Here is a 139,085-nt window from a genome sequence, read left to right on the forward strand (position 1 = left end):
TTAAGAAAACATACATTTAATACTATTATAACAGCATATTAGTGTAGTCACAAAATTGTTGTTACATATTTTCAAAAAAGAGATTTCTTACATCTTTTTTTTAAGTGATTATTTATACTCTTTCGAGTCGAGCTTGATGATCTAAATTTTGCAATGAAAAGGAAAGCCAGGAGAAGAACCTACGTACCCACCATTATGCGACGCGTTTCGCCGTTGGTTAAGCGGCTCATCAGGCATATTGGGCTATGTGGCTTTACAAAGGTCGTACGTTGATAACTTGTATTTATTTATAATGGTGGGTACGTAGGTTCTTCTCCTGGCTTTCCTTTTCATTGCAAAATTTAGATCATCAAGCTCGACTCGAAAGAGTATAAATAATCACTTAAAAAAAAGATGTAAGAAATCTCTTTTTTGAAAATATGTAACAACAATTTTGTGACTACACTAATATGCTGTGATAAGATGCGTTAGTTCAGAAGATAGCAATGTAAATCTAGAATAACATGTTAAAGTTTGGAACCAATTGGATTAATAGTTTTGGAGTAATCCGGCCCATCGATCGGGGGGGTCTCCTTAAAATTATTGCACTGTCTACTAATGTGTTTCGGCAATCTAACCTACTCACATACATAACGATTATTGTATGTTATTGTGACAAACGTTTTCGATACCAATGTCACATTGTTTTATTTTTCTACACAGACAATGCTCCATATTACGTTCACTGTACCTCGTTCTTTCTCATTCGGATTCCATAGATTCATTAGTTTTCCTAATGTAAAATCATTTATTAAAATATTTTCCCCATAAAACTCTTACACTTGGTAACCAATGACGAATGAAATGCACAAAAAAACTTATAAGAAAAAAATCGAAACTACTTAAAGGCAGCACCGGATACTTTACCTCCTTTGCCATAGTTATGTTACGTACCAATGCCTGTCCCGATCCAATGGAATGATGCAGAAAAAGGGAAACGGAAATTTGCCACCGGAAGTTCAAAAGCAAACTTAAAAAATGACTGGGTACTTTTCGATTCGGTGGTAGTACAAAACTCATTTACATGAATCTCCCCCTACAAGAACAAAAACAACCAACGACGGAAAACTCCTTGGATTTGCTTTTTAAAATAAATGAATGAATTACCAAACCGAACACTGAACACCGAACACCATCCATATTGATAAATGAGTGAATTGACAAAAAGGACAAAGGAGTAGTAATGAATCACAGAGTGATGGTGAATGGAAACAGTGCTTCCTCAATGTCCCTTCGATTTGTTTGATTTATGTTTGTGGAATAAGCAAATCAATTCAACATTTCCAAGTTCGACACTGTGGAATTTCGACACAGACGAATTTTATTGGCTATTTGTTGAACAATGAACACAAAATTCAAATGGATTGTCATGTCAATAGTTTGTCAATATTTCAGTGATTTTCTTCTCTATCATCTTTATTTGGTCTATGCCTGTGGAAGCTTATAAACTAGATCATTATTTATGTTTCAAAGAGGACCGAAAGATGGAGTTCCGTTGATGAAGAAATTAAATACACATTTATTAATTCCAATATAAACAGCATACAGCATTGCAAGTAGAATACAAATGTTGTTAAGATGCGTTAGTCAAAGAATGTCAACAAGAGCGAATCAAATATAGTTGGAGAATATGTTCATATGTGAGCGAGAACAGTAGACTACCTAGAATAGTTATTTTAAAGATAAGTTTGGGAACATTTACATAAATTTCCAGAACAAATATTTCTCCTGTTCTAATAAGTCCATGACATTCATTCTATAAGCAGAGACACCTATCAATTATGGCGTTTTAAATATCTTCCTAGACCTGATCTCGTCATATTTGAATTAATCAAAACATATGCCTGATATTTGGACGTACCCTAAGAACGTGACAGTCAAACTTTTCCTTTTTTGTTAGGCTAATTAATTAGAAAAATAAACGTGTGCCAGCACCAGGACGAATAATAAGTCCTTGTTATGATTTTATTAAAAGTTGTCGCCAACACAAATTATTTGTGAATATTTGAATTTAAATTAATTCATTATGACAACTGTCGGTGGGTATTTGTATATTGTTGTGGCTTCTGTTCTTTCTCACAAAACAAACAGAAACGCGCAACGACAACAGATATCGAATTTAATTGCATTACAAAAAGTTGTTCTCTTCATTTGAATAGTGGAATATTTTAAAGCGAAAGCTATTCTGTAATTAGGTCTGAATCTAAATCCGATTAAGATGGGCTAAATATTTTGCCACAGATTGCCAGATCAGTAAGGAAAGAAGAAAAATAGGACGGACCGACTATGTGGTACTTTTACCACTTTGGGTATGTATACAAAAGATTTCATGCTGACATGAAATCGGACAAAATTTTTTATATATTACCTGTATCTATAAGATAAACAACAAATGAAATTCTGCAAACTATGCCAAATGTCATTTCAACCTAGAATCGTTGGTTTATGTATCATTTATATGAATCGAACAAAATTATGTAAATCTGGACTGCGGTACGGCATATTGTGCAAAATTTCATCTCAATCGGTCTCTCTTTGATTATATGGTGAACAATTTGCATGAAATCAAATTGTGCAATATTTCGTTGCAATCGGACAAACATTTGGCCCTTTGCATTAATCCATTCAATTACAAATTTCAACATATTATTCTAGTTTTGGTTTTTTCGAAAAAAGGCGATTATCACCCAAAATAGTTTTCCTAGGTCCGCCATATTGCTAATTTTCGAGAGAAGTCAATAATCCTAGTTCATACTAGAGCCAGATTTTTAGCCTTTCTTAATGCATCAGAATTTAAAGATTCGGATGCTCCAGTGTTCGGCAATCATGCCCACCGTCAACACATTGTCAATTTATTTGCTTCTTCTTTAAGTCTTCAAATATATGTACATATGCCTAACATAATGTGCATATGCCTATTTGCAAGCCGGCTGAAAATCTTCGAAATATGAAATGGAAAAAAAGTTCATTTACCTTTGGACTAAGCCTGCTTCTGCACTTTTATTTTATAATTCTGGGAAACTTTTCGCCAATTAAAGTAATCAAAAAACTCAAATGATATGTTCACCTGCCGCATGTTAAACACTCCGATAGTGGCCGTGACGAAACAACTGCCAAAAACCATATCATTTAAATTTCCATCGAATTCCCTTTAGCTGCAATACTTAGGCGGATAACAAAGTTCAATAACCGGGGCTTCCGAAAATTAATCGCATTAACACAAATATGTATATGGTTATAATTTACCTCGAAGTGTATGTATCGTGTCATCGAGATTCAATTGTGTCCAAAAGGGAATGATGATTCATTCCCGTGTTAGAATATTGCATCATAATATTTAAATTAGAAACAATGCATCTTTTTAAGGATTGCAACTCACAAGCAAACATATGTAATATTCTACTTACCGTAACACCACGTGTGGCTAGGTATAGGAGCCATTTACTTGCAATGGACAGGCATATCTTTCTTGACTCCTGGCTCCGCTTACTATTCACACTTTAGTTAAACACTTCAAACAACCAATTTGTAATTATCACACACACACGCGCCTCCTCGAGACATTTCATAAATATTATCGATTGTCGCGAAGCACGAATATCTTTCAATCTTTTTTCGATCGACAGTTTCTGAAAATATTATTGATCGGTTTGTAACTACAATTATGAAACAAATTCGCGGGACATTGGCGTCAATCAAACATATCTAAAATACCTCGAATTAAAATTTTGGTACGAAAACGCCGAAAACACATTTTTCACTTTTTCATCAATTGCCGCCTCTCAATGCTAACTAAGATTTCTCTTTTGTTTACATATTTGTAAACAAACATCAAAATGACGTAGCCGCTGCCCTGAACTGTCATTGAAGTTGTTGTAATATAAACGAACAACATAGGTGCGTTCCTTTACTTTTACAGTTAAAATTACTCAAGAGTTTGCTCTTTTTTGCCTTATTATCTCCTCTCCTTCCTAGCTAACGTCCTACTTGTAGTTAGAATGGAGTTTGCTCTTTTAATGGGAAATTATTACTAAAAGTACGATTTCCATAAAATGCAGTTAGGAAATCCGATGCTCCCACGAAATTTGTTTGCACCGTATTACTGGACTTTGCAATAAACAGGCAATATCCAGGAGCATTTTGTAACCAAATGTCGAGTTCATTATTAGAAATAATGAATAAAAACGCTTCAAACCAGCGGATTTCTAGAGAGAATAATTATGCTTAAAGTATTTGTTTTTAATATTTGCCAAAGAAGCAACAATCGCTCAGAAAACATACAAACAAAAACCACCTAGATACGTATGTTGCTCTGTGAATAATTTGTCTAATATAATTTCGCAGAAAACTGCATCATACACACTCTTAATGCCTTTGCTATTTCCTGATATATTCTTTCCCACTACACTCTGCGAATTCTAAATTGAAATGAGTGTCAATGACTTAATAGCATAAAATCCGATAGACAGTCATACAGATGATCTGGTGTTAATGTTGATCGAGTGAATCACGCAATTCTACAATTATATAGACCGTAGTGAACTCCTCTGGGTGATTGTAAGACATATGTATGTACAAATTTTCGTATAGACACACAAACAAATCGATGCAAAAATCGCATAATAAATGAAACGCAACGATGGTAATTAATTCTCAGTCAAGTGGATGATAAAGACATTAATGGCAAAACCAACAGCAAAGAGGGGCGCGAGGCGAGACAAGACCATGTATTCCATCAACAAACAAACTGCAGCATCATTGGCATTCAAATGAGAATTCCGCCACCATTTATACATGGTCCGTACAGACACTTTGGCGACATTCAACGGAGACCAAAAATGTCGAGCATTGTATTGTTTGCTGTATTGTTGCTGTCATCAAGAATGATAAAAAATACAAAAAAATAAACAGAAATAAAACGATGAAATTGGTAGACAGTCACAGAATGCAGATGTAAGGAAAGATTCAACCATTTGCACGGACCTGTACTGCACCGAATCGGATTACGCCATTAGTACAGTGAACGACAATATGCCCTTGCATTTATTGTTGGTGCCAGCTTCATGCTAATTGAAATTGGAATTTGGCGATGAACATTGCAGATTAGATGAAATAACAAGGAAAGCGAAGAATACATTGACGTCACGTTACCGTTGGTGTTAATGGCCTGCTGGTTGAGAGTCAAAATCAGGCAGTCATGAGAACAACAAAAAACATAGATACATTTACACTTAGAAATTTACAATTAATTGTTGTATTCAGTCATGTAGGAGTATTAGCAAAATAATAAATGTATGTTTAACTTCATATTTCGGTTTTCATTTAGGACAAACCTTGTTTATTTGCTAATCTAATTTAGTAACTAAATCAATAAAATATGATTTGGTTCCATTAACAACCACCCAGAGAAGTTTAATCGAATATTTTTTTTTTCATATTGCCCAGTCTTTCGACCTTAAGGCTGTAAGCTACATTTCACAATTAAATATAAATTTTATCGTATTAAGCGGCTTAAATGTAAAAGGGAGGGATATTGAACTACTAAAGAATATTATACCGATTAAATTACAAAAAAAGTTTTTGATTATTATAGGATATGATTAAAAAAATTTGATTAATTGGTTTATGACTACTCCAGTAGGAATGGAATGGAAAATTATTATATATAAAAATGAGTTGTGTTTTTATCAAAATAATTTGTATCACAAATATAAAAAAAGTTAAACATACATACGTACATTAAAAAATTTAATTGAATTTGAACTACTCCAAAAATTTTGATAGACAACATTATTACCAACTATTTTTTTAGGAAAATGCAATTAAATCTTAAAACTTCCTACAGCTACATATTTATTTTGTAATAAATTGTCCCATAATTATAATTACATTAACATGCATTTGTTGGAAAATTAAAAACAAATAAATTTTATTTTAATTGCATAAAGTTTTGCCTCATTAAGAATTCCTATTCGAAATAAAACCCTTTCGGCGTTCTATTTTCAACTTTCCCTTTCTTGGCCTGACCACAAATTGCTCAATAGAAAGAAACAACAGCTGAAGATAGCGAAGGAAAACTTAAACCACAAACGAACAGTTAAAGATAATCACTTCAAATGAATGGGAAAAACCACAATCTTACAAACCGGCTCAATCTCCGACAGTCTGTCAGTCATTTACTCACTTCTACACAATTATTATGTGCTGTATTTTTGTTTTGTTTTCCAGTTATTCTCTATTCAATTCCGTTGTATCATAACTTGGGGAGAACTTAGTCAGACTATCATTACAGCACATCGTTAAAAAGTCCTTTTCTCATCACTACTATTTCGGTAGACACGAAACAATGAAAAATAATCTTTGGATTTTAGATACAACACAAACTACAAAATTATTGCTGATGGTCAGGGCTGTGTTCGTAGTAGAAACATTTTGAATGTATAACGAAACGGTGTAGGAAACCACAACATAATAAACATAAAGGTACTGAACATATATATATATATATATCCAATTATTCCTACAGATCTTTGTATATATATATATATATATATATATGATCTTTAGATCACACATATGTGATAATATTTTCCCAGTTATTTTACAATTTTCATTCTGCTATTACTATCATCAAGCTTATTCTTAAATAGCCCGCTATTATGTTAATCGTGGCAAATCCTTTTTCATACATTTTCATTATATGTATTCTCTTTTTCGAATAGCCATTAAACGAATCTCCTCGTTAAAAAAAAAACACCTACGAGCAACTCCCCTAAAGCAGAACAATAACACAACAACTAAAGCCAACGAAAAAATAAAAGAATTAATAATAAACACACACATTTCATTTATAATCCAAGCCTTTTTAAAAAAAAAACATTCACCTTTATGTATGTATGAAAGTATGTTTGCAAAACATTCTGTGATATACTTCGCGCTGTACGAGGATTGTAGTTTCTCGGATACTCCTACAGGTGGGGAGAGTCTGGAAGTGTAAGCGCATCGAGTGGCTAACGGAAAACGGCAAAGCAATTTAAAATACATAACATAAATCTTTAACGTTCTCGTACCAGTACAAATGTGCTAAAATTGCAAAAATACTAGAAAAATATGGTTTGGGGAAATGGGAGCAATATGTAAAATTTGAGTTAACAATTTTATACCAAGTTAAGTAAATATTTGTTTTTTTTTTTTTCTTAAATATATATACGCTACCCTAATTTAGTCATATATATATATGAGACATGGTACTCGAATATATATATATATATGAGACATGGTACTCAAAATAATTTTACTGCATTATTCATACCAACCCACAACCACATCAGCATTCGTAGCATCTGCCAGTAGGTGAACGAATATTCCTTTTTGTAAACGTTAAATCCACTTTCGCGGTTAGCATTTTTTCGTTTACGCCTTTTCAAATATAAATGCAAATTTTTCCTCAATTCCTTTTGTTTCCTTCGGCCATTAAACGCCATTTCTCTGGCAACAATTATTATTTCAACTACAAGACCTTTTGTTTTATTTCACCTTGTGGTTCATTCGTTTAGGGCCTCTTAAATCACCTGGGATTACCTCAAGTAGCATGGTATTTATTTTTTGTTCGGTATTTCATTTGCAACTCTAAATCAATTGTGGGTGGGCGAACATTTGGATGTGATGACTGCCGTTTACCCAGCTAGTTGTAACCACTTCAAAAGGGCGGAATCTATGGTACACAGTCAAGTAGCGCGAAGAGTTTCCGCTAATTTCAAATGCCTGAATGTCAGAATTTAGATTTTGGTAACAAAGTGGGAACAAAATTTAAATATTTTTAATATTTTTGCACATAAACCGACATTTGATAAATTGGATTTGGCGCCTTTTCTCATCACTACAAAACAACAACAAATGATATAATTATAGATTTTTTAATAAATCGACGTATTTTTTACTTATCCAGCGATATGTTCCACTGGTATAAGAAATTGGGAACTATTCACTATAAAATGAAATACAAAATCAGGAACAGTTTTAATATTATATGAATGTATCATTGACACGAAACTATTTTCAATCGATCATTTAATTTCCTTTAATATTTTTATTATGCCAGCAGTCAATTTGACTTTTTATGGATTTTTTTATTATTCTTAACCAACGTTTCACGTTAGAATGCTACATATCTTGCCTATATCATGTGAAAGATAGCATTCGCATATTGTTTCAACAGATTCTGAGAAATACTCGGAGAAACTTTATTTACAACAATTCGGCATAGAAGAAAGGAAGCGAGTGGTATCAAAAGTAGCCTCCCACTCACACTTAGAAAAATTTATCTATGTAGGTATTTGTATCCTTTCCTCATATTTTCGGTCATGGTATGCACACACATTCAAACGTAGGAAAAAAACACTCTCAAGTATTTCCAAAACCAAATACGATTGTAAGTAAGTTGCAAGTTTGTGGCGCGATGGCATCGTCCCCTACCCATTACAAGTTAAAATTTATGAGATTTCTCTCTTGATGCCACTTGATATTGTTTGAAAGTTAATTTATGTGTAATTCTATGCTACATTTTTCTGTGCACCGACAGAGCAAGGCAACTCGCAAAGGACTGAAAAGAAGAATAAATACGCCAAAAACTTAGCTAAATCGATTAAACAGTACTCTGGGGACATGACGGACATTTGTAAAGAGCTTTAAAGAACTTACCGACAGATGTTGGTAGGTTTGTCGAATCATAGTAATTTCCATAACAGAACCAACGTTGAACCAAAATTGGTATGGTGACATTAAAAACACGAGAAAATATTCAAAACAAAAACGAAATTATATTAGTCGATTTGGGCATGCAATTACTTTGTCGACTTCACTTTTTTACAAAATACACATTTATATTCTTATTTACAATAAACAGTTTATTATTACTGAAATATTAATTTCTTGTACATTTTATACCAATGAATTAAATATTATTTTTGGAAAGTGTTCAATTGATATGATCACGGTATTCATATTCATACATTTCTTATAAACTTCTTTACTTTTTTTCCACATTTCCAATAAACAAGACAACTTAATTTGTAGGGCTGGTAATTGATTCTAAAGCATTCACAGTTGAAACAAATTGGTCTGCGGCAGATCGGAATTGTTATTATTATTTAACTGAGTTCAAATCCAACGCCAGATTGTATGGCATACAACAATTTCTCGCGCATTTGTTCGACAGTTTTAAAGGGAGGTAATTTCAAAAGATTAGTACAGGTGCTTGCCGTCGGTAGACGCTCCATGTCACCGGCATTTTGTATAAAGAAAGGTGGATCCAAATCCTGAAATACAAGACATTTGTTTATATGCCATAGCAAGTGTTTCCTGTTTAAGTACCTTAAATCCGAGTAACGGCGGTCGTGAGCAGCTTGTTACAAATTTCAACAGCTGTCTCCTCTGCAAATCATCGAAACTTTCCAAAGCCGCCCAAAACGCAATTATTGATGGATGCTCGGGACTATATTCGCCACCGTATTTACAATGTCTCTTGAGATCTTCCAGGTCGATGGGTATCTCGGCGCCTGATATTAATATCTGCAGTTCCTTGTTACTGAACATATACAGCCATTCGACGCACACAACGTTTGATAGGCCTTTACGGAATGCAATGCAGTGTTGGCGTATTTGTTTATTCAGCTTGTAGTCCGCCATGAGATGCAGATATTCCAAACGATTTGAGTTAGTTACAGGTATACTTTGGCCCTGAGGTTTCAGCTCTATAACTTGGGTCTGGCCGAACGAACTACTTGCTACAGTAAAGTCTAGATTTAATTCGCTAACATCACCTTCGTAATCTTTTAAATATAACAGATTCTTATAGAGTTCCGGATCCAAGGAAGCCAACTGGTGTATGTCGACGTCAGCATATTTGCCAGCCAGTTTGGTAAGGAAAAACTCCGCCAGGGGAAGTTCGACAAGAAGATTTTCGTATATTGCTTTACCTAATATACGTCCGATGAAGTAATAATGTTTCTCAAAATCTGGCACTAAGTCGCTCACTGTGGGATTTGGATAAAGTTTATTGTCCGTTGTTACCCTAAAGGCAATTGTCGAAGTTGAAATTAGCCAATACTCACACCACATCAAAAAAAACTTACATGAAAAAGCCTCTATTGGGATCGAAGGCAGTTTTAATTAGTTCCGAGAGAAATTCTCGGAAAACACCACCGCCATCTATACCAGCCTCATCTAAGCCCAATGACGAAACAAACTGCACTCTGAACTTTAACCGCAGATCGGGTTCTATATTAAAAAAGAATACGTTCAAGTTATGTCATTTAGGAATTGTCCTCTTCATACAAACCATTTTCTGGTCGCAGCTTGTCATAGGCGTCTTCATATAAATGGCTTCTCCTTACTGTCAGCATTATCGACGGTCCCTGCAAAAAGGCCTGTAGGTTTCCCTGCACTCTCATTTTATCGGCTGCTACCAACCCCTGTAGAATGCCCACCCGTTTGCTGAACGCCACTACAAAAGGTATTTCTCTCAAAATGGTTATTGACCGGATTTGCTTTGTTGACATAGGTGGACCGTTTTCGAAATCCTCTCTGGTAAAATCTCGAATCGGCTGAAAAGGACGTATGCCCCGCGTCCGACTGCCTCTCGTTAATGGCAAATCGGTGGGTCTATCTAGGGGCAAGTCCAAGCGCGTCACCGTCCAATGCGATTCGGGACAGAAGCCCAACCGAAGATCTCTAGTGTGAATTTGGTTCAAAACAAACACAACTACTTTCAACAGATTTGCCCAGATTTGCTTTTGCCTCATTTTAGTGTCGTCCGAATCCGAACGACCCAAGACAAAACGATAGTGCTGATTTAAATTGGACCGAGTTTCGGGAAATGCCAATTCCACTAAGCCCAAAGAAATTTCTTTTAGTGTCTTTGAAAGTTGTACAATCTCGGACAGTGAAAAAGGCATGAGGCGAACGTGAGACGTTGCCTGTGGGCTTTTCTCTATCAGTAGCTTTTCATCACAGAATTCATTATCATGTAACGTGGGCAGCAATCGTCCAAACAATGTACAGAATGTGGCCAGTAGAGGGACAAATGTTTCACTGCCCGAATGTTTTGCTAGAAAGTATCAGCCGTTTTTACAATAATTCTGAGTGCCAATAAAATCAATGGTACTTACGCACAACTCCCTTGGATATCAGGGTTAAGGGAGCATTAAATCCCTGTTGTTTGGATTGCGACACCAATGTAAACCAGACTGCTCTTATGAAATTCGGCGTAAACGATAAAGTGTATAATAATCTAGGGGGACAATTATTATATATATGAACGAGCCATCTATACGGGACAACATGTATCGCTTACTTGTAATCGAACATAGCCATTTTATTGTAGATCATCAAGTTGTGACAAATTTCACACAGTCCATACAGTACATCGTTGTCGTTCAAGTACTCCTCTATGTTTTCAACAATAACCTGAACACGCCGTCCCTCATTTAGCATGACAATGCATTCCATGAGGCTTTCTTTTTCCTGTTCCGTTATAGCAACTACTTGCGGTGCAGATTCTCCATCGGTTGATCCTTTGCTTTGATAATTATCCTCAGCATCGCTTTCGTCATCGGACGAGCTGTCTTCACTCTCGTTGCCGTGATGACTATGATGATGGACCGAATGTTTCAACGAGGACTTGGGCAAATGCAGTATTTTCGAAGACACTTCGGATATAATTTTTATGTAACTGCTTAGCAATTTTTTGGAGTGCAGGGAATCTGAAAAAGTGGTGCGTCTATTATGTGTAGGAAAAAAAAGAGTTATTCGTGTGAGTTAGTGCATACCTAATTGCTTGCGGTCTAGCATAAGTAGAGAGTGCAGCAAAAATGTGCTGAAAATGGTTTTCGGGTCCATCTCCTCTACGGCACTTTTAGACTTGACGCTGGTGGTGTTTGTCGCTGCACTTGAGGCTCCGGTGAATATTGGCACGCTTTTTTCATCAACCTCCATTTTCTCAGGCATTTCCGATTTGGTATACCTCTGCAATGTTCTCACAACAAACTCAAATGGAAATTCCGCACAGTCAGCGAAGCATGGTATGAGGAAATTTCGTATACAATCCGTAAATGGCAGTGACAGTATGTGTCTGCTAAATGACAAGCACACATTGTAGGAAAATCGCAATTCCGAATTCTTGGCCAAAAGCAAAGGCCGTAGCATTAGTTGAAATATCGCTTCCGAAAACTGATTGGGCGGTTGAAGAACCTCTCCATCCAGTGGCGGGCATTTTAGTTCCAAAATCGAACGTAGCCGTTTGTAATAATCCCTTCCAATCAGATAATTGAAAATAAATTGCAAATAGTGTCTAATTAACTCTTCATTCTCGACGTAGCGTTCTATTGACGCTTCGGAGGTGAATGTTTCTAACATCCGTAAAGGTATGGCCTGGGAAGACTGTGAATCGGTCGTCAGCTGCACAATGCACAAATCTAATAGCTTTTTGAGGCGATGTAGCCACATTTTGTCTGTTGTTGAGTTTTGCAGTATTCGGGCGGGACTTTTCAGTATATGTTGACATACATCTATCTGAAATTAAGGGCGATTAGTCCGTCGTTTTTGTGCACCTACATACACACATGGTGCTACTACTATTCCAACTTACCAATCGTTCACAGTCTTTGGCTTCCTTGGTATTGTAAAAAAATATCAAGCGTCGCAATAAGAACTCAAGCTTCTCATCCTGTTGAAGTTGGGTACGATGGGCCTTAAGAAATCCATCGAACTCCTCGCGTTCGTATCGTTTTCGTCTTTGGCGATGAATAAAAGAACGTGTATACGACTGCAGTACAATAGCACCATTTGTCTCACGTCGCAATTGATTACGCTTCAGCCGCTCCTCGGCTGCTTTGCGAATAATGGTTTCCCGATCAGAGCTGGTGGACACACCACCAAGGCTCTGTTGGGGTTTACGACGGTATTCACCGTCAAAGCCAAACATATTTACTTTTGCACACACTCTTGCTTCCGGAGAATTAGATCTTGTCCTTATCTGCGTCAAGGTCCTTCCTGGTTTGCCAACTAATCGTTTGTACGTCGTCTTTGTGTCGCACGATGAATTACTATATCTAAGTCGACCAACGATTATCGAAGTTCAGTACATTTTATTACAAAACAACTAAAACTATCCAACAATTGCGATAATTGTATTTTTCATGAAAAAAAAACGAAACTTTTTCCCTTTTTGTCAGTTCTGTCAGCATGACAAGTATTTTTCAAGACCACAAAGCCTGTTAGGGATCAAACGCCGTAAGTATACGAAACAACGAAAAAGCCTAATCAATGAACGATAAATAACAAGAGCAAAACAAAAGGGAGACACAAAGGCATAAATATATAAACCCAGCATTTTTTTCCAAATTCGGACCGAATCTCTGTATTGGGTCCGATTTCGGTACAAAAGTGTCACCGAAATCGGAAAGTTTTTCGTATGTCATGATTTAGATTAGGCGAGTTTACTTGCGGCAAGTCTTTGTTTGTAGGAGAGAGGGGCAAGGGGGATAGAAATGAAAAAAATTGCTTGTACCGACAATTTTCTGGCAATTCGTTTTGTGTATTTCGTATTTGTTGACATTTTATACATATTTAAATGTGAAAAAACAACAAATAGAAAAATATTTTGTATAGACGCATGAAGCAAGTTCAAAATAGAACGACAAGAATTGCCGCAAGTAAACTCGCCTAATCTAAATCAAGACTATGTAATTCGGATAAATATTAGAGTTTCCAACCGAATTCTGTCCTATTTCGGATAAAAATTATTGGGAAATTCGGAGAGAAATTTAGATGTTTTGACAGAAATCGGTCGGAATTCGAATGAAATTTCTTGTAAAAATCGGAAAACAATTTAGATTTTCTGGCAGAAATCGGACCGAATTCTGATTAAAAAATTAAGATTTTCTGAAAAAAGTTCAAGGGAAAAAATGTTTTTTATTTCTTTAAAATTTATTTTTTTTATTTTTCATTGTAATATTTTGCAAAAAAAAACTATTTTTTAGTTTTTTCTTCTAGTTTTAAGGGCCCCATACACTATAAATCATACCGTCATGCCGATGAACCCCTTTTTGTATATGTGAGACTGACTAGTGTATGGCAACCTCTTCAATCACTATTCCAAAAAATCGATTTTTGTCCCAAAAATTGCATTTTGAGTCGTAAATTCAGTTGTTTTTTATTCCGTCACAATTTTATTATTTTTGTAGACAAAATTATTTACTGACAACTTTCAAAATGAATATTATTCACCAGATTGATAGGGTTTCATTTTCAAAATCAAAACTATTTTGATTTTCTTCATGCATTGTGTGTGTCACACATACATAAATAAACTTTCAAAAAATAACACATACTATGATAAATGCTGTACGGCATGATGTATAGTGTATGGACCCTTTTACACTGTTTGGCAGAATTTAAGGAATGATGTATATTAAATAGAAAATAATAAAAAAAAGATCTTGGCATTTTTATGAATCTTAATTTGTCTTAACCTATAATATATAATTTTTATTGTCCCTTTTTAACACTTGAATCCAACTCATGCACGCTTTTACTTCCACTTCTGAACAACAACTAAATATATAAAAGAATGCATCGCCTTTGTCTCGACTATCTGTCAACTTTTAATATTTCACATGGTTGGCAACGTTGCACATCGAATTCAAGTAGAAATTACCCACTTTCATATGTCGAACAATTCCAATAGATGATTTCCCCCTAAATATTTTTCATAAACTATTTTGACAAAATGCATTTTGTCGAGTCTTTACGGTTTCTATGTCTTTGTTTCCGGTGAATGTCCTCTTATATTCTCTTATTATGCACATTTGTAGTACTTATTCCCCAGTTTCGTCAATTGTTTCCCATATATTTTCAAAAAAATATAAATTATTGATAATAAAAATTTTACTTTTTGAAAATTCATGTTTAATTGTCCTCTCCTGTCGCTTGTAGGATTATTATGTTGACAGTTTCTGAAAAACGAACTATGGATCCCTACCGTCCATTTACAGTGAATGCCCTCTTTAATTCTCTCATTGTCCATGACATTTGCAGTACCCATCCCCCAGTATCACAAACAAAAAGAAGAAGAATGAATACCTCGGATTCCTCGATTTTTTCTCATATCTTTAAAAAAAAATAAAAATTATTGATAATAAAAATTTCACGACTCTAATTGCAATCATTCCATTTGAAAAACAAGTCTCATCTGTCCGGGCCAAAAATGAAATAATTGTGATGTGACCAATGGAAAATGAATGAAGAATATTGTAAAATATCAGCGACGTCAACAACAACAAACATTGTATTGTCAAGAAGAAAAAGAAATTACAGCAAAAAATGCAAATTGTTTTGAGAGAGTTGTAAAGGCAGGAAGTAGTGTGATGCTATAGAGATAAATACGACAAACAACAAACATTGGTGATTTCGATTTCAGTGAAAATATACAACAGCATTATATTTAATAAAACTGAATTGAAGAAGGGGCGTTTCGAAACCCCAATTGAAAAAAAAATCACGTCATTTCTGTAAGGAGAAAGAAAAAAAGGAGAGTGACTGTAATCGCTTTTTGTGAGTTTGAGTGTGTGTGGTCGTGTGATAACTCCATGAAAAAAATGTTTGCAAAATATTGGAGGAAGCCAAGAAAAATGTGAGAGTTCACAATATCCCAGCACACACGAAAGTTCAATTCATGAAAACATAAAAGAAACGTTGCCTCTGCACGTGTACAAATTTATTTGATTTCAATCATTGGTTTTGATTCCAATACGAAAGTGATTGAAACATACATTGCCAATTAAAATCGGGAACTCAATTGTGGTATCCACGTATCGCACCAGTGGCAGTGAACCATCATGATGACCATCGACGAGGAGCAGCAGGCATTATTGAAACGTGCTGCGGAAGAGCGGGAGCTGATATTTAATCGATACAGTTTGGGTTTGGATCCCAGTAATCAGGTGGATCCATGGGAAAATCCCACTTATGAGATATACCACATAACTGATAAGTAAGTACACAATAGTAAATCGACTACCCAAGTTTGCATAATTGCTCATTGTGCATGAAGTCGCCACTATTTGTTGACGTAGGTTCATTTTATGATAGAGCAGTTTAGTTTATGACGACAAAGATAAAACATAATACTAATGTTGCAAACATTTGCTGGTTGAGCATACCTTTGAGGCGATTCCTGCCAACAATTTACAGATGATTCGCATTATTTGTGTAAATAAGGCTACCAATTCTATTTATAAAGTCATCTGGCTTTCTGGCCGTAATATGCCTGGCTGCCTGTTAAATTATGGGGACATATAAAAATAATATACCTCAATTTATGTAACATGTCGATATTAGGGCATACGGATGCAATTGTAAACATTCCAGTGGCCAGGAATAAAATCAATAACAATTAGGCGTTTTACCCATAAGGAAGTTACAAATTTCACATTCAAATATTCTCAAATAAAATTGTTTCTATTCATTTATCAAAAATAGGTATGGCTTTATGCATGATTCCCGCCTGCCAGATACGCGCGATGCGCACGAAGTGCAAAAAACCAAAATCGAATTGGAGCGTGACAAGAAATGGGTGAAAATGTTGGACAAATGGAATCCACATCACGAAAAATTGCGTAAGCGAGTTTTCAAAGGCATACCAGATCGCATGCGCTGGCCAGCGTGGAAGAAATTGTTGAATGTTGAAGAGACAATGGCGGCAAATTCTGGCGTTTATGCCAGGATGTTGGAATTGTCCCGCAAATACTCCACCGAAGTCAGACAAATCGATTCGGACGTTAATCGACAGTTTCGTGATAACTTAGCCTTTCGCGAACGTTACAGTGTCAAACAAGTGTCACTGTTTAATGTTCTAAATGCATATAGCATCTATAATCCCGAACTGGGCTACTGCCAAGGTATGGCATGTGTTGCCGGCGTGCTGTTGTTATATATGCAGGAAGAAGAAGCATTTTGGGCCCTTAACGCCCTGATTGTAAACGAAAAATATGCCATGCACGGACTCTTCATAGAAGGGTTTCCCAAGCTGACGCGCTTTTTGGAACACCACGACCGCATAATGTTGAAAATAATGCCGAAATTGCACAAACACTTCATGAAACACAACGTCGATGCAATACTCTATTCAATCAAATGGTTCTTTGTCGTATTCGTGGAACGGGTAATTTAAACATTGCACCGCCCTTCCCCCTCCAAGTGTGTATGCTAAGTCATGTCTATCATATTTCAGATACCATTTAGTTTAAGCCTTCGTGTCTGGGACATTTTTCTTTTGGAGGGCGATCGTGTTATAACAGCAATGGCTATTACAATACTATACCTGCACAAAAATGAACTGTTGCGTCTAAAAGATATGGACTCAATATTGGAATATTTACAAGTCAAACTACACAAGAATTTCGGATACAACGACGACTTCGCCATAGAGGCCTTAGAACGAGTGATGAAGAAATTGAAAGAGCATAAACTAGATGTTCCTCCGCCAGCCAAAGTAACAGAATTTCCTACGAAACCTCTGGGACAGTTTGTCGAGGCTGATATTGAAAAGAAAATAGGACGTCGCCGATCAGAATATACGGATACAGAGAAACAAGTGATTAATGATGTAATTTTGAGGTAATTGTAAAAACTTATAACCGCTTGAACAATCGTCCCATGTAATGTACATTCTTTATTCGATAGGCAAGAGCAAAACGCCATAGAAGTACAATCGACAGTATCATATGAAACATCGGAATGTGCCACAGGTAAGTTATTTTTGCCACAATCAGAACGAGAGGTTTACCGACAATGTAGTCAGGTTGGCAAACATAACAGAACTATCTTCTAATCTAAATACACACCACATATATTATATAAACTTATACGCACTTAATTGTTAGCTAATCCAGTACTGTATGTATAAAGTAGATGTTAAATCAAATCACCGAGTAATGTAGAAACATGGCATCATTTAACATTATTTTCATTGCATTATTAATTACATATGTACATTTTTCTTTCCACATATTCTAATAAGTCGTATATAACACACAATTATTACACGAAATAGTAAGCATGACATGAAATGTATTGGTGTCGGTTTTTATTTTATCAAATAGAAGGTATCCAAGTGTTTTTTCTTCTTCTTATTGTTAGCATCAGATCTTAAGGTAGAGCTAAAGATAATAAAAGTGATAAACAATCACCGCCATTGAAATGAATACAGTTGTGGATTTAAAACATTAGGACGGAACGAAAGTATAATGTTTTATTGCTTTAGTTCAATGTAGACTGTCTATGATATTAATCAAGAGAGTCGTTTGTATCGAAGTCGTCTATATTTACGCAGAAATGCGGAAATTGCCGTATAAACTAAAAATAATGGTGACGGTAACCTATGTATTATATAATATATTAAGATATGTGGAAAACTTCTAAATATATTCCAACAACACTGCACCTATACTATGTACATAAGTTCAGTTAAGGCAGACGCCACAACTCAATTCACATACGTTGCTGTAGATAAAATAACTCCATCATCATTGTATTGCCTTACCACATCCTTCTGCCAGGTTTTAAGTTAGGAAATAGTAACATTTGATTTGTTTATCTTTTTTTTTTCTAAAAATCTATTGTTGTTCTTTTTTTATCTTTTTCTGACATACTCCTTTAAAATGCTCTTGGTGTCTGTCCACAAACAATGTATGATCTTTTATAGGTGATGCATATTCCATGAAAACGTATCAAAGTATCACTAGTTTAGCCACCTCACCAGCTATTAGCAGTAATTCATTATATAGTAATGGATTTTTTGTTACAACAACACCACCTCCACCATCTAAGACAACGACGACGACAACACAAATCAGCAATTACAATATAAACCCATCATCGACTACAACTGGAACAACAAACAATTCGGATACGACCACAACAATAATAAAAATGGGAAATGCTAAGAGCGCAATAACGACTGCTCAAAACAGTTACCAAATGCCGAATGGTGACCATCATTCGATTGTGTTCAACAATAGAAATGAGAACGACAACAACGAACTAACCGATCACAATGATATTAATATTCTTATTACCAATTACGATCAAAAAGGGTTGAAAGTGGACGTTAACGACACGGATGATGATGACGACGACGAACTGAGCGTAGAAAATACTCGTCTATAAAAATAAAAATATTAAATATTATAATTAATATAGTTATTCTTCGTTTATATACATATATACATAGATTGCAACAAAACAATGAAATGAAAAGAAACCCACAACATATTTTGTAGCCAATATTGTTAGTAGAAATTAAATTGTATAATCTTAATCTAGTTTCTTCGGCGAAATTGTCAATTTTGAGAAAAAAACACGTTTTTGTTACTTGCATTCCTTCTTAGCTGCAATGTTAAGAATCTTTTCTTATTATAGCCACATATATAAAATAATTTATCTGTATTTCATCGACATTTACCAAAAGTAAATAATCTCTTTGTTGATTAATACTACAATACTATTTTCCAAATACACTACTTTTGCATGCAAAATTGTTTTTTTTTCTTTCACTATATCTGTACGTAATTGAAACGATGTTATTTTTAATAAGTATTTGAAGACTGCCAAGTTGAATTGCGTTGAAGTAGTGTATTTTGACTTGATTATCGGAAACATGTTGTTTATTAACCTACATTCCTACATTCATATTTATATATTTTGTAACCTCTACTCTGCCTTTGATTACTGTAATAACTTCGCATAAGGTTATCTCTATTCGTATGCTTACTTTTTATCTCCACTTTTTGTGTATAGTTATGAAATAAAAGTTATTATTTTTCTTATTTATTTAATAAATTTTTTACCAATACCTGAATCCTGTGTTTGAGGTTTTATTCTTAGAAATTGATCATAGTTGTGGTAGGAAAAAAATAACATTGCTATATTTTTTTCTTGAATAGCCGTGTACCTTGTCGATACTGCGCATTAGTTTGACGAATTAATTTTTAGGATCTGAAACAAATGTTGCATGTATTTCTTTCTTGTTTTATTTTTATTCTTTTTATACCAAATATTCCAAAAACAAAAAATCAAAGACACAAAAAGCGTTTGACCACCTTTACGATACTGCTAGTAGCAGGCTAACACTTACTCACACAGACTCTCGTTCGATGCGTCACTTGTGATGAACACTAACACCCACAACAAAGCAAATGTAATATTAATTGCCATGACATAATTGGAATTGACCTTTTTGAATAATATTGGCTATTCTTTTTTTATGCTAAAACAAATAAAAACACAAATTCGAACCAAATTGGATGATCTCGGCTATATCGAAATACTACTACCTAACAACCCACGAAAACAAACAAAAAAACAAAATATAAATACATATTTAGTAACATTAACTGTGCCCGAGGATAATCATTCAATAAGAAGTTCGCTTGCAGGTACCTCAATGGCCTCTCATGGTTCATCGGAAACCTTTTCGCTGGAGGATAACAAGTAAGTTTACTGGCATATCTTATACACAAACACAAAATGCAACTCTCCGTGTTTTAGCATTCATCTAAAGACGGCCAATGCTCTACAAAATACACCGCAACGTGAAATGCTTATGGGTACCTGACGACTACCCCCCACGCCGCCTACACACAACCCAGTGAAACAGTGTTTTTCATCACCTCCTCCGGTGGAAAATACAAATCTAGTGGATCTTAGATTAGCAGCCACAGCAGCAGAAACGTCTTCGGTAAATTCGTTGCACAACTCACAAACTACACCCAAACACGACGTGGATTTGATGATCGAGGCTGCCACACCCACAACACCAACATCTGTAACATTAGTAGCGACATCGCCATCTATAAAATCATCACCGGTGCAAACTCCAACCCCCACATCCCAACTGTCCACCTATGCAATTGGTTAGAGAGAAATATTGTTAAGTAATGTTATGGTGCCACCGCCGCCCCCTCCCCCTCTTGTTCCGATCACAATAATAAAACGAAATAAAGACATCCCCTAATACTTCCTCCTCATACCTCCATGAGCAATGTCACCCCGCCTTAGTGGTTTTATATCCTCATCAAATTTTCTATCATGATAAATTAAAACGAAATTTTTAAATTGGCCCACACAGCGCATATACCTTCATTGTCAATGCATCAACAGCACTTCCGACAAATCCTTATGTAAGATTCATTCAGAGCATCATTTAAAAGAAATCCGAGCATCATGTATATATATGTATATATGAGCATTTAAAAATGTACGTACGTAGTAGGTATATGTAGATTAAGGTTGCCTTTAAAATTTAAATCATTTGTACCATTTCTTTTGAAAAATTATTGTTAAATTATTTCTATTCTACGTTTGTTTATTTCCTAATCTTAAATAGTATTTTTAACAAAACACCCAAAACTCTCCGCTGAGTAACACCTAAATTTCCACAAAGTTAATTTGAGTTATTTATTTGAATTCATTTTTTGACGATGCATTTATGTTCTGTATCTGTAAGATAAGTATTACTAAAATCACTTGAATATATTTTAATTTACGTGATGGCATTTCCACTTATTTAGAACGCTAGAGAGCGAACGTATTACGGCAATCGAACATCAATAAGTTGGCGCCTCAGACTAAAAAATATGTGTATGTATTTATGTATTTACAATGTAAAAAACCATTATTTATTCTAAACTGAACCCAGAACTTCCCCACCACCTCTACCAACGAGAATCTGTTAATTTTGTGGATAATGGGAGGTACAAAAAAACAGCAAATTATTATAACACATTTATCCTGTTGCGTCCAATGAATTTACGTATATATCATAAAAATGTATAACTTCGAAGAAAAAGGGAATATATATGTATTTAAAGGAGAAAACGATAATAAAAACAAATATTTAATTTAAAACAATTCATTTGTTTTCACTTTTCTTGCTTTTGGCACTATTTTCAATTAGTGTTCCTAAGTCCTTTAACGAGACCTCCCCAGACCCACGTGGCAGGGGCGTGGGTTGGTTTGGTCCCGGTTTCCAGCCAACAAAATATATTATTTGAAATGTGGCCGGCACACCCTTATCGTTACCATACATTTCTTTATAGATGGCGCTGGCTGCCAGCATTGTATCTCTATTGAGGTGCACAGGCCTGTTGAAAGCCGCATTATTTTCAGCCATTCCTTTGAGATCGTGCATCAGCTCAAACATTGTTGGATAACCAATGACGATTTCATCTGTGTCGATCGTAAGCATTGTAAATCCTGCACGATTCAGAAGCGATCCGATGTCTCGAATCTAAGTGAATGTGGCTTGTGGGTTAGGTCAAAGGTTAAGTAGCCGCATGAACACATTACCTGAGTGAATGGAGAGATATGTGGCGCTATGCCTCCCTTCCTTTCCAGCTCTGCAAGTTGCAAGGATGACCTCAACTCGTACAATGTATCTCCACCGAACATCGAAGCAATAAAGACTCCATCCTCTTTTAAACTCCTGATAACTTTGCTGAAACAACCCGGCAAATCATTAACCCAGTGCAGACTCAGCGAAGAAATTACCAGATCTAAGGAATTTTCTGTAAACTGGAAAACATATTGTCCACATTATTTCCATACGTATAGCTGTAACCTTAACCTTACATCCCATTGTTCTTCGTCGATTTCTTTTTTGGAGATTTGAAGGCCAGGTGTACCCTTCGCCTGTGAAAGCATGGTCGGACTGATGTCACAAAGAGTTAAGTGTTTCACGCTCTCCGCCAGAATATGCCGGGACAAAAAGCCTCGATTACAACCCAAGTCCGCTGCAGCTTGGAATTCTCGTTTGATATCAAAAACTCTGTCAGCCAAGCGATAACCAATCTCTTCCTTCAGGTAATCATATAGCTCAACATCAGGACTGAAAAAATATTGTTATCCATACAACTCTTTTTTATTTACATGCTCCATGTATCACTTTTACCTTAGTGCTGCCCGTTCCTTCTGTAATCTTTTTGCATTTCTGTCAAATATCTTCTGATATGAGGGTTGGCCTGAAAACTCATGTCTTTGTACCGTCCATGTGGGACCAATTCTTGCGACACTTTCCAACAGTTTCAAAGACGGTAAGCTTATTTTATAGGCTTTTTGAGAAATTCCCAACATCATGCCGAACCTCCTCAACGTTATCTATTGCAAAACAAAAAGAAAAAAAATCATATGGTTTACAGCTGATACCATAGATGTGGTAAACATGAGGGACGGGAAAGGGGTGTGTCATCTGTCAAAATACATTTGTTTATACGAACGAATGTTTTTCTTGTCCATCGAATGACTGGCTCCATATCAAATGCACGGTACTTTTTTATTTCTCTAAATGAAGGGTATATGTTTGCATTCCAAACATGTCCAAAAACCACTATTATTTCAATTATTGGTCTGTTCCCGTACTGCTATACTTGTTTTTTATAAGTTTGTAGTAGATTCGCAGTACAGCATTCAGGTAGTAAATGAAAAATAACTCAATTGAATTTTAAATCACATTAGGAATATCTTTATTCTTACTACACAAATCTCTTATTCTAAACAATGGACAAAGCAACGTTTCTACTTCTTGACCATTTTTAATTTTTCCGAACCCATCAAAATAGTTTTGTCTACCTCGGAAATTTTGCGTTTTGAAGCAAACGGGTTTACGGAATTTAATGGAGTGCGACTAATGGATTTGCCGTCATCAGATGAAACTTTGGACACCTGTGATTCAGTCTCATTTCCGTTGAAATTCTCCTGGGATGCTTCGGATGACGGCGTGGCTAGTAGTGAATCATTTGTACCATTTGTTGACTTTTTAAAAAGTGACGACGTTGGTGAGTTTGAAAACGCGAAACGTTTGAGGGTGGACTTTTTAGCCGATCCCAAGTCCATTGATTTTGGGGCTAGTTTGTTTGATGACGAAGCAGAACCATTTTGATAGGCTTTGAGCAGGATCAGTGGGGACGCCGGCAAAGATTGCTCCACCAATTGTTCTTCCTGTTCGCGAGATTGTTGTTCTTCCTCTATTTGCGGTAACAGTTCCGATAGGCGATCTGATAAATGTATTCTTCCTAGCTTGGTGGCATATTTTACGGCAAGCATTAGCAAGTCAGTACATGCTATAGTTTCAATAAGTTCTTTCGCACGCATCTCCATTTCACTGCGACATGCTAAAGCAAACAGCTTTATTGCCGTCTCCTTGATGGTTTTTTCTGAGCTATCCACAGACATCACGGACGCCCTAAGCATCGAATCTTCCAAAATAGATTTCTCATTTTCTAAATCGCACAATGGCAATTGTAGCGACAATTCTTGCACCATTGGCCGTGGGTTTGTCATTGGGTATGAAGTTCCGCGGCATAGCACAGCTTGCAAAATCTGTGACCTTTCCGAGAGGGAAATTACAAAGTAGTTATTTGAAACGCTAGATGATTGTTTCATAGTATCACACACGGGATACCAACAGTTCGATTTCACATTAAATAGCTGGACCAGCCCCATCGAGTCGCTAAACACTGGAGAACCACAGTCGGAGAAACCAAGCCATGCCAATTGTCTTTCCGGAGTAAGTGGCATTGTGATATTTTGGCACTTGAGGCGCAAACCACACGTTTGAAATAGCATAGCTTGAAGGTGTTGCTGTTTGGCGCCAGGAGCAGCACTATGGTAACACACCAAGATACGATCTTCATAACCGGCCATGCAGATAACCGGTCCAGGTATTGAAACGACCTCTCTCTGGGTGCCCATAACGGTAAAGATTCTTAGGAATTGTGAGCTCGTTGCCACTGCCAACATACGAGATGATGCACACAGTGCTTCCACACTTTCGCAGTCTGGCAATTGTACCGACCACTCCTTATTTCCGGAAGCTGCTAGGGCAATGCAAACAATTTTCGAGGAACTATCAGAGGCCATCGCAAGCACAGTCGAACTTAAACTGGCCATGTTATGATTGTTGTAATTTGGTATGTGCAGCGAATGGTGTACGCTGGCATCGTGGAATTCGACATCGATAGCTCCACCGTCGGCACCATCGGTGTGAAGCGTGACGATACCCACAGTATTCCATGCCAAATATCGGTGTTCCAAATGTGATGGGGTCGATCCTGGTTGAAATGGTTCCTGTTGTTTGAACATTTTCGGCATTACATAGCCTGATACAGATGGTGTTGCTGATCGCACATCTCCAATAGAATCTTTAGTTTCTTCATCATCGTGAGCGCTTCCACCACTGGCATAGGACATTACCTTATTCTTCAGCTTTTCAATTGACACCACATTTTCATCGTCCTCGTCATCGTCACCATTAAAAGCATCTCCATCCACTTTGGCTTCTTCATCGGCAAATTCCATATCACCAAATTCATTTTCAAGTGCCTCGGCAGTTTTAACTATATCCGTGTCTTCCGCCATCGTTCCGACACTAGAGAAAAGTGTACCCAATTGGCCGGTGGCATCACAGTACGCCAACTCATCGTTACCTTTGGTGCTCCATGCTAAACATGTTATGGCTTGACACTCGCTTGATGGCGCTTCGCACTTTTTGCTCTGTCGGTTGGAGAAATCGAATAATGAAATCTCACCCATATCCGTGGCAGCCGCTACAAATAAACCATCTGTGGAAAACTGACAACAAGTGTAACTACCTTTGATTTTTTCATCTGTCATGGTATACTGCGTTTCCCAGCTACTGGTTTTCAACACAATTATTTCTTTTCCATTTGCGTATATCAGCGAATAGCCGTTGCAAGGCTCAAAGCAAGGCGTTCCAAAGAATTTTGCATTTTCAAAACTATTAGCTTTGGGCAAGCCAGCTATGGTCTTAATTTCCTTCCCTCCGCTTAATAAATCCCATATCTTTAGAACCCCCTCACCTCCGACTGAAGCCAAATGGCTACCATTAGGATGAATATCCAGCGCCAGCACTGGCCCACTATGGCCTTCTACATCTATTGGCTGACTTTCGCCATCTCTTAAAACTTTGATTTTAGTATCTTCGGACCCCGCCGCCAAATACACGCCTCTTACTTTCATACATATTACGGGAGCCGTGAATCTCAACAATGTTCCATCATTGTCCATATCAGGGAACGTATATGCTTGCACCGTATTTCTGTCAGTTGACGCCAACAATTTATCGTTCTTCTGTGCTAGACAGACAACAAACTCGCCCAAGCAATTCGATGATGGGTCATCATCATCAATTCCTCGCCATTTTCGTATGTCTCCATCAGAGCCACAGGTCAATATAAATTCGCCATCGTCTGTGTAAATTAAACTAGTATAGCCCGTAGTGTGGGCATACCTTAAGCTACTCCGCTCGTACATGTTCCCAGTCATATAAGTGATGAACCACAACGAAGCGAACCTTTTCTTATTTTCTTCTTTCCCAATATGCGAATTAATTAATTTCCAATCGAGTTCCAATGGAGTAGTCGTTCGTCGTCGTCGTGGGCAGCGTCGTTGTTTGGACACAAATGCCGTTTGCGCCTTTTTTGAACTGTCAGTTCAAAAATAGTTCACGCAGCGGATCGATCTATATCGTTCCTTTTTTAAAACGGCACTAGTTCCTTAGCTCCATATAGTTCCGACTCCTAGATAGTTCCTTTGAATCTCTCTCTTTCATCGTCCTTTTTGTGTTTTTTTTTTCGGAACAGAATTATTTTAGAAATAAATAAATATATTTTAAAAAAAGTAAATAAAATAATTTTACTTTTTACACGACAATCATTGATGATCGTAGTCCATAGTAATTATGACAGCATTAAAAAAACGAATGAAGGATATGGGAATAAAGAAAAATATCAGAAGTATTTATATCAATTAAATAGCTGGAACTAGTTCCGATCGTTCCTTTTTCGGAGTAGTTCTAATGAACTAGTTCCTTCCGGAACAACCCTCATTGGAGAATTTCTACAAAAAAACAAGGTATATTTATTTAGGTAGCCGCATCGGCCCAGCTGTTGGTGCAAATAAATGTCAAAAATGTTGTTGTAATGTTGAACCAAAAAATTATAAATGAAAATCTCCGAATTTCGAAGAGCTTTTTTGGCAATACTTTTATTAAAATTTTCTACAAGAATTTGTGTAAAAAAATCTTGTCAATCTGTTTGTTTTGGCAAAATATTTTTGACATATCAAAATACAACAACCGATGTTTGTTGTAGAAATTCGCCGATGCGGCTACCTTGTATATCTGCCTTGCAAAAAACAACTCTTGTCGTACATTGTTATGTCAAAAATATTTTGTAAAAACCAAACAATTAAGATTTTTTTCACAAATTTATTTAGAAAATGTTAATAAAATATTGCAAAATAATTTACTCAAAATTCAGAGATTTTCATCTATAATTATATTTTTAATTGTTTTGATTTTGAATTAAAACAACATTTTTGACATTTATTTGCACCAACAGTCGAGCAGATGCGGCTACTTTATTAAATCTGCCTTGAAATGTGCTATCAATGCGGGTACTCAGTGTTACCGCTGGGAATTTAAAAAAAAAAAGATACACAAAAAGTCGTTCTCTTAAAAAAAAGAAGTCGCCTAAAGATAGTAAATTTGTCAATAAAACTGTTCCGAGAACATGTCAGTTACCCTTGGAACCGACGTAGATGAATACAAATAAGCTTGAATTTACACATGAAAAGAAACATATACATAGTCACGCAACGGCAACCCTGCGGGTGCTGCGTATTGAAGTACTCGGTACATCAAAATACAAACCGAACACCCCATTTCAATTGATTTAGGGTGGTGACAGAACGCAGCAGATAGATTTAATTTAATAAAGTTAATGTTTTGAGGAATTTAAAATTGTGATAAAAATTGCCTGGATTACGTGAAATGAGGCTGTGATACTACAAGGTTAAATATATCCGAATTTCTATATTGATCGGAGAAGCTCAGATTTATTACTCATGACCCATCTGTTATCGGTGCATCTGTCCGTCCTATAGCATTTAGTCATAATCATTATCATTTATCCACCATATCTACATATGCTCATGTCAATCGCAATTACCTCTTAATATTTTCAGTCAATAAAGGTGGTATAAATTTCTGTTTTAATCGAAGGCAGCACAGTCGATTATTTGTGCGCTCAGTTCAACTAACGCCGAGGGTGACACATTGAACACATTGAAGTGAAGGTATTGCGAAGAATTTAAAACCGACAGTCAGGCTGCATTTCTGAAAATGGTAGCCACTCCTTATTTATTTAACGAAATAGAGCGGATATTCCGAAATGTAAGTATTGGAACTCAATGGTGATGTGGAAAAAAAATTATTTTTTCTTTCATTTCTGCAGACGCCTCTATATGCTATAGTTTTGGAAGCATTCCTTCTACTTTCTGTGATATGGCTATTGCTTTACAAACGCAATGGTCGACAACGTTTTACCAAGGAGCAAGAGGATGAAATAATCGATAAATACGAACCTGAGCCTTTGGTTGCAGACACGGTCCCTAACCATCCGTTGTTACGCACACGCTTGGTTCAGTCTAAAGTTGGTAAACGTATTGTTGTGGATGGCCATGATTGCCTTAACTTAGCATCTCACAACTATTTGGGATTGCTTGAGGATAGCCAAATATTGGAGGATGCATGCAAAAGTTTGCGGAAATATGGTGTTGGTTCATGCGGACCGCGTGGTTTCTATGGTACCATGGACGTTCATTTAGATCTGGAAGAACGTTTGGCAAAATTCATGCAAATGGAGGAGGCATTAGTGTACTCTTATGGATTTTCTACGATAGCAAGTGCCATACCTGCTTATTCAAAGAGGGGAGACGTCATCTTTGTGTAAGTGTGCTTACTTTCCGTACCGGAGTACCCGGAGCAACAGCAACTCACCTAATATTTATTTATAGTGACGAAGCTGTTAATTTTGCAATTCAAAAGGGATTAGACGCGTCTCGAAGTACGATTTATTTTTTCAAACATAACGACATGAATGACCTGGAAAGGCTTTTAAAGGAACAGGCTGCACGTGATGAGAAGGCAAGAATAATAATTATTTTTTACTTGAGACCGAAATAATGATCTCTTTTTAATAGAACCCCAAAAAGGCTGCCAAGACAAGACGCTTTTTGGTAGCTGAAGGTATTTATATGAATACGGGCGAGATGTGTCCACTGCCTGAGTTGGTTTCATTGAGAGCAAAATATAAGCTACGATTCTTTCTCGATGAGAGTTTAACATTTGGTGTTTTGGGAAAGAATGGACGTGGACTAACTGAACACTTGAATGTAGATGTAAGTTGCACACATTAATTAAAACCGTAATACATAGATAGAAGACTTATGGCGTTTTACATTTAAAGCGCAACGAAGTTGATCTTATATCTGCCGGTATGGAGTGGGCTGTAGCATCTATTGGAGGCTTTTGTGTTGGTTCTAATTTCATAGTGGAGCATCAACGTTTATCTGGCTTGGGCTACTGTTTCTCGGCATCTTTGCCGCCATTATTGGCTCAAGCAGCTATATCTGCTCTCAATCGCTTTGAAGCTGAACCGCAAATATTTGAGGAACTGCAAGAGAAGACTACGATGTTGCATAAGAGATTCACGCAGTTTTCGAAGTTGAAATTGAGAGGAGACGAACTTTCTCCCGTAAAACATCTGTATCTATCAAAAACACTAGAAAACGAAGAAGAGGAACGGAAACTACTAACGAAAATCGCTGATACCGTGAGTTACTATTATCTGTCATCTAATATCATCTATGTTAAACGTATTTCTATTCATTCTAGTGCATCTCTCGCGGCGTGGCCGTAATAGAGGCTTGCTATTTGTACAATTTGGAGAAACATTCAATACGTCCAAGCATTCGTATCGCTTCTAATCGTTTATTAAGCCTAGATGAAATTGAATTTGCATTTGGTATTATCGAATCTGTTTCGAGCAGTTTAATTCTATAACTCGAGCAGTTTAAAGCTGTCATGAAATGCATTTTATGTTCGCCTTATAGAGAAATCCAATTTTGTAGTTATGTATTTTTCTGTTTTTATTTCACTTTTAGTTATTCTATATGCATTCTGTCATATAGGATATACACATCTTGAACTAAGATGTTTCCTGCAAAAAGTATTTTCTAATATGCATACCTAATGAACAAAGTAATAAACTAGTTATTGCTAATAATAATAATAATAATATTAAAGTAGTATCTTATTTAAAAACCCTCAATTGTGGGCAATTGAAAATATTTACAATTTCTTAATTTTCTTCGAAATATGCGTATAATTTTAAAGTAGTATGTACCACAAATATGTATGTACTAGAGTTATTTGCCATGCTGGCTTTTTTATATTACATTGTATGAAATAAATGAAATGAAATATGATAATTTTTGCATTATTTGTTTAAAATCATAATAAATTCAAACTAAAATAACTGAATTTTTGTTTTATTACCGCAAAGCCGGAGCTGCTTTCAAAGAGTACGTCATAGTTTTTGGACTACTGTAATTTCGATGTAAAATAGTAAACAAGTTTAAAAAAGCAAGTTCTGATGACATTAAGAATAGTGTTGTATGAACTTGTTAATTCATGTAGGTAAATCGGAGAGGGAACAACGTTGTTCGAATGCTCGCCAGAACATGGTATTAAGAATATACGAAATTTGAGGAAAAGTAAAATTGTTTTGCTATTCATGTCATTTTCAAAATACTTTCTTGACAAACTGTAAATAGCTGCAATTTAATCGATGTTTTCGCTATCGGTAGTATTGACGTAATCGATTCTGATAGTATTGAAGTAATCGAAAGTACAATCGATTGTATGTCAGCACTATTAAAATTTCCATATGTACGATTTGGGTAAGTTTTATTTATTTTATTTATTATTAAAAAATTACTACAGTCTTGATAACCATTATTAGATACAAAAAGAGAATCCATATTTTTAAGTTGGCTTTAGAATTGTATGCTGGTTAATATACTTCAGATTGTCAGCGACTCAACCACGAAAAAGTGCTGTATAAAAGTTCCTTCAGTGAAAAAATAGTTTCTTATTCTGTCCTTGTGACTGCATTGAACAACTTCTAGAGAACAGCTTAGTGTGGTGGTGGACTAATAAAACGACCAGCCAATTAGGTAAGTTCACTGGATATAATCTGTATGACATGGTTGGTGTATATATGTTATATAATTTATTAAAAAATATAACTCAGTGTCATCATTTTTACGCACGCATACGTCACTCCTCGACTTTTAGCAATGCCTTCAATGATGTATTCGAGTGGTCAAGAAAAACACTTAGTGGTGTCTTAATATATGCTATGCCACATTTGTACTTTTGCCACGACAGTTAAATTTTCGTCGGATGCCATTTAATTTCCTCCTTAAAACATTTCTGTTACTGGAGTTATCTTCCACAGGGAATGATAATGTTTTGTGTATTTATTTCACCACTTTGATTATATTTGCTAAATAGATTCAAAATGAGGGGAGTCATTCATTCGAGTGACAATAAAATAGGCCTTTAAGACTTTGGATTACTATTGATGTGAACTATATGTCCATTCCAAATGAAGAAATCCATCTAAAATCAATATTTCCACTAAATTTTATTACTCAAAATAACCGTTAAATTAAAGCTGCAATACTGCTGTTTATTGACGTGTGTTTTGAATTTCTCTTAAAAATAATTTAATACGTGTCAGGGTCTACTGAATTTAGAGATTTAAAGCTGTTAAAGAACTGTTTTCAATATTTGCTCAATGCCAATTCAAAAAAAAAAAAAAAAACTATATCACATAACAATATTGTTCCAATACAATTGAAGTAAAAAACGAAGATATATAATGTATGCCACGCAATAACTACATTTAAAATTGATCGGTAATGCTGCAGATATACTGATACATAACTATTTTTTAAACTTAAGACTATTTGTGAATTTACAGTTGTAGCCACACTAATATTGCAGGATTTAATCAAGCGAGCGTCTGCGTTGTTTGTTATATCCACCGCTTTGATTGAGAACCTCGTTCGACAGACGTGACAACAATGGGAGCTCTTTCATAGAAACGTTTGCCATTGGCAACGGCTCAAGTTTGTGAAGTTTTTTCAAAGGCTTGATCATATGCTCTGGTGTGGTAGGTAAACTGCTAGTGCTCACTTCTGAGATTTGGATCAGAGGTTTTGGTGACATGATAGCCTCTGCACCTAGGGAGTCTGGGCGAACTGAATCATTTGGAGTTTTTTGATTGTTGTGCTTCTGTAGTTCCGCTTGATTTTTAGCACATTCCTTCAAAAGCAGCAGGTGGTCCAACTTGTCCACAGTTGCATTTAGCTCGTTTTCCCATACATCATTCTGTTCCTGCTGGCCATCTCCGCCTTCGATGGGCCGAACAGCTAAAAATTTAACCTTTTGTCTTAATATTTCCAGGTCTTTCTCGTCGACATCCAGCGTGGAACATTCTTGTTTTATCTCTTGATCGCACATTTCGTGTGATTTTATGACATCTTCGTCTTCTTCATATTCCTCTAAATCGGAATCCTCCATTGAAGCCAATGTGGCTAGAGATAAACGAGTAGCTGGACCTGCACTATGATATGGCTTCTTACTGGAACAAGGAACATTTTCGGATTTCTGTGACTGAGCTCCTAATGAGGACTGGCTGTCGCCCAGAGAAGGATAGTCACAGTTTTCGAGTTCCCTATGGAAATCGGGCAACGGAGGCATTTGCGTGGTTGTTGGCGAGTTCAGTTCTGCCCCTACGCCTGGTTCTCTGGGACCTGGCGGGGGTGTATTCAGTAGTTGTGGATAATCTCCACGTTGGCGATGAATGTCATCGCTTATACGCTCTAAGTTACGTAGAGCTGTCGCATACGTATTCTTCGCTGCTTGCACTTGTGCTTGTAGTTCTTCAATGCGATTCTTTTGAGTTTGTAATTGATCCTGGCATATTTGCTTCTCCTCAAAATAGGGTCGTGACTTTGTGATACTCCGACGAAAGCGTTCTTCAAGCTGCTGAACTTTTTGCTCGGCCAAATGAAATATTTTTGTACGCGTTTGATGTTCTGCATGACATTCAGCTTTTTGCTTCTCCGCATCCATCACCTTCTGAGTGGCATGATTTAGCATTTCCTGCCATGCATTATCGAATTGCCATTCGTGCGAGTTCGACATGAAGCGTTGCTCAGCCAGAGCAACGGTTTCCTTGGCGGCAGCGTGAATCTCTGAAGCAAATGACAAAAGGACATTTTTTACACAAGTCTTCTAAATTACTGGAAGGATACCACTCACCATTAGCTCGTTGAAATTTGACAGCGGCTTTTTGACATTCAATTTGTGCAGCTTTAGCCTTATCCAATGCTTCATAATAGGGTCTAGCTTTATCAATGCAGCTTCCCAATTTTTTAGAGGACAACTTCAGGCGACGTGTCGATTCATTCAACAATATCCGAAAAGTGGAATTGGCCTCCTGCCAAAAAAATTACTCATTATTGTATTTGTAAAACAAATGTATGATGATTACTCTTTACCTCTAGTTCAATCTCCAATTTGTTGATTTCATCAGTAGCCGTATTAAGATTTTCCAATTCAATCTAAAACCAAATACACATGTGTTAATAAATAATATATTTGTCCTGTTTCAGATTGCAGTTTTCAGGAGGCTAAGATTTATGAAATAGGCAATTATTTAAGCAGCAAATATGGTATCATCAAGTCGTACAAAAGAACCAGCAAAGTTTGACTTAAAAAAGGTCCCGGTAGGTATAAGAGATGTGTATACAATCGTTTGAAAATCTATTTATACCCCCTTCTTTTTAAATAGGCCAGAGTGGATCGTGTAAATGTCAGTGGTTTGTTACGAACCCACAATGACTATGTCATGAAAGCAGCAGAAAATCTCTTCAAGGCCAACAATTTCCAAGATGTGATGCTGGAGAGCATGCAGTAAATTAATTTTCGTCCCCATAACATATTTCGTCGTTTAGGAACCATTCTACCATTTTTCATTTCAGAGCCAAAGCATACTTGCACGAATTGGGCATTTTTAAAGATGTTAGTATACACATAGATGTGAGTCGTGGAGAAAATGCCAGTCCGGATGGTTACGAGGTTACGTTCAAGGGTCACGAATTATCACGCATTGTAGGTTCAGTTGGAACAGAGGTCGGACAAAATGAGGGTTCCCTTCGCACCGAGTTGACAATTCCGAATTTGTTTGGGAGAGGCGAGAGTATTTCTCTACAAGGATCATATAGCAGCAAACGTGCTAATGATATTCAATTAAAGTTTTGGAAATCGTATTTCCATACACGATTTGTGGAAAACAGACCTGAGTAATTACTGATGGTATTAGTGAATACGAAACAATTGGTAATTAAGTTTTCTTGTAGAATATCATTTTCCATATTCCGACACTTGGATCGTTTTAATGTAAGCAAATTTCAAAACACAAACTATGGATGCATGGCTGAATTTGCAGTCAACACTCTGACACCAATAGAGGTACGTCGCTTGCTTAGATTTCATGTATATTATTAACCATAGACAAACTTTTATTCGTAGCTGACTCACTCATTTCAATACGAAGCCTCCATACGAGAACTGTCTTTATTGCAAAAAACGGTGCCCATGGCTATAAGGGAACATTGTGGCCCCAAATTGGCATCCCTTCTCCGTTACTCAGTTATTTTCGATCAAAGAGACAACCCAGTATTTCCCACGCAAGGCTTAATGGTTAAGTCTATAAACGAATATTGTGGCTTGGGTGGCAATGTGGCCTACGCTAGCAACAACACACATGCAGAAATTAGTTTTCCTCTGTTCGGTGGCATCGTGGCGCAGGTGTGCGGCCGTGTGGGTGTCATTAAGGAAACGAAGAAAACCACAGTACTGCCCCTAAGCAATTTATTCTATTGTGGGGGACCGTTGACGCTCCGTGGCTTCGAATTCGGTGGTGCTGGTCCAGTAGTCGATGGAACGCCAATAGGAGCACAGGTTAATAAATGATAAACTTTAATTATGCACTTACTGATAATCGCTTCTTTATTTATATAGACATATTGGTCCGCTGGTCTGCACTTATGGGCCCCACTACCATTTAATAAAGTTTTCAAAGGTTTGGCGAATAACTTCCGTACACATTTGTTTTATAATGTGGGAAATTTCAACACATTCTCCACAGGTAATGCTTACTACTTGATCGATAAATGGTACGTTCAATTTAATGTTGGTTGTTTGTTTCAGAAAACATGCGGACTGCTGCTGGTATTGGTTTGGCATTTAAGTTGGCTGAACGCGCACGAATCGAACTGAACTACTGTATTCCAATGCGAAAGTGTATGGGCGATAAGGTTACCAACGGTTTCCAATTTGGCATTGGTTACGAATTTGTTTGAACACCAACAAGATAAAAAACAAACAAAAAAATTATTTCTTTTTTCGATAAAACTTAACCAAAAGAATGCAATCAATAAATTTTGACTTTCAAAACTTACTCCGATTGCACTACATCAAAATTTGATGTGCAACAGTTTTACTGCCCTTGGGTGCTATTCTTATCCTTGGTGAATTATATTTAATAAGACAATTAAATATATTTATAAAAGGATATGTTGTTTGTATACATAATGGAAATAAATAGGATATAATAATTTTGTTGGAATATTTATTGTTTAAGAGTTGGGACCAGAGGTGACAATAATTGAAATTCACGCATGTGAAAGGAATGGCCAGACCAACACTGTAATTGCTTTTATACAACAACGACAATTTTCTAAATATTAAAATTAAATCGCTGTTTGTTAAAATGCCAACAGGGTATATGATTGAAATCAAATATTAAGAAAAAAACTTTTTCGTGTTTTTCCTTTATGTATAGATAATTATTTTTTTTTCAAAATATGGTAAATGAAGTTAAATTTCAAGTTTGGATTGTTAAGGATTGGCGTGATACACCACTCCGCATTTCCCTATGCCAACCATTAGCAGGCTGGTCCATGTAAACAATCTGCTTACTTCATTACAATTGTTTGAACACTGTTGTGCTTGCAAAGTACACTAGAAGACGACGACCTAATAATAGCTAGGTTTGCATTGCTTCCGAAGTGATATTTTGTTAGTCCGTTTTGTTTCCATTAGGAAATGGAGTAATGTCATGTTTTCTATATGCCTTTAAAGGTGTAGTGGTGGTTTTGATAAATAGCATTACTCTTACCTTTATTCGCGGGTCCAGCTCGCTGTCTTCGGCCATTGTTGACATTGTAAAATTTTTTTCTATCTTCTTACTGCCTCACACAAACACTTTTCACAGACACAATTTCAGAGACTTAAAATAGAATTTGAACACTTTTATTTCATCAGTTTCTGAAAAGTTTGCAGCCAATTCTTCTTTTCTATTACATAATAAAAACAATTTGACATCGATGAACAACAAATTTTAATTTATCAGAGATTAAATTAATAAATTAATATTGGAAATTATTTGCGTGACTTATTTCTTAAACGCCGTCTGCTTCGCAACTCTCGGCTCTGTTTTCTGATCTGACGTTAAAAACGTTCCAACTGCTGCAAAGAGGGGAGGTAGAGAAAATGTCCGATAAAGAATGAGCTGAAAATGGATAGGCAAATACGCTACGAATGAAGAAGCGTATTGCCCTACCTACATGTGTACGTTTACCGCTGATGTTTTTCAACGCTTTACTATAGCTCCATTCCAGTAAAAATAATGTGCCGAGAAAAAATGGAAACCAGGAGTGTCAACTTTGTTGTTGTTTTGATTTTCAATTTGTCGTTGATTGCGTTGATATGTGTGGATATTTTTCATTTGCTGTTTGTGGCATGGCACAATAAATAGGTAGACCATTTAGTTTCTACTTGAATTCGATGTGCAATGATGCCAACCATGTGAAATATTAATAGAAAAAATTTGACAGATGGTCGGGACAAAAACAAATGTTTTTGTTTCGATACATCACCTTATTATTGCATCATGGTTTGTGGAGTGCGGATCAGCATAGAGATAGGTAGTTGAGCGCAAATATCGACTTTTGGATTTATGCCACTGACCAAAAAGTCGATTTCTAGACTTTTCGATGTTTTCCTTTTGGAAATTTGGAATTTGTGATAATAAACCAAGTATTCATAAAGAAAATTGAAAGTCGAAAGACACACAACCTGTTGTTGGAAAAAAAAATGTTTCTCCCGCAATAAAATAAAATTAATAAATTTAAATTAAATGACGTTTGTGGCCTAGCAGCTTCGCACCAATCGAACGCACATGTTTGACACGGAAAGCGGCCCGCGCTTTACGGACAATCCCTTTGGGTCCTATTCTCTTAAATTTAATTTAAAGTTTTGCTGTTTTGGCAATAAAGTACAATATAGATTTGAAATTTGAAGTTATATATACTTGAAATTTTAAGTTTTATAGATTTGAAATTTGAAGTTTTATAGATTTAAATCATTTTACGTAAATCTCCCTTTAGGTATTTTTATAATTGCAACTTTCTTATTTTCAAATGCATATATACAATTTCGCGAGTTATTATGTTTTAAATTGGATTCCATAGTCTAGCTGCCGTTAAACTATTGTGAGATGGATATTTCGAATTTTGTTTCTGCCATTAAAATGGTTAGGTTCAATTTTATTTTATTTTTTTTTTTATATATAACTTCGGCATATTCAAACTTACATACATATTTACATAGCATTGTATTCAATCAAATATATTTTGAATATGCTGGTTTCGAAGAAAAATTAGCAATGACCGTGAACAGGGAATAAGCTTTGCTAAAGCTTTTGGGAGAAAACTAAAAGAGGGTAGGTCGTAGCGTTACAGAAATGAGCTCCAAATTGATTTCATTCTTTGCGAGCAAAGAACTTTCAATTTTATAACTTTGATTCGTTTGTTGGCCAAACTAGCAAAACCCAGAGACACTCAATCATATTGGCAAATCAAAATAAAAAGGTGGCGAAAAATTGAGCAACGTTTAGTTGTCGTATGTCTGTTAAAGCGAATTGTATTCCATACCGAGCAAAATCAAATAAGTGAATGTAAAAAAGAACGAATCTAACATTTGCAACACGACAAACTTTATTTACATTATATATATGGTGTTTATATTTAAATAAATACAAAAACTAGAGCCCACATCAAAATCTATAGAAATCGTTTTGCAAACGAAAATAATGAAACAAGTGAATGAAGTTGAACAGCGAAAAAGTACATTTGCCATGGAAGCTACGAACAACGGACACGAAACTATGATTTCTGACCAGGAACAGCTGATGACGCACAACACTGTCGCAAACGGAAATAGACTCCCGTCCAAGACCAGTGGTCTCCATCTTAGCTTCGTTGGGAATGCAAATGAGAGTGTTGGAAGTGCATTCTGTAAACAATGTCAAATTGGTGAGAATTAATTTTTAGAATTAATAAATGTAATATTTTTTGTACGGGTTAAAAAATAATGGAGAAAGTGAGTATACGCCGAAAAAAAAAAACAATTTTTAAGAAATAAATATAATGTTCAACATTTGTGGATGTATATAGGTACCTGTTTTAAATTTACCGAACTTGGAAATTCTAAGTGGTGTTCAAAGTAGTAGATCATAGTTGTTTCTCAATATTCACTTCTTGACGTGGACTTATTTTTGAGTATTTATTTCTGAAGATAAAAAACGTATTTTAACCCTGGGTTTAGCATAAAATTGACTTATGGTATCTATTTCTTATCAAGTATTACTATTTGTATATATTCTTATAGATTTACACATCTCCTAAATGTATACAATTTAATAATACCATAGCATGAAATTATTTTCAATTTCATTTCCAATATTTTAACATTCGTGAAAAAAACATTCGGAATTTAGGAAGATATAGTATTTGAAATGCAATATGTGCCGTTTCTTAATTTCTTCAAATTGTTTGTACAATTATTATTGTGCATGGGTGAAGTAATATTGATACAAATGCTACGCTTAAATAGCAAATATAATTCATTTCAGCTGAAAGTAAAAATCTTACCAATTTTATTTCAAGGTAATCATTTGTAGCGCACAGTTATCTGGTAGTCCACAACGTGGATGTATGTACGTGTATAAGCCGTTCAACGACAGGTTTTCTTTAATAATATTCGTATGAACATATAACCACACACATGCACGTCGATAAAACATTGCTTATAATAGAATTAATAATTGATCTATTAAAAAATAGAGCGAGCGATAAAATGACGGAAGGGTCAACGTTTCAAATATTTAGAAATGCTCCATGATCTTGACCGTGGAACCTAACCTAACTTGTGCATAGCGTACATCGGATATGCTTTGTGATCTTGAACATAGTAAGGACACATAACCACAAAGAACTTCTATTTTATCTAGATCACATTACAATAACAGATAACAGACGATTTATGATGCAATATCATTCAATGCAACATCATTCTATCGCAAATGCAGTGGAATATAAGCCAAGCATAAAGCCACAGCGGAGTATAGTTTCGTTAGTAATGCGACTACAAATTCTTCGAATAATACCCATATCATCCATAACGATTGTGTTCCGATCTTCACGTGAATACGTCAATAAATTAGTTGAAATTTACAGCCTTCCACGAAGTGAAAGTTCTTATTGCATTAAACGATACTTGACGATATTCCTCACCTGCGTTTGTACAATTACAACACTTGTCGATATGGGAAATGAATATGAATTCAAACAGCCCAATGCACAATTTCTGACATATTTCCGGATTTGTTTATTATATTATTGGTGATTGATTTATTTATTTAAAGGCTCGTTATGATCAGAGCAATTGTTCGAGATCGAGAAAATTAGTCATCGCTTTTGACATTGGAGTCTTTGAAAAAGATAGGAAAACAAAAACAAAACCCAATCTGGTTCGTGTGCCTTTTATTCTCCTCCGCGATAATTGCAAGCCAATCCAAGCCATTGAATGTCTGGTAAAACTTTTATTGTTTGGTAATTAACTTGTCAATTAAATCTCCACGTTTGAATGTAGTACACAAAAAAACATACCTTAAATTCCGTCGCAAAATTAAAAAAAAATCAATATGGAATTGAAGGCAACTTTTAGCCGGACACATATTTCCGAAGGTCATTGTTTACAATCAAAACAAAACGGTTATTTTAAAATTAAGTCATTTTGTAATGTTTCGTGTTCGATTCTGCAAAGCGATATAAACATTATTTGTTTCCCTGAGTAATGTGGGTATATACGTGTGTGTTCGTTTGGTCTAGTTACAAGGTCTAAGTCTATCGTTAACATTGTACACAATCTAGTTTTACATTGAGGAAGGAAATGATTTGTCTAATAGCGATTCCTTGTCATCATTGAGAAATGTTTTTATATTCCAACATTCTCTTTGAAACATTAATATACATATGTATATTGGAACTAAGGATTGATATATTCCAATACAAAAATTTGCGGAGATGCCTTCGTCTTGGGGAAAACTAAAACAACGCAATTTTGTTGTTGATGAACTTTACGTTTTAGCAATTGTTTTAACGCCAAGTTTCCGACAAATTTCGTAATAAACAACTAAAAAATTGCAATTGCCCCCAACTTGTTGAATTTCAGAATATTCTGCTCGTCTCCGTTAACGGTTCTATTTTATTAATAAACATCGTGTTAATTTATAAAAAAAACGTACATCTTTCTGTGTTTCAGAGTTAGTGTGACATGCCTCAATATTATTCAAATACAATTCTGAAATAATTAGATACAATAAAACAAGTTTTGTTTTACAAAGAATGTTGTTTCAGTTTTATCTGTCCATTGGAATAATTATATACGAAGCCATTGATATGGATTGCAAGACTATGGAAGTGACCCGTAAGATGGTTGGCTGGCACAGTAGATAATTTATTTCGTGATTTGTATCTGAATGCTTCAAAGTGAAGCAATAAGGGCAACTTATAGGAAATTCCATTTAAATAGTTATGCTATTATTGTAGAGAAAATGCTTTTAGCAACAATACCACCCTAACTACAAACATAAATAAATAAAAAAAAAACACGTGCGCCAGTGTCGGGCTTTCTTTCCTGACAAAGGTTCGGTCTCGCTTACACACAATCTGCTGATAAAAAGTGACATGTAAAGATTACAGGTTTCAGTATCATCGCTGTTAGCTGTTCGACTTAATGCAAACAAATTGTTAATGTATGTACATATTTATTCATCCTGACATTGTTGCAGGGGTGTTCCGAAGGGGAGCACATATTGCTATTAAATGACATTAAAATGTTTTGAAACCATAAAAGTGGAAGCAACCAAACTTTAACGCTAATATATGTATTCCTTAATTGATTTCCATTGTATTTATTGTTACCCGGACTATGGGTTCTATTATTTGTATGGGCGCAATTCTCATCATGTCAAATAAAAATAAATGTTTTATGTTTTAAAAAAATTAAATGGAAAGAAAATGTTATGAAATTACTGGCGCCACTGCGACCTTTTCAAAAAAAAAAGCAAACAATTGGGTGATTTTGTTTGTATACATACCTACATGGATTATTCTATGAAAACGTAAGGCCTAAATTATGCAAATATTAAATAATGATTTACTAATTACTGAATTACTACTAATGTATACCCACCATATTAACAAAAAAATATTTTTTCTGGAAAGGGCTACCCCTCAAACAAGAACAAAGTCCGCCTAAAACGGATACCAAGATAAAAGTATGATGACTCACGCAGAGTGTGTGGTAGAAAATTCTAATATCGTCATATTTTAAAATCCTTGTTTTAAATTATTTATTACAGGATATCCTGAGAAGTAACAAATAGGTAGGGAAACAAGCTAAAACGAAAAGTGTTTGAAAACTAGATAGGTGCACAAACATTCAAATACGCCAATAATAGCTGGCGATTTGTTAAAAGGTTGATTGCATATCTTGCACTTGTCGACAATATTAAATTTCACAACAAAACTGAAAATGCAACTTTAACCTTGTGGCCAGGCTAAAAAGAGTAAAACCGCTTCGATTGAATACCTTCACGGGCAAATGGCAGAAAAATGCAGAGCGTTCATTGTCGGAATAAACATACCATAAATGAGTGTGCACTCCGCGCGCATTAGAAACAATAAATGCGACCTAGCCAAAATAGTTGCCAGAGAGCCGTAGCATTTCCAGTTGCAGGTGAGCACGTGAGCTGCAAAATGTGCATCAGGTATCATTAAGTATATTTATTTATTTTTTCATAAGAATCGCAATTGAGTAAATACTTCGACCAGTCATAGTAAATCTAATAATTGCTATCGTGCTTTTGGCACACAGAGCATGGACGCTCTATGCGAGTCAAGTGTATGTCATCTCACTCTCCAAACTCTTTGCAGAATCAAGTTGTTGAATGGGCATCAACACCAAAAACAACAGATACAAGAGAATGGGAAATAACGGTCACAAATGTCGCGAGAGCGCCGGTTCTCAAAGTGAAGCTTAAAGCTCATAACAACAGCACAAACCAACAACGTAACGCTGTAACACTCGAAAAGTTCTAAAACCAAATTGAAAATTGTGTACACCACCAGCACCTGCAGCTAGTCGGCTTTTAACGTCAGTTAGTGAATACCCATCGATGTGAAAACACGAAGTGTCGGCAGCAAAACGCGAACCCGTCTTTAAAAGTCAAAGTGCTTAGTCGTTTGCCGAAACCGAGAAAACCTACTAAAAATCACAACAAATCCGACTGATAAACATCAAAAATATTCTTTAGCTGTTCCACTTGTTAGAATTGCCGCCGCTCGCACACTTTGTGTGTGTGACTTGTTGCTATTGGCTATTGAGTGTTTAAGACTAAAGACAAATAAATAAATTCAATACAAACACAACATCGCTTTAAAGTCCAAGTGATTATACTTAGAGATTTTATTTTGTTTGCGAATCATTAGTTGGAATTCGGTATTCCTTTTGACGTTCTCGACAAAAGTAAAACCCAAATACGCACAGACGCCAGGCTCTACATACACACATTGAAACTTGAATTATGAGTTTTACACGGCAATTATCAGAGATGTCGGCAAGTGAGTTAAACGAAGCAATTGATGACTCCAATTTCCCCCAGGCACATATCCTGTCACGTGGACGCAACAATAGCATTTGTTCGACAGGTTCCGCTTCGGGCAATTCGTCTCTATTGGATCGCAATTTATCACAAACGGAGGAAGCAGCAGCCGTAAGTGTTGTTGGCAATGTTGCAACTGAGCCGAACAACGATGGAGGTGCCATAAGCAAGACAATAGGCAACCGTCCAAAACTCATAATAAAAGCAAATGGCACAATACCAGAAAACGATTCCATACGAACACCAATGACCCCAAGGACATCAACCACTCCAGGTACTTGTCGTATTCTGCTTCTGCATAATTTCATAATAGCTCTTCTTATCCACTTCTAAGTGTAGTGCTTAAGTATGGCCACTAGAACCGAGTATTTCCCATTTCCGAAAGATGCTCAGGGGGGTCGATTTATAAAACCACAGTTCAGACCAGAAATATTTGTTTTGGTCTTATAAATCATAGAACACAATTATTGTCTCATAAATTTGAAGACTAACATTATCGCAAAAGAAACCGACAAATCACCCTGGTCAGATTTAAATTGAAATAAGTATTATCATTGATGGTGCTTGTATGGACAGAAGTGGACGTTATTTATTGACTACAATATTTTACAAAATTTGCAATATTGTATAAAAGCAAAATGCTCATGCTGAAGTAAATAATACTTTTGGATATATCCTATAACATATTTAATCCCGTTTGGTCCTTTTTTTAACGACTACACTGGTATTTGTTATAGATATTTTAATTCATTTCATGTTTTTTTTTATTTGATTAATTTCAGGCCACGAAAATTGCACCTTTCATCACGATTTGGAACTGGATCATAAGCCACCAACTAGGGAGGCGCTTTTACCCGATATGGCTAGATCATATCGTCTACTATTGGGAGGCTTGGGTGAAAATCCAGATCGCCAGGGTCTAATAAAAACACCGGAAAGGGCCGCAAAAGCTATGTTATTCTTCACCAAAGGCTACGACCAAAGCTTGGAAGGTAAGAAGTTCAGTTCAGTTAATAAGTCTGTCGAATTGAATCATAAACCAAACCACAAATTGATTCCTTGGTGAAGCGTTTACTTTCTCTTTCCTTGCAAATTAATTTAAATGCGAAGCTGGAAAATAATCTATCTCGAGCTTCTGGTGTACGCGTGTGTGTGTGTGTGTGCACATCATATCAACAGGTTGCTCACACTTACTTGGTGTGATTGTTCAATCTTAGGGTTTTGTGAACGTCATCGTAATTAACAAACTTGATTTTCACGAAGCTGAACAAAAGTTCCCCTCGTTAAACCGTCGATTCAACTGAATCACTTTTTGCACATGCGTTAAGAATTGTATTAACTGGATTTTCCAGACACTAAAATCCCCTCTGAAATTAATTTGTTGACAAAAGTTAATAACCGACTGAATCAATTTTCAAGGGGTGGAATTGGCTGGCAATTATTTTATTATTTTTTTATTTTGTTTTTGTAGACCATAAATGTCTTATGTCAGTGAGTTGTGGGCTTCCGTGGATAGTTCTTAGCTTACCTATGAATTTTAAATTATGTTGTTTTTATGTATTTAGAACTGGAATTTTATCAAATTGAATTTTTTACAAAAATGTGAAGATATTAAGATGATTAAGCTAATTTTGTATTTAAGTGTGTTAAGCTTACCAGTGTGATTGTGTAGCCAATCAGTAGTCTTTTGTAGAAACTTTTATGCAAAGTTTTTAAATTACAAAATTTCAAACGGGTTACTTTGAATCGCAAATAATATATATATATATATATAGCTGTAGAACTTCATTTTTGTTACAAACTCTGAAAGGTTTAGTGTAGTCTACTAAATTCCAATCGTCGTCATTACACAGATATTAATTTTATGTGCGCAGTATGTGTGTTTGTAACAACACTCAAGAAATGTTTGGCATTGCTCGCTAATGTTCCTTGCTTCTACACTGGCAACAAGTGGAAGTAGCAAGAAAAATGTTAATGTCGACTACCCACCCACAAGACATTTTCAACTCTGCACTTTACTTTTTTACTTATAGCTATGAATTTTGATAGCTAACATTTGCCTTTTCGTGTCATAAATCTCTGCACATAATCAAGGATGTTAAGCGATGCTTAAAAGGAATAACAATAGACCAAGCGTTCTATTCAAACTCTCTTACATACATACAAATGCTTGTGAATGGGGTGGATGGGTAGCTTAAGAAGGGGGGAGAATTTCTTTGCTTTGGACATGAATGAATATACACCCATATGCATTGACTTTTGGGCAATTGTAGTGTATATACACACATTTTTAGCCTAGTAAATATGTTTCAATAATCATTCTGGAGCGTAACAAATACATACATTTTATTTACCGAGGACATTTGACACCAATTGCGAAAGAGCATATAATTGGTTTGATTAGATACTTATTTATATATTCTTCTGAAAGATGGGATGTTGTCGTAAAATTGAAGCAATAAGACGTGCTACTTTAACTATACACTTCTTCATTTTTGTATGTAGCAGGGTACTAAGAACATTAAATATTTAATTTGTGGTTACCGCTTTTTCCAAGTGCACATTACGTAATTTTGAAATTGTGAATGAAATCATCATAGCAAACATCTATCAGAAAGAAGATTGTATTTTATATAAATACAATACATTTTTATTATTATTGTAATTTGATAAAATTGTTCTGTTAGATCCATACAATCTAATTATCGTAAAATATCTTATTGGCTATATACATATATATTTTCAGATGTATTAAACGGAGCTGTTTTTGATGAAGATCACGATGAAATGGTGGTTGTAAAAGACATTGAAATGTTCTCCATGTGCGAACACCATTTGGTGCCCTTTTATGGAAAAGTGTCGATTGGGTATTTGCCTTGTAACAAAATCTTGGGTTTAAGCAAATTGGCAAGGTATTATCAATAATCAAATCAAGCATTTAATTAATAATATATGAATTAAATATTATTCTTTTCAGAATTGTGGAAATATTCTCTCGTCGATTGCAGGTTCAGGAAAGACTTACAAAACAAATTGCTGTGGCTGTTACACAAGCTGTACAGCCAGCGGGTGTTGCCGTGGTCGTTGAAGGAGTGTAAGTTTATTTTTTGGCTATCATCAAGTGATTTGCAAAAATACATTTAAATAAATATTTCAATATTAATTTGATTTTCTTTTTCGTAGGCATATGTGTATGGTGATGCGAGGTGTGCAGAAAATCAATAGCAAAACGGTTACTTCTACAATGTTGGGCGTGTTCCGAGACGATCCAAAAACACGAGAAGAGTTCTTAAATTTAGTCAATAGTAAATAAATATAAAATAATATGCACGCACACATTGTCCATAGAAAAACTATCTGCTGCTTCGCCCTCAGTCGATGGAAGTACTTAAAAACAAATGTAATATTCGCGTGAGGGAGGGGAAAATACTACTGTTACCATTTTAAATACAATACAACTAACATAATACATCAAATATAAGTTTTATGCTATGCATTGATGCGTACTTCCATTCCACCTCTGTTGATACGGTACCGCTAAACTATTCTATTTTATTTTCATCAAGATGTAGATGAAGCAATCAAAATTAAGGAAATATATTAAAAAATATATTAATTATTTGATTGTTAACGACAAATCTTTACAAAAACCAATTTACTGTTAAGAGAGAATCTAAATATTTTTGGAAGAACATACATACAATATCACAACCGTAATGTAAGGCGGTGGAATTTCTAATTAGGTTATTCATATTTATTGGGTCCAATAGATAATTGTAAGTCAAAGAAGTAGTTGTTAGTCTTTATCAGGACACTTGATCGAATTTATTTTTTACCTTTTGTATTTGGTGCCTGGGTAGCTTAAAATATTAATTGTTTTATATACGTCACATATGTATTTCTGTTATTTTTATATACATTCTAATGTAAAAACAAAAACAAGTGTGAATTTCTTTTTTTATTAAGTATGCATATACGTATGTCTTTAGAGAAGATGGGACTTAAAGTTTCTGCATCTAATCAAGTGTCAAACTATGAAAACGTTTTAGGGAATTTACAAAAAATTAATATAAAAATAATCAAAGTGTTTACAATTTTATAAGAAAACGATATATGTATATATATATATATACAACAAATTGTATCTTGAGCTCATTTAATTAATCAAATATATTATAACAATTGGCTTTTATGTATGTTATTATTGAAATATGTATGTGTATTACAATAAATTACAATAAATATGTTGATAAAAACGTTATGTTTTATTTCAAATATTTATGAATATGGGGATATTTGGTTTCCTGTTACTGGATGCTGTGTGTTTACTCCAAAGTCCAGTAACAGAGAGTGAAATGAGAGATCTAGTTTGACTGATCTATGCTGAGAACTTATTGTATGTTACTGGTTAGCTTTCTTCTAGTAAATATACATATATCCAGCACAGTTCGATGTATTTCAAACTGCCGTTTTTAAATTTTGACCAAATTAAAGGCAAATTTATTTTTACTTATTTAACACTAGATTGCCGAAGGCGGTCATTTTGACCGTTTTTCATTTCCAAGTACAAAAACAATTGTGTATATAATGACACAGCTTTTTAAAATTTGGTGACTTTTTGTACCACATAGAACTACATTTATTAATCATAGTAGCTTATTTCTTTCATTCCCCGTATTCACATGTGCTATACCTTTATTGCCTAAAATCTGTCATTTTGACCAATTGTGAAATATTTAATAATCAAACTACTTTTATTATTGTATAAAGTAAATGTCTTATATGACCAGATCAGTACAACAACATCGAAAACCGTTTGCTACTCTAGAAACACAAACGAACATACAAATCGGGAAAATAAATTTTATATTTCCCGTCGATTTTACTCTTACAGTAAACATTTACTCTTTTTCGAACATTTTGTCCGCGATATTATTTTTCAAAAAGGGAAGCTCGAGAGCCCTCCCACCGACAACGAATAATAACAACGTTTTGTATGATTGTAAATAGTTTAAAAAAAATTTCTTTACACAATAAAAATTCTTTCAGAATGAGGTCATTTTGACCGATTTTAGGCAATATAGGTATATAAAAAAATCCAGTCTTTCTAGTGTTAAAAAAGTAAACTTCAAAAAAAAAATAAGTGAAAATACGGAATTATTTGCCAAATCTTCCTGTTTACTTTTCTCAGTATTATAGCAAAAAAGGAAAAAACGCCGTACTCTCTGAAATAAAACTAATTTAGTAAATGTTACTGGAAAAGTAACCATTCAAAACTAATAATACGGCTGATTTAAATCAAGGTTTACCAAACTTTCCATGGCATAATTTTGAACTCATCTATCAATTTCAAATAATTTTTTTTGTTTTTTTCACATTTAAATCATGGTATAATAATAAAAGGTAACAGCAAGTGTTGTTGTACAAAAAACGATACAACAACCACATGGAAATTTGTTGTTGTAAGTTCTACTAGTGTCAACTCATTTGACAGAAAAATGTAAACAAACAAACAAATTATCATCAAATTATTTTTATTTTGAAAATGGAATATTTTCGAATCCTCAAAATAAAAATTGAAAAACATGAATGAAAATCTATCAAATTTATATTTCTATCGCTTCCACATCTATCCTTTAATTGAGCCATTGCCATATATATGCTGGGAATAGCGAGTAATTCCTTCAAGAAAGATTTGCTTCCTCAAACTTTCCCAGCAGGCAGATTGAGTAAATTGAATACGGGAGCACATTAAAAAAGAACAATTTCAAATTGTATGCGTTCCCAATTTTCCTGTTGGGTGATTTTTAAAAACATAATTTGTCAAATGCATATTGACACTAGTATTACGTTGGAATCAAATCAGCAGCGATTTGCTGTTACCTTTTATAATTGTACCATGCATTTAAATATATATAAAATGTCAACAAATACGAAATACACAAAACGAATTGCCAGAAAATTGTCGGTACGAGCATTTTTTTTTCATTTCTATTCCCCTTGCCCTCTCTCCTACAAACAAAGACTTTCCGCAAATAAACTCGTCTAATCTAAATTGGGACATACTTTCTAAATCTTTTAAGTATTTTAAGATGAACAATTCTTTTCATAACCGTATATAAATATACATGCTATGTACAGATATACTTATTTTTAATCAGGACATGTGGTCAATATATTCAATGTGATATATTTTCAATTTTTTATCCACATTGATGGATGGAAGTCTAGTTTAGAGCACCCTCGTGAATCGTTTTGAAATTCTTTACCACAAGTAGTCCTTGGACCCTGATTTTATTATTTTTCTTAGGAAATCGGTATTTCCGGAGATATGGGCCTCCAAATTTCCGTTGGACCCTTGTATTATAAATTTTTAAAATCCACTAAGGCAATATGGGTATCATTTTAAAGCATTTGAAGCCCTGATTACAAAAATATAAAATTCATATCAAATAAGTCGATACTTTCTGTGATATGGATAGGTAAGTCCACTTCGTACTACTACTACTGCTAAATATATTTATTTATTTTATTTAAACTCTTTCATGTACACAAAGCCTTATTTGGCCAATTATTATGAATACATTATGCGAAATCGTTGATATATGACACTACTCTATCATTAATAAATTTTTAATTCGAGCGAAGTTGGTGGATTTTTGTACTGTATTTGTGTAGTCGGTTTTTTACTTCTCATTGATATTCGTGTTCAATATGATTCTATTTCTATTGTAGACGAACAATTAGTTTTTTGTTACGGAAATCCAATTCGATTCGAATTAGAGTGATAATGTACTACTATTTGGCATAGGATTCAAAACATACCCAATTTTTTTTTTTGGTAAGCTATATTTGTAAATGTCAAAATACACGATTTTCTCCATGTATAAGACGTCACTATATACGGTATTTTTTCTAATTTTCAACTAATATAACATTTACATTGCACCAGATTTTGTTAACCCAGTGGGTTTTTGTCAATTCCAGTACATATATGCCAAATGAATCATAAGTGTGGTTTTATATTTGTCGGGATCGGGATCGGTGTTGAGAGTTTCTCTCTCTCTCAGTGGTAAATTGTGAATTGTGTTGGAAAACATTACCACAGGTAGGAACAAAAAAGTGCGAAAAGGTACCTAAAATTCTACTTCAAATGATAAAAAATCATAATTATCGAGAAATATTGGCCAATATTTATACCAATTATTTGCATAAATAATATATGTTATAATTTAAGCGTAAATGTATTCACGAATAATAAAAAATCTAATTTTTGTTTTGGTACGTTTATGTCAATTCGTACTTTTTGTGAACAAAAAGTACGCTTGTTACAAAATTAAAAATAGCGCAACTCTAATTACTCTCTCAAGAGAGAGAAACTCTCAACAACGATCCCGATCCCGACAAATATAAAACCACACTAAGAAGTTCTAATGTCAAGCCCATGGTATAATAATAAAAGGTAACAGCAAGTGTTGTTGTACAAAAAACGATACAACAACCACATGGAAATTTGTTGTTATAAGTTCTACTAGTGTCAACTCATTTGACAGAAAAATGTAAACAAAGAAACAAATTATCATAAAATTATTTTTATTTTGAAAATGGAATATTTTCGAATCCTCAAAAAAAAAAAAAAATGAAAAACATGAATGAAAATCTATCAAATTTATATTTCTATCGCTTCCACATCTTTCCTTTAATTGAGCCATTGCCATATATATGTGTAACACATATGACAATGCTGGGAATAGCGAGTAATTCCTTCAAGAAAGATTTGCTTCCTCAAACTTTCCCAGCAGGCAGATTGAGTAAATGGAATACGGTAGCACATTAATAAAGAACAATTTCAAATAGTATGCGTTTCCAATTTTCCTGTTGGGTGATTTTTAAAAACATAATTTGTCAAATTTATATTGACACTAGTATTACGTTGGAATCAAATCAGCTGGGATTTGCTGTTACCTTTTATAATTGTACCATGTGTCATGCCGTGTAATTGAAACATTATTAAGTGCTACAGCTACTTGCTTATAGCACAGTTAGTAAGCGTGGTTTTACATTTATCGGGATCGGGATCGGTGTTGAGAGTTTCTCTCTCAGTTGTAAATTGTGAATTGTGTTGGAAACATTACCACGAAAAGGTACCTAAAATTCTACTTCAAATGATAATAAATCATAATTATCGAGAAATGTTGGCCAATATTTATACCACTTATTTGCATAAATAATATATGTTATAATTTAAGCGTAAATGTATTCACGAATAATAAAAAAATCTAATTTTTGTTTTGGTATGTTTATGTCAATTCGTACCTTTTGTGAACAAAAAGTACGCTTGTTAAATAAATTAAAAATAGCGCAACTCTAATTACTCTCTCAAGAGAGAGAAACTCTCAACATCGATCCCGATAAATGTAAAACCACGTTAAGAAGCGCACGATTGACTACTACTAAAATATATCATATACTTGTGTTACAAAAATTTGTGTAAAAAAATCTTGCCAATCTGTTTGTTTTGGCAAAATATTTTTGGCAGTTAGAAATTCGCCGATGCGGCTACCTTGTATATCTACCTTGTTTTCAGCAATTCGCTTCTTAAGCGGTGTCCATCATACCTCATTCGTAATATTTGTATGTTCACTTTGAGTTCCTTCTTTATTGGGCATCTTCTCTCTTCGCTCTATCCGCTATTATTTGTACGAATTCGAGCGAAGTTGGTGGCAGTTCTTGCTACATAGCTGTAGACGCGCTTGGCGAGTTTCATTTTCATTGAGTTGTTAAAGTTGGCGAAGAAAAAGCAAATTGATTGTCTGTGCAAATAAATAGTGCAAATCTGTGCTGCAATACAAGCGTACACCGTACAATTTGGCGCGTTTTATTGATACGTTTTTTGTTTGGTTTTCTGTTGTAATAAGTAAATTAACTTTCCCCAAAGTTCCCTTCTGCCGAACGATAAGCTAATCTATACACACACAAGGACTTTGGAAATTAATGCATATCCATCATGGATCTAGCCAACTTGGACAAAATGAAGGTGGTCGATTTGCGAAATGAGTTGCAATCGCGTGGCCTCGATTCCAAAGGAGTTAAGGCGGTGCTAGTGGAGCGATTACGGGCCCACTTGGAAGGTGGTAAGTGAGCAAGACAGTATAAAGTGCGGAAAACATGAAACATACAATGGAAAACAAATCGGCGCTTGCACAGATGGAACATGTGTATCCAATGACATGGTCTTTCTAGTGAATGTGGTTGCCACATGGTTGGGCGCGTTTTATGTTGCAATTGCAAGCTAAAAACGGGCAGAGTTGCCATGATTTCCGAATTTTTTTAAGTGTATATGTAGACTATCTTAATCTACTGGTTTCGAAATTTTCCTTCTGCTACTACTCTCTTGTATTTATTTCAGATGTTCCTCCTTCTCCTGGCACACCCGGAAGACGTAGTCGACGTACAAGATCAATGACCAGGTCTCCATCTCCTTCACCAGTTAAGAAGAATGCAGAAGTACTTGAGACTTTAGAGGAAGAGGTTACAGCCGCTGAAGAAGCGGCAGAAGCCGCCAAAACGCCCGAAAAAGAAATAAATCAACAGGAAGAAACTACTCCGGAAAATAAAAATATAGAGACCCATGAATCAGATGAATCAGAGATATTACGTGAAGAACCAGCAAACGAACCGGAAGATAAACAAACAAATGGCGCTGAAACCAATAGGCCTATAGATGAAATAGCATCTGAGGAGAAAGAAAGTGAAAAAGCTGACGTCGAACACGAGGAGCTGAAAGACGAAAATGAAGCCGCCTCTTCTAAAGATAACGATGAAAAGGTGGAAAAAGAAGAACATGCACATGCAATACCGAAAGATGATGAAAAGCATACGAGAGAACGTTCTCGTTCAAGAGACAGGAACTCCCGATATTCCCGTTCTCGTTCACGATCCAAGAATCGTTCAGCTACACGATCTCGCTCGCCAAAGGCTCGCAGTGCTGGTGGACCCAATAGCCCAAAAGCTGCGGAGGACACTTCAACCCCAGAAGATGAGCCGACAATTGAAGACAAGCAATTCGGTTTAAGCTGGTGTAAGTGATATATCCCCTGTAATGAGTATGTCTGTGTGCCAAACAAAATCCACAAAAAATTACAAATCACCGGTTAACAATAACAACAACAGCACAACTTGTACATTTACTAATCCTATTTTACAAAAATAACTGACCTACTAAGGATAATTTGCAAAGTAGTCAGGCTGAATCCCAGTTGTTTTTATAAAGGCAGGCGAGGGGTAAAGCAGGGAAGACTATAGTGTCGGATCTCGGACTATAGTGTCGGATCTCGGTCCCTACTAATAAATATTTTTTTATAGAAACAACGTACTTGGATTCAGCCTGACTATTTTGCAAAAACAAAATACACACAAAATTTGAACTAATTAACTAACGTTTTCAACAAACTTGAAAATGCTAATGGGTTTTGTGGTCTTTACTTTTTAGTTTTAGGAAATAAAATCCCTTTACCGTAAACCTTTTATTTTATTTTCAGATGATTCGGATTTACATCTTCGTATTGATCCTGTTACCTTTACATCGGCTAAACCCATAAATCATGATATATACGCACTAGTATGGTCGGGTGCACGAACCAATTATGGCGTACGTGAAGGTAAAGTCTGCTTTGAAGTTCGCTTGTCAGAAGAATCGAACATTGGGCGAGATCACACATTCCGGGATGAACCACACATCAAAGGTTTCCGTGTTGGTTTCTCAATGCCGTCATCAAGTCTGCTTTTGGGCGAATCTGAAAACTCATTTGCTTATTGTGAATCAGGTCGCAAGGCGACAAACGGAGAGTTTGTGGATTTCGCCAAACCATACCAACTAGATGATGTTATTGGGTGCTATTTGGATTTAGAAAGTACACCATGCACCATAAAATATACATTGAACGGCGAAGATTTAGGGGTTGCTTTTGAATTCGATAAGAATATTCTGGGGGATAACAATGCATTGTTTCCACACATTTTAACCAAGGGTTATGAGTACCAAGTTAATTTTGCTGATAACGACAATCTTTTGGTGAATGTAGAACGCAAAGTTCGGAAAAGACTTAAACCAAAGAAAATCGAGGAAAAGATAGTCGAAAGCAAGTCCGATAGTCCAAGTAAAGACAAAAAACCTGAAAATGCCGATGAAGAGGATTGGGATAATGAAAAGGCTAATGTAAGTGAAGAAGAAAAACCAGATTGTCAAAGTGAAGATGCTAAAGTGGGAACAGAAATTAGCGGAGATACTAAAGATGAGTCTGAAGAAACCCCAGATGTGGAAAATAAGGGTACAGATAAAACTGGCGATGAGGAAAACAAACCACAGGAAGATAAATCGGCGGAGAATAAAGAAGTAGTTGAAGAGAATGTAGAGATGCAAACAATCTCCAAATCTGAAAGCAACGAAGAAAAGAAAGAGAAGAGTAAGTAAATTATAAGCCCCTACAATCTTGTATAGCACTGACAAAATAACAATTTTAGGCGAAACTGAAGAAGAAGAGCCCAATAAGGAAAGTACTGAAGAAGGAAAAGTCGATGACAGTAACAAAGAAGATGATAGCGGACCATCGCCTTCTAAACGCAAGAAGTTGGATGCAACCGAAGAAGATGATGAATATGAAGATATTCACCCCATACCTCGTGAAACCATGGCGCTCATCGATGGTTATGAGTTGATTGCTCTAATTCCAGAAGAGAAATATATAGCCGGACCTCAGAGGCCGGAAAGCCGCAAGGAATGCGAAGTCATTCTAATGGTTGGCTTGCCTGGCTCCGGTAAAACTACTTGGGTGTTGAAGCACATTGAGGAAAATCCAGAGAAACGTTATTACGTTATTGGGGCTGATGCCCTAATTTCCAAAATGACAGTACGTTAAAAATATTCTTCGGCAATCGTTTAGTATATTATAATTAACAATATGCTGATTATCTTTCAAGGTGGATGGAGCGCCCCGTAAGTCTGTTCACAAAGGACGTTTCGACCGCATATACGAATTATGCTTCAACGTATTGACGTCACTGGAGGATATTGCCGTCAAACGCCGTCGCAACTTCATCCTTGATCAGGTAAAAATCTATTCAAAACAAAAATGTGCACGGGCTTAAACATATTTTGAGATATAAAAATACAATTATAAAGTTATGGTCTATTAAGAAAGCCGCTAGCTATCCCAACAGTCACGTACAATTGGCTGCAACGCTCTGCAGGTAGGTCTTAGTATATAAGTGGACCCCCTATATCTGTGTAAGTATACGTAAATACATACGCTACAATGGACTCCAAGTTTGTACTGATAATGGTTTATCGTCATGAATGATGTGGATCGAGCGGCAAATTAGCCAATTTGTAAGTAAATCATTGAACTGTAATGTGCCCTTTGGAAGAATGCAAATAATTTGCAATGAAATTATTGAGTGATGTTACTCTACGGAATAGGTATGTGTAGATTAAGTTATAGAACTAAGAGAGGAGATATAGAGGAAACAATGTTGTTGGAAATTTGAAAATATACCCGGAGAACTATATCAAAAGATATGCAATATGAACAGAATAGAACACAACTACCTTATACTTAATTATTTGAAACAAAACAAAAATGTATGCCCTGCACATAACTTATTACGCAACGTAATCCATAACGTTGCCTTTACTACTTTTTTATTTAAAATAAAACTGAAACAACCCCAACAAAACATCTACTAAAACTCGTACAAATGATCAATATTTACAACCCTCTCCGGAAATGAAATAAAAAGGGAAATGCATATGCCTCTGTTCAGCGACGTAAAATGAAAGGCTTTGGAGATTTTAAACGTAAAGCTGTTGTTTGCATACCCAGCGAAGATGAGTTGAAACGTCGTCAGGAGGAAAAGAAGGAAAAAGGACATACGTACACATTGAGAGAATCAACTTTACATAGTTTCCAAGGTAAATATATTGATGTTGACATTTCAACGACCATAACTACACCTATTACTATTCCAAGAAATTACATTTGAACAGCTAATAGTTAACATGTCTAGAGACGATCGATCGCAGAAAATTCCCAATTCAATATATAGCAGAAACCTTCACATGATGAACGGCGAAATTTTCAGTAGCCAGAAAATGTTAAGATCAACTAAAACTTTTATTATTTTCCCTCAATGTTCAAAATTTGTTTACCGAATTCGTTGTTATCTTCAATGTCTGCTTCTGCATAGTTCGCCCAATTTATTTGAAATACGTCATACCTTTCAAACTAAAACACAATTTAATCCATGCAAATGTAATTTAAAAGTTAACTGTAAAACGTGATAATATGGTTTAAAAATATTATCGTTACATTTGGTGCATAGTTGATTGGCATTTTAGAATCTCTTCATTGATTCTAAATAAGAAGCTTTACTATAAAGACGACGTATGTCGTTAACATCGACCACTTTTAAATGTGGACATTATCATTTCGAAACAATGCTGCATACCATTACAGGCTGGTGGTAATGGTGTGTGTGTATGCCCGACATCTGCTTTAAAGTGTATCGTTACAAGTTCTATCGTAGATTACAAGAATCTAATCAGAACTTGTATTTAAGAATAAACGGCCCATGTTTTAATAATTTTCCAGATAAAAACAACAAACAATGATGCTTAAATGGCAGGATTCATTTTTGACTGTTTTACATTTCAGCTAATTTTACATTGCCCTCTTTGGAGTTTGGTTGGTTTGATGACATTATATTCACCGATTTGAGCGGTGACGAGGCTAAGGAGGAAGTGAAGAAGTACAACGAAAAGGGCAAGAAAGCTTCCAACAGAGACAAACGCCAACGTCGCGACAATTATGGAAACGACAATCGGCGCCGCTACGATGACCGAAGGCGTTATGATAATCGAAATGACAATCGATGGAATGACCGACGTACTGTTGGCGGAGGTGGAAGCGGCGGTTATGGTAATAGAGGATACAACGGTGGTAACAGGGGATTTGGAGGTGGCGGCAGCGGCGGTGGCTACCGAGACGATCGTGGTTATGGCGGCGGTGGAGGAAATCGCGGTTATGACCAACGTCGCTACAGTAGTGGCCCTCAAAACTGGGTGCAAAACAACCGAAATCGCTACGATGACCGCAATACCAATCGATACAGCACCGGTGGCAACCGTTATGATTCGTATGGTGGAGGTGCAGGATCTCGTGATTATCGGAGTAGTGGCGACAATAGGGACTACCGGGATAGGAACAGAGGTGCTGGTGGTGGTAATGGTGGCCGTCGTGATAGTCATCGCTCTGGAGGTAGTAGTACTAATCAGCGGGATTTTCGGCATGGCCACCGCGGCGAAGATAGTCGCGGTGGCCCAGGCTCAGGCAAAGCCGCACCAACTTCATCTAATTACAAGCCCAGTGCGGCTGGTGGAGGCAATTCCTCGAGTTATGAAATGTACAATAAAAAGAACGTATGTGATGATATGAATACATAAAATAGTCGTATATTTATATTTTTTGAATCATAGACACAGGCTTCAGCAAAATACAACCAACAACAGCACCAACCCCAGGTCCAGAACTGGCAACAGTATAATCAACAGCAACAACAACAAACCAGTGCGGTAGGACAACAACAATATTGGAATTACGATATGCAAGGTAAAAACATTTGGATGTTTGATTGGTGGTTTATCTTATCTAAATTAAAATTCTTGTTACAACAGGTTACGCAAATAATCAGCAGTGGCAATCCATGGATCCTCAGCAACAACAGCAGTGGATGTCCTGGTGGCAGGTAAATGATTTTTGTGCTCAGCATATATGTTAATTTATTCTAACATTTGACATTTCTGTTTTGTAGCAACAAGGTGGTTCGGGGAACAACGCAGCCCCCGATCCTAACCAGTACTGGTCTCAATATTGTTACACAACACCGGAAGCTGCAGCAAATCCAACAAACAAATAAAATGGCGCAAATAGCAGACTTCTTTGTTAGTTATAACAACACAAGTACAATATTTCTATCAAAATAAAATTTCCAAACCCTCAAGCACCAGATTAAATTATTGTTAGTCGTATAAAAATGATTCCCACATCTTTTTAGTTTAAGTTATATTTTTCTGCTCTTGTTAACAGAAATGTTTCCTTTAAAGAATATTTTCATCCTTTTTAATTCTTTGTGTTTTGTACAACGTGAATGTTGTTAATTTCGAGCAACTTAAATAAAATATATTTTAATAATTTGTAATTTAGATCTTTTTAGAATAGAATTGATGCAAAACATTTTGCGGAGGAAAAACAAACGGCTGATACAGCATTTTTTATAATATAGAATATAAAAAAATAACGTATTTTCAAAATCAGATTTATAGGAAATCCCATGGTACATACATCAATACAATATATATATATATATATATATAGGTTAACTAGCAAAGTCTTGGTCCATTTGACTCACAAACAAATTGGCTTCTAGAGTCTAGAAAACAGCCAACGTTTTGTTCATCCCATACCCTACATAAATAACAGCAGTTCTTTTCTGATTTTTATCACGCAAATTACTCTCAAGCAGACCATGTGTGCGTTGATTTGCCCGATGCTGTCATATGGACAAGCAAACAGTTAACACGGCGTGCCAGGGTAGGGTTACCGTTGTACGACTAAAGTTGCAATTTGCCACCTTTTTGATGACCTGTGACTCTATGCCACTTATGTGCAAAATAGTACGATGGCGATGATGGTTAAACACATTCTCATTTCCTTAGTCATTCTTGGTGACGATCTCTCAGTTATGCTCTCACACAATCCCAGTTCTTGAAGTCTCAACAACGACTAAACCCGAGAAAAAAAAACGACTAAACCCACCTCATTCGTAACTTTCGGTCCTCCACTTTGACTTCTTCTTTATCGGTCATTTTGTCTTCTCCCACATTCGTTAGCTGGTGGAACGTTTTTCAATTTTTGTGTTGTGTTGAACTAAAAACAAAGGAAGTTAACATTAATTTTTCCCTTACATTTCGTTCATTTTTATAAAAGTAATCAAAATATTTATAAGATTTACTCCCACTATAAATTAAAAAACCAACATTTTTTGAAAATTCTGCTTTGGTGTTCCTGTGAATGAATAATGGCTGATAAGTACATGCAACCCGTCAACAACCACTTTGCATTTGAAGACGTAGATGATAATGTATTTTTGGCCAGACGACCAAACAACAATGGAAACACTGGTAAGTGTCTTCAATCGAATCACCTTCTCGGTATTATTTCCATGCTTTTTGAAAATAAAAAAATCTAGATATTACTGGAAGTAGCTCTGTCGAGAGCAGTATTGATCGAAGTCCGAGCTTTGAAGACCATCGCCTGCAATCCTACCAGCAGAAACGTCGGGAAATCGAGGAAAGAAGTTTGCAATCGACCCAACGATCGTTAAATATGCTTTACGACACCGAGCAGGTTAGTATTGCTGTTGCTTTTTGCCTTGAATAGAACAGTCTGGTCACCGCCCATACCACAAAATTACGTATTGTCTGCATGTGAAAATAATACGCCATTACATTTTAAGGTGGGGAATGCCACTGCGGTTGAACTGGCGAAACAACGGGACCAACTGGAGAGGACAAACAAAAACTTGGACGATATTAATGCCTCGTTGAGATACAGCCAACGCCATTTGAATAGCATAAAAAGCGTTTTCGGCAGCATAAAAAATCATCTTTTCGGAACAAGGGAAAATACAGTGCCGAACAATCCGAATACTGAAAGGAAATTGTCTGCCGATGCTAGTGCTACTCCAAAAGCACGAACGGAAGGTGTTAAAACAACAATACCTTCGCCTTCTGATAAGTATGACCAGCATCCAATATCGCGAATACGCGAGGATAGCTCACACCGACAACAGCTGATGCAAAGTCAGCAGGGAAGGCAAAACAATCCATTTGAACAGCAATTGGAGGCAAACCTAAATGAGATGAGCGACAACCTATCACGTCTGAAAGGTCTAGCTACAGAATTAGGGTCAGAGATTGAATACCAGAATGATTTATTGGATAATATGACATACAAAGTTGAAGACGTCGATCTAAAGTTATCGCGACAGAATAAAGACATCTCAAAACTCTTGGGTAAGAAATAGTTTTTAGTGCGCATTTCAGTGATAAGAAGCTTTCATTTAAATTAAGGAACCACCGCTGTAATAATGTTTGTTATAATAATCTCCATTAAAACCACCATATGTATTCCAAACGCATTCGCATTTTGTTTTTCTGGGTCGTCGTATAAGACCAATAAATGGTAGGTAGACATACTCATTAAAATCGTTCTGTACTAATGGTCGCGACTAAGCCTGTATGCTGCAACCCAATTTCTATTCACTGATTCAATGCTAGTGCTGTGTATATCTTCGCCGAGTAACCGATGCAAATATGGCAGTCTGGTAACCCTTGTTGTTTGTATATTACGTGTGTATGTGTGGGGTAGGAACTTTGGACTTTCACTTAATACGAGGTTTCTCTGTTATTGGTGTAATTGGTTTTGATTTGTTTGTTTGTTGCGCCAACGTTCAGAGGTCGTCATAAAGAAAATATGATTAATACGGGTAAATTGGCTGGAAGGACTCTGTTTATAACTGGAGCATCGAGAGGAATTGGCAAAGCTATTGCATTAAAGGCGGCGCGTGATGGTGCAAATATTATTGTAGCTGCGAAAACCGCAGCGCCACATCCCAAATTACCAGGAACGATTTACAGTGCAGCTGAAGAAATTGAGAAAGCCGGTGGAAAAGCCCATCCATGCATCGTTGATGTCAGGGATGAACACCAAATTCGTCACGCCGTAGAAAACGTAACAAATTGCCTGATTTAGTCTACAAAAAATCGGCTAAAATGTGTTTTTTTTTTAATTTTAGGCGGTGGCCAAGTTTGGCGGCATAGATATTTTGGTAAATAATGCGAGTGCCATTTCCTTAACACCCACACTGAATACGGATATGAAGAGATATGATTTAATGCACCAAATAAATACACGAGGCACCTTCTTGACATCGAAGGAATGCCTTCCATATTTGTTGAAATCTAACCATGCACATATTCTTAATATTTCGCCGCCGCTAAATTTAAATCCTAAATGGTTTGCTCCCCACGTTGCCTACACTATGGCCAAGTATGGAATGTCAATGTGTGTATTGGGAATGGCTGAAGAGTTTCGGGATAAAGGCGTATCGGTGAATGCATTATGGCCCCGTACAGCTATACACACGGCCGCAATTGAAATGTTAACAGGGCCTGACAGCGCACAATTGTCTCGCAAACCTGAAATCATGTCAGATGCGGCTTATGCCATTTTAATCAAAGAACCGCGAAATAATGAAACTGGCCGCTTTTATATTGACGACGAAGTCCTCCAAGCCAACGGCATTACAGACTTAAAACAATACGCCTGTAATCCGGAAAATGCCGACAAGCTAATGCCTGATTTCTTTTTGGATGCTGCCGAAGATGTTAAGAATAATGCAATGGAAAATACAGAAACCACCAAAGATGCCGGAGCCGACGCTATTCCTAATCTTTTTAATAAAATTCAAACTCTTTTATCTCCCGAAATAGTTGGAAAAGTACAGGCCGTATACGAGTTTAATATAACTGGCGATGAGAAGGGCACTTGGTTCCTAGATCTGAAAAACGGATCGGGTTCATGTGGCCGTGGCTCTGCCCCCGTCCAACCAGACGCAGTCTTGACAATGAAATCGAAGAATTTCACCGATATGTTTGAGGGAAGACTTAAAGCAGCTCCAGCCTTTATGAGTGGCAAGTTAAAGATAAGCGGAGACCTACAAAAGGCAATGAAGTTGGAAAAACTAATGAAATCCTTAAAATCTAGGTTATAAAATGAGATTGTTTCTAATTATTTGTTAAATGCGTCAAATGCATATTGCCTTATATATTTATAAAGCTATTTTCTATGTTTATTCATTTCATTTTGGTTTTTTTTTTAATTTACTAGAATGTAAAAATGCATTTTATTTTGTAAAACGAATCTTGTTACGCCTGCCAATAAATTTACAATACAAAAAATACTTGTTTGAAAAATAATAAATAATGATTCACAAATTGGACTTTTGAACCAAAATGGTGTAGATAACTGGTTCAAAAGATCGTCATTTGAATGGTGGCTTATCAGGAAAGCACATTTCAAGTTATCGCAATAAGGACTTTGAAGTGCTTTTATTTAAAGTTCATTTGGACGGTTGAGTCTGGGAAAACATTTTTTTTTTTTTTTGATTAACAATTATGCGTTCTTCAAGGATGTACAGTCGAATTCGGATAAGCGAACGCCGGTTTTTAGAAAAAAAATCGGTTAATTGAAACTAAAAATGTTAAAGAATTTTCAAACACTATACTTCGCTTAAAAGAAAGCCGGGATTATTTTTGTTAACGCGACGAAATTAATTAAATTCTGCATAAGAGAAACAAATTTACTGAAATTACGCGTTTTCGCTTAATGAATACAACTGTACTTTACTTTTTAATATTGTAAATCTTGGTAAAAATAGAAGGTAACAGCAAGTGTTGTACAACAAACGATACAACAACCACATGGAAATTTGTTGTTGTAAGTTATACTAGTGTCAACGGCATTTGACAGAAAAATGTAAACAAACGAACAATTTATATTTATTTTGAAAATGTAATATTTTCGAATCCTCAAAATAAAATTGAAAAACAAGAATGAAAATCTATCAAATTTATATTTTTATCGCTCCCACATTCCCCTATAATTGATGCTGGGAATTCCGAGTTATTCCATGACAAAAGATTTGTTTCCTCAAACTTTCCCAGCAAGCAGATTGAGTGAAATGAATACGGGAGGCAATTTAATAAAGAACAATTTCGAATTGTATGCGTTCCGAATTTTCCTGTTGGGCGATTTTTAGAAACATAATTTGTCAAATTCATATTGACACTAGTATAAGGTTGGAATCAAATATTATATTGAAAATATTATCGTACTGACCTACTGTTGCAGCACATAATCTACAGACACCTATTTAATCTACGAGTGATTTATAGACCCCTAATTCTTATTAGTATTGTTTTGGTCAGACGCGGTGGTTTCAGCTTGATTGAGGATTCTGGTTAACATTTGGGTTTCGCTTGAAGATTCAGAAGATTCATTAGAAATGGAGGATGCTGGAGTTTGCAATTTCCTAAAGGACCCATTATCGATCAAGTAAGTCAGAAATATATTTTTAAAACAAAACCATTTTGGCATTTTTTCAAATGCAGGAGTCTAGCGTCGTTTTGTTGGCGGGACTTTTTTGAGATATTGCTTTTGTGAAATGTATGCGGCATAAGTAGGGCTACATGTGGTATATTTAGACGCTTTGAACCTAATCGCCATTCTTTCTCCATTGGATTTGATAAGTTACGAAAAAAACACAACAAAGGTTGAAAGCATTGGTATCGTTTTGGGAATAGAACACATAGTTTGGTACAAGAGCCACTGTATATGTATTGATGCGTAGAGGCTGAACGCATTGCATTTTATAAGTTGCCATAAAAATATCACAACACCACAGGTTGAATTCATTGGTGCAGTTTTGGGAAGGAGACACGCACAGTTTTATTATTCGTGTTCCAGAACGTTCAATGCTACAAAACGTTCCCTTACGATGGAAACTAGCAATGCCAACTTCCAATTTTGTTTTGTGCTCAATTTTTATATTTAGGAGTACCAGTAGTCGGCTCTTTGGAACGTTCATATTTTCATTTTTCTTTCTAAGTACATTTTCTGTACATTTCTAAATACATTTCTGCTATTATAAGTACATTGTAACTTCTTAATTGTATTATGATTCATCTTCTTCAATGCAATAAACATAGATCTACTGGGTTTACCAAATCCAGCACAGTGTGAATTTACAATTACACATAGTTTCAAGGTTATATTGTAAACCCCACTCAAAAACATTTTTGTAATTAAATAGTAATTTGAATTATACACCTGTCGGCTACAGGAAAAACCTGACCAATTTCCTCCTCCTCGATAGGATAAAACAAGCTATCTTTTTCGATTATATTTGCTGTTCCAGAACCTGCAAGAATCCTCTATTAATGGAAACTGTATTCCATATATACTTTATAAAGTTTTACCAATTGCTTGAGTAGGTAACCGACAAATTGTATAGAACCATTTAAAAACATTTCCTTTTTTTGTATAAATGGATCGGTCTTTAGAGTTATTTTGAAAAATATATCCCCTATATAGTGAACACCTTGATATAGTGAACTCCTCGAAATAGTAATTAGGATTTTCAATACGCAGTCCTCTAAACGATAAACCCCGTAAATCTGCTTCTAAAGTCAATCAATAAATTTCGGAGCGTAAGAAGCAAACATTTTGTAGCGAAATCTTCCAATCAACTTAATAACAAGCTGGATACTGTGAAAAAAAACGTTCACTATGTCAAGACGTGTCGTTACAAATCGTTTGAAACAAAATGCTCACCAATTTGTTTCCTAAGTAATATTATGGTAATGATGGCGTCTACTGGCACATGCCGACATTAGGAGCCCTTACCGTGTATGATGTGAGTGAAATGCATTTCTTAATGAAGTTGTTAAGTTTATTGAGACTTATAAAAAAACATACAACGCATTAACAATAAAATTTCTATACATATATCGGCCACTTAAAACTATAATGTATTGTTTTAATTTTAATGTTTGGAGGATCAAGTACCAATGGTCAAACCATTTTAAATTGTATCTTTCCTTTTATGGACATTATCACTCTGATTTGTAAGGTGCAGTTGGCCACATATTCATAACAGTCTATTGTCGTTTCTAGCGATTTAATTACCAGCGGCACAAATTTTGAGATAAACACAAATTTCGACGAAGGCTTCACCAACGATATCTATGACGAACTAAATTTAGGATCCGACGATGAGCAAGAAGACGATTCTAAAAGTGGCATTGATCAGTCGTTGTTGGTTTCACCATGGACAAAACCATTTGAGGAGTTGAAGAAGCACATGCTACAATTAAATGAGAACATTTGGAAAAAAATTACCAAGGCTGGAGATAAAAATGAGGGCGTTGTGCCCCCCATCAATGCTAGAGCGTGTATTCGTTATAACGCCTACTGGGAAGGTGAAGGTACGCCATTTGACTCGACGTTTTTAAGAGGCTCCTCCTACAGCTTTTACACGGGACGCAACGAAGTCCTTCAAGGTTTAGAAGATGCAGTCTGTACTATGCACAAGGGAGAAAGCGCACAGTTTCTTATTTCATACCATTTGTTATTTCGCGAAATGGGATGTCCACCACGGGTAAAGCCAAAGGCCGACGGCTTGTTTATTATTGAACTGGTTGGCTACAATTTGATTGGAGACATTGACGCCGAACAGCAAATACCCGAAGAAGATCGCGACAAATATTCAGTGGTAATCGATAAAGTCAAGGAAATCCATTTAAAAGGATTGGACTTTTTCTCCCAAGGAATGTATCGCAATGCATGTCGGGCATTCGAAAAGGCACTCGACCTTCTAAAATTCAGTCGCTTATCCAACGAAGACGAGGAAAAAGAGCAATCTGCATTTCTTCTCAAGCTCTATACTAATTTGGCTGTATGCTACATAAAAGTAAATGCTCCTTCAAAAACCTGCATAATGTGTAAAGAAATCAGGCACTTGACAAACAATAAGCCTTCGTGTAAAGCTCTTTTCCAAGAAGGCAGAGCCCTCCATATGTTGGGTGAATATGAAAAGGCTCGAAGTCTACTGATTAAAGCTCAACATATGGAGCCACATAATTTAGATATTAGCGCAGAGTTAAAACTACTAGAGGAACGGTACAAATCCTACAAGGAGAGCGAGAAAAAATTGTGGACAAAGGCTATGGGTCTGATCAAAGACGCAGAGGGCGACGCAGCAAAAAATAACACCAGTGACATCGATGAACTCGAAAAAGAAATGTTAAATCTCATGACAAACTTTAAAGACGACAAGAATCAAAAAAATTTGAAATTGCCATCGGGACTAACAACCAAGGAAATCGAAACACTCGATAATTTAGCCAAGCGTTTGGATCTGAAGCTTACGCTAAATACACTGGATACTACCCAATACATAATCATAAAGAAGACGTGAATGTAACACATACATGTGTTTGTATGTATTCTCTTATATCTAAGAAATATACATGTCTGGAGTAGTGGTAACGAATCTCCCTTGCGCTGTTATATGAGGAAATTTAATTAAATGAATAGGAATTTCGTTAACTTGTCATATTAAATGAATTATTTTTATTAATGTATATAAATAATAAAAAATGAAAAAAGCAATTCTGCATTTGCTATTTGGAAGTATGTACATACACAATTATGTATTTACTGTAGGAGGATCCATGTCCGACATAATATAGTTATTCTGTATATCTGCAAAAACCAAAAGAAGAAGATGACTCTGGACTTGGCAAATTAAATGAATTATTTTTAATGTATATAAATAATCAAAAAAGTAATTCTGCGTTTGCTATTTGGAAGTACATATATATAATTATGCATTTACTGTAGGAGGATCCATGTCCGACATAATATAGTTATTCTGTATACCTGCAAAAACCAAAAGATGACTCTGGACTCCACACGTGTTTACGCCAAATAAATCATTATTTTTACATGGACGTGATGGTATGGTATGGACATCACTTATATCGACGCGAAATGTGTAGAACGAAATACCATTGTTTTCATGACTCAGACCATGACTCCATTTCAGAAGCAATCAAAATCTGATTTCGCGTTTTTCTTGAAAGTGAAAAAATGAAACACATTTAAACCTTAGTTATGTTAAATAATCATAATTATTCTATTATTTTTAAAGTTCCATTCTGATAATTTCTTGTTATATTAGTGCCTTAAACCCAGTGTCATAAAATATCTGTCGATTTAATTAATACAATGGTCATCATTTAAAAGATATATAATTATTTTACATGTTGTAATGAATCAACCACCCGCAGGGTAGCGTTAAAAGAAGCAGATAAAACATATTTTACAAGGCACATTTAATTTTGTTTTATTTGTTGTTTCAGAAGCCTACATAGAAAATCCAATAAATAAGTACGATATTAGACGAGAACCTAAGCCTAAAAAATATTCATGTTTGGTGAAAACATAGTCTAGAGTATTAAAAGCCTATGATTTACATACATAGGTTATTAAATATAACATTATTTACACTTAAATTAGTACTAGGTATTGAAACTAAAAATCGGGATCGTAATCTCGTGGGTAACGCGACCTGCCATTTTGATTGTTGTACGTATACATCTGATGGGCATCGGCAAACGCATCAGGATACTGGAACTGATGGCCATACATTTGCTGTTGATGTTGTAAACTAGCAGAATATTGGGAATGAGGCTGGTGCTTCAGAGACCGCTGCAGTGAATCTCCTTTGTGCGAGTAATTATTCTGGGAGTCGTAATAATAGTCACCATGGCGTGTTGAACGCCAACTGTCATAAATATTAGAGCCACTACTGTCGTGCAGGGAATTTGTGAAACGCTATTTTGGGGAATACCAACCAGATTATTGTTATTTGTCGCTGAGATGTAACATTATGAACATACCTTGGGTTTTATTGGCTGCTTTGTGTCATTCCAGGCATCATCTATATTATAGAAGTCGTCGACGCCATAATTGTCCACTCCTCCCATATGATTGATCTTTAAGTCGTTGATCATGTCATTAGTTAAGGGAATTGGTGCCTTCTTGGCTCTCTTCTGACGATTGAGGAGCTATATGGTAAGGAAATGTATTGATTGTGTATTTAAGGGTCCCAGTGGTATATACGAGTTAGTGTAAAACTTACCACAGTCACGCCAAATATAACAACGAATGCCAGAGAGCCAACTCCAATAACGATTACGACAATGGCCCATTGTGGTATCAATAAATCTTCTTCAGCGAATTCCACATTAGATGTTTGGGATTTAGGTATAACTATAAGTAAAGATGAAGGTAATCCATTATATATCGATTATATATATATATATATATATATATGTATTCCATACCTGAAAAATCGGTGGCAACAGGATCTATGACATATTTTCCCATCACAAACGATTGTTTGACTAGTTTCTCTCCTTTAGATTCGGAGTCCTCATTTCCATCGTTGTCTGTTTCATTTTCGGTTTCTGGTGGCACAATTGCCTGCGGCATTAAAGCGTCATGGAAAAGTTGCTTGATTTCCAGAGTATTTACGTCTTCTGTTATATTTGCCAGTTCCACATAATAGTCTACCAAAACGCTTCCTTTGCTAAAGCTGTCAATGCGAACCTTTTTGTACCACTTACTTAGCTGGGGAGCCGTGGAGTACACCTCATTTAACTGTTGGAATAATAAATTGAGATTTATCGAATGTACTGAATTCCCTGTTTATTCCCATACTTACTTGTGCTTCCACATCTCGGGCAAGTGTTTTCCATTCGACGGTATTATGATCCAATAATTCAGGTTTCCAGGAAACTCCATTAATAATTTTTATGGTAGCCGCTAAATCACAGTCCGTTGTACAAAAACCGGGTTTAGTTGGTTTTGGTGTGGTGGTCGTCGTCGTGGTTGTAGTTGTTGTCGTAGTCGTAGTTGTTGTTGATGACAGGATATCACTTAGGTCGACCGTTGCAGTTCTAGCCTGTTCCAAAAGTTTTTCTATCGAAATTGGTGTGGTTGAAGGAGTTGGCCATCCTGTAAACTCGGTTGTAGCCCGAGTTGGTGGACCTTTCTTAATAACGATAGCTGGTGAATTGGATCCGTCACTGGTGTCGGTAGACTTCGGTGTAGTTAATCTATGAGCGCCTAAACGTTTATGGAATCCTTTGGGAAAAACGACTTTAAGACCACCTCCTGAGGCACTTTCTGTCGAAGTAGTGGCCTTTTCGGTTGTAGTCGTTGTACTGGTACCACTTGCAGTGGATTGTGATGTTTCGCTGCTAGTATTATTAATTTTAAAGTCGGGAGGTAGCAAAGAGGCAACCTCTTTAAATTCAATCTTTTTCAATATATCACCAGTTGCTCCATTTGTTGTTTCCGTTGGCTTAAAATCTTTTGGTAACAACATGGATATGTCAATGGGCTCAGGGTCAGTTTTTACATTAGGTTTCTTTGTTGTTCTAAGCTTATAACCCGGAGGCAAGAATTTAGAAATGTCCTCCTCTCCGACATCTTTATAATTTTGGTTCAGTTTATTTCCTTTCGTAGTGGGGGTTTCTGGTATTGCTGATACTGTTGTAGATTCTGCCAAGTTGTAACCTGGAGGTAAAAATTTAGATATATCATCTACCAATGCTATGTCTGGCTTTGGAGTCGATGAAGTCGGTTTATAATCCTTTGGAAGCAGCTTTTCCAGATTATCCTCGAATGTAATTTTACTGAGAATGTCGTCCAAACTATTAGTCGTCTTTTCCGTTGTCGTTGATAATTTATATCCCTTTGGCAGTAAGCCTGCTAGTGAAATATCTTGCACTGCAACTCCCGTATTCTTAAATGATCTACTTATAGTGGAGTTGCGCGCCGGCTTTTTGGTCTCTTCTAGTTCTTTGACATTTATTTCTGTTGTCGTAGTAATTTTGCGATCCTTGTATGGTATTTTTGCTTTATTATAACCCGGTGGAATCAAACTAGATAGTTCGTCCATTTCGGTCTCATCGAAATGATGAACCTTGACCTTCGGTGCAGATGTTGTTTTCGGTTGGAATTTGCGAATGTTGGGTGCAAATTTCGAGACCGCTGTCGATGTTGTCGCTTGGGTTGAAACGTCCATTTGGCTAATAATGGGGTACTTTCCAGCCAAGAGACCACTTGATAGCTCCGACTGGACGCGATCTAATTTGTCAATGATGCTTTCCGTGGAAGATGACAATTGCGTTGACGATGAGTTTTCTGATGACTGCTCAATACGAACGGTGGTAGCTGGTTCGGATTCCTCACTGCCATTGGGTTGTTCAGAAAAGCTGTCCTGATCTTTTTTGTTGGCTTTTGCTTTGGCATTTCGCTCTAACTCGGATAGTGATTTCTTAGACTCCTCCTGCTGAATAGCCGGGAAGGGCAAGAATCGGGCACCGTTGATGCTGCGGCTTGTCTGAATGGAAGCAACGACGACGTAACCTTCGGTGGCGTTGTTCTCTGAATTTTCCTTTTGGGTTGGAGGCGTAGGTGTTGTTGTAGCTTCATTATCGCCAGCGCTTATTTCTTCAGAAGCGGGTGAAGACTTGTTGTCCGTAAATATAGCATCCTCCTCCATTGCGATTGTAGTAGTCCTTGGTGTAACAGGTGGTATTATGAGAGTTGTTCCGTTAACAATTGTTTTACTTGTAACCACTGTAATTATTTCCCTAATCTCGATATCGGGTTCTTCTGTGCTTGCTGGTGTTGTTGTACTTGTTGTCATTTGAGCTTCTCCGCTATTCAAGTTCTGCGGCTCGTTGTATCCTTCGGCGCTTTCTTCTACGGTTTCGTCATATTCCTCTTGATCGTATTCAGCACTAGTTTCATTCAATTGACCTTCGCCTATAGATTCGGTTGTTATCGCTAACTCTTCCGTGGTGGGTGCGACCTTTTCTTCGTCTGGCATAGGCGTACTTTCTGTAGTTGTAGTTGTTGTAACAGACATATCAACAGTAAGAGGAGATGTTGTTGTAGTAAGTGGAATCACAGTGGCCTGAATTTCGTCCTCATCAAGCTCGTGGTATTCTTCTTCAGACTCGGATGACTTTACTGTTGTATTCTCAACCAGCTCTGTCGAATCAATGAGAGTAGTATTCTCTTCATTGCTATCATCGCCATCTTCTTGGCTTTGTCCGTATTCTTCGGAATAATTTTTGTCATAATCTTCATCGGACTCTGCTGGGCCTTCATGTCCTGATGTATTTTCAGTGGCATTTGTATTAGAAAAATCTCTCACCGCGTCGGTTTTTGAAGTATCTGCACTGGAAGACTTAATGTTCGGATTTGCTTCAGCTTCATGCAACTGCAATTTCTCAAAAACGGGTTCCTTGACCTCGTCAGTTGTCGATTTATTATTTTCAGACACATCTTCTTCGTCCTCGTAGCTCGCACTTTCATTTTCTTTACGGGTGAACTGTGTTTGCGGCAATGCCGGCCTAAAAGGCGTCGAAGATGGAGAGATCTGCTGTTTTAGGATTTGGCTTTTCAGCGGTATTTTAACCCGTCCAGGCTTAGGCGGCGCATAAGGTTTCTGTATTTTGGAACTTTGTATTGGTTCATTTACTTCGCGACTAATAAAGGCTGGCCTTCGACTAGTGAACTTGTTTTGCGAAACCCTACTAAGTTCAGGGTTGTTAGAGCGCAAACTACTCGGCGACGGTGACGCTTTAAAAGCATTTCTGTTAGAGCCGAATCTGTTGTATCGTTTTGTGGTAGTGCCCTCAGTCGATGTAGTCGGCGTACTCGGAGTATTGGACTGAAAACGTGTCCTTGTATTGCGGAATGGCGATTTTTGTGGTAATGCCGGGCCAACTGGACTGTCTGAACTATGCGGTTGTGCGACAGCAGGACGATTGCGATTCACGCTAGGTTGAAACCCTCCACCGCCGAATGGACGAGCTGCTGAACTGCCGAAACCTGTCGACGGCAAACGATTAGAAGCTTGCTTATCACCCTGAAATTTAAAATTTGTCATATTAACGAACAGATTTGTTTTGTGGAAGTATTAAAATACAAACGAAAATAGATTGGATTGGTATTGATCTTGATACTTTTGACAAAGGTTTAATTACAGGAAATGCTGATGTTGATTTAAAATGTTCACTTGTTTGTTCGCTTCTTGATTGTCTTTTTACGTTTGTTCCTATTGTTAGGAAAAAACTTAAGTACTTTGGAGAACCTTGGATGGATTCTAGTGAGGGATTTAGCTTTTTTTGGCGTTCAAACTGACCAATCTCAAATAAGCTGACAAATCTATTGCAAATACAGAAATAAGGCTAAATAAATTATACGCAAAAGGAGGAGACTCCATTTCGCTGGGGTTTTTGGAATATGGACACAACTATGGACCCAAAAGTTCTTGATGTTTGGGGAATGACAGTGATAATACCAATATTGATGTTAATGATATTAACGATTACTTTGCGAATACTTGTAATACTAATACTGACGTGTTTTTGAATGTTGATGAATTCCATTATTTGGATTCGTCATTTTCGTTGTGTTGTGTAGATGAAGGAGAGGTAATGGAGACAATGGATAAAGTGAAGTCTAACTCTGTTGGAATCGATGGCATACCTATATATTTTATCTAACTTATATTTCCTTACATCTCTGATATAATTTTAAACCTTTTCAACTCTATTTTAACATCTTCTGTTTTCCCATCTGCTTGGAAGGCTGTTCGTGTGGTGCCCTTTCCCAAATCAATTTGATCGACTTTATAAAAAATAATGGAAAATGCTTACGGCATGTGTAAACCAGGTAAATGAATGCCAATATGTCTAATGCTTTCAATTCTATCGATCACATACACCTTGTAAGTAAGTTAAGAGATGAATTTATGATCTGGTTGCAAATTAACTAATGGTCAACTCATCTAAGACTAAGGCTATATCATTTTGTTATAATAATCTTGTTTAGCCTTCTTTTAAAAATTTCTTGAACCAGATTAGAATAGATTTTTTACATCAGCATTATAGTCTCGGTAATTATTGACTTTAGAAGTCACATTGACGCTTTCTTCGTGTGGAGCATGTTACGCAGGATCTATGGGTAAGAATGTATACCTTCCTCACCGAATAAAATTAATGCCAGCTAATTCTCTTTTACTATCTTAGGGTTTGTACGGACTTGAGGCCTATTCGGGTACATTCAGTATAAATATTGATAAATTAAAACGTATTGTGAATACTATTATACGTTTTGTATACAATTTTTGACGCGATAGTCATACCTCTGCCTATGTTATTGGTTTCCTTTGATGTTCTTTGGAAATGTATTTGATTTTTTATAATCTTATTAAGAATTGTATACCTTGCGTCTTTAAACGTTTATTTCAGTTTTCACATTCAATCAGGAATCCTCAGATTTATATTTCTAGGATTTGGAAAAATATATATTCTCGGTCAGTCTTGGTAAGAGTTTGTCGTTTTTGGATTTTTTGATATTAGAATTGCTCGTTTTTTCTCATAGCAATAATGTTTTCGTCTGAAAATGATAGAGTATTTTCAGGAATTACTCGAATAGCAAGTTGTATATAACTTTATTACGTTATTACTTAACCAGTCGGATTGTGCTACCACTCATTGGACTGTTCTTCTTATCATTCCAATTTTTTTTCTTTTTTATTGGCTGGAAGCCATTATATTTGAACTACTGTTAATAATTTTATTTTAAAATTATAAGAAAACTAAAATTTATTGTTCATAAGGGTATGTTTGCTAATAAATCCACAAAGGAAGCGTGGTCAATTTTAAATAAAAATGGTTTGTGTACTGATGACTAAGTCGGGAATGTTGATGTTGAGGTTCTGAATTCAGCTTTTGTTTTTGTATCCGTAGATGTTTTTGATGTTTCTTGTATTCCTGTTGATGCTTTTGATGGTTTTTCCTTCCGTGCAATTGATTATGCTGAGGTTGTTGAAGCTTTCAATAAAATCAAGTCCACGGCAGTTGGATATGATGGATTTCAGCTAAAGTTTCTAAAGCTTGTGTTTCCCCTTGTTGGTCATTTTTTGTTACACGTTGTCAATTCTATGTTAACAATGTCTGTGTTTCCAGAGATGTGGAAAATTGCAAAGATAGTGCCTATTCAAAAAAAGAATGGTGATTCTAGTGAATATAGGCGTATGTCATGAAAGATCAAATGTTAGTTTATATTGGCGAAAATTCTCTTTTACATGAGAGCCAGTATGGATTTAGGAGTAATCGCGGCACAGCATCTCTTCTTGTTGGATTGACTGACAATATAAGGAAGACTGTTGGTGCGGGAGGTTGTTGTGTGTTGTTGTCAGTAGACTTAGAGAAAGCCTTTGACAAAATTAATCATGCTAATTTAATCAGAAAATTGCATCGTTTGTTCAATTTTTCGTCCTCAGCTTGTAAACTTATCTCGTCGTATTTGTTCGGAAGGAAGCAGTATGTTTGTTGTAAGAATGTTGTTTCTGCAATGATCCCTGTGAGTAGTGGTGTACCTCAGGGGTCTGTGCTTGGGCCTCTATTGTTTGTTATGTATGTTAATAATTTGCTAAGTTGTATTAGTAGTAGAAGCTGCATGTCTTTTGCATTTGCTGATGACTTGCAGATTTTGTTTAAAGGAGAACATGTGTTTTTAGTTGTTTTGCAGTCCTCTATACATTTAATGTGGACGTTACTTACAATATTAATGTGTAAGTAACGTGGTTATCTACAAACGGACTCTCAATTAATACACGAAAGAGTAAAGCTATGTTTTTTTGGAACTTGCAAGAGAATTCAGTAAATGTTTCCATTTATAATAATTCTATAAATGTTGTAAGCTCTATGAAATGTCTTAGTTTGTTTCTTGATAGTGGTTTGGTGTTTGACGTGCATGTTAATTCATTGGTGTCCAAGGAAAACTTTATTTTAAGAAAGTTGTACTCTTTGGATATGGCTCCACCTAAGAGCATTAGAATTCAATTGGCCCATGCATTGATTATGCCAAATTTTTTGTATTGTATTGAGATTTTTTTGGGGTTGTTGTGGATATGTTTTACGTAAAATTAAACTCTTGTTCCATAGGGTTATGCGATATGTATATTGTCTTAAACGTCGTGATCACATTTCTCCTTACGTTAAAATGTTCCTCGGTTGTACCTTTGAAAGTTTTGTGAGTTTGAGGTCAATGTTGTTATTCTACAAGGTATTTAAGTTGCAGACTCCTTCCTCTGTAGTTGATTTGTTTATGTTTTCTAGATCTGTTAGAAACATACAAATACTTGTTCCTCGTTTGTGTCCTTTATTGGAAAAAGCCTTTTTTGTGTGAATTTCTAGAATTTTCAACACCTTACCGCCCTTCTTAAAACATTTAGCTCTTCCTTAAAATGTTATCGAACACATTTATAAGATTACTTTAACCTCAATTCCTCTTAAAATTCATGGGTTTTGTTTAATTTTTTGTGTTTTTATTGCATAACTGATTTCAACATTTAAATAATTATAGCTATAAAAAATTATATTTCTTTTATATTGATGATTGTTATATAATAAGATATTTAAACCTGTAAATTGTAATTAGTGATTGAGAGTAGATATAATATTGTAGTCCATGGCCCTATGTGCTAGGTCGCTACATCAAATAATCTAATTATAATAATAAAAATGTTTTTGAAGTACAATGGTTCTGAACCCCTACAACTAAATATACGTTAATATATTATTAAGATAATACGTTGTTAGTTTTAAGCTTTTGGATTAGTCTATATTTTGTTGTCTTTTTGAATCGCTCTAGGCCCTTTGTGCTAGATTCTCGTTTATGAAATAAATTGAATTGAATTGAAAATTAATATAGTTACATAGTTTTTTACACTAATTTGGCCACGAAACACAGAAAAAAAATTGTAACCATTTGATAAAAATATTCAAAAATCCAATTAAAATTTGATTGATTTTTCGCCGATAAAAATAATGTTCATATTTACAATCGCCGATAAAAAAATTGTAATCCCATTCGAAAATATTTTGATAAAGCAATTCTCATATATACTAAAAATTTTGTTGAATTTTATTTTGTTAAATAAAATACCTTGTTTATCAAATTATTATTATTAAAATTTTCAGTATTTTAACGGCTTTAAACTAAATGTGTAGCTAAATGTGTCTATACCGAATAAAAACTTATATTTGTTATCCATCTTTTACAATCTATTCAACAAAGTACTTTGTAATAACGTAATAAAAAATAATATGGCATATTACAAAAAAATTATTAAAAATTGTCCAACAAATTTAATAATTTTTTTGGTCAAACTCGTTTGTTGATGGTTTTTTTGTGAATTGTTGGTTTTTGATAAACATTTCCGACTACGTTTGAAATATGTTATCGACATCTTTTTGTCGAACGCTGATGAAGCTTTTAATCAAAAATTTCGGGGTGGCTTTTTTTTCTGTGAAGGCTTTGTATTATATATGAATCTTTAATAAATAAATAAACGTAGCTACATGATGTGGCAACCTTCTGTTCTACCCTCATCTATGTAATAATCTTGACTATAAATTAGTATTCGGCAAATAAATATACAATTTGGAAATACACATTTAATACAATGCCATTCCGGGGCATGTGGTTTTGGACCCCAAGTAAGACGGAGTTGACTAGAGGTTTCAACGAAATATCAAAAAACAAATTATTTCGCCATTCTTGAGAAAAATGCTCTGGTTTCATGCGAAATATGCATGTTATTTCAATATTATTTGCGAAAACGAATGGCAGTCAACAATAGTTCCAATGTTGAAATTATTGTTTTTTCCTCTTCGTTTTCATTCGAACAAAAACGAAAATATTCCCACGTCCCACGTTGTTGAGTACATGGTATTAATGCTGCTGTGTGTGTTGGCATTTGTGTATCTTTGCCACTACTCCACATTTGTTTCGCACTATTTTTTTTCTCTTACTTTGGTGGCGGAGGAGGCGGGGTCATTGCTGACGGCAGTGTGGAACTTTGAATCTTTTAATTCAATTGGTGGTTTCAATACAGAAACCAAAAATCAGTTCATTGTAATTCCAACAAATTTCATGGAGTTAATACAGGGCAAACAAATACACGCTTGATGATGAAATCAATGATGGGAGTGACATTGCATATATGCAAAAGATAGAAAAAAAAAAATCACAACACGACAGGTTGAGGCAGGCGAAGGGTCAAATTGATTTGGGTGCATTTTTATGAAATATTGGCAAACAAGCAGAATTTGGAGCTTGCTCTTATATTGTTCCAAATTATGGACAAGGTTACGACGTTGCGAAGTAATTGTAATAATATTATATAGCTGCGAAGAATTATAAAAGTGAATAAAATACTTACCACGGGCTCATTGTATTGCTGAGCAAATTGTGCTTGCTGATGGGGGATATTAGCTCTTTGGGGTACAAAACTGCTACTGGGTTTGAATGACTTCGTACGCACTGACGATGTACTGCCCGTTGCAGGTGCTCCAAACGGCCTAGGCGAAATGTCGTAGTAATCATTGTTGCGATTATTCTAAAATAAATGTAAAACCTCGTTATTCGACAAGCATCTACAATTAGCATAAACGATTCCAAAACAAGTTATAATGTGTGTGTGATGGTTAAAGATACGTTATTACTAATTTGTAGCACATTTGTGCCAATTTTGGACTAGGACATATTTAACACTTAATTATATCAAGGCCACTACTTTGAAATCATAGAAAGGTCAGTTCACTTAATAGTTCTGTTATCGTAATAAAAATCTGATTTCATGGTCAATAGATAAAGGATTTTTTTAAATACAGAAATAAATCTATTATTAAATCTATATGGTGTGAATAATAACAGTTATATACGATGCCTGGGTGCTTGGAGAAATTAACTTCTGATTAAAGTCATTTTAATATTAACATTTAAGTTAAGTCGATAAATTAGCTGGTGTGTGAAGTATGTTTTATATGGCTACATAACAACTAATCTTATCAACATATCATGGTACAATTATAAGAAGGTAGGTAACTGCAAGAAAATATCTTTCTTCATTGAATAACTCGCAATTCCCTGCATTTTCATATGTGTTACACATATAAGTGGCAATGGCTCAATTATAGGAAAGATGTGGAAGCGATAGAAATATAAATTTAATAGATTTTCATTCATATATTTTTTTCAAATTTTATTTTGAGGATTCGAAAATATTTCCTTTTTAAAATAAATATAATTTGTTTATAATTTGTTTGTTTGTTTAAATTTTTCTGTCAAATAAAGAATCTACTAATTTTACAAGTTTTGCAACTTTTTTACTCAAAACCGTTCTTTATTAAAAAAGTACTGGAACAGTCCATATGTTTTGTTTACATTTTTTGACACTTCGCCGATCTTATATAGGCCTTTCCGTATACCATGCCATTATAAAATATATTTTTAACACTTACCGAATATTGAGGGTTATTAAATGACGAGAAAGCTGGAGATGTTAGTGGCTGACTCTGTGGCTTAGCTTCATTGCCAATGAATAAAATTTGTTCCTGATATGAACCCGGTTGACCTGGGCCACTTCTATATTGTCTCCCGTTTTGATAGTGAGAAGATGGTACAAATCGGTTTTGAGTATTTGAGCTGGCCAAATAGTATTCTGAAATTAAAAAAGAAAATGTTTTTATTCGTAAATAATGAAATACTACAGACATTTTATTATTAAATGTTCTATCAATAAGAAAAAACACGGCTCTTTTGTTTCCTCTTAATAATCGGAAAAGCAGTCTATAAATTAGAGGTATTTTGCTGATGTTCGTTTTTTACTACATCTACATCTTTCTTATATGTTCCCAATAGTGTAAACGTGCAACTTGCTTGTTTGTACATATACATTAAGAATATCACTGCAGCAATGAAATATTTTCCATGTAGCCAATGTGCATTCACGGCTTTGCATTTTTTTATATTTTAGTTAATGTAATATTGCCAATCGTGTTAAATGATGGTGTACTGAAAAAATAGGAACAATTAGAGCGTCTTAGCAAATGCTTAACTGGTGGTATACACGCAAGTAGATGTTGCTTATTATCAGCAAACATTCGATATGCAAAAGCTACACCCTATACAAATACATTTTTGTGAACGGATCCATTTTTGTTGTTGAAAAGTCTTAAGAATATCAAAACATTTTATTGTTGCTGAATGTGGTTGTTATTTCTTGGCCGATTGAAATAAATTCCTTTCATGCTGTAACAGCATTTAGTGCAATCGTCTACCTACATCAACTGAAAATAACACAGCCGACTTTTACAAATCTGTCACAACTTGTTTGCTGCAGACGAAAAAATAAAACAGCAAAAGCTGTTATTTCCGAATTGCCTTTTTCCTTATTTAGACAAATCCAGAAGTACAACATTACATCGACACACACACATTAACTGTTTAATGGTCTGCAAGGAACATAAAGTTGTAAGGTTATGCGGCACCCGTTAAGCGTATTTAAAGCTTTTTTTGCCTTATGTTGTAAGGAACTGGTTATCAACTCAAGGACAACTAGTGAAGCGGCAATTGCCCTGTTTTCATCATTATACATGAGTTTGTAATGTCCACCGCCTTGAGATTATATTTTATGCAGTTGGAGTGTTTTCGAGATGCGTAATTTAATTCATAAAATCTGGAAAAGAGTAACTGACCACTGACTGAAAACTTTTGTAAATATTTAGTTTTGTTCTATATTATTTTTATAGCGGAAATATGTTCGTAGGTTAAGGATTTTTTAGTTGTTAAGCCACAATTTATTTATTGTGTTCTCAGTTTTCTTTGTTTAAGAGGGCAGATGACTAATTGCTCAATAATGTGTTTCCCAAAGAGAGCGTTTTTTATATATTGCCAAAGGTAATGTTCATATCTCAAAAAAGCTATATTTTGTAACTTTTTTAGGGACTTATTTAATTTTTAATTTGGGGAGTTGTTTCATTATGGAAAAACTCGCTAAATTCAAATTCCCCACCTATTTTCACATTAAAATTTTGCACATGAATAAATATAGCCCATAAGAACGTATATTCAGTAGATTAGAATGATTATATTTAGTTGACCTTGGCTGTGCTCCGACGAGGTACGATTTGTACGTGCGTCAACGAAAATAAAAAATGTTTTTTTTTTCATATGTGATTAACATTATATAGAAATGTGTGATTTGTTTGTTCGAGGGCACGTTGCATGGGCTTTACTTTCACACTTCCATAAAATTATAGCAGTCTGCATTGCAAGCTTCCGCTTTTGCATTAGGCATATTGGGCTATTTGGCTTTGGGAATGTCGTATGTTGATAACTTGTAGTTATACTCAGTTAATGCGAAGTTGCATCTGCAAATTAAATGAAATTTTATCAATTCTATTTTATCAGAGGACATTTCTCTTCTCTCTAGAAACAGTAATTTTCAAAGCAGATTTTTATTACTTAAAAATAATAATATCCCTTACAGGCAAAACTCAAATAAATATTATATTTTGATTATTTAAAATCTGTTTTCAAATTACGCTTTGAAACTATTTTTGTTAGTTGATAGAAATTAAAAATCTTATTTGTCATAGATGTCATATGTGTTTATGTCTCAAATTGAAAGAAAAATTATGTAACTCCTAGTTAATAAATTCTCTGATTGATAATAGGAGTGTTTCTGTTCCATGACTGGATTGCCCACATTCCAGCACTACTGCTGCTGCCAGCAGCAGCTATCAACAGAATCGCATTCGTCGCCCATACATACATACAGACATAGTTTATACTATAGACTGATCTCTTTGTTACCCATTCAGCAGCTTGTTGTTTTTTTTATTTTGTTGTCTCCAAACTGGTTTGAAATGAATGCATAAATCTCTCGTTTGGCGGATGAAATTTCAATGAAGTGATCGCTTACTTAAGTTTATATTTTTAATGCTTGAATTTGTCTTTTTTCCAGAGACACCAATGTTTCATGTTAGCTTTGGTTTTGTTTTTTTTCTCTCCAGCGTCAATTTCTGCCTGGCGTGATGTAATTTTCGTTCGTATTATGTAGTCAGCGTGGATTTTGAAATGGCCTTTAATTTCTTTGAACTTCCTCTGGGATTTCATTATAATTAATAACATAAATAACAATAATGATGAGCATGCCATCATTAGAGCCAATGTTGATGGTCGTTATTGAAATATTTGTTAAAGCTAATGACATAATAGGCGGAAAGATCCTATGTTCAGGTGGATGAATGCATGTTTTGGAATTTTCATACTTTTTCCAATCAATAAAATACTTAAAATACATGCTCTATCCCAGAACATGGAGCAATTTTCAATTATTCGATTTACTGAGTACGTGAACGAGCCAATGACGTATGATTGAATGCCGCGTAAAGACAATTAACCATTAAATGTCACCATTCTACTGCAACGGCTCTCTGCAGTTGACAAAGCAAAACAATAAATGTAAAGGGGGCTTACGTACAAATATGTGTATAGATGACATTTGCTGTTGTCGCACAAAAACAAAACGCAACAAGTGTTTCATTCGATGTTATGATGTTCATGGCAAATAAATTGTCAATTTGCTAATTGTGGTGTTAAGTGGATGGAAGCGCTTTTTTAGTTTTGCTTTCGTCATGTTAACAGGCGAAGGCGATAATGATAATGCTACGACGACCGGGTATAAAAACCTGAAGCGGTTACATTTTCATTTTCAACCTTTGTTCATTTTACCATAACGAACAGTTATCGTTGTTACCGTTAAGCTATGCCATTAGATTAGAATCGTTAGTTAATTGAGGAGAACTTGAAAAATGGCTTGGATGTTTGCCTCTTTTTTTGTTTGTTTGGAATCAACCAGCTGTTGTTGTGTCTGTTGCATTTGTTGTACAAAACAAACATTGCTCCAAATATCCAATGATCTGACCAGAAAGGGAAAAGTAAAATAAGGATTTTAGAAAAAATAAAACTGAACTAACTTAGCTGATTTGTTCCTTCTAATTGTTGTGGTGTTATCGGAGCATTGGTCGCTCATTCACTTATCACTAATAAGATAGCAAACATTAGTTTGTTTATGTCCCTCAATTCAATTAATAATCTTATTATTGCCATTAAATTACATAATTAAAAATTTTCTTTTTTGTCACCGATTTCATAGAAGGGCCGCCGACCGAGCAGTCTTGTATTCGACAATAACTTTCATTTAATTGGTTTCACTTGACATTGCTTTTGCGCTTAACTTTCAGTTTTCTCTGTTGTAATTGGCGTTGGGTGTTTTATTTTCACAACGGACAATGTCACATGATACAACAACAAGCTAGGCAAGACCACGGCTGTAATTACATTGTTTTAGTTATACGCATTATGACATATTTCCTAACCACTGAAAGAAAGTGAATAGTTAATGTAAAATTACAGGCAACATAAAATACAATATAGTTTATTAAAAAATATATCAATGGTTTTCTATAGTCCTCATATCATATAAATTAAATAATATATTTTTTTATGAAAACAAAGTTATAAAATTTGTTTTTCTTTTTCTTATTATTTATTTAAATCTTTATTATTGGAAAATATAAGCATTAAAACAGAATTAAATTTTTTTAAATTAAAAAAAGTTGGAAATGCGAACAAAACTTAAGCACTCCCTAATTTAAAGTACAGAAACTATTAAAATGAAGAAGAACTTCTATCGAATTGTTGAAGAAACCACTCCTTAACCATTGTTAGCGTAAGTTTTGGATCGTTATCTCCCTTGGAATGTCAATCTAAGAGGCATCTCTTCCTCAGGATAAGAAAGAATCACGTTTGTTAACTCACTGTTCTTTAAAAGAACGCAAAAAAATGAGAATACCACTGCAAATGAATTTCTCCAAATTATCATTTTATTATTGTATCTTGTTCTATACTCTAGCTTTAAGCTAATAACCAATTTAATTGAAAAATAGTCATTTATTAATAAAATATTTAAGTTTTAAAATCCATTTTTTCTACGAATACCCTTATATCATCTAAATCCTTTAAATTGGGCTTAGATTCGTCATTGTACATACATTGTACATGTACCAGTTAAGATAGACGTTGACGAATTCAAGTCTTTTTTTTAAGAAATATAAGTTTTCCTGGTCGTTTACTGTATAACCCACCCTTTAAAACTTTTCTGTGTATCTTTATTTGACTAATTTTGAAATGTAGACGGCTCCAAATTTGACTAGAGGATGCAGTGGAATCATTTGAGATTATCCTTTTAATTCCAATAGCTATTCAGATCGCCATATTTTGCGTGGCTTCCCCCAATACGAGTAGAAGAATTGCGAATAGTTTTCAAAAACATGTTAATTAGCCGAGAAATTATTGATCTGTTATTGGATGAATATATCGCATTTCCGATTTAAATTTTTCAGCATTTTAAAAAAATCGTTTTAATGCTGAATTCTTTATGTTTGTATTTTTCAATAATTAAGATATAAATAATAAGACATATAAAAACAATTTGTATAACTTTGTTTCCATAAAAAATATGATTTATAGATTCTAACGATTCTAACTTTAATAGATCAATATGAAATACCCTTAGTTTCTTTCTTTAATACACTTATACATGGTACCATGTCCAATAAGTTTTAAAATTACGATGGGCTTTAATTACATTGGGACTTGACTGGCAAGAGAGGGTCAATTAAATTTATACTAAAACATATTTAGAAATCAAAACAAAACCAAAAACATTTCGCTTTCAACATGTTTTTCATTTTCAACTCAAATGGCTAACAACAGGTGTCTAAATTTATGTAAGCTCCTACTATTGGCGCGCAATAATGCTAAATACTAGCACAAAGCACCTAGCAAACGGCTTGGTTATTTTTGTTTTTGTATTATTTCTTAACAACCCCCACTGGCTTATTTCTTTCTGAGTTCCAGAAGCCAACTTGCTCGAATTGCAAATGCTATGTCCAAATCGAGTTAGTCTAACAGCAGCAAGTCGGTGCTGTTGAAAACAAGAAAAACTCGTTGGAAAATTTGTTTATTTACAATTTTATTGCAAACGCCATTCCAACAGCTCCGTTTATAGTCCAATACATTACGCTGGCTGTGCTTGTTGTTGGTTGGACTAAAACGACATTATAGACGTACACCAACACATGCCGACACAGATACATCCAGTCTCGCATCTCAAGAGATACGTACTGCACCCGAAGCTGTGGTGGTGGCGGTCTAGTGTTATGCTCTAGAAAAAGCATGTCTGTTTTCAGATATTCGCAACAAAAAACAAACGCAAACTCACATTATTACTAAAAGATTTTTTTTTTTGCTTGAATAAGAGGTTGTTTTTGTCGTTTTCCCTGAACAACACTGGTCTATTAAATATTATTCTTTTTTTTTTTCTTTGGTGATTAGATGGAAAAGAAACTACTTTCGGTTAGATTGTACGTACATTGTTAGTGCAGGAATAAGTAACGACAACTTGAATCTAATGCAAAAGACTCGACCACTGACAGCATTTTTTTGCAGTGAGGAAATGTAAATTAAAACGACATTAAGTTAGGGTGGGGGCAATGTATACCCATTAAATCCTTTATACAATCACATATAGGGCGTCATTTTTTAATCCAATTGATTTGTATATCTTCCACCATACTGTGGTACAGGGTATTATGACTTTGTGCATATATTTGTAATAATATTATTTTCAATAATGGTTATTTTTAATTTTTTGACTATCGAAAATCGTAACAAAACAACAACTTCCTAGCAGTAACAGAAAATTCCCAAGGATTGTTTTCATTAAAAATGCAAAACAAACCATAAAGAAATTTTTAAAAGAAATAATTTAATTAAATGAGGAGAAGGATTTATACAGCACATTGAATTATATTTAAATTTTGTGTCCATTCCTAAAAAAAGTTTCAAATAACTCATATTGTATTTTATTTCAAAGCTGTGAACGGGAACACGTGTTCTACGCGAGCATCGTTGTTGGTACACAAATCATATTTGATACTAGTCCTATCATTTCTTCAAATAGTTTTGACTCAAGAGCACCCTGAGATAAATTAAAGTTGCTCCAAAAATTATTCGATTTTATTCTCTCCATTTCACACATTTATTATTTTTTTTCATTCCTTCTAAAACTTAAATTCGCTTGCTCAAATGATTTGCAATAATAATATTATCTCCTGCTCAAAATCATATACCAAGTTCATTAATTATATCGAATACATAATCCCCTGATCCCCAAACCAAAAAAAATCGATCCCCATTTGCACACAAAAATCCCCAAATTGGGGGAAAATCCCCTAAACTGGCAACACTGCAAACATAAACTGAAAACCATATTACAGCATTCAGAGACAAATTTTTAAGGATCTTGGAAAGAAATATTATTATAATCATTTTTCCGATATTTAACTTATTAAAAAAAAACTTGTAAAAATACATCAAATAGACAAAACAACCTGTTAGATATGTTTATATGTAAATATGACATTACACAAGACTACAGTTTTTTTAATTTGTCAAGTAATTTACAAGCTGTAGGTAAAATCCATGGTACATATACACGGTAACTGTTAAACTACACCGAATCCAACTTAACAACAAGCACCAAGGTGTATGCATCAGATACAACAACAAATATTTTACAAAAACAACATTGTTGTTATAGAAATTAAATTGTCATGCTGACAATAAGTTTTTGACAAAAATAAACAAAAACAATTATTAATTTATTTTTGTCAAGAACTATTCTTTTAGGAATAATTAATGAATTTGTGTATTCTTGGGTTATTGGCGGTTTTTAGGTGAATGAAAAAGAAAGTTTAAGACCTCGTCGCGATTAATTTTAAGTTTCCCACATGCAGCCCATGGCTCCTTGTGATGTTGTTTATTGTATGTCCTTTAATTTCAATCCCCGCCCAAAGACTAAATCATGGAAATTGTGTTAACCGTATAAAATCATTCTATTGGCGAATTTAACCTCCGCCGAGGATTGTGACAAGCACCAAGGGGCCGATTCCAATATAGGCTAACATAATCTCCACGATTTCATGAGTAGATTTCCGCACATAACATAAAATATGTGGACCAATCGGCGAACGGGAATATAACTCATTTAAGCATAGGTTTCCTTTCCGTCCGCCTTTATGAATGTATTTTCTTTAATTTTTATTATTAAAAAAATACTACATTTAAAGACCATTGTTGAAATCGAAATGTAATATTGAAAATGTTTTTGAAAATTTACTTTACAAACAACAAGGAAAAAAGTTTGAAACCATATGATTATCACTTACACCTTATTAAATTCGCCTTGACAAGCACATAGAAACATGTTATTGTTTTTTTGACATGTTGAAAAATGAAATTTCAATAAATATATTTATTTTCAAAATGTAATATTTTAATTTTTATTTCACTGTTAAAATATATCCTATCACCTGAGCTTTACAGTTTTCTTGTATAATTCTACCGCGATAAAAGGTTCGTTAAAATATATTATTTACATTAGGCAATTTTACTTGCGGTGAAATTTTAATTTAAAAAAAAAAACTTTTCAACTGAGGAACTCGATTTAAGAACTCATAGTAATTGTTTCATGAAATCATAGACGAGAGGTTTCTCGACTATTTGAAATTACAGATTCAAATGTCATATTTCCCACAAAATAGTGCTTAATTTTTTTCTTTTGTGTTAAGCGACAAACGATGGCCAAAATAATCAAAAGTCTTGGCCGACAACTTGCTTATTTGTTAGCCAGCAGCTAAAACAAATAAATTTGAAGAAACCATTTGGCTTTTCTGCAATAAGTATCGTTGGAAACCTGCAGTTGACCTCATCTAGCCTGGAGAAGAATTGATGCTATTGAAGCATACTCCATAATTATTACACTTTACAGTTTTAATCATAGCCAACAAGTAATGATTTGCAGCGTCTGCTACTTCTCCTGGATGATGTTCGTTTGCCCAAAAGTCCAGTAAGGGAGAGCGAGTTGTGTTATAGATATATATAGTGTCTGTATATATATAGTGTCTTCGGATATTGGTGTTATATATATATATATATAGTGTATTCGGATATTGGTGTTAAAAAAAATTAAATACATATACCCTTTTAAAACGTTCCAAAATTATATTAGAGAAACCCTTAAATATCTCTAATTATCTAAAATATAAAAATCTTCACTTTCTTCTGCATTTCTCAGATTGTTTGTGAAAGATTCACTGCGTGTGCAATTTTACATTTCGATATTAAACATTCATTATAACCAAATGTGAAACCTTAGTTTATCTCCCTATACCTCATCCAACCTTGAACTACAACTGAAGAAATGTGTTTAAGCTTGGTGCCAACTAAATTCTCGATTTTAATTTAGCCACTTCATAGTTACGGAATTTCAAAATACCCGGATTTATAAGCAATCAACACGTTGTCGTTGTATTGTTAGTGTGATTATGTTCTTGCTGTATTTCCGAATAAACTGAACAAAATTTAATACAAACATGTGTGACTAAACTGGAGGTTCTTCTGAAAAAGAATCAGACAAGATTCCATATAAAAATGAAATACAAAAATACACTTATCAAGATTGTTGTTGTAATTAAACAAGTGTAAAAGCCACTCACCTTGTGCGTTTACGCCAATACCCATCATTGTGGTCGTCAACATCATCAGCATGAACCCCAGCGACGGCAGCGTTATAGCCGCTACACATATATTCACATAACGAAAAAGCCACCGCCAACAACAAACGGAGCTGCGTTGTTGGATCGGTGGCTTTTTTGTAGCCGGCAAAGTCATTATTAATATTTAACAACGAAGATTTCAACTCTTTAAAACAACGAAATAGAAAAAGAAGAAAACAAGAAGAAGAGAAGGGTAAAAATAAATAAGACAAGTTTTAGTCAACACTTTTTTTGTTTTTATTCACTCGGAATGCATTGTTTGGTGGTGTGCTGCGGCTGCAGTTTCATGTGGGGTTATGACAAATGCCAAAAATTTGCTAACAGTCGGCAGAATCAGCAATTTCGGCAGCAGCAACCACAACAGCACTAACAAATTTGAATGAGTGAAAACTTTTAACTGGTAACGACGCTATGGATATAAATTTTTTTTTTCTTTATAGCTCGATAAGTTTTTGACGAATGTGTCCGATGATTCACGGCGACAAAGATGTGTTTTTGTTATTGTTTAAATTTTTGGGATACAATTGACACCGTTACTTTTTATTGGACATTTATTGTTCATTGAATAAAACCTGTTTGTTTGTATTATTTGCGGGCTATTCTTTATTCGCGTATGGGCGTTTTGCCATTTTGTTTTCTTTGCGTTTGTTTCGTGAAACACACACATTTTTTAATCATATTCCAGTTCATTTTGTAATTCACCTTGAGCGGGACAAAGCCGTTGTTGGTATACACACATACGTGTCTGTGTGTTTAGTTTATTTGGTATGTTTAGCATGTATTGGTATCAGACATTTATTATTTCATCCACTTGAAGTTGCTCTTTAAGTCTGGTTTCTCTTTTTTCACAGTTGTTGCCGATGTTGTGATTTTGTTATTAGACGGTCATGCACAGCCAGCGATAGATATCAATAAAAGATATACACATCCACTGTTTTGCTGAACTTCTCAAATAATATCCGAATGCTAACAAATCGAACTAACGACCGATCGACCGACCGACCGAAACGCAGACATGCTACAATCCATATTTTTGTGATCTTAAAATAATTTGCGCTGTTTCTTTTTCAATTTAATTCTTTATTTCGTTATTTATTTCACCGTCTCCACTTGTTGCTGTTGTTGTGTAGTGGTTTTCTTTGAGATCAAATACCAGTTGTCTGGCTCTGCGCGTTAAAGGTCACGCGTTGGCTTTTGCTATTTTATTCGTTATTAACGACTTGTTGATGTTGTTGTTATAAAATATAAGCAAACAGACATAACTACAGACATTACAGTTGGCTGTATGTACATATATACCCAATTAAATGTTAATTGTAAATGTAGTTATTAAGAATGAAAGAAATAAAAAAAACATCGATATTTGTCATTTAAGTTGAGACACCGACCCTACCTAGCAATATCTTGAGTCAGCCCGACTTGCTGGTTTGAACAAATCTGGTTTTGATTTCAAGACGGAAGACGGAATATGTAGAATGAGAAGGGTGACTAAGAACAGACATTTGCATTGCTCATTTGTGCTGTGCGGTGTGGTTGAGATACGATTTGCCTTGAATCAACTTGAAAGTTTTTTTGCCTTGAATCCATTTTATAAGTTAGATATGTTTTGAAATGAAAAGCCTTTATTTTTCATTGGATCCTATACCGTGTCAATGTTCATAACAGTACAATGAAATTGGAGATATACCCAGAACACCTAGTTGTATACCAGTACCTGTATAAACATCCAATACCATGTACACAAATATATATATATATATATATATATTTAATAAATATATTTGAAATATGCCTACAATTCTACAAACTGATAGATTCTTAAATAAAATGTAAGGCAATGGCTAGATCATAAGGATAGAAAACAGCCGTTATTGTCGATAATAAGAATGTGGAGATTCAAGGGAAAATAGTGTTGTGATTTATTTATTTACTTGTTATTGTTGTTGTCCAAATAGAAAGACTTAAGACACAAACACGATCATACATAGATTCCTACATACATTTGACATTGTCCGTCTCCGTCTCTTTCGCATAACATATCTATTGTAGTTTTGTGCACATTTATGTATTTACTGTAAAATTATATCAAATGTATATATCAGTCAGCAATTTATTATGTTGAAAGTGTGTGTGTGTATCTATGTACATCTGCATATGGCTTGCACATAAACGCAAATTCAAATATGCATTGCTATGTAAATTTTACTATTTCTTGTGGGGAGGTACTTCTCACCAAACACATAGATGCAACTTCACTTTGTCAGGCGACGGTCATTACGTTTTCGAATTTCTTGGATTTGATTTCTTTGTTGGTTTATTTATTTATTTTTAGTCGCTTTTGATATGCCTTTTTTATTCCGACATACATACGTATGCATGTAATATATGTATAGGTTCCTTTTTTTTGGTTTGGTATAGAAAATGAATGGTAACACACTTTGCATATCAATCAGTAATAGCTTCAACATCGGACCGAATTTTATGCGATTAACAACAACTGAAAAAATTATTTTCCAACCGTATTTGTGTCGCACGAATACATTTTTATACGAACTCATACATACGATTCGATTGTATTTGAAAGAAACTCGATGGTTACACTCTCACGTATACGCTCGGTGCTGAAGGTGTATGTGTCATATGCACAAGCATGCATTTGTATATGTTATACCTCTTTGTGTGTGTATGAGTGCGCATGCGTGTAGTTATTTATTTTGTAATTTTTTCAACCGACAACTGAAACGTGAATGCTAACTTTGCCGTTAAAGTTTTGCTCGAACCACCTCTCTGAAACGCGTATCACGACAGACTAAACTCAAGGTGGTTTACCAACTTTCAGTAAAAGACCAAATGTCTTAGAGACGTCAACACCAGCAATGAACGGTAACAACCACAATCGCACAACCGCAACGACCGTAGTTGTGGATTTGCCACAGTGAAGTCGGAGTAAAGCGAAAAGAGAGCGAGAGAATACATTTAAAGAAGTGCCACAAGAGATTCTCTATGGCTGACTGTAAGCTATGTATATGCATGGGTGTAATAAGAATGAATGTCACCGTAATATGGATAATATGGATACATATATTGCACCCACAGATGACTTATGGGTTTACCCGAACCTATGGATCGATCATCCATACCAAATGTATGGTTTTCTCATACAAAAAACCACCATATTTGTCCAAAAAGAGCTGCATTTCCAAACAATTTTAATAATGAGATCTTTTTGGTTTATCAATTTATTGTTTTTCCATGGTACAATGGCACATAGTGTCAAATGTTATTCTGGGGGACATCTTAAACCCTCGATTAGATAATCGTATTTTGGCGCGAGGATCGCAGAGCTCTATTTCAATGTTGAGCAGAACTAAATCGTGAGTAGATGTGTGAGAGCGTAACTGAGAGATCATCATTAAAAATTTCAGGCGAAAAGTGAAATTAATGGTCTATTTTGATGGAATTTACTATACAAAATCAAGATATCCCCCCACATTACTGTGATATTTTGCCAAACTGTTTATTAAGGATTTTCTTGGGCGCTCTTTACGCATAACATCCAAATAATAAATAAATATGGTATCACAATTGTGAGTTTAGATCCATTTTGTGTATATATTTCAAGATTTAAAATCATTTACAAACTGTTGTTGTTGTTCTTTGTGATTAAAGAAAACCCCTTACAGGAACATCGGAATCCGAAAATACTTAGATCACTGTGCGCTTCTTATCGAAACGACATCTGATCGATCAGATATGACGTACATCCATTGCATGAGACAATTTTTTCGGTTCCAAGGTGTTTTTGTATATGAGATGTAAGTGACAATCAGTCTGTGTTTTTTTTACTTTTTTGTAAAATAAATTGTCAGAATATATTAGGGTCTTAACTTAAAATAATATCTTCAATGAACATATTCTAAATTGGTTCCAAAACGTACCAGAAAAAATGACAGATGAATTTTAAATGGTATGTTTAATTAGAGGATTTGCCTAAGGTGTTTATATATTTTCCGAACACATTCGATGACCAACCCTAATATTCAATTTCAGGCATTGACAATTTATTTTCTATAACAATGATGTTGCTTTTATAATACAATTAGTATTGCATACACCGTATTAAATTCACCTTGATTGGTTCCCAATCGAATTAGTTTAGGGAAAATCTTTAAAACTGCCTAGTATAATAATAGGATTCGGGAATTTTGATTGTTTGTCTCAAGATCAAATCGATTATATGAAGAAATTCTCAACATTGGGAAGGATAATAGCGTGTTCCTGTACACAAATCTTGTAATGTTTACACAATCTTTGTTCTTGAACGAATCCAATAAATATAGACATTATTCACAAGTCTTTTTTATTATTTGAGCTGAAAGTATCTGAATATCGTAACATGGCGATATTTGTCATTTACATCAAATATATATTTTGAATACATTCGGAAAATTTAAAATTTCATAATAAAAATCCAAATATGAACCACGCGGTGAAAAACAAAAACAAAGCCGGACGTGAAGAATATCTTATTCAAGATTTTTTACATAACAAAGATGTAGCTCCATGGTTTCGAGGTACTTCCATTTTTCATTTGAGAGGTGCAAATCAGCTCTTTAATGCTATACGTGATGATGCCGAGCAGAGGACATCTCATCGTGTGAAAACATGTTTGAATTTGATTGGTTTGGAGCCCATACCATCTTCCAGGGATCTGAAATTTATCATGCACTTGAGTCGTGGTAATGATTTGGCATTCCTTTGGTTTCTTATGGAAATGCAGTACAAAGGCTCCGATCGCCCCACCAACGCGTATAGTCTTAACGAACAATTGATATGTTCTGCTATATGCCATTTAGATATGGCTACAACGCTTCGAGAACTGGATAAAATTCTACCTAAAGGTAGAACATGCACCTCCAAAGAGAATACGAAGTCCAAACACCAAGGAAGGAAAGAAAATTGCCGGTTCGAATGCAAATCAAACCATAAATATTTTTCAAAACCACAAAAATGCTGTAAACATCTGGGCATGGAAGAAGAAAATCACCAGAGGGAAGCTAAATCCGCCAATAAGTATATTCTACCTTATTTTGAGAAACTATCTAGACCGCAACATTATGGCAATCCTCTAAACATGTACATGCCCAATTTCAAAGTTCAATTCAGAACATACGCATCTTATGCGGATCCCAACCAGACGGTTTACAACGAGAGTAATCGGTGGTTTGCCGATTATGACATTAATCCCGGACGGAGAGTGGCCTATCAGGCAATTAAAAATGCAATTGCTCAACTGTTTGAAGATTTCAAAAAGGCCAACCCTAATGAAGGGAACGCAGATGTTCTGTGCGCCTATCACAAAACAATCAAAGAAATCGAACAACTGCACAAACATGAGTACATGGTGAAACTCAGGGACAAATGTCTTAAGAATTATTTCGGGAATAAACTGGATTTGACACAGGTATGTCCTGATTTTGTGTCCACCAAGTAAATTTTGAACTAATTTCCGTTTTTATTCAGAAGCGAAGTAATCTTATGAAATTGTCGCTATACAGAGCCATTGAGGCGGAAATGTCAATGATACAAAAGCAAACAACGTCCGGTAGAAACCCGGATTTCCTAAAAACAATTACCAGCGAGGGTAAAATGCTGGACGTAGATGTAGGAGGGGAATACGGAACATGTTGTACAGAATCAATTGTTGCGACTACACAATTGGAAAATGAAATTTCTACATCGCCAGACTCTACATTAACTGCCAAATTTGTGCAAAATTACGATTTCGGGAATGTTGGTGATACTCCCGAGACCTCACAGACATATTTCCATGGTCCCACAAAACACGCACCAATAATTTTTGAATATAAGAAAATATTCCAAAACGTAACAAAGATTCCAGAAGGAGATTGGGTAAAGCTGGGTTTTTTAGATGCATTAGACCAAGACATATCTAGGATTAACGATGTGCGCGAAGCCGCCCAGCAATGTGCATCTGATATCTGGCAAAGAGAACTGCAAAAGTTCACTAGTGAACATAATGATTCAAAAATGTTGTCATCCAGTCCACTGCCGCAATATCCACCTAATGGAAAATATGATGCCGGCGATAGAATACTCATGGATAAAATGCTTGCAGATGCATTCGAATATATGCGAAAAAATCCCAAGTTTGTTTTGGTTCAACTTCACGAAGCGCATAAACTTCCAATGTTAAGGGAATGGATAGCTCGACGTTATGGAAAGGTGTATACGCCTAAAGATCGCTACGAATCGTTTCGTTATTCACTGAACGTTTTCCATGCCTTAGATCGAATGTCTTTTGATTTCCCGACGCCCACTTCCACACAAATAGGTAGACACCACTTTGTCGCTTACAATTGCAAAAAGTATTTGGGAATGAAGGTACGTACCAATGTTTGAGACAAACTCGCTAAAAGTTATGTCGAATTACCTACAGTCCTATGTTCTAGGTTGATGAAATTAAAAGACAATTTTTTCGGCGTTTGGACAACGCCATTATGAAGCAAAGTCGGACTTATTGGTTTGCAATGCGTGGGTATTTGTGTTCTGGCCCTGGTCCACCAAGACAGACTTTTTTCGCCTATATGCCATCACGCCTTAGAGACATACAACGGTTTCGTCTGTGGAAAATTTCGGAACATCGATCAGACAAAGCGGCGTGGGATAAACGTAGGAAATCCAATAGAATATTAAAATCAGTCCTTTAAATCCCCATTCTTTTCTTTCTTTGGAACAATTTGAAAAAAAAAAATATTTGCTGAGGGAGCCGAAATTGATGAATCGGAATAGTCCGCAATTTGGTATTTATGACGTTGGTTTCTGTATAACTTTCGGTGCTTGGATTGAGAGATTTTTATGTGCATTTAATCAGTCCATGTTAAAAATAACAATCAAAATTACGAATAATATTTCTAGTTCGTGTCTATGTAATGCATGTAGAACTGAGAAATAGGCCACAATAATAACATTGTAATTTTTAAATGATGTGGGAGTACAATAAGGCCAAATATATGTATATAAATATATGCAGAATATCAACAAGATCAGTTCTCGTTTCCTAATTTAGATGTATCAAAATGTCCACCTCTGCTTTAAATTACGACCTAACATATTTCTTTTCATTTGTAATATCTGTTGATTGCTCATTATTCGTCCAATATCAACAATAAGGTCTTCTTTTAAGGGGACCCCCCCATTCTCGGAGTCAATTTTTTGTTGTTTTTATTTATTTAGTTTTTTTTTACTTAATTCGAATCTACACAAAATTTCAAGTAAAAATCTCAAGAACTCTTAAGAATATAGCCGATTTATTGTGTCATCATCAAGTGGCGGCTAAAGGGCTTCTCAAACTTTAAACGCGTTTTTCTCTTTTGCGAATGGCAGGCACGATAACTCAAAAACTAATAACCCAATCAATTCCAAATTTGTACATGTTTTTTTTTCTTCTCTTTTAAATCTTCAAATATATATATATATATATATATGTGCAAAGTTATGAACCTTAACAAGCATTGGTATTGATTTACCAGCCCATTGAAAATCTTGAAAAATTAAAATCGAGAATGGGTGGGAACCCCAAAAAACAAAAAGAAAACATTGATGGAAAGAAACAATGTACCACACAATAAAATAATGTATGCACTCACAATTTTATTACGGGACCTGATAGATAACCACTGAAGAGATTACCGCAGGTACGGCTATGAGCGAACGATTCTATCTACCTTCTTTGATTGAGTTTCATCTGCATGGGACGAGGAAACTCTGCCAAACGAAGAAGGAAAACCCCGCCCCTTGTGACGAACTACTAACAACGAAATGGAAAACAACGTCGCATTTACCATGCTGGGAATTGAACCTGCGACACTGAGAATGCCGTAACAAGCATTAAATCGTTCGCATGTTAAACGTCAAGCCCACGACGTAGCCTACCCTATAGCCAAACAATGGAAACATATTTTCAAATTTCAACACTTGAACACTTTCTAAAAATAGAAACCTACCACACGAGGTGGAATTCACATTCTGGCAGAGATGGAAATGTGAAAACTACAGCGATTATGCGTTGCCATATGTTTTTATTAAGTATGATTACTATCTCGGGGTTTACACGTGCAACTTTTGAAAACTGTCGATTTTTTTTTTGTGGTAGAGAGATAAGAAAAGTGACAAGGGGAAAGAAATTCAAAAGAGTATCGTAAAGAGCAGGAGCAGAGTTAACTAAACAAATTGAAGGGCTAAGCAGAATGCTCGCGTTGAGCCATCCGTCGCGTTATATGTTATCGAAAATACAACAACCACAAGGAAACGATAACACAAACGCATATCGTTTCCTTGTGGTTGTTGTATTTTCGATGACAAATAACGCGACGGACGGCTCAACGCGAGCATTCTGCTTAGCCCTTGACTGTGTAAACCACTAGGATGTAAACTTCCAAGGTATAAGGTAAGTGTTGTTGTACAACAGACGATACAACAACCACAATGAAATTTGTTTTTATAAGTCCCAATTTAGATTAGGCCAGTTTACTTGCTACAAGTCCTTGTATGCCGTAGAGAGTGGCAAAGGAATAGAAATTTTCTGGCAATTCGTTTTGTGTATTTTGTTTGTAGTGTCAGTAATTCGAAATACCAATCCAGAACATTTTCGAACATAAACATTCACAAAATGTAAAAAAATAGTTGTGAAACCGAATCGCCTTGTATAGAAGCATGATGCAAGTTCAAAAGAGAACGATAAAAATGTCCGCAAGTAAAATCGCCTAATCTAAATCAGGACTAATACTAGTGTCCACGTCATTTAAGTAAAAATGCAACCAAAGCATACAAATCAAATGTAATATTTTCGAATTCTCAAAATAAAATTGAAAAACATGAATGAGAATTTATCAATTTTATATTTCTATTGCATTTACATACTTCCTCTAATTGATCCACTGCCAGATATGTGCAACACATTTGCAAATTGTAAACAATTCTATGAAGAAAGATTTACCGCTTCAAATGTTCCCAGTAAGCAAGAAATAAATAAAAAAGTAAATTAAAAACGGGGAAAACATTTAATAAAGAAACATTTCGAATTTCATGCGTAACAAATTTTGTATTAAGTTGAAATCAACTGGGTTTTATAGTTACCTTGTATAATTGTACCATGATAAGCATCAAATGGCCCCCACATACTATACTGCCATAGTTTTTCTAATGCAATATAAAAGGGGTTCTTAAAGTACAATTTTTTCTTCGGGTTTGTAACAGAGCAAAAGAAAAATCTATTACAAAATTTGTCGTTGTCGTAAATTTTACATAATACCGACCAAGAGCTGCCGTACAACGACTACGCCTACCGTAAAAAGGGTGAATGCGTCTGGCAGAATACAAAAACGAAAATCGTTAGTTCGAGTCTTGTCGTCGACAAAACATTAAATATGAGATAAAAATTCCGATAATTTAAGTAATAATAAAGTATCTAATTTCCCTTAATATTTTTTCTATCAAATATTGTACGCCCTCAAAAAGTGTATCGAGATTGAACATTGAAATTCCATTGTATTTTTGTTTATTAAACAAATCATATATTTCTATAGAGTTTGGATGATATATCTTATAAATAGTGTTTCCTTTCGATAAATAACAAAAACTTCGAGAAGGAAAATTTGCAAAACTTAGGAATAGTGATATTTGAAGGTTAAATAAAGAGAAATGCCATGAAATTGAATATTGAATATCAACGTAACAAATTTCACTCGATGCATAACACTGACGTGTATGTGTAGATAGTTGAATGTAGTTAAATTTTACAAGCTACACAGTACATCCGCTAGTAAAAAAAAATTAAATTGTCCATTGCAAAACGAAGAGACTGGATACGGGTGTCCTACGATATTTACTTTCCAGTTGTGAATTTTGAAACATTTTCCAACAGACCAATATATAAGGAGTGTTCATAGGCTGTGGCAAGATCCGACATTTTCTCTACAAATTCATTGCTGACACCTTTCTCTTCCAACAAATTCATAAGCAAATCGTAAAGGTACTGGAAGAAAAAAAATATAAAGCGGTCAGGTCAGTTTAACACATATGATGTGTGAATCTCTTACGCCATCCAAAACATCTCCAGCAACAGCGTAAACCTTTTCATTCCATTCTCCTTGGTAGATAGTCATCTCGTCGATGCCGAATATGTCATTGTACTCTCCTTCTTCTGGGGTGCCTTCCAAAAAGGAGCATGTGAACGACAAGGTTGAATTGCCTCTCACAATATCCACTTCAAATTGTGGTTTGCTACGCATTTCTCCCAAGTCTGGCTTATCAGCAGAGGGATTAATTTCTGGCTCCTCTTCAGTATCGACTGTGTGATTAACGTTAAAGTTAATAACAATCCTGCAATGTGAACAAGTAGTACATATGTGAGAATCCCATCACGGTCCACTATAGTATTTACTTACTTCTCCTTGTCTCCCTGTTTGGTAAGTTCAACTTCAGCACCATCTAATTTAACGGCGAAACCTTCCAGGGTTGTAGGAACTGTTTTGATTTTTTGAGCTTTGCGTTCAGCCAAAATCTCTTCAGTCAGAAATTCAACCAATTCCCGCTCTCCTGTAATCGAAACAGAAAAACATCATTACCGGCAACATTTCATCATTTCGATTTCGTTGAGGTTATGTAATGTTGTATTCTCGAAAGATCCTTCATTATTATTTGGAACATACCTTTGGTGTGCATGTGCTTGGATCCACCACAACCGCAACTGCAGCTAACACTGGGTTTGGCCTTTAATATTCCACCAGAAACATGGCTGCCTGTATCTACATTCTTTGACATGTGCCAAAGAGTTCGTGTGAAGTCGCGCTTGCCACCGAAAGCATTCCTCAACGATGTTGTGCTAACAAGACGCACTGCAGCTTTAGTCAAATTGTTCATGTTTTTATTGAAGTTCTCTTTATTCTATTGCAAATGCGAAGAGCTCAGATTAGTGTGCCGGAGTTATGTCAGTTAATGAAATAAAAGCCGTAACCTCAAAATTGGAATGTTTTGACAATTGAAAATGATAATCGATTGTTTGTTGCACAGTAAGATGATAACACATTCAGCATGCGAATACAGTATGCCACAGATACATGTGTTTGACAATTGTTTAATTCCTTTCATTCTGGGTAAATTTTTTGAATCACATTCTAAAAAAATTGATAGTTTTATTTGTTTAGTGGGTACAGAAATCGCATTCGAGTAAAAAATTGCAGAATTTGTAAAACTATCGAATTTTTCCGGTTCTGAAACAGAACTTATGTTGTTGCTTTAATTAGGTATTCACTGTAATTCAACAGTCGATACCCGAATTATCGATAATTTCTCTATAGTTGAATTTTCAGTTGTTCCTTGGTGTTGATTTTGTGAAAAATACACAAAAAATTGTTTTAACTCAATTGAATTGTGACTTGATTGAAGAACATCAAAAATGAATAGTCTTGGTGAGGATTGTAATGAACTCAAGCGCAAGTATGACGCCTGTTTTAATTTATGGTTCTCTGAGCGATTCCTTAAAGGCGACAATGACGACAGCATGTGTGCTCCTATATTCAAGGTTTATCAGGAGTGTGTTAAGGTAGTATATCCACATGTTGAAAGGCTTATCTCCAATTAGCTGAGTTATCTTGATTACCATTTCCAGAAAGCAATGGAGGAGCAGAATATTGAGTTACGCGAAATTGAGGCGGATTACAGCACGGGCGACTACAACGAGAAACCAGAACATAGTAAAAGTTGACCTTTGCTTGATAGCGATTTTTCGGAAGAACCCCTATCCCACAGGGGTAGGAGTTCTAAAGCATCTTTGTCTCATAAGAGGGGCTATTCAGCATAATTTTAAGTGGAGTGCTTAAATGTTTGTTTTAAGTCTTGTTATTTACTCTGATACGTACAAACACTTGTTTTAAATCATTGTTTTTCCTATTTTATGTTAAAAAGTGTTAGTACATTGATAGAGCAATAATAAAATAATCTACTACTAATAGAAGGAACACTTTTGTTGCTGAAAGCAACTCATTGAATTGATCAACAAGGGATGTGGAGGAAAACGGAGACAACTGCGTACAAATAAAAACCAACCGATTTTAGTTTTTGAAATACTTGCAAAAAAATATGTTTTTAAAAATTACCTAACAGGAAAATTGGGAACGCATACATTTTGAAATTTTTCTTTATTAAATATGCTCCCGTATTCAATTTACTCAATCTGCCTGCTGGGAAAATTTGAGGAAGCAAATCCTTTTTTTATAGAATAACTCGCAATTCCCAGCATTTTCATATGTGTTACACATATAAAGGGCAATAGCTCAATTATAGGAAAGATATGGAAGCGATAGAAATATAAATTTGATAGATTTTCATTCATGTCTTTCAAATTTTATTTTGAGGATTCGAAAATATTTCATTTTCAAAAAAAATATGGGGTCTGTTCCCGTACTGCAAGAATCTACTCGATTTTACTATTTTCAGCGATATCATAAAGGAATATTCGTTATCGTAGTAAAAAAAAGTTTGTTTACATTTTTTACAAAAACAAATTTCCATGTGGTTATTGCACGGTTTGTTGTACAAGAACACTTGCTGTTACCTTCTATTATTATACCATGAATACATTTATGTTTGTCAATTGTCTAGTGGCTGTCCTGAATATTTTATAGAGAGTAAACCAGGATAATTTATGACATTTAAAAGGAAAATAAGAAACCAATATTTCAAAATATAAAAACGTGGGCCGAAATGGATTGAACATTAAGAAATTGGAACATTGTATAATTCAATTGTAATATAATTATTTGTTTCATTAATAATTTCAAAATTATTTTTTAAATTATCTGGACGCCTACCTCACAAATACAATTAATGCATGAACTCAATCGTCTTCGACTGTCCTGCCACTGGCAGACGAATGGTAAGGGGGCAAAATGGCGTGGGGGTAATTTCAGTACAGGGCTAATGTAGTGTACGCAACATAAAATTATATACAATTTTTACAGTACGCTGCTCTACTTGGTTCACACTTGGTCTACCGCTTTTCACACTTGTTCTTTTTTAGCTACCTCTCATTACAAGGTTTTTTTTTTGTTATAGAATGAGAGTAGCGAAGGCCATAATTTCAAGCCCCTTCTTCGAAAATTCTTCAAATTTGTTGTCATATGCCTCTTAAAAATATAGTACAACCACTTTTGTAAAATACGACTTTATTGCAAAATTAAAAACAGTTAAAACCAATATTATTTAAACATTAGATTTGACAAGAAATTGTTATAGATAAAAAATCTCAAATTTTACAAAATCCAAAATTTCCCTTCGTCATTTTAGGAAGACCGAATTGTACGGAAATTTTGGATTTACACATTGCGCCGAATTTGAAAACAAAAATATATTTATGTGTATAATTTTTCCATTCCAAATACAAACTATCACAACGAGTTTTTTTTTATAAAGAAGGTAATAAGATCAACTTAAATTTGTAAGCTGTTTGCTTAGCTGAAATTGTGTTTACAAATTGTAGATTTTATCTTAGCCTATATTCATATATGTTAATATTTTTTTTTATTTTTATATTCGATTTATACATTTGTTCCATTTGTAAAAAAGTAAAAAATATATTTATGTATCGGTTGGTAGTTTTCTTAATGTAATGAATTAATGTTATTATTTTAATCATTTAAATATAAGTGGGACGGACATGCACTTTGTTCTTAATATTTTTTACAATATATATATATATATATGATTACAAAAAATTCGGTATAAAAATTTAATTGACATGTGATAAGGCATTTTCTTCTGCATTCCAGATATAAAATCGCAATTGATGATTCTCAACCAGTATTGCTTCAGTGGGGTTTGCTTCTTTGAAATGACTGCAGTCTTTTTAATTATAATTTATAAAACCGTATTTGTTTTTATTTTTTATTTTAAAGGCCGCATAATAATTTAAAGATCTTTTCTTATTGATAGGCTGATTTACAATATGAAATTTCATTGAGCATGTTTGTGGTAGAGTGTACATCAATATTTAAGTGTCCAAAAATAAGGCTGAGTACATGCTGTTGCTAATAAGCACATGTTCTTTTCTCTTTACAAATCGTAATTTTTTTCTATATATTTATTTTTTTAAGTCTAGTAATCGTTATTAAAAGAATTGTTGTGTTACAGATTATTCACCGGCTTCAAACGGTCATCAGGATCACCTGCATGCATGCAATATTATTTTTTTTTTTTCGAACACATACTAATACTAATTCCAAATATACATCGTATCGTATGTATGCTTAAGTGTTGCGCTTCAAGAAAAGCATATCAAAATAGTGATCAGTCTAATTAGGTTTTATGTATAAATACTTGTATTTGTATGGGGTTACGATCGGTAATGGATAATATACAAATGTTCGGGCGATAACTAGACAACGCCTTGACGTCAAACAATGATATGTACGAAAGAAAGAATGATGCGAAATAAACATTTGAACTTATCGAGGGGTTAGGTCTCTAATCGCATAGGTTGATACATATTGAATTTGTACTGAATTTTAGTCGTCGATTATAACATGTGTTTTGTTTCACTATGTATGCATATGATACGATAGTTAGACTCCCTTGGGTATTAAAATTACAAGCTATGAATTATGTAAACTAAAGATTAAAGATTCGGGGGATAAACGTTTCAAACGTCTCGTGAAAATTATAAAAGCATATACCTAAAATTTAAGACTAAAACGAATTGCGCTCTTAATACGCGTCCACATATATACATAACGTAGGGGAAAGAAAATAACAATAATTTTCAATAATTATTGGAAGATATTAATTCAAGTAATGTTTTTGTAGCTTCTTTGGGGAAACCTAAGTAGATTTTCTGTCAACGTTCTCTGTCAGATTCGTCAGCACAAAACATTAGTCGAATAAATATCAATTGCGTGATAATATGAGCGTCGTTCGTGCAAAAATATAAAATTAAAACTAATTTTAAACTAAACAAAACAAAAACGTTTTATAAAAAATTTTACTAAAGAACTGGATGTATTTAACACTACCTATGACCCAGAGTCGATGCCAGCATGCAATAAGTCTGTACGATCATATGTATGTGCGTTTGACTTTAGTCAATGTTGACGTTTTGCAGGGCAATTCTTTTTCGAGATTCTCCGTAGAATTCTTGCATTCGTGACTGCGATCCTTCTCCAGGTCCAAGCTGGGTTTGCCAGGGTGGCAGTAGTGATTCGTATTCATCAGTAGATTTATATCTTTCCCGTGCTTTAGGCCGAATGTTCTACAATAACGAACGTATACAGTTAATACAGTCCATGTCCATAACGGAATTCTGTGATTACTTACGGATTTGCATTGAATTGATTGCGATGACTGCTATGTATAGAAGGAGGCTTGCAATTACGCTTCGAAACATGAAGTCCTACGACCATTCCAATGATGAAAACTAAAGCTAAGGCCAACACTCCAAATCCCCAATAAAAGCTCTTCCCGGCCAACTGAAGTCGCTGTTCCTCGCCAATTGCAGTGGACTGAAGAGGATCTGTAAGGAAACACATTTTATGAAATGTGGTTGATTTAAAATTGCACCTTGAGATTCCTACCATTAACTGAGTTCATCAAGTCGTGCGGATCTACGGACTGAAGGGTGATTTTGTTCTCATCGTTGAAAACATTGAGGAAATCACCACCGATAGCTGTTGGTATTTCTATTCCGGGAGAATTAATATCATTGCCGATTGTTGGAATGCCATTGACAGAAGCCACATTTGTATACACATGCTTCCTAGCCAGTTCTTCTTCTGTGTGATGTTGAGTATTAATTTGCGGATCGACATTGTTGTCTGTTACTGCACCAAAGTTGAGGACAGGGCCATCCGCGATAACTGTGCCCCGATTCGCTGATTTCGGGCACAACGATTTAGCTGCCTTCTTGGTGCTATTCAATGACTGCAGAAAAGATTTAGTGCCAAATTTATGGTTTGAAAATGACAGACTTTTGCACTCGTGTGTCTGCTGGTCCCATGCACAGTTGGGATCCTGTAAACTCAGACAACTAGCACAGTCTACAATATGGGCACAGTGGTGAAGAGGCACCGTCACAATAGACCCGTCGCTTACCACCAATAGCGTGTTACCCTTGGATGAGACAACCATCTCACGAACGGGTGTACCCAATGGCAGAACTTGCAATTCCGAAATAAAGACTGTCTTGATATTGCTGTCATCTTCGTAGTTTGCTCCACTGGAGGCCGTTGGTATGTTTATGAACTTTGTTATTTTACCGTCGTCCGTACCAGCGTATATAACATCGTGAAAATCACCATTTAAGGCCTGCACTTGAGGATCGACGGCTATTGAAGTCAATCTGTGGAGTAGGTGAACTTTCGTTAGCAAAGGACGGCCGAAAATTGAGGGTACCGACGACTCCATTAATGGATGATTTTTCACAAAGTTGACAGCAACACTGGACAAGGTTCGGGAGTCAGGAACACATTGCCCTGGGCGGGGTTCGGGGACTTCAGTATCTTGCACCGGAAGCCATTGAGATTGACTGTCTTTCTGAGATCTAAATCGACCCTCAAATGCCTCCATTATATCGTCAATGCTGAATGCGCATACCGCAGAACCTGGTATAGCATTTACGGATGTGGTAAATATCGCGTAGACCAGGGCATTGGGTCCACTCTCAATGACTGGACTTATAGCTTCTGCAAATAGAATATTTGTTAGAGTGGTTCTGCTAGGCGTAATCTACAACACAAACACTTACGTATTTCATCAAAGTAAAATGGATAATCACCAGGAACTGAACAATTAAGTCGGGCCTTCAAAAACGATGTCCACGTTTTGCTTAGGGTATTCCGACCGCCACGGTCGTTCTTACATACTCGGCCAACTCGGGAATAAATTGTTTTACCAAAGTTCATGAACTCCATTGCAATTTCCCGGAAGAAAAACATAACGTAGCCGTTGCGCTCGATGGCACCCACAAAGTCGGGTTGGTTAAGTTGCTTTAAGTCGTATTGTTCAGTTCGAAGATTTTCTCGGTCGCGATAAATCAGGGGATCACCACCCGAAAAATCGGCAACTGTGGCACTATACAGACTGCCATCCGCATAGGCGTATGTGCTGTTGTGTACTGGACTGTAGGGACATTTTCCTTGGGCTTCCACATCTTCCACAACGCTGTAGGCTATTGGAGCATTTGGATGGACATCATCCGAAATCGGTTCGTAATTGCGACATCGAGGTTTGTACGAGTTAGTACCACAGACCATGATCATATCATTTGGCAAGCGGGCAAAAACTCTTATGTAATTGTGACAATCCGATTCTCTTTTGCCCTTAAGGGCACATAATTCCCGATCGGCGGCAGATGACGACCACTCAATGCGGTTGTTTTCACGTAATCCATTTATGCTTATATTATATATGACATCCCTGTGTAGCAGACAGTTAAGATAAACAAAGATAAAAACAATCAGTTAAAATACGCTTCCGGGAATGTTGTTTAAATATTTACATACCGAGCACCGACCAAAATAGATTTCTCGTCATGATCCAAAATTTTAAAGTAGTCCGTTGTATTTCCTACTAGCTTGGCTAGTATCTTATCTTGCTCTATAAGAAAAACCCGAGAATAAATTAATATAGAGATCAGCATTGCGTCAAGTTGGATATTCCGGACGCACCCTCACTCGGCACTCCGAGCAATCAAATCTACTTACTTGTTTGCAGATCAGGTCTGACATCAGGCATCCAAGCGGACGAGAAATTAATTAAATCTGCTACACAAATTAGCAACAGCAATGATATACATCCCTGCCTTGTCGTTCTTGGTGGGTTTTGTGCGTCTGACATATTTTTATTCAATCTATTGCTACTTAAGCTAAATAGATGCTGCAGTTTAAACATTGCCTTTGGTGTGCGACTCACAATTATACCAAGTAACAAGTAAATTAAAACCAGTAATAGAGCTCAAGTACATTGGTGGTCGTTATTCCGCAGTGGTTGGGGTAATGCAACCGGCTTTGTGTTTCTCCTCCTAAATGGATTTTGCTCGTTTAAACCGATGGGGTGTTGTTTTTGTGGGTGGTTTAGAACAATTAAAGGGGTGTTTTAGTTAATAAAATCCATTATTTTCTGCGTAATCCAAGCATATCGCGGCCGTCCAAATACAATGTTTAAACCTTGCTGACACTGTTCTTTAAATTACGCAGAGCCGTGGGATATTGGTCGATTAATCTGCAATGGAAGAAAATCGAATATGGTTTTATTACATGTCAACTGGAATACACGTGATGTTCACTTTGATTTTATTTCACACATCAGTTTTGTTTTACTATTCATGTCTTCTTCTCCTTCATCTTACATGGTATTCTTCTTCTTTAAAGGGGCATTAATAAAAACACTAACATATATTGTTGTGAGAGCATGTTCCATTGAATGCCTAGTGAGATTATAGTTCTCGTTGATTCGTTTATGTGTTCTTGTTACTTTTCTCTACTCTAGCTCTATACACACTTGACTTCCTTATAGTTCCAGGGTATCTAAACAACTGCTTTAAGGCTGTTTACATTCTGTCAACCCATCATAATTTCCAACGTAAACTTTTATGACTGTTTAGCCAGCCAACTAGAAGAACGAGGGCTGCTGTGGTGTTCTTCTACTGCTATTGCTGACGCTGTTATTTACCGTGGTGGTAGAAAAAAGTTAATAGTAAAAAGAACTATAAACTGGTGTGTAGTTAAACACATCGAACGACCAACTGTCTGTCAAACGCCTTAAGCCAGGTAGGTACAGACAAGCAATGGAGATTGTGGTGAGCCAGCCATTGGCTTTAGATAGGTTGTGTCTAGATGATAACTACAACAACAATGGTGTTCAATGGCAACAACAACTGCTATTAGCATAAAAGGTACCGTCATAATTTAAATGAGCGTGTAAGCAACCAAATGCAAAGAGAGAGAATACCGCATACGAAATGAGTCAGCCAGAGAGCTGTGGGATGGAGAGCGACAATTCGTTGGTGTGCGTCAGTGGTCGATGTAACAAGAATACAATAAAAAGAATACACCCAACGAATGAATGACATGTCTGTCCAATGCAATATTAAGGTAAAGGTGAACGAAGTTAAAACTGACAACATTTATCACAGGATTTTCCCCATTTTATTTGTATAATACCTTGGGAAATTTGATCGGAAATCACGTGCGGGATAACGTTCTAATATATCACAGGATTGGACGCAGTCCGTTTCAAGTACGTGACAAAGACACGGTTTTATTCGATATTGTGGATATGTTCACATTGTTCCCAAACACGTAAATTGATCATACGGATGCATGACATAGGCATGTAAGACACTAACAGGTTGAATATTTCGGTAATAATCACATTTATTTAATTCCTTGGAAATTTGTGTAGCAATGTCATTGTCCTAGTTAAAGGTGGTTTACTTTTATTTTAATACGCAAATTAAATGCAATTTTTTAATATAATAGAACAAAATAAGAATATATTCTACATGGACATAGTGAACCTACTTAAAACGTAAAACTTTACACTCGGCACACACATATTCAAACATGTTGCCAGTGTAAAATATTATTATTATTCATAAAACGATCACAGCAATTTAAGTTGCTTTATATGACTTCAAACTTTTACCACACACACACAAATAATTTTTATTATTGAAATGGCAGACAAGCTGTCAACTTATTTATTATTTTTGCGTCTTTAACATATTCAATTCGATTATGGTCATTCCAATTCCCGTATACCGCTCATAACAATTTCCATTAACGGCTTAGCCTGTCAGAAAAATGCTAGAAGTATTATTAAACTAGAGAATAGGTATATACACATTCGTTGGATCATAACGACTTTTCTAATTTTTAATTACAAATAATATAAAAATCGACTGAATGGTGCAATAAAGCCCTGTACTCGACAGTACACGAAGTACAGTATTTGAACAAATCTGGTAACTAAGAATGTGTGTTTGGGAATTTGAGATAGCATGGAAATCAAAATAGATTTGATTTAAATAATAAAGTTAAGTTATATTAAGTTCCCTTTTTTAGGTTAACATTAAAAACATATTTTTTATATATTGTTTGATTTGTAAAATTGCACTTGCACAAGATTTCATGAAAAGTTGCGGCAGTGTGGCAATAATTAAAAAAAAAAACAAAAAAACAAATTTATTCCTGTTTGTATAATACCCTGTTATTCACTTTATTCATATTTGGTATTTTTGAAATAACTGCGTCATGCATTTGTTAAATATAAAAATGCTGCATGATAGGTACAGTAAGTTTCATCTAAAAGTAAAAAAAGTCGCATGCGGGGTGATATACGCACCATAATAAATTTAATTAAATTATGTAGCGTCAATTTAATTGACTATTTTTTGGAATGAATAAATAAATAAAGATAGAATTCTAGGTAAAACGGCGTTGAAATTCAAAGGTGTCAAAGAATATGATGCCGTTTAGTGCTATATATTATTGTTTTTAGTTCGTGGAAAATATATTTATCCATTCTTATCAATATTAACTACATATTTCGAGAGAGAAAAATATATTTGTTACCTTTATATGTACATTTCGACACTAATAGGGTTATTTTATAGTTACCGGTAGCAGATTAGTTCGCAAGAACACAATTTAGACCTTTCAGAATTTAATGATTGTAATTAAGTAGTATATCTGCCACGTAAATTTTCAGTTTTAGAAAGTGTTACATGTTTTCACTTTCAATCCTTCCAGATATGGTTATTGTACTTATGTTTACTAATCATTCGAATAGTAAAGGTCATACCGAGGTTTCAGTAAGTTGATTGGGTTCGGAAATATGCAGGTACTTGAAGTATTTTGACGTTTCGAACTGAATATAGAAATCTGCAGTCAGAAACCCTGCCCAAAAGATTTAAAGGAGAAAAAAATCAACTAATCTCATCAGGTGGGAAATAAACAGTCCTCCTTGTAATAAGGTTAAATCAGTGTTTGTTTTTGAATATATTTTTTTATATAAATTTAAGCACCCCATTTCACACAATCGTGAATGTAGCGTATAAGGTTTCGGATTCCCCCATCCGTTGCCCACAATAAACAAATATCATAAATGTAAATAAATTGTTGTGTGCGTGTTTGTGTTGTGAAAGATGTATGCTTTGTGTTTGCGATAAGCTTTATACAACGACTCTAATTGGGTTACAAGCAAATGCACACACCCGCCATCGTCTCGAACGCCGATACAACGAGAAGAAAGAATGGATGAGAGAGAAGTGGTTGAGAAATCTTCACGGTGGTGTTATGCTGCTGCAGTGTATAAAAATACAAGAAACAGCTTAATGATGTCTGTCCGGGATAAAAAAATACACTTAACGCGTCATGGCGGGGTGGAGGGGGGTTTGGTAAAGTATGAAGACTATCAAAATAGAATGAGGAGAAAACATGATCAACGGAAGTTGTGCGTATAACGATTGCGACTTATGAACGTGTACTGTCCTCAAATACATTACGGATGGCAGATTCCCAAGTATAATACCAGCCATATGTAATTTGTAGTTCGTAAAGTTTTATTTCGGGTGTTATTACAATTGTATGATAAACTTCACGACGCGGATTTCCTTATTTTGAAAACAAATGCGCTGTGAATCATGCAATTTGTGTATTTCAAAGGAATTTTATGTTTGCTATTTCCGAAAAATGATAAGGGCTGGTAAATGACAAATGAAGTTCGATTTATTTATTTATTTATGTCGAAAAGTGTTTTATTTTTAATTTAAAAATATCAAAAAGGGTATGCCGACTAACAATCCAAACCTGACAGGAAAACATTCCCCATTTCACGTGGATTAGGAACTTCAGGGTTAAAAACTAAATTTTAATCAGGACCTTGAATTCGTCTAATGATATACAGTTGCGGTCAAAATAATAGCAGCGCAGCCTGTAATCAATAGTTGCAAAATAGTTTTATATGGTTATATAAAAATTCCCGGTCAAAGAATGTTGAGCACTTTTGAAGCTTTGAGCGTTTTTCTCGTACTGAGAATTTGGACCAAGATATTGGAATCAAAATGCAGATTATGCCGCTCAGTGCTGCAACATTTTATGGTTCTATATATCTAGAATATGAAATACATATAAAATGGAAATTACAACAGGACAATGATTTTTTCAAAGTTTCTTTATTTTCATATACGTTATAATGAGTATAAAATTTACATACTTTGAAATCTTATGACTAATAAAGAATTTTCAGCTTGGTTTAATTAAAACCGTCTGCTGGTTTATTGAGATTATATTATTGGTGTTACATTTTTTTTTAATAATTGTACTCATCTATTAATTACTATGATCCAAAACACAAACCAGTCGATTAGCAAAATATTTGTCCAGGACAACAGTGCAGGGCCTATGCAGCCAACGGATCTAAGGACCTTACATGAATTTATGTTATGTTTTCATTGCAGCTGCTATTTTTGACCAACCTCATTTTAAGAATAAACCTCTTTTAACACAAAATTTTCAAAATATACCTATTACAAAAATTATTATTACAATAATGTTGACTATAATTTGGCCAGAGAACATTACGCAATTTCAAAAAAAGAAGATGATTTTCTTCAGTAAGAATATTTCAATACATTATGCTGCTATTATTTTGACCGCAACGGCAACCAACTCAATTGTCAAGTGTTATGACTAGTAGTTGTACTAAAAGTTCAATTGTTGTTATACAATGGGCTGAGGGTGACAGTATAACTCGGGATCGTAGTTGTTCCCTTTGATTAATTCAGTGTAGAAGTCTTGAACAATATCTCTCCAGTAAATGTAAAAAATGTACTTACTTAAAGAAATTGGATTTGTTTGGTTTATATCTATCTAATTCAATGGCTATTGATGGCACTTTAGGTCCAAAAGCGAATTTGAATTTTATGTTTGCGTTTGCTTTGTTTCTGTTAAGCCAATTGAAAGTTAAGTACGTATTTATTTTCAACACACACACGCACACATCCACATATACACATCCAATTGCTATTGTTTATATTATTGATTGCATACATTTCTTCAAGAGATTTTGAAACACTATATTACACACAGTCGTACCGACCGTAATTATAAAAGAACACTTGAAACAAGCAAGAACCCAGCCAAAACATATAGAAATCCATTTGTTTATAGTGCATAGAAGAATTTACGACACTTGTATTTAGGTACACACACGCTCGTTGCTGATATTACTCCACTTATTTGGTGTTCACACAAGATCGAGGGGGGTAATAAGTATTTCAGTGTAGCACTCTTTGGCTTGTTTGTATCATTGGTATATACCTGTGGTCGAAAACTTCTTGTACTTCGTATTTTTGTCACCGAACAATTTTTGATTTCTCTTTTCACACATTTCTATGCATTCGAACTGGCATCATAACACTCTTCTTCTAATGCACCTGTAGCATTAATTCTGCTGGTGGCCAGTTGTACTCATTATTCGAGTAAATGGACCTGTTTCTCTCCCTCTACACATCGTTTTATTCGATAACTAACACTCAGGCTTCAGATGTTTGGAGTTTGTTTCAGCGATCTTGCCTTTTACGTTGAATGGTATGGTTGTATATATTTATAATTATATTGACGTCGACTTTCAAGTTTTACTGCTTTGTTTCGTTTCGTTTGGCTTTTTTTGTTTTGCATAAATTAACAAGAGACCAACACAACAAGTACGACACAATCGTTCAATATACACACACCGCCAACACTATTACGATATAAAGTAACATGAAACTGAATCTAGCTTTTATCGATGATCTTTGCTTCGTTTTGTTTTAGCTCTTTTAAGCTTGAACCACGAGAGAGCGGATTATAAAATGCTATATCTTACTTGTTTTCTCAAGCTACTCCCAAAACCAGTTCCCTGTATTCGACAATAGTCCAACATCGTAGAAATGCATCTACACATCAACAAGGTTTCCGTACCATTTACACACACACATGCACAAAACATACTACTTCGTATGTAGTTTTCTTAATATACTTTTATCTTATATGTTCACAATTTATTAACTCGTTTTATTTATAGGCATTTGTTTATTAACAAATTCTTCATTTTATAACAGAATTTGCTGACGCGTCTATGTTTTTACCTTTTTCGACAGAATTTCGCTTAAATTATTGAGTATAAAAATAAATATTTCACAGAAATACAGAACTCATAGAAACTCAAAACACAATTAATGTATAGATACCTAAACGCCAGGCACACGGTTGCATTTGACAATAATATAAGAGTTGCCAGATTGTTGAAATATGTTCAGTTCCGGATTACAATGCAATCCCTTTATTCGATTGCATTGTAATCCGGAACTGCTAAGCAGAATGATCGCGTTGAGCCATCCGTTGCGTTATGTGTTATCGAAAATATAACAACCACAAGCAAACGATAACACAAGCGCTCGAAGTTGATGTGCGCTATGCTTTGGAGTTAAATATATTTTAACTTTTTGCGTGCGTCAACGCGAGCATTCTGCTTAGCCCTTTAAACGGCATATATTATTTGACATATATGCAAAGGAATTGACACTTGAAACCCATTGGGTTAACGCAATCGGGTTAAATGTAAACGTAGTATTACGTACATGAATTATCCCGTTCATAAAACTCTATTCTTAATTCATATCATCAGAGTTTAATTTTAAAAAACTTTTTGGTTCTTGTTTTACAAACATATTTGCTCGAATAAAATATGGGTCTAAATAGAGAAAAATAATTCTCTTTACGAGTTCAAGTAGAAATTAAGAAATTTGACTATATTCAGCTGCGCTAAATATAGTACCAAGGCCTATAAATAAGGCTATCCAGGGAGACCAGCTGGAGTTGCTACTCAAGTTTGCTGTCAAAATTCATTGTTGTGAATTGACATTTTTGACATTAGACTTCAGAAAAACATCTGTTTTCAGAATTCTATTGCTACCTGGGTAACCTTGTTAATAGATCTTGTCAAGGTCTATAGATAAGGTTACACAGGGAGACCAGCTGGATATCAGTAACCACTCAAGTTTGTCGTCAAAGTTCATTATTGTGGATTGACTTTATGAAAACGTCAACAAAGTTAAATTTTTTGACATTAAACTTTAGAAAAAAACAGCTGATTTCCGATTTCGATTGCTACCTGGGTGACCTTATTAATAGATCATGAGATCTTGTATAGCGTGGATTTACACTATTGGTGATTGGGATTGGTGTTGAGAGTTTTTTCTCTCTCTCATTGGTAGAGTTGGAACACATTGCCACAGGTGGGAACAAAAAAGTACGAAAAGGTACCTAAAATTTTACTTCAAATGATAATAAATCATAATTATCGAGAAATATTGGCCAATATTTATACCAGTTATTAGTATTACTCAAGAGAGAGAAACTCTCAACAGCAATCCCAATCACCAATAGTGTAAAACCACGCACAGTACATATTTATCGAGTGCCATGCTATTGATATTTGGTTGCTGTTATCGATTGCTGATGATATATTGTCAAAAAAAACTTTTTCACTCAAATTTATGCTTACTAATATTAATAAGTTTATTTCCAAACAATATGAATTCGTTTATTTATAATCCAGTCATTATTTTTAGTGTTAAATTACAATAACATTTTTGACATTTATTTGCACAGCTGTGATGCTATCACATGCCATTCGTAAATGTATCTCCGACTTAAAGGGCTAAGCAGAATGCTCGCGTTGAGCCATCCGTCGCGTTATATGTTATCGAAAATAAAACAACCACAAGGAAACGATAACACAAACGCTCGAAGTTGATGTGCGCTACGCTTCGGAGTTAAATATATTTTAACTTTTTGCGTGCGTTAACGCGATAACAAATAACGCTCAACGCGAATATTCTGTTTAGCCCTTAAGGGCTAAGCAGAATGCTCGCGTTGAGCCATCCGTTGCGTTATGTGTTATCGAAAATACAACAACCACAAGGAAACGATAACACAAACGCATATCGTTTTCTTGTGGTTGTTGTAGTTTCGATAACAAATAACGCGACGGATGGCTCAACGCGAGCATTCTGCTTAGCCCTTAAGTTCCTCTTCTTTCTCTTGCTAAGCAGGTGATACGTTTTTTATTGCAGTCGGTGAATAACTAAAGGGCTAAACAGAATGTTCGCGTTGGGCGTTTTTTGTTATCGCGTTAACACACGCAAAAAGTTAAAATATATTTAAATCCGAAGCGCAGCGCACATCAACTTCGAGCGTTTGTGTTATCGTTTCCTTGTGGTTGTTGTATTTTCGATAACACATAACGCAACGGATGGCTCAACATGAGCATTCTGCTTAGCCCTTAATACACAGTCCATAAAAAGCATTCACACGGACAGTGTCCGTGTGTCGACTGTTAACTTTTCAATACAAAAGGTCGATTAGTCGGAAGTCAATTTACTTATCCCTATACACAATACATAAAAAATTCCATCGAATCCAGGTTCTGTTGATAAATAAAAGTATAATTAAGTTAATAGTTTTGGAATATAAACGTTATAAACCTCGGTGGCATTGTTTGTGAGCAGGTCATATATTCAATTTCATCAGCATGGCGAAGTAAGAATAATAATTGTTGTATCAAGTCCTGTTTTGTTGCCACTCCCCTGTATGCACCTTAAAAGCTTCTGTTATTTTTGTTTAATGCATTATCATTTATTTGCAGATAATTTAATTTGCACAATGTCTTTCTTTGATTCTATTTATCAAGAATTTATAAATTTAATGGGCAGCTTTTTGCTGGCGGACGATGAGAAGAGGTTATTTTTTCATTTTTTTTTTCACATTTGTTGATGTTATGCAGCGAAACCTCCCAACGGAAAAAGTAGAAACCGGATGTTTTCTCACTGTAAGGATGTATTATTGGTAGTTAAAGTGAAATAATTTTAATTGATTTATTAATTCGTTCTATGTTATATTACATGCTCATACAACACTCTATTCTTATGGGTTTGTCAATAATTTTCGTTTGAAAGGCGGCATCGCGAATAAAGGAAGTTTCACTGCATTGCAATGTATTTTTTTTTTCTTTAAATTGCATATGGGTATTTTGGCATGAGTTTTTAATAGTAGGTGCATAAATAAATAATACAATAGCAATAATTAAAAATCTTCAGACTATTTAAATCACTTTGTTAAGCATAACTTTTGTATTTATTTATTTATACAGAAATATATAAATTAGGTTGTGTTCGTTAGGGCAATTTAAACATTTTCACTAAACAAAAAGTTAAATATCATTTTTATTCTATTAATTTGTTTTAAATACAGTATACAGTCCTACACATAAATTATATTATTGTTGTAAAAATGAATTTGCTTGTGCCTTATTAGTCTATAATTGGAATAAAATCATAAGGTTGAATATTACGGGAGTTGCTTAATTATAGCATATGCCATAGTACAGTACTTTAGCGAGCTAAATAATTATTTGGGGACAATATTTAGTTTTATAAAGTGGCAAGGCAGAGACGTTACTATCTTTGAAATAATAACAATCGCAAAATTAGAAAGATAAGAAATGCACAGAAAAAGAAATCATCGAACTAGACTCTTTCACCAAGAAAATATGTTGAGTTGGAAAAGAAAAACGTCTAAAAGATGGCTTGAAACAGGAAATACCTTGGCTTCGAAAAAAATCCAGGACAATCAGAGGTTTTTAGGCAAATTCAGAAATGAATGGCTTCCACAATACATACCCAAATAATGATTTCAATGTATTTATTACATCGCGTATAGGGAGACAATGATCGTGTTCGTCTATGACACCGAATGTTTGAAAGAAGAAGCAGATGATCCTGTAAAAGCAGTATTGTACTTTCATCCCAGTTGGGTTTCCGACACCCAAAAGGTAGCTTTATGTGGGCAGTTAATGGGCTCATCGTATTTTCTAAAAGACTGCTTATTCAAGCCGCGAATAATCGCCTTACAGAATGGCAAGTTTGTTTTTAAGGAATTTGGCCGCTTTATCTTGGTAAGCAACGTTGCTCTAGTTTTGGTTTTCTAGCATGTAACAACTTTTGTACTTCTATTTCAGGCCGTAGGTACGGATCGCAACATATCCGATTATCTTTTACAACACCGGGCCGATTTGCTGTCGGCATTGGTTAAATTTTATCACCGTGGTTTGCAACTAATTTACGACCAATTTGCGCTTCAGTCCCAATACAAGAACCTATCCGAGAAATTGTACCACATATTTGAAACATATCTTCCAATCCTTCAATACAATGGAAACGTCTTCCAAAATATACCCAGGCTGCGTATACCAAAGACAGCTAGTAATATATTTCTGGAAGCGATACAAACCCTGCAATGTTGTCAGGAAACAAAAGGTGTCTTGGGTGGTGCAATTCTCTATCATAATAAGTAAGTTGTAATCGGAATGGCTGATGAAATATTAACATGTTCTGAACAAATGTTACGTTACTATTTTCTAGGGTAGTGGCATCGCAACTCAGTGATTCGCTAACAAAAAATATAATACTTACCGATCCACTGCACATTCGGACAACGGCGGAACAGTTGACCTCTACCGAGTTCCATATACCTAATGGGGTAGTAATGCTAGTAATATACATAGAATGTCAACAATATCGCAAATTACAGGCAGAGGCGCAAAGAGCTCAAAATCTGCAAACAACCCAACTGGGTCATGGCGCTTTACCATTTCAGTACAGCAAACGAAAAATGAAACGCGACAAGTCCCTTATATTTACGCACATACCGGAAGAAAATACCACGCAATCTATAGCTGAAAATGTCAACGATGAAGTTGTATGTCAACCAGCTCCGAGGGTAAAACCAATTATGAACCGGCCAACACATCTGCCGCTGCGAATGAAAAATTATAGCAACAAAGAATTGCCCGAATCGGGAATATCGTCGATAAACTTTGATGAAAATGATTCCTATCCGGAATATATTGGGCGGACAAGTGTGTGTTCCACTCCCATGGCTGAGAACAAAATATTGGCTGTGGGTAATATAATGTCAATTGTTGCGAATCCCGATGATGAGTGTAATTCCAATGGAAAAGTGGCAAAAACCAACAGCACCGTTCACCACATCAATCAAAGGAACTCGCTTCGGAAGGATTTTGAAAAGTTTTTCCATAACTTTATTTCAAATCCGAATAAAATAGAGAGACGCAGCTCTCTAACGGATATACACGATTCGTTGAAAACCTTTTCCAAGAAGATTTCCCTAAAACAAATTTCACAAAGTTTTAAGACCGACGTCAATCGCAACGGCGGAGACGCTTCTCCAGATTTCATAGAAAACGGCGACGAAGAAGATGACGATAGTTCCGAAAATTCGGATGATAATAATAAGACATCAAAAACGATAACCGATCCAACCAACCCGGTATTCAATGTCAATGGTCAACCTATTTCGCGAAGTTTGTTCCAGGAGTTTTTAGAGAAGTACTACAAATTATGGGGCGAGGCTAGCGAGGATGCCAAACAAGATGCAGAAATCGCCCAATTAATAGAAGAGTTTAAGGAGTTCGACAATGAATTACAGAAATTAGACGAATCCCTAAAGAAACCGACACAAAAGATAATACCCGATCGCAATCTCAACTTAGAATGCAATCAGTCGGTGGATAAAAGCGCTAAGACTCCACTTGATAAAAAAGCTCTTAGCTTGCCACTGAAATCGTTTTCGGATAGCGCACCAACCGCCCCGTCTCGTCGGCAATTGGGTGCTGTGCCATTGACCCCACTCATGGCCAAACTGTCTGTTTTAGCATTGAACGATGAACGTCCGACATGGGATGCTACACCGGGTGCTAACATTGAAATACAAACGCCTTTAAATACATCCAAAGGTATTGGCCGGCGAAGTTCCTTGAGATGCGATGACGCTGTGGATGCTTTAGATTGTATTTCATCGGACGCCACTGCTCACGGCGATGGTCTTCAAAAAGCCGAACTATACATATGCGGTCAACAAAATATGACACTAATACTGGTAATGGAGGAAGGTTGTTCGCAACAATCTAAGCTGGTGCACAAACTGGTGAGTACAACTTAGATATGTTAATGCGTTGTCGTATGTGCAATTTCGTTCTGTGCTACAATATTTTCAGTTCGACATTTGTGTGGCCAAGTTCCCACACATGGAGGCACATCTCAGTCAGACGCTGAATATAAACGTTGAATGTGAAAAACGCGATGGTAGCTACAGTTTTATGTGCCTAGATTCCAAGTGGGATGCACTCCAACGCAGCGGGCCATGGACCCCAGTAGAAATAAGCACTCTTGAATCTTTGCACAGTGATATGATAAATCATGAAGAAATAACTGACCTTATCCTGCGGTCGTACGACACAGTATTCTATGGTTACAAGTCAGGGCGAACGGAAATGTTTTACAAGGAACCAGCTAGAGAAATCAATGGAATTCCCCCACCATCAGATCCAATGGGGAATGTAGCAATGAGAGCAAAATTACGTCTGGAGCGGGAACATTCGTATATACTATTTTAGATGCACTAATACCACCTCTTCAAAGTACTAACACATATACTACTACAATGTCCGATCATTTGTGACATTATTCAAGTCCTTTACGTAATATTTGTAATATTCCAGTCGATTTTAAACTACTAACACTGATGATATATATTTTAAATACGGATTTTAATGCTGACATTCGCCATCTTGTTTAGCAACATTATTTATTATTTTAATATTATTTCCAATTTGTGTAATTCAGGTGTTCATAGCTATGTTGGTTCGTTTAAACGAGTTCAAGCTATTAAATTATAACTATTTTAATTGTGTTGTACTTTTGTTTCGCCTAATACATTGTGTATTGTTGCAAGGCGGTGATCTCCATCAGAAGTTTTTAGGAGAAGCCACCACATTCCATTTTTATTATTAGATAAATTATTCCAAATTGAAACTGTTAGATAAATTTACAATTTTAACCCTAGTTTTGCTATAACTGAATAATTTGTTCATTTTGTGTTTTTTTTTAATTTTATTATTATAAATAGTATAATTGTCATTTTATGCCGCAAGAGTCGGATATTTTGCTATAACCGACATTTTAGCACATAATGACACATCTCCCTTCGAAACCTGTTAACGGGTCTTGCTTAACCCAATTAATATTAGCAACTACAGATACTAATCCAAGAAGCTGCATGTCAAGTAGCCCAGATATTTGATAACCAGGTGTGTGTTTTTGTAGAATAACAATCCCAAGTAAATAAAAATAATAACAAACGTTTAAAATGTTGTTTCTTTTTCATTAGCTTTGATCGTATTAAATGGGGTTTGTTCCTTCCATGGATTATTTGTTAGGTAGAAGGGCAACGGAGGTATTTGTACGGAAAATTAACACTTTTTTCTGTCCCAAAAAAGCTCTACACATTGTTAATAAAAGCTTTTTGTTAAAATGTGAACTGTTAAACGATCAGATCTAATTCTGATAAAAACATCAAGAGGAACGTGAACGCGAAGACAGTTTTCCAACGCCAAACCGCTTTAAATTATATATTTTTGAAAATGATCGTTAGGTTTCTAATGAAGAATAGCAAATAATCGGAAAATAACAGCAATTCGAAATCTAGGAAATGCCGATATTGAGATAAAATGTCGGGAAAAGAAATTGTAATTATATCTTTAGCGATCTTGTCTTCAGCAACCAGGTGGGTACAATCAGTTTATCAGCAAAACCAATTCATCAAAAATTTGTATTGAACAAGAGGACTGGGAGATTTATAAATTCAAAAATCTTCTTTTAACTCGATTCAAGACATATCAAATTATATAAACAAATATAACTATTAATAAAAAATAAACAAAACAACTGTATTGGTTTAAGCGTCACAAGTTTTTTATACACCACGGAATGTTTACTGTTTTTGATGGGTTTATTGTCTTCCTAATTACCTAAACCAAACGTCGTCATTAATAATACAACAATAAAAGTTGGCTTCAACGCCTCAACTTATTTGCTTAGACCACAGAGTGATGTGTTCTCATTTGCGCACATTTTTGATTGACAATTTTCTAAATACATAATTACATTCCGTATCTCAATCAAATGTATGGTGCTTCCTTTGGACAACGAAGAATGTACGTTTCTTATTTATATTTCGATTTCAATGTACACATTAAAAAAACTCATAAATAAATAAAATAAAATTAATTTTCAATAGTAACAACACGGTCGGTGTTGCATGGAATTTCAAACAAATCCATATGTTCTTATGATGTGACCACTGAAACACGACTGAGGCCATAAAACTATAGTTTGCGAATCTTCAATACAAATTCAAATGTTTTTTTTTTTTCAAGGGCGCTGTTTCTGTTTATAATAAACCGAAGCGAAAATAAAATTATTTTCACTTCAATTGAAAAACATATAAAATAGGAGAACACAAGGCATTAAACTGTCAATTTGTGAAAACGAATTGTATCCGGAATATTGTGATGTGGGATGATGAAGCACATACCTTAATGTTTTGATCTTTTGTTGGGGTGTACATGTTAGTTTCATCATTAGGCAGAGCAAAGAGTATCTATAATAATTTGATCCATTTTTGGGAATTTGATAGATGTCCACCAAATGCCAATACCATGTTTTGATTTGTTTTCATTATATTATTTGATCGTTCACAGCTTCAAAGCTTTTGCAGTCAAGAGTCGTCGACATATATGTATTGTGTATCGTATGTTGGAATGTATATGCGTGATTTGTGAAAGAAGTACTGTGGCATTTGGTAATTAAGTGTCTATGAGTGGCAAATTAAATCAAAAATCTCAGTCATGAAAATAATAAAGATTAAGATCGTGAACTATTTGTGTTTATGTTTACTTTTTGTTTTTAGAAGATAAATTAACACTTTTATTTCCAGACCACTTGGTTGTATTCCCGCAAAATATGTACGTATGTACACTGCAATAAATGCTAATTACAGTACAATATTACTTTAATAAGCAAGTTCAACAATATTGAAGACATGTTTAGATTGTAATTAACTGAGATTTTCTCTCGACACACCTTGAAAACTCTCGTACACAATTTTTGATTTTCTGTTCCCCGATTTAATTTTAAATCATTTATATTTTATGTTTAAGATTTTGCATTGCCGATTATCAACCGCACTACCAACAATACAGCAACATCTCCTGCCTTGACTGGAAACAATCACCTGAATTAACTTCTGGAAATTGTACCAAATATAAATATGGCGCCTTAAGGTATAGATTGACCAGAGTCGATCAATTTTTATTTATTGTAATATAGTTTCGTTTTAGATGTTTCGGTAACTGGAAGAATTTGCAATCGATCAAGTGAGTAAAATATTCTTTTTGAGAAGTGATGATTCATGAATGAATTTTACTTCTGGATTATAGCGATCAAAAATATCGTGGACGATTGGAAGATATAATATTTTGTGGTTGGCCTGAGCGAGTTTTCAATCCAGTAGTCGACTTGCATGCATTTCCTCGTATAAAGTCACTGACTATCGAATACAGTCGAATGGCACATATATTTGATTTCCCGGAAATGTTTTATTTGCAAGTACATACCATACCAATGGGGTTTAATTGGAATTGAATATACTTATGTGACAAATTGTTGTTTCTTATATCAGATGATCAATATTTCCTGGACCAATTTGTCGCACATTGGCCAAAGGACGTTTAAAAAAATACATCCGTTGAGGATTGTCGATTTAAGGTGGAATAAACTGATACAACTCGATACTCCACTGTTGCTGCCCAGGGCCTTCGAGTACCTGTATTTGTCTGGTATGATGTGTATAGGGAAAACAAGTTATGATTTTTTTTTTTTTAACTGGGTGAGTTTTGTTTTCCCAGGTAACCCATGGAACTGCACAAGGAATTTGAAATGGCTTTTAATTCCGGAGAAGGCAAGTTATGTAGCAGATCGTGAATTACTGACATGTGGGGATCGCAAGTTCAAAGACCGGAACGTAATGACGGTCATGCACTATAAAGTGGTAAGCATTCAGTGCCATTTGATATATGAACACATATGCTGCCATCACTTGTGTTTGTTTTGTAGACATTAAAAACTGCATGCCAGTCCCATGAGGATTTGAGGAATTGTTCCTGTTCTATGCATCACATTATACCTAAAACGCACATGCCCTTGTATACAGTGAATTGTTCCCATTTGGGATTTTATCGCCTGCCAGCTTTCCTACCAGCAAACACAACCATGTTCTTTGCAAATAATAATAAGGTAGGAGCAACATCATCTCTATTAGCTCTTTTCCACAATTGCGCCAATACAATATGGCAACAGATTTCAGATATCTCACCGCTAAGAAATAACATTCATTACCGCTATGTTGTCGATGTGCATTTGGATAATAACCGAATCGAGAGTATTGATGTTTTGGAAGGCGGCTACTGGTTGGAGCACTTTCGCCTACTTAGTTTAATCAACAATAAAATGAGAAAGGTATGGTGGCGGAATGATAAGAACTACAAAAATATTTAATAATGCATGCCAATGCGTGTTACAGATACCAGTATATGCTCTCGACAATGCCCTTGAAGACAACGCCAACGCAAATCTCTTATTATTGAGTATGAATCCTTGGCATTGCACCTGTAAATTTGCCATGCGCTTTAGGGAGTTTTTAATAAAATACGGAGAGATAATGCGTGACTCTGGCAATATCAGTTGCAAATATATACAGGATGGCGAGGAGAAAAAGTCCAAGTTAATGACCATTACCCGGGAGGATGTTTGCAAACCTAAAGACGAGTCAAAAATTCATGTGTTGGATTGGGTTAATGGACTGTTGGCAGCGATGATATTGCTAATATTGGGCAAGCTGGGCTACGACTACTATTATTATAAAAATTATGGTAGGGTGCCATGGATTGTAATGAAGCTGCCATAGTCAATATGGACATTTATGTTATTCAGCAACATACAAGGTCCCTAGAACAAGTAGAAATAAGGAAACACGAAACTGATTGTATAGAAGAAATGCACTGTATTATATTCAAATATCCATAAATATAATTTATTTAAGTAAATTTGTGCTTTGTATATAGCTTTCTTAACAGACATATACAAATGTAATCTCTTAGAGGCGCAAGATAGAAGGGCAGTTTGAATAGGGATTTTTGAGCCATATCTTCATATAGGCTATACCACACAGATAACAACTATTCTACATAAATAGGTATTTTTTGCATTTCCTGAGTAGTTTGAATCTAAAAATATTCTTTGGGTAGTTATGTTTCATTCGTCAACTAACACTATTTTAACTAAGTATGCCTTTAAACATTATTACTTTCTGCATTATGTTGATTAGTGTTGTCCTCATCCACTGGAGCTTCATCTTCATTTTGGCCATTAAGCTGCCTGAGTTTTTTATTTGTCTCCTCTTGGATTTTACGTTCATATTCGCGCACATCTTCCAATGTCATGCCATACCATTCATCTATCCAGGCAAACGCTTGTCTGTGTCCCAACAACAGTACATCGCGAATAGATCGTTGAATGAAATCTTCAACTTTTGTCTGCAATCCCCATACTTCAAAGGAAGCATCAACTAATTTATAGGAACACATAATAGGTTTGTCAGTTTCACGCCATCCCTCCACCAATAGACCCCGATCTGTAGGAAATATTAAATATAAGGAATTAGATAGGTGTTTATAGAAATGCATTGAAATGACTGCATTACTTGTTTTAGTTGATTTAAATAATTTGGGGTCCTCTTCTTTTTTATAATGTTTGTTGTTGGGCAAATCGTCGAAGGCAATGTCCACAATGTCAATAGTACGCCTCTTTAGGTCATCTTCGGATAAATTTAGGCACTATTATTTTTATAGATTTGTTAAGAATTTGACAAAAATACTTATTTTTATTATATAATAATAAATATTTATATAAAACTTACATTTTCAGAAGTCCCATTGTTGTCCTCATATTTAGTTTTAATAAATACATTTAGCTTAGGTATAAAAGAACACTGCAATTGGAATAAAACTTTATTAAACTATGTTTTTTTTATTTTAAATCACTTTAACAGCACTCACCGTATATTCTGCATTCCATTTGAATAGTAAAAAAGTACAGAAATAAATCGAAACATATTAAAGAATTAGGTTAGTAAATGTGAATTTATAATTACTAAACATATACTAAAATATACGTCCGTCATTGCCATAACCGATTGTACACTATCGAAGCTTATAATTTTTAACATAAACTATCCAATTATAATATGAGTTCTAATTGCCTGTCCACACTCAGCTTGTCAACTATGTAATTGCAAGCATGTGCAGATTTTATTGGGTAACAGCTACTCCTGTCCTTCACCGTGCTCCGAGAAGGGATTTTTATGTTCGATATCGTATGGTGCGTGAGATTGCAGAGACCTCCATATAATAACTCCAAAATAGCCAAAACAGCTAGGTATATCAAAAGGAATTTTCTTTGCAAACTTTTAGTTGACAAACTGTATGTTATCTGAGCATGGCACTATTTTATAACCAACTAAAAGATTAATAAAATCAAACTAACACTCACCTGTCTTTGTGAATGGAAAGAAATTCCAGGATTTTTCTGTGACATAGAATACACGCGGACATATGGTTTGTATCCAGTATGGCAAACGACTAAAAAACATAGAAAATAGCCAATCACAAATACAATTTGTATGAAAAATCTAAATTGACAAAACCTTGACAAGTGTATCCTCTTTTCAGTGAATTGTCCTTTTCCATATTCTGGATCTTCACAGGCCTCGTTCGTGATTATTTCTACGCCTTCACCCTCTCCAGACTGCTCCAAGCTATGGCGTGCTATCATATACAACTGTCCAATTTGATACTGAACGGAATGTTGAAGATAAACGTTCACTTATTAACTTAATATATCAGTATATTTGTTTTTGTATCCAAAGAGATCTATGGTAGATTCCGCTTAGTGTTCTTGAAATTCCTTTGGACAATTTCATACCAACCTCTTCGCATGTTAGCGGCATAGCAATTCTGTACTCCTTTAATACCATTTCGTTCAATGTCTCTTATATTTTGGAGAATTAATTTTGAAAAAATAATATTACGAAACTAACACACGGCCGACCGAAATATCCAACAGATGAGATGAACTTCTTCAGCAATCAAATCAATACTAGGGATAAGTACATCGACTTTCGTTTCGTAAGAAAAAAACTTACTATTGACTACTACTAAGTGGTTCTTTACATTTAGCGTCATGATCCGCGAATCACGAGAGTTATTTTTTTCATTCACATTGTCAAATCGGCAAACAAAACAAAAAGTAAGAAAATTTATCTTCACTTCATATGATAATAAATCATAATTATCGAGAAATATTGGCCAACATATATACTTGTTATTTGCATAAAAATATAAATTATAATTTAAGCCTAAATGTGTCTACGAATAGTGAAGTAAATAATAAATTTATTTTTTGTTTCGGTACATTAATGTAATTTCGTACATATTTCGGACGAAAAGTACGCTTAGCACAACCCCAATTACGAAAGAGAGACGAGGCAACATTCGTGACCCGCGGATCATGATGCAAAATGTAAATGGCCGCTAAAATATATCATTTCTCTATGCATTCCAGCGAAGTTGGTGACAGTTATTGTCATACCCTCTTTCTCAGCAATTCGCTTCTTAAGTGCTGTCCATTATACCTCATTCGTAATATTTGGTATGTCCACTTTGAGTTTCTTCTTTATCGGTTATTTTTTCTTTCTCCCCTATTTGTATTAATTCGAGCGAAGTTGGTGGCAGTTCTTGCTTTGGTGTTGGTATACTTTCGCGATAAAATAAAAATAAAAAAATAATAATTGGAAAATATAGAATTTACGAAGGCAATTGGAAAACTGCATAAGCATAATTTGCATAAAATAATAAAATCAGTTAAAAACGTTTTGATAAGAGTTCGTAAATAGAGTTTAAAGAGAGCTTTGTGTGTGTGTTCGTGTGTTGACGATTGTGTTTTTTCGTTTTTGAGAAATACACAAAAATCTCCTGAGGAATTTTATAGAACGCAAAACAAATGATAAGGATCCGGAGGAAGATGGGTCCTCATCAGCCGCTGACGTCTAATAACAACAAGGAATGGATATGTTGTTTCAATCTCCATGTCCTAACTGCAACCATAATGATTGGACTCTGGCATTTGGTAAGTCCGAAAACCAGCCTTTTTAATGCACATATGTATGTAGTGCGCCGTATTGTCGTCGCAGAATATGCAAATAATCAATATTTCAATAATTGCTTCGGTGTGGGGTGTCGTGCATTTCTGTTTTCATTGGAATTCCTGTTTTTGTTTGTTTTGTTTTTGCTTTTGTTTCACGTAGCCTCCTCAGGGTCACCATGGAGTACTTTGTTGTATTGCATACATTGGTTTGTTGTTATTGTCATCATTATTGGCTTACCACATTTAAAATGTAATAGGGCGGGTCGACATATTTAATAGCTGCATGTTACTTTGGTTTTCGGATTTGTGAAATCGTATACGAGATACACAATTGAAAAATATAATTTTTACTTTTGTTTATCATTTTTACTTTTTTATTGGGTACAACTTTCTCTTTCATCTCTATTATTTTTCGAAATTGCGTGCGTTTGACTTTTTTAGTTCAATAAAAAATTTTACAATAAAATAAGTGACAATTATAATCTCATCCGATTAATGTGATAACATCATACTAAACATACATTCAATTTTTTTTATCAAGTTCTTAAATATCCTCGCTCTAAGCCTATTGGCGGTTATTATGCGTAATCCTCACATGATGGAAGAACTGGAAAACAGTTACGATTACAATGTCGACATGAATGCCCCAGCTTTACCTACCCCCCTAAGTAAAGTGGATCCACCATTTGCCTATCGTGATCACTCGCTTATTTACCGGAAACAATATCGTAAGTTTGGTCTATGTTGGTTGTCTGCATGCAGAATTACACGGTGTTCGATATTTTAATTGTACATTTCTGGCAATATTTTAGAGAGCTATGACATGGGCGGTTTAGTATGTACCTGTATGATTGCCATTACTATGATGATGATCTATGGTGCTATTAAGGGCAAACCGTCTCATCTACTGCCCTTCTTCTGTCTTCAGTTATTCGATTTTGCCATAACCACGTAAGTGCCAATGTTTAGGATAATGTTTAGGATAATTTGCAGTTACAACTGCCTAATATTAAATAATATCTTCCTTATTAAGCCTGACCGCTGCCGGATATTTGTGTTATCTTCAAGCTATTCACCGTCTTATAGAGGAATCCCATCGTTTGCCATGGCGCGAGAAGCTATTGGAATTGTCACCAGAGGAACTTGTCATTGTGGTCCTTATAGTTTTTGTGTGCATTGTTTTCCTGAAAGCGTATGCCATCGGCATCGTCTGGCGTTGTTACAAATACTTGACCTTGAGACAGCAAAGTATGCGTACATTGCTGCCATTGGGCATCTCTGACATAACTGGTAACAATTGTGGATCCGAGGAACGCGCCTATTCTACTCTATTGCCCAATTACGATGAGGCTGTAGCAGCATATATGAAGCAAGCTCCACCCCCATCTTATCAAGTTGCCATGTCGAACTTGCCGAGGGAGGAACCGATTGACATCCCCGAAATAAATGCAGTTGCTGGAACCGAAGAAGACAACAACAATGACACGTCAAACAACAACAACACGGTGCACATCAATAACAATACCCCAACCATGAGACGTAACGAAATCGTTTCCGGCGAGACTATGGGCGCTGTCGGTGGAGACCCAAATAATGAGTTGACTCCACCACCTTCGTATAATGAAGTTATTATTGAACCAGAATCACACCCACAAAGTGACCCAGCAACCGGGGGTAATGTCCAAATTTCAAATCCCTCCAACAACGCTCAATCTAATATCAATGAAAGCCACGCATAAATCAAGATTGTAGATTTGACCGGGGTTTAAACACATTTTTTAGTTGTTGGTTGTTTTTGACTGTCGAGTAGAGGACAGCCATCTGTTTAATATTTTTGTAATTTGCAAGCGTGCAAATATTGCCGACAGCCAAGTAGTGCTCCTAGACACAATCATTGCAGTGAGATCATCTTTCCTTTCTACTGCAACATTATATTGTTGATGATATTAATTCTCACGTTTATCTCAACATATCTACTAATCGAACTCTTGACTTGTCTGGCATTGCAGTAAAATCTCGTTATTTTGGCGGCATACAAACCCCTCTTTCTGCAATTTTCTGTTTTTTTCTTATTTCTACCACTTAATCTAATACGCACCCGAATACAATATATATTACATAACTTATATATATGTTGAAAAAAAATAATAAGTCATTAAACACGGTACACAAGCATATTCAGTATCGCCGGGAACATAGGCAATTCCCTAAGCTGAAAGTCTCGTATAATTTCGGTTTACAAAGAAAAATTCCCTGTTATGTTTTAATTTTATATTTTACGCTAATGAATGGTTGATTGGCAAGTTTTAATTCCACAGCAATTATAGAATCTTGGTATACTGTGAAACTCCTCTGCAGTATAAATTTTAATCTGTTGTATTTATTCCACAAAATTGCTCTATATTAACTCTTTTGTCTGTGTTATCATTTTCTTACATACATACATATATAATATATATTTATATACTAAAAATAACAATGAAGACTTTTATGAATGATGATTATTATTAAACTAATATACGCAAAAATACAAAAAAAAAAAACTAAACCAATAATTGCTATAAATTGGATGATGTAAAACACACACATAAATATATACACATCCAGCAAAGTTATTCGAATATTATAGTTTAAAATTAATAAAAAATCACACCACACAATCAGGTAGATTTTTTAGAGCTTTTTTGAAATGCTCTATACAATCTATCTATGTGGTTTTCAAAAGCAATCCGTTTTATTAAAGTTCAGATATTAACTGTAAGTAAAATATATTCTTCTATCTATTGCGGCATGAGATTACAGTTCACAGATTACGTATCCAAAAGCGCTGTAATTTCACAATTACTTCTGTATAAAAATTAAAAAATCTTTTTAGCCAATATGTATGATGAAGGAGAAACGTATGGGCGATGTAATCCCTAAATTATTGCCGAAAAAGAAAATAACAAATTTATGAACCTTGCCTAATCAACATCACAAAAATAAATGAATTCAAATTTTCAACAGTAGGGCTGCTACAACAACTAAAACCACAAAAATCTATCGCGTTGTTGAATGAAAAATAAATTTGAAGGAGGTTAATGGGATTGCAATAGACCGAATTAAAATAAATGAATTAGAGCAAAAAAAAAAAAAAATAATAATAATGAAGAGTTCTCGACTTTTGGAACTAGATGAACATAAATATCAAAAATTTACGATAAAATGGCGAAACACCTCAAAACATTCACCGAAGTATTGATTTTTTTTCGGTTTACGTTTTGGTATAACGATAACCCTCCAAATATTCGAATAATAATTATGAATAACAATGTCGGAATTTTTGGCCAACTTATTGACCAATATATTACTTTATAAATTCTGAATTAAATTGTGTAAAAATATTAATTCCCTGCAACAGTTTTTATTCCTGTTAAAAATAACTTGTGTGCTGTCAATATATAATTAATTAGCGCGTTCGTCTACACAATTTTAAAAAACATTTTTATTATCCTCTTGAGCCATGGTGCTCAATTCCATACAGGAATCCCGCAATAGGAATAGTGAAGAAAAACGAGAGAAGCGTATGGCACAATTAGTAATGTCTGTGCGGCATTACATAATATATGTTTGAAGTTTAGGGTACAAGGGTATACCGGATCCGATTTATTTCATTTTCATTTCATTAGACAAAGCTATTTTTTTAAACACCACTTTTCTTCTAGTTTTGTTATTTTCTTTTTTGCTTTCGACAGCTAATTTGGCATTCATATGACAGTTTTATGGGAAATTCCGATAGTAAGCCATCGATATCGGATGCAGTCATACCAAATTTGATGATCTCGATAGAATCAACTCGATTTCGAAACTCATAAGTTGACCCCAGAGTTTTGTTTCAAGTGTTCATAATTTTTGGGCGTATTGTTGGTTTTTAATTTTTAATTGTAGTAAACATTTTTTACATTCTTGTGGTTGTGGAACAGAAATTATATTTATAATTATATAGGAGTTTTCTCTTAAACGGAACGTTAAATAAATATTGTATGCAACAACCGCTGTAGTTCACATATTACACCCGGGAGTTAGCATTGAAGTAACAAAATGCAGGTTGAGGAATATGCGTAAAGCGTATCTGAATATAATACAGGGATATTTTGCTTATACAAGGAAATTTCCTCTCTTGTATGCTATAAATTGATTTATTTTTATCCAAGACAATTTAACTGTAATGGATTGACAGAATGCTTTTTGCAAAAATTGTTTGTTGAAACCCCGGTAGATGTCACTTCTCATGAAGAGGCAATATAATGTAGAAAAAAAATCAACATAGGGATGGAGCGGTTTATAACGCGTGATATTTTTGGCTCAGCTGATACTATAAAATACCAATAGAGCAAAAGTGCCTTTGTTTTTATCTGTGGAATTTGACCTATTACCTCTCAGTAATCGACCTTCTTATTTGGTATTTCTCAAAATAGGAATCCTTATCGCTACAATATTTTAATACTTATTTAAAACTCTTTTAACATTGTTCGCCAGGATTAGTTCAGTTTATAACTTCAGAACGCGTCAATGATTTGTACCCGTCTAAAGTATTGTGTGTGTGTGATATGTTGGTATATGTATCACCTAGTATTTTTCTACTGCAAGATGCAGTTTTACGTTTAAAAACATGTTTTTTCCTTTATCAATTCTGCATTATTCCGTCAGCAGATAAATCCCAAACTATTTACTAATATAACAAGTAATGGGCAAAGAGAGAGAGAGCATACATTTCATCGTTTATAATTTATTAGTTCAAGTAATATACACTCTTTATGCACACTTAAGCCTTCCAGTTGGGCCATTGCTTGATTTCGTTCCACAAGTTGGTGCCAGGGCATTCAGTAGAGCCGACTTGACGATGGCCGTACAAAGTATAGCCGGAGACAATTTGACCACGGGAAACAGCAGCAGCCAATAGGCTCTTGGCAGCAGAGATTTGAGCAGCGGTGGGTTTGCTGTTATTGTAGTTACCCAAGAAGGAGATGCCAATGGACTTGGAGTTCCAGTTGGTAGCATGGGCACCCATAACGTTCCAGCCACGACCTTCATAGATGTTACCATCACCACCGATCAAGAAGTTGTAACCAATATCGGCCCAGCCCAAGGTCTTTTGGTGGTAGCTTTGGATATTTCTCAATTCTTGCATGCAGGCAGCCTTGGTGGAGCAGTAGTTACCAGCGGTGTGATGGATGACGGCATAGGCCAAACCATTGCCCAAGGTTGTTTTACCGTTGGCGGGAGCAGCACCCCATTCTGACTTGGATATGATGGTAATACCAAAAACGGCCTGGGCGCAGAAGAGAACTGCCAAGAGGGAGAATGCTGCTTTGGAAACCATTGCTATGTTCTTTCTTAAAAAATGAACTAATTAAAATGTGTAACAACCCCCATTTTATACTCCTAAAAAGACTTTCCCCAATTGTATTTCGCAAATGATTATCATGACTGGACGATAAGATCTGCAAAAATTATGGCCGCGAGTACTGATTTATTTTAAATCAAATCATATCAGGATTGATTAGAAATCAGTACGATCGCAACAAAACACGGTATTTGTACAAAATATATACAGATAACAAAACAACATACCTGACAAGCGCGTATCTACGATTAATAATAATACAACAACAATGTTTTTGAAGACACCTTTGTAAATATAATTTATATAGATTATAGATTATTTTTCTTCAAAGATTCCTATATAAACAGTGAGAACACAAAGAGAATCATCAATTGTGTTAATTTGCAAGCATAGCAATGGTATCCAAAGCATTGTTCTCACTCTTGGCAGTCCTCTTCTGCGCCCAAGCCGTTTTTGGCATTACCATCATCTCCAAGTCAGAATGGGGTGCTGCTCCCGCCAACGGTAAAACAACCTTGGGCAATGGTTTGGCCTATGCCGTCATCCATCACACCGCTGGTAACTACTGCTCCACCAAGTCTGCCTGCATGCAAGAATTAAGAAATATCCAAAGCTACCATCAAAAGACTTTGGGCTGGGCCGATATTGGTTACAACTTCTTGATCGGTGGTGATGGCAACATCTATGAAGGTCGTGGCTGGAACGTTATGGGTGCCCATGCTACCAGCTGGAACGCCAAGTCCATTGGTATCTCCTTCATGGGTAACTACAACAACAGCAAACCCACTGCTGCTCAAATCTCTGCTGCCAAGAGCCTATTGGCTGCTGCTGTTTCCCGTGGTCAAATTGTCTCCGGCTATACTTTGTACGGTCATCGTCAAGTCGGCTCCACTGAATGCCCTGGCACCAACTTGTGGAACGAAATCAAGAAATGGCCCAACTGGAAGGCTTAAGTTTTTAATTTAGTTTTTGCAAAATAAAATAAAGAGTTCGATTAAAAGAAAGCAATGTTTGTTATTTCTGTGACATTTTTTATATCTATATCTGTGATCATGGTACAACTAGACAAGGTAACTGCAAAACTACTCTGATACATACTATATACATCAAACGTAAATGTAAAACATTACACAAAATGTTGTTGTATTTTTTTGGTTCCCTACATACTGTAAAACTCAAATTGTATTATCGTATTTTTTATTTCACATATAATGTCATGGTACAATTATAAAAGGTAACAGCAAATCCCAGCTGATTTGATTCCAACGTAATACTAGTGTCAATATGAATTTGACAAATTATGTTTTTAAAAATCACCCAACAGGAAAATTGGGAACGCATACAATTTGAAATTGTTCATTATTAAATGTGCTCCCGTATTCAATTTACTCAATCTGCCTGCTGGGAAAGTTTCAGGAAGCAAATCTTTCTTCAAGGAATAACTCGCTATTCCCAGCATTTTCATATGTTTTACACATATATGTGGCAATGGCTCAATTATAGGAAAGATGTGGAAGCGATAGAAATATAAATTTGAAAGATTTTCATTCATGTTTTTCAATTTTTATTTTGAGGATTCGAAAATATTTCATTTTCAAAATAAAAATTATTTGATGATAATTTGTTTGTTTGTTTACATTTTTCTGTCAAATGAGTTGACACTAGTAGAACTTACAACAACAAATTTCCATGTGGTTGTTGTATCGTTTTTTGTACAACAACACTTGCTGTTACCTTTTATTATTATACCATGATATAATGTGTACAAAATTATCCTGCTGGGTCGTTTTACATTATATCGAACTTGACTCGATTATTACGATACAATTATACAGTTACCTTGTATAATTGTACCCTGATCTGCGATATATCTTAAGCCTAATGCGCATAGTTTGATACGCTTGTTTTATATTTAGATTTTACACAATGGAACGCGATAATAACTTTCCAAATTTTACCAATGACAGTTTTTATAAAAAAGTTTCTTAAACAATTTCTCCGGTGAATTTTGCAAATTAAAATGGTCTTGGAATGACTTATTCGGGAACACTACCAATGGCGTAATTATGGGTGATAGCCTCAATATGCTTTTCAATACGTTTTTTTTGAAGATATTTGGAATTTTTATCCTGTTCTGCTTTGTATTTCGCGATTAAATAATTGACAGCAAGAGAAGACAAAGGCATGGATTCGCCTGTCGGTTAACATTATGAATAAACCTTGCATCAAATAATATGAAAAATAAATTCCAAACAGTTTATGATGAAAGAATCTTTTTATAATTGCATATATATATGCATGCTATGTACATACATACATACAGTGTCAGTCAGGGACGTACGCAGATATTTTAATGGATAGGGGTATGTTGATCGGTATAGGTCTATATTACACATCTAAGATTTTGCTGATCTACTCAGGCTGCATAAAATATGAGGAGGGATCACAATATTATCCCAAAATGATGTTTTCCATTTAATCGATTTTGCATTCGGTCAAATATCAAAGAGTTGGAGTAGATCAGCAAACTCTTAGTTGTGTCCTATTAAATTCAACTGGTAAAAAATACCTCCCTATCCATGATCATTTTGTTTCATTTTATCCCGAAGTTTTATAACAGAATTTTTATACAAATCTTTACTCTTATAGAGTAAATACCTAGTAACGACCGACATGCTTGGTCGCTACTAGTCCGCTATAAACGTTCTTGATTGTATATTCATTAAAAAACGCCTGATGCAGTGGATTTCGAAAAAAATTTATGTCCTCTCCCTTACTTTTCCACAAGGAATGACTTCATATATCCTTCTGTGGTTAAAAATTATTTCAAATTTTGTTATACTGTACAGACAACTGTTATACGTGCCTTTGCAACATTCATTGCAAGAAACTTTGAAGAAATAAATTAGTACTATGTATCAGCAAATTAAAAGGAAAAGTATTACGTCGTATCTACCACATTAGCCAAAATTTAGAATTTTATCGTTCTGTATAAAACCTCTTAAATGCTATGACTAGCATTTAAGAATGGTCAAAAAGATTAGGTTTTAAAATAGTAACAAGTAAGTTTTTCTTTTAAAGCAATATATTTATTTTTCACTTTTCAAAATCTTAGATGACAAATTAAGCCTTCCAGTTGGGCCATTGTTTGATTTCGTTCCACAAGTTAGTGCCAGGGCATTCAGTAGAGCCGACTTGACGATGGCCGTACAAAGTATAACCGGAGACAATTTGACCACGGGAAACAGCAGCAGCCAATAGGCTCTTGGCAGCAGAGATTTGAGCAGCAGTGGGTTTGCTGTTGTTGTAGTTACCCAAGAAGGAAATACCAATGGACTTGGAGTTCCAGTTGGTAGCATGGGCACCCATAACGTTCCAGCCACGACCTTCATAGATGTTACCATCACCACCGATCAAGAAGTTGTAACCAATATCGGCCCAGCCCAAGGTCTTTTGGTGGTAGCTTTGGATATTTCTCAATTCTTGCATGCAGGCAGCCTTGGTGGAGCAGTAGTTACCAGCGGTGTGATGGATGACGGCATAGGCCAAACCATTGCCCAAGGTTGTTTTACCGTTGGCGGGAGCAGCACCCCATTCTGACTTGGAGATGATGGTAATACCAAAAACGGCCTGGGCGCAGAAGAGAACTGCCAACAGGGAGAACAATGCTTTAGATACCATTGCTATGCTTGTCAATGAATACAACTGATGATGTGAGGCCGTACTCCTTAACTTATATAGGATGCTCTAATGTGGTGAATGTTTTTGTACAGGTGATAAGAATGCTGTTGCTTTTAGTAACTGCGAAAACCTGTCACCTAAGATATTGCGTACTGCCTATGAAATCGTTATCTCTCTTGTCAAATATTTTAATCCAATTAATAAACAAAAAGTTTTTTTACAATCGTATCAATAATTTGCAGTCGGTTCTCTTTTTTAATCTACGAAACGAGTTGAATGGAAAATGTATTTGATAACCATCGAAGGGTCGACATTACCACTATTCACCAGTTTAGAATTAAGTATAGTTCGACGTTATATCTCTATTTCAGATTAGGAACAAGTAGTCGAAACTATTATTGATTGTCTTCAGTCAGGGTAGTACTTTCTCGCAGTTTCGCATGAGAAATGGAAAAATTTTTTAATGGAAGCGATCTGTTGGCCTACAAATTAAAATATAGAGATTTATAACGATATGCTGGATCTCATTCACTGAGGATGAAAGCTCCTGACGAGTATACTGTATAAACATGTGTCAAAATTTCCATTTTTGGTGTGATGATGTCGAATGATAAACTATCGGATCAAATTAAAATCAAAATAAACCATTTTTCCACGTCGTTAGCAATGTTCTCTGTTTTACCATTCACGAAAATAAGGATGCAAGACCTCGAAATAGAAGGATATGCTCTACAAAAAAAGTTATATAAAAAACTGGGACTGAATTTTCACATACGAACTAAAAATAAGGCTATTTTACTTGAAAATCCTAACACTGTTCTTGAGTTTATTCAGCTTATCACCCTTCCAACGAATACAACAAGTGTCTACAATCATGTGAAGAAAGGAATTATCAAAAATATTTGCTCTCATTATTTTTGACAGACAGTGACTCCATCGCATAATCGGACAAAAAACTTTTGCTATTTGTGCGCTCTAAACTAAATGAAAATATAAAATTCTCATCTTTTATTTTTATACTACACTCAAATCATACAAAATAATAGAAGAAACCCAAACATTTTTCACGACAATGTCAATTTTACAAGGAAACAAAAATTTGAAATGTACAGTTTCTCCGCACTTTTCTTTACATTTTCCTTCAAGACGTTTAGGTAGCCAAATTTGTCCATTGTACCATCACACACCCCTAAACCATGATAGTGCGTTCCCCATGCTTAATAGTGGCTTTTGTGTTTTGGCAGCTAAATTCTGTATTTGGTTTACGTCACACAAACTTCTTTCCATTCGAACCTTGCAAATTATATTTGTTTTCGTCAGTAAACAGAACCTTAAAATAAATAAAAACTATATATATATATATACATCTTTTTCAAATAATCTTTTTCTAAAAACCTTCTTTTAAGAAGTGCTCCTTATCATATTTAAGGGGACCCCCCATTCTCGGGGTCAAAATTTTTGTTGATATAATTCGAATCTACACTAATTAAAGAATGTCCCTACAAAATTTCAAGTGAAAATCTCAAGAACTCTTGAAGCTTTATTGTGTCAGCATCAAGTGACGGCTGAAGGGCTTCTCAAACTTTAAACGCGTTTTTCTCTAAACATTTTTTGCGAATGGTAGGCACGATAACTCAAATACTAATAACCCAATCAATTCCAAATGTTTACACGTTTCTCTGTGAGTATATCCAAAGGTCTACCATTTTGTTAATTTTAGAGCGAAGTCAATAATCCTAGTGCATACCAGAGCCAGACATGTACTCTTTCTAACACCGTTGGAATTTTCGGATTCCGATGTTCCAGTGAGGAATTATCATGCCCGCCATCATCAATAAGGACTTTTCTGTAATTACAAAAAACAACAACAAAACAATAACAAACATTTGTTGTAAATTATTTTTCTTCTCTTTTAAATCTTCAATTATATATGTGCAAAGTTACAAAACTTAACAAGCATTGGTATTGATTTACCAGCCCAATGAAAATCTTGAAAAATTAAAATCGAGAATAGGGGGTTCCCTTAATTCTCATGTTATCTTTGTTTGGACTTATGAATGGCTTTTTCTAACAATTCTGCTGTGGTATTCATATGGATGCAATGTATTGCGAACTGTTTTGAGGCCGACATCTTTTCCACCCCAACATCTTTAATACCACAGTTTTAAATGGATCTTTTTCAATCTCCTTCACTAAGTAGCGTCATTTTAAAATTTGTCTTCACCTTTCCGTCTTTTATTTTCTAACCTATCCTCATTACAAAAGCTCTTGATGATGTCTCGGTCAGTATATTTGCTTCTTCCTTCCAAATCACCTATTTCTCGCTCTGTTTTCTCTTCAAAATTCAGTTTTACAATTAACTGCCTTAAAAAAGTACTCAATATTATTTTCAGTGCAAAATTTACCGTAATTTCAAAAAATTTTACATGTTTTTTTATTATGTTTTAAAATTGTAGTACAGTCGAATTCTGTTAAGCGAAAACGTCTAATTTCACAAAAATGTTTTCTCTTAAGCAGGATTTTCAATTAAGAGAACTTCGGATAAGCGAAAGTCGTTGCGCTTAAACGAAGTTTTCAATCAATATCTGAAAAATCGTGAAATTTATAAATCATATTATAAAATGAATTGAATAAGAACTTATTTTTTCGTAGACATTAGGTTGGATGGTTGGAAAAATGTGCAATATAATTTTAGGGCTGCACAAAAAAATTTTAATGAATTTCGTCGACCTTACAAAAATGATATTTTTCTCTTAAACGGTGCTCGTTTCATATATATTTGTGTTTTTTTCAACAAAAAAGTCTTTCTCTTATACAGATTTTCAATTAACCGGTTTTTTTTAAGCGAAGCACATATTAGTTTAAAATTTTTAGTTTCAATTAACCGATTTTTTCGATAAACCGGAGTTCGCTTATCCGAATTCGACTGTATTTTTTGTATTTTATTTTAATTTTGAGCACATATATGCATATCACTCAAACTCATGTTCGATTATGCGTTTGGGTTTGTCAAAATGTCCTACTACGTCTATAACGAACTAATTTGTCCATCCCATTGAGATCGTTATAAACGTGTTCGACTGTATATGAATGTATTAAAATGCTACGTTTATTATTCATGTTTTTTAAATGTTTATTTTCCAATTTATTCACATTTATTCAAATTGCAAATTAAGCCTTCCAGTTGGACCATTTCTTGATTTCGTTCCACAAGTTGGTGCCAGGACATTCAGTGGAACCGACTTGACGATGACCGTACAAAGTATAGCCGGAGACAATTTGACCACGGGAAACAGCAGCAGCCAAGAGGCTCTTGGCAGCAGAGATTTGAGCAGCAGTGGGTTTGTTGTTGTTGTAGTTACCCATGAAGGAGATACCAATGGACTTGGCGTTCCAGCTGGTAGCATGGGCACCCATAACGTTCCAGCCACGACCTTCATAGATGTTGCCATCACCACCGATCAAGAAGTTGTAACCAATATCGGCCCAGCCCAAAGTCTTTTGATGGTAGCTTTGGATATTTCTCAATTCTTGCATGCAGGCAGCCTTGGTGGAGCAGTAGTTACCAGCGGTGTGATGGATGACGGCATAGGCCAAACCATTGCCCAAGGTTGTTTTACCGTTGGCGGGAGCAGCACCCCATTCTGACTTGGAGATGATGGTAATGCCAAAAACGGCTTGGGCGCAGAAGAGGACTGCCAAGAGTGAGAACAGTGCTTTGGATACCATTGCTATGCTTGCAAATTAACACAACTGATGGTGTCAGGTCGTAGACCTAAACTTATATAGGATCCCCTCGAGAAGTGAGTGAATTTGCACAACAGATAGGAATACGTTGCTATCAGCAGTGCTTGTGGAAATCAGTTTCTCACTGCCTATTCGACATTTATCAGTGCTGTCAGTTATTGAAATCCAATTAATAAATATACATTTCTAAATTTACAATGACACTAATAAGTAGTGAACGATTCTATTTTTGTCAGACATGTTGAAGAGAATCGAACCGGAAAATTATCAGTGTTTCACTTTTCTTTATCCCTCTGCTTTTTAAAACTAATAACAATTGTGGGACTTTCGATATAACATACAAATTGTACATCGTCACCTAAAGTGCAAACGGACATAACTACAGAAAAATTGAAATTGAGTTTTTGTTTTATTATTGTTCGTTTTATAAAACTA

General features: G+C 35.2%; 25 protein-coding genes across 27 annotated transcripts; 14 read left to right on the forward strand and 11 right to left on the reverse strand.

Annotated features, from left to right (window-relative positions):
• Positions 1-9,173: 9,173 nt before the first annotated feature.
• LOC133335601 (ubiquitin-protein ligase E3C) lies at positions 9,174-13,025 on the reverse strand. The gene is made up of 8 exons (XM_061543908.1): positions 12,686-13,025; positions 11,868-12,609; positions 11,393-11,801; positions 11,208-11,329; positions 10,379-11,146; positions 10,173-10,317; positions 9,412-10,111; positions 9,174-9,356 (listed from the first exon to the last, which is right to left on the reverse strand). The coding sequence occupies exons 1-8, from the start codon at positions 13,019-13,021 to the stop codon at positions 9,189-9,191; spliced, it is 3,390 nt and encodes a 1,129-aa protein (XP_061399892.1). The 5' UTR covers positions 13,022-13,025; the 3' UTR covers positions 9,174-9,188.
• A 2,910-nt stretch (positions 13,026-15,935) lies between these two features.
• LOC133335608 (USP6 N-terminal-like protein) lies at positions 15,936-20,784 on the forward strand. 2 transcript variants are annotated; one of them, XM_061543915.1, is made up of 6 exons: positions 15,936-16,090; positions 16,579-17,260; positions 17,330-17,715; positions 17,782-17,846; positions 20,484-20,589; positions 20,647-20,784. In XM_061543915.1, exons 1-6 carry the CDS (start codon positions 15,936-15,938, stop codon positions 20,711-20,713), a joined length of 1,461 nt encoding a protein of 486 aa, XP_061399899.1. In that variant the 3' UTR covers positions 20,714-20,784. The 2 variants fall into 2 exon arrangements, with proteins under 2 accessions (XP_061399899.1, XP_061399900.1); XM_061543916.1 differs by having other exon boundaries at positions 20,535-20,589.
• A 1,225-nt stretch (positions 20,785-22,009) lies between these two features.
• Positions 22,010-22,989, reverse strand: LOC133335617 (arginine-hydroxylase NDUFAF5, mitochondrial; the record flags this gene model as incomplete). Its single annotated transcript, XM_061543927.1, has 3 exons — positions 22,010-22,387; positions 22,447-22,671; positions 22,729-22,989. Coding segments are annotated over 3 exons (864 nt in total), but the record flags the coding sequence as incomplete, so codon positions are not given.
• Positions 22,990-23,670: 681 nt separating this feature from the next.
• Positions 23,671-26,427, reverse strand: LOC133335618 (WD repeat and HMG-box DNA-binding protein 1). The gene has a single exon (XM_061543928.1). The coding sequence runs from the start codon at positions 26,425-26,427 to the stop codon at positions 23,671-23,673; it is 2,757 nt and encodes a 918-aa protein (XP_061399912.1).
• A 1,866-nt stretch (positions 26,428-28,293) lies between these two features.
• Positions 28,294-30,019, forward strand: LOC133335619 (serine palmitoyltransferase 1). The gene is made up of 6 exons (XM_061543929.1): positions 28,294-28,348; positions 28,410-28,903; positions 28,972-29,101; positions 29,158-29,355; positions 29,424-29,789; positions 29,852-30,019. Exons 1-6 carry the CDS (start codon positions 28,298-28,300, stop codon positions 30,017-30,019), a joined length of 1,407 nt encoding a protein of 468 aa, XP_061399913.1. The 5' UTR covers positions 28,294-28,297.
• Positions 30,020-32,032: 2,013 nt separating this feature from the next.
• On the reverse strand, positions 32,033-36,350 carry LOC133335620 (SH3 domain-binding protein 5 homolog). The gene is made up of 4 exons (XM_061543930.1): positions 36,276-36,350; positions 33,592-33,654; positions 33,353-33,530; positions 32,033-33,285 (listed from the first exon to the last, which is right to left on the reverse strand). The coding sequence occupies exons 1-4, from the start codon at positions 36,318-36,320 to the stop codon at positions 32,033-32,035; spliced, it is 1,539 nt and encodes a 512-aa protein (XP_061399914.1). The 5' UTR covers positions 36,321-36,350.
• On the forward strand, positions 33,727-35,461 carry LOC133335652 (SAM50-like protein CG7639). Its single transcript, XM_061543961.1, has 7 exons — positions 33,727-33,819; positions 33,885-34,006; positions 34,075-34,395; positions 34,453-34,564; positions 34,625-35,056; positions 35,117-35,243; positions 35,306-35,461. The coding sequence occupies exons 1-7, from the start codon at positions 33,763-33,765 to the stop codon at positions 35,455-35,457; spliced, it is 1,323 nt and encodes a 440-aa protein (XP_061399945.1). The 5' UTR covers positions 33,727-33,762; the 3' UTR covers positions 35,458-35,461.
• Positions 36,351-38,291: 1,941 nt separating the features above from the next.
• LOC133335600 (GTP cyclohydrolase 1) lies at positions 38,292-46,516 on the forward strand. 2 transcript variants are annotated; one of them, XM_061543907.1, is made up of 5 exons: positions 38,292-38,472; positions 43,949-44,158; positions 45,913-46,078; positions 46,144-46,260; positions 46,350-46,516. In XM_061543907.1, exons 1-5 carry the CDS (start codon positions 38,295-38,297, stop codon positions 46,477-46,479), a joined length of 801 nt encoding a protein of 266 aa, XP_061399891.1. In that variant the 5' UTR covers positions 38,292-38,294; the 3' UTR covers positions 46,480-46,516. The 2 variants fall into 2 exon arrangements, with proteins under 2 accessions (XP_061399891.1, XP_061399890.1); XM_061543906.1 differs by lacking the exon at positions 38,292-38,472 and adding an exon at positions 43,080-43,440.
• Positions 46,517-52,155: 5,639 nt separating this feature from the next.
• Positions 52,156-58,236, forward strand: LOC133335621 (heterogeneous nuclear ribonucleoprotein U-like protein 1). The gene is made up of 10 exons (XM_061543931.1): positions 52,156-52,300; positions 52,576-53,247; positions 53,708-54,635; positions 54,724-55,075; positions 55,146-55,274; positions 55,965-56,136; positions 56,879-57,642; positions 57,700-57,832; positions 57,898-57,968; positions 58,035-58,236. The coding sequence occupies exons 1-10, from the start codon at positions 52,174-52,176 to the stop codon at positions 58,137-58,139; spliced, it is 3,453 nt and encodes a 1,150-aa protein (XP_061399915.1). The 5' UTR covers positions 52,156-52,173; the 3' UTR covers positions 58,140-58,236.
• Positions 58,237-59,300: 1,064 nt separating this feature from the next.
• Positions 59,301-60,308, forward strand: LOC133335657 (synaptosomal-associated protein 29). Its single transcript, XM_061543965.1, has 3 exons — positions 59,301-59,403; positions 59,472-59,629; positions 59,739-60,308. The coding sequence occupies exons 1-3, from the start codon at positions 59,301-59,303 to the stop codon at positions 60,306-60,308; spliced, it is 831 nt and encodes a 276-aa protein (XP_061399949.1).
• A 449-nt stretch (positions 60,309-60,757) lies between these two features.
• LOC133335607 (hydroxysteroid dehydrogenase-like protein 2) lies at positions 60,758-62,063 on the forward strand. Its single transcript, XM_061543914.1, has 2 exons — positions 60,758-61,015; positions 61,080-62,063. Exons 1-2 carry the CDS (start codon positions 60,758-60,760, stop codon positions 62,055-62,057), a joined length of 1,236 nt encoding a protein of 411 aa, XP_061399898.1. The 3' UTR covers positions 62,058-62,063.
• A 1,287-nt stretch (positions 62,064-63,350) lies between these two features.
• On the forward strand, positions 63,351-66,323 carry LOC133335622 (inactive peptidyl-prolyl cis-trans isomerase shutdown). Its single transcript, XM_061543932.1, has 2 exons — positions 63,351-63,400; positions 65,021-66,323. The coding sequence occupies exons 1-2, from the start codon at positions 63,351-63,353 to the stop codon at positions 66,321-66,323; spliced, it is 1,353 nt and encodes a 450-aa protein (XP_061399916.1).
• Positions 66,324-67,399: 1,076 nt separating this feature from the next.
• Positions 67,400-87,508, reverse strand: LOC133335624 (mucin-2). Its single transcript, XM_061543933.1, has 9 exons — positions 87,481-87,508; positions 78,313-78,512; positions 77,232-77,408; positions 70,646-71,861; positions 68,637-70,597; positions 68,257-68,572; positions 68,052-68,182; positions 67,810-67,977; positions 67,400-67,744 (listed from the first exon to the last, which is right to left on the reverse strand). Exons 1-9 carry the CDS (start codon positions 87,506-87,508, stop codon positions 67,442-67,444), a joined length of 4,500 nt encoding a protein of 1,499 aa, XP_061399917.1. The 3' UTR covers positions 67,400-67,441.
• A 3,035-nt stretch (positions 87,509-90,543) lies between these two features.
• Positions 90,544-94,526, forward strand: LOC133335625 (uncharacterized). The gene is made up of 5 exons (XM_061543934.1): positions 90,544-90,553; positions 92,049-93,004; positions 93,064-93,945; positions 94,014-94,233; positions 94,480-94,526. The coding sequence occupies exons 1-5, from the start codon at positions 90,544-90,546 to the stop codon at positions 94,524-94,526; spliced, it is 2,115 nt and encodes a 704-aa protein (XP_061399918.1).
• Positions 94,527-97,442: 2,916 nt separating this feature from the next.
• On the reverse strand, positions 97,443-98,487 carry LOC133335602 (complement component 1 Q subcomponent-binding protein, mitochondrial). The gene is made up of 4 exons (XM_061543909.1): positions 98,274-98,487; positions 98,010-98,160; positions 97,662-97,944; positions 97,443-97,597 (listed from the first exon to the last, which is right to left on the reverse strand). Exons 1-4 carry the CDS (start codon positions 98,482-98,484, stop codon positions 97,448-97,450), a joined length of 795 nt encoding a protein of 264 aa, XP_061399893.1. The 5' UTR covers positions 98,485-98,487; the 3' UTR covers positions 97,443-97,447.
• A 508-nt stretch (positions 98,488-98,995) lies between these two features.
• On the forward strand, positions 98,996-99,375 carry LOC133335655 (TP53-regulated inhibitor of apoptosis 1-like). Its single transcript, XM_061543964.1, has 2 exons — positions 98,996-99,166; positions 99,233-99,375. Exons 1-2 carry the CDS (start codon positions 99,020-99,022, stop codon positions 99,326-99,328), a joined length of 243 nt encoding a protein of 80 aa, XP_061399948.1. The 5' UTR covers positions 98,996-99,019; the 3' UTR covers positions 99,329-99,375.
• Positions 99,376-102,604: 3,229 nt separating this feature from the next.
• LOC133335626 (semaphorin-1A) lies at positions 102,605-105,447 on the reverse strand. Its single transcript, XM_061543935.1, has 6 exons — positions 105,315-105,447; positions 105,114-105,207; positions 104,357-105,027; positions 103,188-104,294; positions 102,931-103,126; positions 102,605-102,865 (listed from the first exon to the last, which is right to left on the reverse strand). Exons 1-6 carry the CDS (start codon positions 105,445-105,447, stop codon positions 102,673-102,675), a joined length of 2,394 nt encoding a protein of 797 aa, XP_061399919.1. The 3' UTR covers positions 102,605-102,672.
• An 8,851-nt stretch (positions 105,448-114,298) lies between these two features.
• LOC133335605 (uncharacterized) lies at positions 114,299-118,140 on the forward strand. The gene is made up of 5 exons (XM_061543911.1): positions 114,299-114,397; positions 115,377-115,611; positions 115,675-116,006; positions 116,078-117,662; positions 117,733-118,140. Exons 1-5 carry the CDS (start codon positions 114,321-114,323, stop codon positions 118,129-118,131), a joined length of 2,628 nt encoding a protein of 875 aa, XP_061399895.1. The 5' UTR covers positions 114,299-114,320; the 3' UTR covers positions 118,132-118,140.
• Positions 118,141-120,617: 2,477 nt separating this feature from the next.
• LOC133335627 (protein singed wings 2) lies at positions 120,618-122,540 on the forward strand. The gene is made up of 9 exons (XM_061543937.1): positions 120,618-120,628; positions 120,736-120,858; positions 120,916-120,951; positions 121,015-121,183; positions 121,257-121,413; positions 121,483-121,625; positions 121,691-121,870; positions 121,934-122,092; positions 122,157-122,540. Exons 1-9 carry the CDS (start codon positions 120,618-120,620, stop codon positions 122,538-122,540), a joined length of 1,362 nt encoding a protein of 453 aa, XP_061399921.1.
• A 385-nt stretch (positions 122,541-122,925) lies between these two features.
• Positions 122,926-124,690, reverse strand: LOC133335628 (cytoplasmic phosphatidylinositol transfer protein 1). Its single transcript, XM_061543938.1, has 7 exons — positions 124,620-124,690; positions 124,338-124,486; positions 124,184-124,272; positions 123,691-123,698; positions 123,552-123,623; positions 123,336-123,468; positions 122,926-123,266 (listed from the first exon to the last, which is right to left on the reverse strand). Exons 1-7 carry the CDS (start codon positions 124,665-124,667, stop codon positions 122,926-122,928), a joined length of 840 nt encoding a protein of 279 aa, XP_061399922.1. The 5' UTR covers positions 124,668-124,690.
• Positions 124,691-125,647: 957 nt separating this feature from the next.
• Positions 125,648-127,575, forward strand: LOC133335629 (lysosomal-associated transmembrane protein 4A). The gene is made up of 4 exons (XM_061543939.1): positions 125,648-125,818; positions 126,378-126,564; positions 126,649-126,787; positions 126,870-127,575. The coding sequence occupies exons 1-4, from the start codon at positions 125,693-125,695 to the stop codon at positions 127,573-127,575; spliced, it is 1,158 nt and encodes a 385-aa protein (XP_061399923.1). The 5' UTR covers positions 125,648-125,692.
• Positions 127,576-130,640: 3,065 nt separating this feature from the next.
• On the reverse strand, positions 130,641-131,198 carry LOC133335606 (peptidoglycan-recognition protein SC2-like). The gene has a single exon (XM_061543912.1). The coding sequence runs from the start codon at positions 131,196-131,198 to the stop codon at positions 130,641-130,643; it is 558 nt and encodes a 185-aa protein (XP_061399896.1).
• A 419-nt stretch (positions 131,199-131,617) lies between these two features.
• LOC133335650 (peptidoglycan-recognition protein SC2-like) lies at positions 131,618-132,181 on the forward strand. The gene has a single exon (XM_061543959.1). The coding sequence runs from the start codon at positions 131,618-131,620 to the stop codon at positions 132,173-132,175; it is 558 nt and encodes a 185-aa protein (XP_061399943.1). The 3' UTR covers positions 132,176-132,181.
• Positions 132,182-134,345: 2,164 nt separating this feature from the next.
• On the reverse strand, positions 134,346-134,903 carry LOC133335611 (peptidoglycan-recognition protein SC2-like). The gene has a single exon (XM_061543921.1). It carries the CDS (start codon positions 134,901-134,903, stop codon positions 134,346-134,348), a length of 558 nt encoding a protein of 185 aa, XP_061399905.1.
• Positions 134,904-138,070: 3,167 nt separating this feature from the next.
• On the reverse strand, positions 138,071-138,632 carry LOC133335613 (peptidoglycan-recognition protein SC2-like). The gene has a single exon (XM_061543922.1). The coding sequence runs from the start codon at positions 138,630-138,632 to the stop codon at positions 138,075-138,077; it is 558 nt and encodes a 185-aa protein (XP_061399906.1). The 3' UTR covers positions 138,071-138,074.
• Between the last annotated feature and the right edge of the window lie 453 nt (positions 138,633-139,085).

The sequence above is a fragment of the Musca vetustissima genome, unplaced genomic scaffold (assembly GCF_032173495.1).
Source record: "Musca vetustissima isolate MV318-11 ecotype Yass unplaced genomic scaffold, APGP_CSIRO_Mvet_v1 utg8222, whole genome shotgun sequence".
Lineage (NCBI taxonomy): Eukaryota > Metazoa > Arthropoda > Insecta > Diptera > Muscidae > Musca > Musca vetustissima.

Excerpts from the sequence above, each read along its gene's own strand:
- LOC133335611 (XM_061543921.1), bottom strand. The coding sequence starts at position 134,903 with ATGGTATCTAAAGCATTGTTCTCCCTGTTGGCAGTTCTCTTCTGCGCC.
- LOC133335620 (XM_061543930.1), bottom strand. The coding sequence starts at position 36,320 with ATGTCAACAATGGCCGAAGACAGCGAGCTGGACCCGCGAATAAAG. Across the intron at positions 33,655-36,275 it reads AGCTGGACCCGCGAATAAAG|ATTGAATTGGAAAATCTTAA; the intron begins GTAAGAGTAATG and ends ATTTGGTTTTAG. Across the intron at positions 33,286-33,352 it reads CAAATTTCAACGAGCTAATG|AGATTCACGCTGCCGCCAAG; the intron begins GTGAGTGGTATC and ends CATTTGCTTCAG.
- LOC133335601 (XM_061543908.1), bottom strand. The coding sequence starts at position 13,021 with ATGTTTGGCTTTGACGGTGAATACCGTCGTAAACCCCAACAGAGCCTT. Across the intron at positions 12,610-12,685 it reads CCAAAGACTGTGAACGATTG|ATAGATGTATGTCAACATAT; the intron begins GTAAGTTGGAAT and ends CCTTAATTTCAG. Across the intron at positions 10,318-10,378 it reads CAAGCTGCGACCAGAAAATG|AACCCGATCTGCGGTTAAAG; the intron begins GTTTGTATGAAG and ends TTTTTAATATAG.
- LOC133335621 (XM_061543931.1), top strand. The coding sequence starts at position 52,174 with ATGGATCTAGCCAACTTGGACAAAATGAAGGTGGTCGATTTGCGAAAT. Across the intron at positions 54,636-54,723 it reads GAAAAGAAAGAGAAGAGTAA|TACTGAAGAAGGAAAAGTCG; the intron begins GTAAATTATAAG and ends CAATAAGGAAAG. Across the intron at positions 57,969-58,034 it reads AGTGGATGTCCTGGTGGCAG|CAACAAGGTGGTTCGGGGAA; the intron begins GTAAATGATTTT and ends TCTGTTTTGTAG.
- LOC133335650 (XM_061543959.1), top strand. The coding sequence starts at position 131,618 with ATGGTATCCAAAGCATTGTTCTCACTCTTGGCAGTCCTCTTCTGCGCC.
- LOC133335618 (XM_061543928.1), bottom strand. The coding sequence starts at position 26,427 with ATGTACGAGCGGAGTAGCTTAAGGTATGCCCACACTACGGGCTATACT.
- LOC133335628 (XM_061543938.1), bottom strand. The coding sequence starts at position 124,667 with ATGGTATTAAAGGAGTACAGAATTGCTATGCCGCTAACATGCGAAGAG. Across the intron at positions 123,469-123,551 it reads ACAATGGGACTTCTGAAAAT|TGCCTAAATTTATCCGAAGA; the intron begins GTAAGTTTTATA and ends TAAAAATAATAG. Across the intron at positions 123,267-123,335 it reads ATTTAAATCAACTAAAACAA|ATCGGGGTCTATTGGTGGAG; the intron begins GTAATGCAGTCA and ends TATTTCCTACAG.
- LOC133335622 (XM_061543932.1), top strand. The coding sequence starts at position 63,351 with ATGGAGGATGCTGGAGTTTGCAATTTCCTAAAGGACCCATTATCGATC. Across the intron at positions 63,401-65,020 it reads AAGGACCCATTATCGATCAA|CGATTTAATTACCAGCGGCA; the intron begins GTAAGTCAGAAA and ends TGTCGTTTCTAG.
- LOC133335624 (XM_061543933.1), bottom strand. The coding sequence starts at position 87,508 with ATGATGGGTATTGGCGTAAACGCACAAG. Across the intron at positions 68,183-68,256 it reads TGTTGCCACCGATTTTTCAG|TTATACCTAAATCCCAAACA; the intron begins GTATGGAATACA and ends CTTTACTTATAG. Across the intron at positions 67,978-68,051 it reads TTATATTTGGCGTGACTGTG|CTCCTCAATCGTCAGAAGAG; the intron begins GTAAGTTTTACA and ends CTTACCATATAG.
- LOC133335629 (XM_061543939.1), top strand. The coding sequence starts at position 125,693 with ATGATAAGGATCCGGAGGAAGATGGGTCCTCATCAGCCGCTGACGTCT. Across the intron at positions 126,565-126,648 it reads TATTTACCGGAAACAATATC|AGAGCTATGACATGGGCGGT; the intron begins GTAAGTTTGGTC and ends GCAATATTTTAG. Across the intron at positions 126,788-126,869 it reads TTCGATTTTGCCATAACCAC|CCTGACCGCTGCCGGATATT; the intron begins GTAAGTGCCAAT and ends TTCCTTATTAAG.
- LOC133335608 (XM_061543915.1), top strand. The coding sequence starts at position 15,936 with ATGATGACCATCGACGAGGAGCAGCAGGCATTATTGAAACGTGCTGCG. Across the intron at positions 17,261-17,329 it reads TTGTCGTATTCGTGGAACGG|ATACCATTTAGTTTAAGCCT; the intron begins GTAATTTAAACA and ends ATCATATTTCAG. Across the intron at positions 17,847-20,483 it reads AACATCGGAATGTGCCACAG|TAACATTAACTGTGCCCGAG; the intron begins GTAAGTTATTTT and ends ATACATATTTAG.
- LOC133335613 (XM_061543922.1), bottom strand. The coding sequence starts at position 138,632 with ATGGTATCCAAAGCACTGTTCTCACTCTTGGCAGTCCTCTTCTGCGCC.
- LOC133335627 (XM_061543937.1), top strand. Across the intron at positions 120,859-120,915 it reads TATAAATATGGCGCCTTAAG|ATGTTTCGGTAACTGGAAGA; the intron begins GTATAGATTGAC and ends GTTTCGTTTTAG. Across the intron at positions 121,184-121,256 it reads CGGAAATGTTTTATTTGCAA|ATGATCAATATTTCCTGGAC; the intron begins GTACATACCATA and ends TTCTTATATCAG.
- LOC133335626 (XM_061543935.1), bottom strand. The coding sequence starts at position 105,447 with ATGTCAGACGCACAAAACCCACCAAGAACGACAAGGCAGGGATGTATA. Across the intron at positions 105,208-105,314 it reads CAGACCTGATCTGCAAACAA|AGCAAGATAAGATACTAGCC; the intron begins GTAAGTAGATTT and ends TTTTTCTTATAG. Across the intron at positions 103,127-103,187 it reads CTTGATGAACTCAGTTAATG|ATCCTCTTCAGTCCACTGCA; the intron begins GTAGGAATCTCA and ends GTTTCCTTACAG.
- LOC133335607 (XM_061543914.1), top strand. The coding sequence starts at position 60,758 with ATGATTAATACGGGTAAATTGGCTGGAAGGACTCTGTTTATAACTGGA. Across the intron at positions 61,016-61,079 it reads TTCGTCACGCCGTAGAAAAC|GCGGTGGCCAAGTTTGGCGG; the intron begins GTAACAAATTGC and ends TTTTAATTTTAG.
- LOC133335606 (XM_061543912.1), bottom strand. The coding sequence starts at position 131,198 with ATGGTTTCCAAAGCAGCATTCTCCCTCTTGGCAGTTCTCTTCTGCGCC.
- LOC133335655 (XM_061543964.1), top strand. The coding sequence starts at position 99,020 with ATGAATAGTCTTGGTGAGGATTGTAATGAACTCAAGCGCAAGTATGAC. Across the intron at positions 99,167-99,232 it reads TTTATCAGGAGTGTGTTAAG|AAAGCAATGGAGGAGCAGAA; the intron begins GTAGTATATCCA and ends TACCATTTCCAG.
- LOC133335602 (XM_061543909.1), bottom strand. The coding sequence starts at position 98,484 with ATGAACAATTTGACTAAAGCTGCAGTGCGTCTTGTTAGCACAACATCG. Across the intron at positions 98,161-98,273 it reads CAAGCACATGCACACCAAAG|GAGAGCGGGAATTGGTTGAA; the intron begins GTATGTTCCAAA and ends TTTCGATTACAG. Across the intron at positions 97,945-98,009 it reads AAACAGGGAGACAAGGAGAA|GATTGTTATTAACTTTAACG; the intron begins GTAAGTAAATAC and ends TTCACATTGCAG.
- LOC133335652 (XM_061543961.1), top strand. The coding sequence starts at position 33,763 with ATGGTATCATCAAGTCGTACAAAAGAACCAGCAAAGTTTGACTTAAAA. Across the intron at positions 34,007-34,074 it reads GTGATGCTGGAGAGCATGCA|AGCCAAAGCATACTTGCACG; the intron begins GTAAATTAATTT and ends TTTTCATTTCAG. Across the intron at positions 35,244-35,305 it reads TTTCAACACATTCTCCACAG|AAAACATGCGGACTGCTGCT; the intron begins GTAATGCTTACT and ends TGTTTGTTTCAG.
- LOC133335600 (XM_061543906.1), top strand. The coding sequence starts at position 43,089 with ATGAGTTTTACACGGCAATTATCAGAGATGTCGGCAAGTGAGTTAAAC. Across the intron at positions 46,079-46,143 it reads GGTTTAAGCAAATTGGCAAG|AATTGTGGAAATATTCTCTC; the intron begins GTATTATCAATA and ends TATTCTTTTCAG. Across the intron at positions 46,261-46,349 it reads GCCGTGGTCGTTGAAGGAGT|GCATATGTGTATGGTGATGC; the intron begins GTAAGTTTATTT and ends TCTTTTTCGTAG.
- LOC133335657 (XM_061543965.1), top strand. The coding sequence starts at position 59,301 with ATGGCTGATAAGTACATGCAACCCGTCAACAACCACTTTGCATTTGAA. Across the intron at positions 59,404-59,471 it reads AAACAACAATGGAAACACTG|ATATTACTGGAAGTAGCTCT; the intron begins GTAAGTGTCTTC and ends AAAAAAATCTAG. Across the intron at positions 59,630-59,738 it reads TGCTTTACGACACCGAGCAG|GTGGGGAATGCCACTGCGGT; the intron begins GTTAGTATTGCT and ends TTACATTTTAAG.
- LOC133335605 (XM_061543911.1), top strand. The coding sequence starts at position 114,321 with ATGTCTTTCTTTGATTCTATTTATCAAGAATTTATAAATTTAATGGGC. Across the intron at positions 114,398-115,376 it reads CTGGCGGACGATGAGAAGAG|GGAGACAATGATCGTGTTCG; the intron begins GTTATTTTTTCA and ends CATCGCGTATAG. Across the intron at positions 115,612-115,674 it reads AATTTGGCCGCTTTATCTTG|GCCGTAGGTACGGATCGCAA; the intron begins GTAAGCAACGTT and ends CTTCTATTTCAG.
- LOC133335625 (XM_061543934.1), top strand. Across the intron at positions 93,005-93,063 it reads ATAAACTGGATTTGACACAG|AAGCGAAGTAATCTTATGAA; the intron begins GTATGTCCTGAT and ends GTTTTTATTCAG. Across the intron at positions 94,234-94,479 it reads CAAAGCGGCGTGGGATAAAC|TTCGTGTCTATGTAATGCAT; the intron begins GTAGGAAATCCA and ends TAATATTTCTAG.
- LOC133335619 (XM_061543929.1), top strand. The coding sequence starts at position 28,298 with ATGGTAGCCACTCCTTATTTATTTAACGAAATAGAGCGGATATTCCGA. Across the intron at positions 28,904-28,971 it reads AGGGGAGACGTCATCTTTGT|TGACGAAGCTGTTAATTTTG; the intron begins GTAAGTGTGCTT and ends ATTTATTTATAG. Across the intron at positions 29,102-29,157 it reads AGGCTGCACGTGATGAGAAG|AACCCCAAAAAGGCTGCCAA; the intron begins GCAAGAATAATA and ends TCTTTTTAATAG.